Source organism: Heteronotia binoei, chromosome 8, assembly GCF_032191835.1.
Source record: "Heteronotia binoei isolate CCM8104 ecotype False Entrance Well chromosome 8, APGP_CSIRO_Hbin_v1, whole genome shotgun sequence".
NCBI lineage: Eukaryota > Metazoa > Chordata > Lepidosauria > Squamata > Gekkonidae > Heteronotia > Heteronotia binoei.
The window spans coordinates 76,398,655-76,542,833 of record NC_083230.1 but is presented as its reverse complement, the minus strand read 5'-3'; the positions used below and the strand labels follow the sequence as shown (position 1 = coordinate 76,542,833).

General features: G+C 43.8%; 2 protein-coding genes across 2 annotated transcripts; one reads left to right on the top strand and one right to left on the bottom strand.

The window, feature by feature from the left end:
* The first annotated feature begins 54,379 nt into the window (after nt 1-54,379).
* Nucleotides 54,380-78,666, top strand: GSG1 (germ cell associated 1). Its single transcript, XM_060244578.1, has 6 exons — nt 54,380-54,496; nt 59,255-59,579; nt 66,873-66,920; nt 69,411-69,563; nt 72,939-73,050; nt 77,620-78,666. Exons 2-6 carry the CDS (start codon nt 59,255-59,257, stop codon nt 77,936-77,938), a joined length of 957 nt encoding a protein of 318 aa, XP_060100561.1. The 5' UTR covers nt 54,380-54,496; the 3' UTR covers nt 77,939-78,666.
* Nucleotides 78,667-84,642: 5,976 nt separating this feature from the next.
* FAM234B (family with sequence similarity 234 member B) lies at nt 84,643-139,785 on the bottom strand. The gene is made up of 13 exons (XM_060245303.1): nt 139,637-139,785; nt 116,470-116,868; nt 104,375-104,473; nt 102,220-102,408; nt 99,712-99,842; nt 97,442-97,589; nt 95,916-96,057; nt 95,052-95,195; nt 93,129-93,213; nt 92,500-92,655; nt 91,562-91,664; nt 89,286-89,509; nt 84,643-84,899 (listed from the first exon to the last, which is right to left on the bottom strand). Exons 1-13 carry the CDS (start codon nt 139,671-139,673, stop codon nt 84,894-84,896), a joined length of 1,863 nt encoding a protein of 620 aa, XP_060101286.1. The 5' UTR covers nt 139,674-139,785; the 3' UTR covers nt 84,643-84,893.
* Nucleotides 139,786-144,179: the final 4,394 nt, after the last annotated feature.

Below are 144,179 nucleotides of genomic sequence, written 5' to 3'. Positions count from 1 at the left end.
ATTCCTGATATTGCAGGGCAAGCATGATAATTGTTACTGAGGAAAATAAGCATAGTAGCAAATTCAGCTTTCATACAAAAACGTTATGCTTCCGTACTTTATGGTTGCAACTTGAGTTACAGCCAATGGCTGCTAAAATGTCATAAGCAAAAAAAAAAAAGTGGCTGCATTAGGCTTTGGCTGCTTCCACATGAGGATTTGCTGTGACTGGAGAAAAATGCTTCCAAGTATCCATTCAGCAGACAACAATTTGTGTCAGTTTCTTTAAAAATTGCAGGCAGCAAGCATCTCCTCCCCCCCTCCCAAGCATTCCTTCTCATGTGAAAAATAAGAAAAATGTCATTAAAAGTCATGGGGGGCAATAATTAGATGGGGAATTGGATTTAAAATCTTGAGGGGAAAGGGGGAAAAGTACACTTGAGGCCTAAAGGTAGTCCCTTGCGCAAGCACCAGTCGTTTCCAACTCTGGGGTGATGTCGCATCACAACATTTTCGCAGCAGACTTTTTATGGGGTGGTTTGCCATTGCCTTCCCCAACACTTGAGGCCTAGAATCATACAAAAAAGTGATAAAAGAGAGAGATTTGCTAGTGGTCTGTTAATTGTGGGTTGTGTATGTATGTGTTGTCTGCACAAGTATTTATCAGCCAAAACTTGACCATTAGCGTCTAACACAATACTCTTGTTTACAGTGATGGTTGTCATTGTTATTAATTAGCATTTAAAATACAAGTTCCAAATGTCCCTGGCCAGTTTGCCCAAGCCACTTCTCCAAAAGCCCTGTGTAAATTACAGATTATTTTTAGCAAACTGACAAGTACTACTCAAAACAGGCTCCTTTGACGTAGAGGCCGAAGAAGGAAGGAGACAAAGAGTACACATACAGGCAGAATGTCTCTCTTCATTAGTCTGGTGCTGTTCTAGGTAAAATATTTGTGGGTGTAATACTGCTTGTTCACAGGGCACTAGGGTTGCCAACTTCCAGGTGGGCCCTGGAGTTCTTCCAGAATTACAACAGATCTCCAGACTACAGAGATCTGCTCCCCTGGAGAAAATGGAAGCTTCAGAGGGTAAATGCTGTGGCATCACATTCATGCTCAGCTCCCACCCCTCCTCAAACTTCACCACCCTCAGCTTCTATCCCCAAATCTCTAGGAACTGCACAGCCCAGAGCTGGCAACCCTATGAGTAGGGTTGCCAAGTCCAATTCAAGAAATATCTGGGGACTTTGGGGGTGGAGCCAGGAGACATTGGGGGCGGAGCCAGGAACAAGAGTGTGACAAGCATAATTGAACTCCAAGGGAGTTCTGGTCATCACATTTAAAGGGACAGCACACCCTTTAAAATGTCTTTCTTCCATAGGAAATAATGAAGGATAGGGACACCTTCTTTGGGGGCTCATAGAACTGGACCCCCTGGTCCAATCGTTTTGAAACTTGGAGGGTATTTTGGGGAGAGGCACTAGATACTATACTGAAAATTTGGTGCCTCTACCTCAAAAATTAGCTCCCCCAGAGCCCCCAAAACCTCCAGATCAATTCCCCATTATACCCTATGAGAAATATTTCATATAGAGAATAATGATGACATTTCCCTCTCCTCCACACACACACCCTTCTCGCAAATCTGATGTAGGGGATTGGCTCTCTACTCACCAGCCAGCTTCTTCATAGTAACAAAGACACAGACACAGAAAGTTGAAGCCTTTCACCACCTCCGGAGATGCAAAGGCACATGGTCCTTTGGGGCGGGGCAGGAAGCAGCCTGGGAAAGCTCCGGCTGCTGCGATGGAGCTGGGTGGGAAGGGGAGGGGCAAGGAGAAGCTGCTGCGATCCAAGGTGAGAAGGGAAGGGAAGGGAGGAGAAGAAGCATCAGGGATCGGTGGGAATGGAAGAGGAGAAGCTGCTGGGATCTAGGCTGCGTGGGAAGGGCCGCCATTCCCCCCGCTTTCTGGATTTTTGCCGAGCGGGGAGGGAGGCTCCAAATCGGGGGTCCCCCGCCCAGGCAGGGGATTTGGGAAGCCTACCTATGAGGGCATACAGGGCTTTTTTTTTGGTAGAAAAAGCCCAGCTAGAACTCATTTGTATATTAGGCCACATCCTCTGACATCATCATTGTTTCACAAAGCGCTGTTTTGTAGAAAAGGCCCAGCAGGAACTCATTTGGATATTAGGCCACATCCTCTTGATACCAAGTCAGTCAGAACTGCGTTCCTGTGTGTTCCTGCTAAAAAAAAAAAAAAAAAAGCCCAGAAGGCACAGTCTTTCAGGCCACCAGAGACCACCTCTGCTTTTCTTCAACTACTACAACAAAACAATGCGTTGTTGAATGGCCACTGCTACAGTCCTGGCTTTGTTACATGCAATTGGTCTGTAGATGCAACATGACAGAAAGAGCCATTGAAAGAGCTTTTTAATCTGGTGTGCCTGTGCTTAGGTTTGACACCCCCAAATATACTTTGTTGCAACATAAAACTTAAAATAAAACATTGTGCACAAGGTTGTAGCTCCAGGGAAATGACCAGAGTTGGGGCATCCCCCATATAATGGAAATAGTCCCACAAAGGAGGGACAAAAAACCCCTTTGCTATAGCTTTGGAATCAAAAACAAAAACTGAGGCCTCGATAGAACAATGCTAGCTAGCTTTATATGAGAGGGATCAGACCCAAAATGATAGGTGAGCTAGAGCAGGGAAATTTAAACCTTGGACATAAGTGAGGTGATCAAGTCCCACTGAATCCAGTTTTTCTCTGGGCTAGTTCAGCTAAAACTTCTTGGTATGGGGGTCTCACATGTGAGCATAGATTTCAACAAAAACTTAACAAAACAAGAATTCTGAAAAGCAACATAATGGTTACACATACATAAAACAATTCTTAACAGGCCTATCAACATCTCTTAGAACTACTGAGCATGCATTAGACTTGATTTGCAGGTCCAGATTCCCTGCACATCTATATTGAAAGAAAAGATGAGCAAACTTAACAAAACAAGAACAAAATCCTAGAAATCAAATTCTGGTTAATTCACCTTGACAAACACATGAAACAACTGTTAAATCTACTTATACTAGCATGCAATATATATAAACACTTGAGAGAAAAACTGATAAGGAGCTTGCACAGCCAGGATAAGGCTTGTGTGGCAGTGCAAGGATGTAATTTAAACTTCAGTGAAAAGAAATTTTACATCAAAATTGCAAACATAAAACTTCAACTCATTGTCTCATATAAGACCCACTAGAAATAAAAAAAAACAAATATGAGGGAGAGAAAAACATCAGGGTAACTGCAGTTTCTCTTCCTAGGCACGTAGAGGCATGCTGTTGAACAAAGCAGGATTAAGGTGAACTGAACTTTGAGATGTCAGCTCCAGGCTGGAGATTTCTGGAAATTTGGGTTAAATTTGAAAATCACAAGGCATGCAGTCCATTTCCTTGGACACTTATTTCCTCCAGAGGCTCTAGCCTCAATGTACTGGGGAAAAGGCTATAATTTTGGGAGAGACCTCCAGGTCCCACCTGTAGACTGAAAAAAAGTTTGGTAATGAAAAACTTTTGAAATTACATCTTTTAGACCCAAAATCAGAAGATGAGAATTCAAAATAGCACAAAATATCTCAACTGTATTTCTTGCCCCCCCCCCCTCCCCTAGAAGGTGGGGAAGGTTTTAACAGACAAACCAAAATTCCTTCCCTCTTGGATGCAGTGAAAGCTTAGTTTAACAAAAGGCTAAGACAGACACAATGGATTTGGCCAGTACTCTCTTATCTGATCCTGATAAGTTTTTAAGTAAGATTGGTACAAAGGAAGGTGGAGAAGAGGAAAATAATGAACTTTCTGCCTGGGTGGGGAATATATTGGTTGTTGCTGCTCCTGCAGCTGGAGGTTCTACTTTCTGTACTTTCAAATTTAAATTACAGACTTGCTCATTTGAGGTTAGCTGTCTTGTGTTGCTGTGACCTTTGAAAAGGAGAGGCAACACCTCTTATGTTACAAACACTGAATTTGATCTCTTCTGAGGCTCTGCAAAAAGCTTTCCTAGCCAGCAATCCACTGGAAGATACTGGGACAAAAAGTTCTTTACAAGAATGGTGGCAAACAAAAACTATTGTTCTTCTTGCTACTGGCTAGTTATAGGTCTATAAGAAAATGAGACTCTCTCTCAAAGACACTGAGTTGCTTGTACCTTAAGGAGACCTGAGATAAACAAAAATTTAATTTCTCAGGGCAATGCATTTAAAACTCTATTCCTTTGCCTTAGTTACTTATCAAATCTTTACTGCTACAGATTTCCATTAAGCAAGAGGGAGAACAATTAGCATTTCTTCCTGATGGAAGAGTGCTGAGCATTTGCAATACTTTAGCCAGTTCTGTTTGGGCTAATCTACAGGCACTCTGTACAAGCTCAGAGGCTATACCATTTAAGATTCATAGAACTGAGGCAATAAATATCTTCTGACTTTATAAGCAAGAGAGAAAGATGAACTTGGGAGTTTCACAGATTTTCATTTAGCCAATTTGAAAGTTAAAACGGTCAGTTTCTTACATTTTGCTCTGAATGCTTTGAATTAACAAAAATTAGTTCAACCTCTCTTTCTCAGGTACTTGATTCTGGCATTTTAAAGGGTTAAATTAAATATATTACATCAAACTCCCATTGCCATGCAGAGAAAACCCTTGCTGGGATTCCAGGAGATCTCCAGGCCTCACCTGGAAAACTGGCCTGGTCTAATTGTAGTCCAAATCATTGCTTTTATGTTTCCTTATTTAGTCAAGGGAAAAGATGTCTTTGTTACCTTTAAACCTTACAAAGCCAGGTCTCTCTGTTTTAAGAGACATTCAGGTCTAGAAGTTAGATTTTCCTTTGAGTGGGGGGAGGTTCAGAGACAAAGGAACCTTGCCTGCCCATGTGGGAATACCATTCTCTGAAGTTCCACAGAATTCTGGCTTTCAAGCTCCCCAAATGGAATGAGCTAAGGACAGAAAATTTCTGGCAAAAAGGACTGAGGCTTGCTCATGTGGTAGTGTCTGGAGCAAGTCCTTGCTAAAAGGAATACCTTGTGCCATGAGTGTGGAACTCTGTATAGGCTCAGAGACCACATTTCCTTCATGATTATGGGGTAAGATAACTGAAACAGGAACTGCTTTCTCATTTTCATGGGGGAAAGAAGTCTGGGGCTGCACAGCTGGGTTTACCTCGCCATATTTCCTCTTATCCAGCACTTCCAGAATTTCCAGTCTCCTCTCTGTGGCCCTGCAAGACTCCAGAACATTTTGAAGGAGACTGGCAGTTTCCTTTTCTTTAATACTAGCTTCTAACTTTTGCTGAAATTCCTGGTTTTTCTTAGAAAGCTGCTGAATTTCTGAATCCTTTTCATAAGTAGGATTTGTAAGTTTCCCTACCTTTTCCTTTTGTAAGTTTCCCTACCTTTTCCTTATTAGGGACATCTTCCAAAGCAGTAGCTTTGGGGAAGCTGTATCCACTTTCTGCAAATCCTGTGGCTTTGGGAGCCATGTGCCCTGGTGGCTTCATCGCATCTGAAAGGGCATCTAACAGCACATGTGTGGGGTTGCTTATCAAACTGCCTCATGTTTGCTCCAGTGGCTCTAAGCTGGGACCAAGCTGCCATTCTGACTTTGTCTCGAGGGGTCCGCTGGGCTGAGTGAGGACAGGGTTGCTCTAAGGCTGACTGTGTCTGCCTAGGAGCATAAGCCCACCTGTGGAGGGGAACCCTTGGAGCAAGCTGGGGATGGCAAGAAGAGCTGGAACCAAGGCCATTGTTTTGGAACTTCCAGCTCTGGCTTTCTTCTCCATGCCCATCTTGTTCTGGATTCCAGTAAGCAGGGTGCCTGCCTCTGCTATTCTTGTATTGTGCCTGAGTGAGCTGTGTTTCTAAAACAGCAACTTTCTGTTCAGAGACTTGAGCATGCTTTAAAGCATTCTCCAGTCTGCATTTGACCTCCTGGAGAGTGTGGGTTAGATTTTGTTTGTATATTAGGTACTCATGTTTCTCAGCCCTGAACCTTTCTGTCTCCTTCTCATAATCATTTAGCCTAGCTGTGTAGTCTTCATGAAATATTTCCCTTCCTGCATTAGGGTTGCCAAGTCCAATTCAAGAAATATCTGGGAGCTTTAGGGGTGGAGCCAGGAGACTTTGGGGGTGGAGCCAGAAGACATCAGGGCGGAGCCAAGAACAAGGGTGTGACAAGCATAATTGAACTCCAAGGGAGTTCTGGCCATCACATTTAAAGGAACCGCACACCTTTTTAAAGGTCTTCCTTCCATAGGAAATAATGAAGGATAGGGGCACCTTCTTTTGGGGCTCATAGAATGGGACCCCCTGGTCCAATCGTTTTGAAACTTGGGAGATCAATTCCCCATTATACCCTATGAGAATCAATCTCCACATAGAGAATAATGCTCAGAAGACGTGAGAGGATGCAAGGACTACAAGTCCCAGCATGCACCTCGCAAAGGGAGGCCGGACTGGAGCAAATAGCAGGCCGGCGGTGGGCGGGTCTTTGTGAGCCGGAGGAAGGGAGAAGCCTGAAGCCAGGCACAGAAAGAGACACGACCCCGTTCCACCCCCCCACCCCCGCTATCAGATTTTTAGATAACGGGGGATTAGGCTGCTAATTCAGGGGTCCCCCGGCAGGGCGGGGGGTTGGGAAGCCTATCCTGCATAGTCAGCTTTCATTCGACTCTTTTTAAACATAAATTTGTTAACTTGGTAGAGATTAGCCTCTAGATCTTTCCAGGTGGTTTTTCTCATGGCTGCTATGCCTAACAACTCCTGGGTGGGTATATTGAGACCTGTGATCACATCAGATATGAAATCTTGATTTTCATAATCTGGTTCCCCACTGTCTTTGGGTAATACTATTTTAGCTGCTGCTGCTGCTAGGAATTTCTTCCTTGTTAAATATACAGCAGGGGCCTCATCTGGGCTCTGCACATTGTGGTAGTATATGTGCCTTATGATATCTCCATCCCACTTGTAGGATATTACCTCAGCCATCCATTCTAAGATGGTGGTGAGGACGTCAGCGCATCTGCGCTCTATCGCCTGGATTATCTTTTTCTGGTCCGAGCCAGTGGCAGCCATTTTCAGGACCTGATTCAGTTCCTTGATAGATATCCCCGAGTATTCCTTACAGGTTTGTGCCATCCACATAATGGAAGTGTCTCGGGTGTATTGGCCAAGGAACTGATGTGCCAATTTAATATCCTCCACTCGCCACTCTCTAGTTTCCCTCACTACCTTTACAGACTCAGATCCATCCTGTTTCCTGTTGGTAGTTTTTCTAGTAACCACAGGACGGGCTGGGGCTGGCTGTCCTGCTCTAACCCTCCCGACTGCCTCATCTTCACTCTCCTCGTCTGACGAAAAGTCATAGAGAGCAGGGGCCGAGATAGTTGCTATCATGGTTTTCTTAACTTCTAACTTCTTTCTAAGCATAGCTATTTCTCTTTGGCAAGCCTTGTGACTGACTGCTTCCCGCACCTTCTGAGTTTTCTCAGACAGGTATTCGGCAGCGTACTGCAGTTTGCTGACTTGTGCCTGGCTTTCCTCTAGTTCTTGCTCAAGTGTAGCTACTCGGGTTTGGGCCTGTCTTAGGGCTGGCAGAGTATCTTGTTGTGCCAGGGTTAAGGTGCGTTTCTCAAGCTTAAGCTCATCCACCTTTTCCCTTTTATGCTGAAGCTCACACGTTAAGTTATTATTCTCTTCCATGATCTCTCTGGCAAATACTTCATTACTTTTGCGCAATTATTCCTTTTCTGTCTCATGATTCTTGAGGGTGTTCTAGTTCTTGCTTCTTTTGGGCTAGCTGTTTAATCATAGCTGAGCTATCCTGCAGGGCTGTGAATAATCCCCAAGATGCAAAAAGGTCTCGCTTGCTAGAACTAAGTTTGGCCTTTGTGCAATGATCTTGGAAAGTACTTCTGAAGAGCTGGTAGGGATCGGGGCTCTTAAAAGATCCTGCCAGCCATGGATTGTTTCCTTTCTTGGCTAGCCATTTCTCTAGTTTTAGAACTTCTTTATTTTCCTGTGCTAAAAATGCCATGGCTTACACTTTAGTTCCTCTCAAAGTTCTTACCTTACTTGCAGGGCTGGTTTTCCTGCACTGTTAGGTGCCTAGCCACAGGCCACTAAAATTAACTGATGCAGGAACTTTCCCTGGCACTTTCCTGCCTATTGAGAAGCAAAGAACTTGCAGGACACCTCTGTGCGTCTCACAAGTGAAGGAGGGAGTTGCAGGACCTTCCTTAGTCCTCTGAAACACTAACAAATGTGTGTGGCATGGGCTTATGGCCTTGCACACATTGCTGGGCTCCTCAGGAGGGGCTTTTCTCTAGCCTCTGCCTCCAAACCAATCAAAAATCACTGCCCCTTCACCTTTCCTTAGTGGGGCAGTCCTGAGTTCACCAAAAGGTTTTAAAAGTCTCAGAGCCTGAGCTTTTCCTCAGTTGGCCCTAAGTAAAAAGGAAAATTTTTTGGCTGGGAAGAGTGCCTATCTCCTCAGACCTGGGTCAAATTATTAACCCTTAGGGAGAGCTTCTTGCTCCTTTCACTAAATTCTCTTAAAGGCACTGTCAATTCACTGGCTCCTATGTGCTATTTTTCAGATGCCCTAAGAATTTGGAGGGGGAGGTTTTTAAAATTACTTGCTGACTACAGGAATGTTTTTCCTGCAACTAAGCAAAAGTTCTTTCTCTTCTCTTGCAAAGAAAGCCATGGTGACCATGTCGGTTGGTTTCTTGGGGGAAAGCAGTGCCCTTAACACTAAGGTCTCTTTGCCATTAGCGAAGCAGACCCAGGGACCTTTGGGGGAAAGCAGTGCACTTAACACTAAGGTCTCTTTGCCACTAGAGAAGCAGACTCAGGGACTTTTGGGTTAGTGCCTAGAAAGCTGGCGGCAGCTGGCTCATCTGTGGGTCTCCAATATCTCTTAGCTCACCTAGCCTAGGACTTAGGTTCCTCACTGCCCCTCGTTGAGGATGCCTGCAACGTGCAGCGTGGAGCCTCGGGACTTACGTGGGTGCCACAAACTGATCCTTTTACCACCTCGGTCTCAAGGATTTGTTATGTGGGCTTGGGGTTTTGGGTTTCTCACTGTCCTTTAACGAGGGTGCCTGCAACATGCAGCGCTGAGCCTCAGGACTTAAGTGAGTGCCTAGAAACTGATCCTTTTACTACCTCAGTCTCAAGGATTTGTTTTTCCATAGAAGATTGGTCCTATTACCTCCCCGTTCTCAAGGACTTGTTTCATGTGCTGCCTAGAGCTGATCCGTTAACTGCCCAGCTGTACGGACTTTTATGTGTGTGGATGCGTGTACAGTGCGTGTGCGTGTGTGCACTATGCTCCAAGTAAAGAGAAAAGGGGAAGGGTTCTCTATCCGATCTTGAACAGTCCTGACCTATCCTTCCATTCCCTCCCCGGACAGACACGTTCAGAAAGGCCTCGAGACGGCAGCCAGACTTCACGAGATTCACCCCTTGTGTTCCAGGCAGGCTTAGTCCTTTTGCAAGGGTTCTGGCCCTCTGGGTGTGGCTGGGGAATCTTCACTGAATGATAGAGCAGGAGCAGCCCAGCCCACAATATAGAGATGCTCTCTAGAGCCTTTCACACAAGTCAAGAATCACTCATTCATTCACACAACAGCCTAGCTAGCAAGACTTTCTGGATGGTGTAATCCCACGTCTGGCTGTTTCAAGACATGCGTGTCGACTTGTGTGTATTCACACAGTCAGGGTTGCCCAATGCTTTCTCCACCAATATCTGTAAGCCAAAATGCCCTCAAAACGAGGATGGGGAATTGTCAGGTGGGCACCTGGTTTAATCAGGATCTTTTATCTGTGTATACAGGATTCCACTTCCAGAAATTAATACTTAAATTTATTAGGGACTCTAATTAAGTAAAACAATTAAAATTTATTCCAGAAAAATATAGGCTTCCGTACAAGATAAAATACTCATAAAATCATACATACAATCCTAAGAAAAATAGAGAGAGAGATAGAGACAACACATGGGTAGACAAACAGGGTGATAATTACTGATCGTAGTCTTCAAGAAGGCTCCAATGGCGACAACAGAGGACGGGGGAAATGGACCCAAAACTGATCAGGAATCGGGGATGGATCTAGACAGCGGAACTAGGATACTGCTAGATGCACACATGTGGGGAGCTGTGTTACAGGTTATATAGACTACCTTGAGCCCTTAGGGGATGGGAGGCACAGGGGTGGATGACAGGTGGTCAGCTGGTACATGACCTCAGAAAAGGGGAGGCTCTGCAGTGACCATAAGGGCTGGACTTCTGCAGTAGCCAATAGACAGTTAATTGGCAACCCCTGATTGGATGCTCATAGCTAGCCAATGAGTGGACTTGGCCTTAGTTACCTGATTGGCTGTCCAGGTAGCAATGGGCCAAGGGGGAGGCTCCAGGATGACTGTTGGGGAAAAGAATGGGGGAAATTACTGGTTGGAGGTGTGCTTAAGACTATAAAACTTATCTAAAAAGGTGACAATAGATGGCCAGATTGCTACCTAAGGTAACACCTGGTTTACACAAAGGAACTTGGCTCTGGCTGAAGATGGTCTTCCTCTTCTTCAGTCTTCTCTTGGCACCAGTCTTCGTCTTGAGTTTGTTAGACAAAGGCCTAGGTGGTCTGGCAGGATCCACGCCTAAGAAAAGCTTGATTGCCTTATGCAGAAGTTGAAGCAGCTGTTGGATACGTGAGTTTCTTGCTTTGCTATAATGGAGTCAGGAAAACAAGATGGATTCTGGTGGTGTTAGTCTTTGGTTCATGGAAACAGGCTGGAAACTGTTTGCCTGTACAGTTCATGGCGGCGTGGCTTCTTCCACTGCAGTGGCCAAGACTGGGCATGCAAGATGCCACTGGAAGCTCATCTGTAGTTCTGGCTAACACCCATGCAGAGATGTAGAATGCTGCTGCAAAGCTGAGGCTTATAGTATCCACATAAGCCTTAGAAACCGTGGGCAAAGTCCACTTCTTAGAGCAGATGTGTGCGAGTCAAAACTCCAGGCACCATGGCAACCATACTGGTGAACACCATGTCCATGTGTATGAAAAGTAAGGGGCTTTTTCTTATATGACACCAGATTAGAACAGATCCAAATGATCAGTTTCTTTAGGAGTGGACACAATCGGCCGCTTCAAGACAGGAATAACCACCAGCACTCCTCTCAGGAAGGTATTTACTGTTTCCAGACCCAGTCTGCCACCCGTCCCCTTTAAGTAACCAGAAAGATCAAGTCACACAAGCAGGTGGTAGGCCTCAGACTTCCAAGAATCCTGTCCACATTTTCAAACTGGACAAGGTGAAAGGCATCCCACACTGCTAGAAAATTTGGCACTGATCTTGTCCCTACTAATGTAGAGTACAAGTCAAAATGGATACAATAGATTTTATCCCCAAAGTGCTGAGCAAATTGTATTTGTTTATTAAATTGGATAATACTTTTTACTGCCCTTTCCCGTTTACACAGGGCTCAGGGTGGTACACAACAATTTAATACAATAAAATATAAAAATAAATTAAAACCATAAACACACAGTATTTAAAACATTCAGAGCATTTAAAAATTTTAAAACAAAATGGCAGTGCTGATATTCAGTTGGGGGGGGCAGGGTGCCAAGCAGATGCAACAAACCGTCACTGGTCTCAACCATAGGCCTAGCAGCATCTCTGTCTCAGGCAGGTTCAGAAACTTGCAACTGCGTCTGTTTTAGAAAGGGTGTGTGTGTGCCTTTAAATCTCAGTGAGACTCAAGCTGTGGAGTGGGGAGCAGTAGTGTGTGTGTGAGAGAGAGAGGAATCCAGTGAGCCCAATCTCTCTGTTTGTTTTGAATTCCTTTCAGAAGATGTTTGTCTAGTAAAAGGGATAGTGAAGAGTTAACTAGAACCTCAGTACAGAATAGAGGAAAACTGCACTTGCTAGACCTCTCTCCCCTTAAGTTGGTTGAAATACAGCAGATCGGCCCCATAGCCAGGATTTGGAAGGTCAGGGGGCCTTTAATTTTTTTGGGGGGGGCACTCAGTGGCCCCAACCCATAGCCACTCTCATGCCGGCTGGCACCCTGCATGGCCTTCCCTTCCCTCCCTGCCAGCCCTCCTTTTTTCTGCCACTCACATAGTGCTCCACCAGTGCTGGCTTCCCGCAGGAGTTAAAGAGCCCACAAATCACCTTTTAATTAGCAGGCAGGGCTAGCCCTCCTCCTTAGCACTGCCCCCTGTCACCTGCATGGCAGGGGAGGAGAGATGGAGGTAGGGAAAGCAGCGTGAGAGTGAGAAGGGTGGCAGGAGTGTGAGAAGGGTGGTGGGAGCATAAGAAGGGTGGCGGAAGCACGAGAAGGGTAGCAGAGGTCACAGGGGCTGGTTGGAGGCTAGGGTTGCCAAGTCCAATTCAAGAAATATCTGGGGACTTTGGGAGTGGAGCCAGGAGACTTTGGGGGTGGAGCCAGGAGACATTGAGGGTGGAGCCATAAGCAAAGTTGTGACAAGCACAATTGAACTCCAAAGGGAGTTCTGGCCATCACATTTAAAGAAACTGCACACCTTTTAAATGCTTTCCATACATTAGAAATAATGAAGGATAGGGGCACCTTCTTGTGGGGCTCATAGAAATGGACCCCCTAGTCCACTCTTTTTGAAACTTTGAAAGCATTTTGAGAAGAGGTACCAGATGCTATGCTGAAAATTTGGTGCCTCTGCTTCAAAAAACAGCCCATCCAGAGCCCCAGATACCCCCAGATCAATTCTTCATTATACCCTATGGGATCAATCTCCAGAGGGAATAATAATAATAATAATAATAATATTTTATTTTTATATCCCGCCCTCCCCGCTAGGCGGGCTCAGGGCGGCTAACAGACACGGGAGTCTCATGATTCACATTAAACAATAATAGACATGGGAGTCCCGTGATTCATAAAACATAACAATTTAAACATTAATTACAATAAATTATTTAAAATACATAAAAACATATAAACATATAAGATATAAAAATAGGTGCTAAAATGATGTATTTAAGATGGCTAAGTGTCTATTCATTCATTAATCAGGTTCTGTCTTAGTTACCACATGGTGACTCAAATGCTAACTGAAAAAGAAATGTTTTGCAAGCCCTGTGGAATTGGTTCAGGTCCCGCAGGGCTCGCACCATCTCTGGGAGATCATTCCACCAGCGAGGGGCTATCACCGAGAAGGCCTGCTCCCTAGTGGCCTTCAACCTAACTTCTCTTGGCCCAGGGATTGTTAATAAGTTCTGAGAACCAGACCTCAGTGCTCTCCGGGGTACATATGGGGAGAGGCGGTCCTTTAGGTAGGCAGGTCCTCGGCCATATAGGGCTTTAAAGGTAATAACCAGCACCTTATAGCGAACACGGTAGACAACCGGCAGCCAGTGCAGATTGCGCAGCCCAGGCCGTGCAGGCTCCCACCGTGGTAGTCCCTCCAGCAGCCTGGCCGCCGCGTTCTGGACTACCTGGAGTCTCCGTGTTCGGTACAAGGGCAGCCCCATGTAGAGGGCATTGCAGTAGTCTAACCTCGAAGTGACCGTTGCGTGGATCACAGTTGCCAGGTCGGCGCGTTCCAGGAAGGGGGCCAACTGCCTCGCCCTCTTGAGATAGAAGAAGGCGGATCTAGCAGTGGCAGCTACTTGGGCCTCCATTGATAGGGAGGACTCCAGTAGCACCCCCAGGCTCTTGACTTTGCGCACCGGTACCAGTGGCACACCGTCAAAGGCCGGTAAAGTAGTCTCCCCTCCCGGTCCGCCACGGCCCACGCAAAGGACCTCAGTCTTCGCCGGATTCAACTTCAGCCCGCTCAGCCTGAGCCAGTCAGCCACGGCTTGTAGTGCCCGGTCCAAATTTGCTGGGACATCACCAGCCCGGCCGTCCATCAATAGATAGAGCTGGGTGTCATCTGCATATTGATGGCAACCCAGCCCATACCTCCGTGCAATCTGGGCAAGGGGGCGCATAAAGATGTTAAACAGCATCGGGGAGAGGACTGCCCCCTGAGGCACCCCGCAATGGAGTGGATACCTCTGAGACAGTTCCCCCCCGATTGCCACCCTTTGTCCCCGACCCTCAAGAAAGGAGGAGAGCCACTGTAAGGCTAGCCCCCGAATTCCTGCGTCGGCGAGGCGGCGGGTCAGCAGCCGGTGGTCAACCATATCGAACGCCGCCGATAGGTCTAACAACAGCAGTACTGCCGAGCCGCCTCGATCCAGTTGCCGTCGGAGGTCATCCATGAGGGCGACCAGGACTGTTTCTGTCCCATGGCCCGGGCGAAAGCCGGACTGGCATGGGTCTAGGACGGAAGCGTCCTCCAGAAATTCCTGTAACTGCACCGCCACGGCCCTCTCGATAATTTTGCCTAAAAAGGGCAAGTTTGAGACCGGCCGGTAATGTGCCAATTCGGCCGGGTCTGATGACGGTTTTTTCAGGAGAGGGCGGACCAGTGCCTCTTTCAGAGGTGTTGGAAAAACACCTTCTGAAAGGGATCGATTTATAATATCCCGTATAGGATATCTTAGTTCCTCCTGGCAGGCCTTAATTAGCCAGGAGGGGCAAGGGTCCAGATCGCAAGTCGTGGAACGTGCAGTGGCAAGAATTCTGTCGACTTCCTCCAAGCTGAGCGGGTCGAAGCAATCCAGAGTTGAATCAGAAGACACGCATTGGGCTTCGAGTCCACTTACTGCCTCCAAATTGGCGGGGCAGTCCTGGCGGAGCGATTGGACCTTATCCGCAAAGAATTTCGCGAAGGCCTCGCAGCCAATTTCCAATTCCTTAGCTTTAGAATTGCCCTGAGGCAATGTAGTCAGATTCCGAATTATTCTAAATAATTGGGCTGGGCGCGAATTTGCGGATGCAATCCTAGCCGCAAAGTATGTTTTCTTTGCGGCCTTGATTGCCATCTCATAGGACTTCATAAGCTTCCTATAAGATGTTCTAGTCGCCTCGTCACGAGTGTGTCGCCATTGCCTCTCTAGCCGTCTAAGGCCTTGTTTCAGCTGGCGTAATTCCGGGGTATACCACGGAGCCAGCTTAATCCGAGGTCGCAGAGGGCGCCGAGGTGCGATCTCCTCGATGGCCCTAGAGAGCCGGCTATTCCAGGTCTCAATCAGGCCATCAAGGGAGCCGCCAGAGGGCCAGGAGTCCCGCAGAGCCATCTGGAACCGTTCCGGGTCCATTTGACTCCGTGGGCGAGCCATAATCGGCTCCTCGCCTAAACAGGTTCGGGGGGGCATATTCACACGGGCCTTGAGGGCGAAGTGATCCGACCATGGCACAACCTCTGTGGTTATATCGCTCACTACAATCCCGGCCGCAAAGATCAGGTCTAACATGTGTCCGGCCTGGTGGGTGGGGGTCGCAACGAATTGAGAGAGTCCCAGTGTCGCCATGGAAGACACTAGGTCCGTCGCCTGACTGGAGGACGGGTCATCGGCATGGACGTTGAAGTCACCCAGGATTATCAGCCTTGGGTGCTCCAGCGCCCAGCCTGTCGCCGCCTCAAGCAGGGACGGTAAGGCGTTGGCCGGTGCGTTAGGCGTACGGTACACCAGCCAAATCGCCAACCCCTCTTCATCCCCCCACGCCAGCCCGGCACATTCAATGCCCTCAATCTTTGGGGCCGGGAGCGCCCTAAAGGAGTAAGCCTCCCGTGCAAATAATGCCACTCCTCCCCCCCGCCCGCTAGTCCGCGATTGGTGGAAGACCGAGTAACCTGGGGGAGCTGTTTGCGAGAGGGCCACTGTATCACCCTCCCGGATCCAGGTCTCGGTCACGCAAGCCAGGTCCATATTCTGCTCGAGCATGAACTCTCGGAGAGTTGAGGTCTTATTATTGATGGACCTGGCGTTGCATAACACCAATGACGGAGGCGGGTTACTCCTGGTCCTGCTACCTGTCACCCTTGGGATGGGCCGCAGACTGGAGGGGGGCCGAGCACCGACTTGTCTCTGTCCGCCTCCCTTATAATATCTGCTCCCACCGCCATACCTCCCCCTCCCCAGGAGCACCGGAATCCCTGAGCCAGCCATTCCTCGCTGGCAGCAGCTGCAATGAAACTACTATCAGGCTGGCGTCTAATTACACACCCTCCTCACTCCGTCTAACTAAACCCTAATTCCAATTAACCCAAAAAACCCCTCCAATTCCTTATATGTATTTGATAAAAAATAATTCCAATAGCAATGGAGTGCCCAGCAGACATTTCCCCCCCCCCCCTCGTTTCTGATTACTCTGAAATGGGGGCGGGCTTACTCCCACCTGGGGATTGGCATCTCTGCTCATGAGTTGCTGAAATTCCAACTTCTTCAAAGTAACACAGAGCAACCAAAGGTTCAAGTTTATCTTTTCTATGCAAACAACCTCTGAAAAGATTGTGCAGCCAACGGAGGGTCTGGGCTGCTTTCACAGACACTGGGAGCAGCCATGTTGTTCTGCCTGCTCCCCCCACCCCCATTCAGCCTTAAAGTCACAAACACACCATCCCAAGAGGAAGCCTTTCCAAGTGGAGTCTGAAGCCTCCCAAGGTGGAAAGGCACATGGTGGTTGTGGGGCAGGGCTTCCCCCCACCAGTCAACTGACTGGGAGCGGGAAGGAGCCTGGGATAGTGGGAGAACCCCCGCTGGGACCTGGGGATTGGTAAGGCTATTGGGGGCCCCACTAGAAGTCGGGGACTGTGCCCCCACAGACCCCCTTGTAGCTACAGGCCTGCAGCAGATTGTTGCATTTAGCAACTTGAGTGAGTAAAGCTACCTATACCATTGCCTCAGGGAGATCACAAAAGTGTGGGCATGCAAACTATTTGTTTTGGCTGCTTTGTGAGTATGAGAGAGAACATTCACTTTCATTTTAGTGGAAGTGTGGCTGCTGTGGAACCATATGAATGCAAAAAAGAGGAGGAGGAAATGCAGACTGTATTCAGGGGAACTTCACTGCTGTATTTTTTTTTTTTTTTTTAGGGAATGGGAAAGTCTTCTGGCTCCACTCCCGAAGTCCCCAGATATTTCCTGAATTGGACCTGGCAATCCTAGTTGGCACCAACTTCAAATGGCCTCAAGAAACCTTAGTGTTGGAAGAGCAGAGTACCATTAAAATAAAAATTAAGGAAATTAAAATAAAATATTTATGTTTTAAATTGAGGCAGGGTTCAGTAAAACAAGCCAAAGGGCAATGAAACTGTCAAGTTGATTTCAAATCAAATGGGTGATTGACAGATCTACAGGAAAGAAAAAGGGCATTAAACATAAAATGCTGGAGTATATGATCCTCCAATCCTTTACAGAAGATAGTTCTGGGTCCAGAAATGAACAACACATGGGGCTGCCAAATCTGGGTTGGGAAATTCTGGGAGATTTAGGGACAGTGCCTAGGTGGAGTGAGGAATGGAGCGAAATCAGTGGGGAGGAGATGCCATAGAATCCACCCACTGAAGCTGCCATTTCCTCCAGGGGAACTGATCTCTGTAGTGTAGAGATCAGTTGTGATTCTGAGAGAACTCCACGCCCCACTAGAGGGCTGACAACCCTACGATTGGAGGGCCTTGCCTCTCCCCAGATGGACACATGCCGATTAGATGATAACAGAAGCCCTTATGCAAGCAGCTCTCTGAGGGGTGTGCATTTTGTGTTTTTGCAGCTTGCAGGAGGTGTGCACACCAGATTTGCTCAGAAGACCTGACCAACATTTCACAGTCGGGGAGTCGGGCCATTAGGCCCAACTCAGATTACACTTTCTGGCACTGATTATCTTCAGTGTCTCATATCGACAGACTCGGTGCACCAATTCATAAAACCTGGCCACTGTAGTCTTGAACAAAGCCAAACAATTTATACAGAGCTGTCGTAATTTCTATCCCACTTTCTCTGTTTCTTTTATTCCAGAGCAATATCATGAACCTTCATGTTACTGGAGTAGAGGTACCACACTACAACACTACTAACAAGTGTGTTAGAACAAAGTTGCAGTCCAGTAGCACCTTTTAAGACCAACAAAGTTTTATTGAGAATATAAGCTTTTGTGTACTATCAGCACACTTTACCAGACAATAATATTGAATGGAATTAGAAGTCCTTGTTAGACACTTCAGCAGGTTAAGTCCTGTGCCCACAAGCCAAAGACAGAGGATTTAGTATCCTGAGGTACAAGGATGAGGACTCACTTCATCATCATCAGATATCTTGTTGTAACTAAGTTCACTGGAATTCATAGGTTCAGGAAGTACCAGAGACATAGACCAGCATGTTTGAAGGCAAGCTGCTTGCTGGGCTATGCTCCCTGACTGTTAGTAGTCCTGAAGTCCAGATACTGGCAGTTCCAAGTGGACAAGGCAACAACAACAGGCAGCAGGCTCTGTAGCGCTTTCCACAGCCAGGTTTATCCCTGGGTGCTGTGGAGCTGGGTTGCGTCTGCACAGTCTGTGGCTCAGCATCACTTCTGACATGCCCATGTCTGCAAGCGAGTGTGCTGCTCGTGCCCTAATGCCTTCAGAGGTCTCCGGGCCTCAGATTCAGCAGGAGTTCACAGGAGCACAGCTCCTGAACCTTTCCGAGGGTTCCCCCTCTTCCTCCCCACCTACCTTGTCCATTAAATAGTAGGTGCAGCTGCATAACAATCCCTGGATTAAGAGAGCGGGCAGTCAGCCCAGCCACCAGGAGCTTTGTCACACCCTCAGCATCCCCTATTAAGAAGAAGAAAGAAGAAGAATTGCAGATTTAAACTCTGCCCTTCTCCCTGAATCAGAGACTCAGAGCAGTTTACAATCTCCTATATCTTCTCCCCCCACAACAGACATCCTGTGAGGTGGTTGGGGCTGAGAGGGCTCTCACAGCAGTTGCGCTTTTGAGGACAACCTCTGCCAGAGCTACGGCTAATCCTAGGCCATTGTAGCAGGTGCAAGTGGAGGAGTGGGGAATCAAACCCGGTTCTCCCAGATAAGAGTCCGCACACTTAACCACTACACTAAACTGGCTCTCTGGAGCCACCCTTTCTCCACTTCTTATGTGAGTTTGGGTGGCAGGTAGCTTGCTGGCCTTTAGACTGTGGGGGGAGGGGGCAGCCCAGGAGAGCCTCAGGAGAGCAAGGCCTGCTTGGGATGGCTGAATCTCTAGCCAGCCCAAGCAGGCCTCACTCACCCAGGGCTCTCCTTTTTTGCATCGGGTTGCTTTTGGCTTGGGGAGGGGCAGCATATGCTAATGAATTGTGCTAATAAGCACCACCTATTTTTCTACAAAAGAACCCCTGGAGGTCTCAAAGTGAGGCAGCTACTAATTCTTCATCACTAGTAGCAGCTAGCTAGCTGCTATTTCTACAGTGACCACAGCTAGAGGAATTTTTTCACCATCTCACTAAGGCTGATGGCTGTTGTCAGCTGGGAGTCACTGAACAGTCCTGATGGTGGCACTGGGTGGTGGGATGAGATCGGCTTTCTGCAGGCTGCATGTCCAGCAGAGGGGAAAGGGTTTGGAGATGGGTGAAAACAGCTGGCAAGAAAATGACAAATTCTGACACTGTTCTACAGACTAGTGCTGTCTCTCTGAAAGTTTCCTTGCTCCTCCATGTACAATTATGTATGCTTGTAAATAATCAGATAGCACAAGAACACCATCAATCTCCAGTCACCTCTAAAAGGAAACACAGTCCTGCTATTCTGATCCCCTGGGACTTCTCAACGCTTAGGGAAGCAGGTAGTGCCTAACATAATGTTAACAGCATGGTTAAAGCACACAGCAAACTTGAGCTGCTGCAAAAACTTATCTCCTGCAGCAGACTTGTCTGAACTTGGTTTTAGTAGTATAGCTGTTCACTGCCCTCCCTCTTCCCCCTCCACTGTAATTGCACCCTGTTTTCAGGAAGCTTGCATGCTGCCTGTGTGTACTACACACAAAGAAAGGATTTAAATGAGGAAGCTATTCAAGTCCTTGTAGCTTCCTGACTCAGAAGTCACAGAACAATGGTTACAATCTACCTTTACAAAAAACAAACAAACACCAAAACAATCATTTTTAACTATTGCTCCATACAGGTTTTCCCATTAGTGTTATCCATTAATGGATTTTAAGGACAAGTCTTCATAAAAATGCAGTCTTATGAGGGAACTTCTGGAAGCTTCATGGGAGCTGGTATAGCAAACTCTTTTTGTCCTGCTGTCAGAATTTCTGCCACATTGGAGACCTCCACATTTGAGTCCATTTAAATTGGTGCTGAATACAATGGAAAATAGTCCTGAGATCAGAATTAAAAGCAAAAATTTCCAGAAGTCCCAGTTTTTCCTCCCTTTTTTTTGTGGACTCCTGTACTATAGAATTGGAAAAGACATGTCTGGAACAGAAAAGAGGAAGGAATTTCTCTTTGGAAACTTCCTTGTGGTATTATTGCATAAGTAATGCTGTGTTATGAGGCAAGCCCTGAACTTGAACAAGACACAAGATGAGAACAAATTATTTGTGTGTGGAGAGACATGTGAGAGCATGGAATCTCTGCAGATGAATAGGATGGTTCAAGGTAAGGAAGCAGAGAGCCCTTGAAATAATTGCTCACTTCATCACATGCTGAGGAGAAGACCCACACAACTGCTGAGGATTATGGCTAAAGCAAGCAGCACTTTGCAAGTACAGTAAGTATTGTACTTGTTTTATTTTGACAAATGAATCCATGAAATCTGATAAACACATCATTTGTCACAGATATTCATTGCAGCTCTCTTGCAGATTGTTATAGCAAGTGAAAGTTCTCATGTGCAAGACTGGTTTATCAGTTATCAGCAGTGATTAATTTCTGTACCGGCGGAAGCTGGGTTCAGGTAGCCAGCTCAAAGTTGACTCAGCCTTCCATCCTTCTAGGTCGGTAAAATGAGTACCCAGCTTGCTGGGGGGAAAGTATAGATGACTGGGGAAGGCAATGGCAAACCACCCCATAAAAAAAAAGTCTGCCGTGAAAACGTTGTGAAAGCAACGTCCCCCCAGAGTCGAAAACAACTGGTGCTTGCACAGGGGACTACCTTTACTTTTTATTCTGTACTGAGTAGCAAGCAAGGCAAAGGGGAAGGCACATGTATCACTGGGGCCCATTGTAGAGGTGGACCATGGCTCCTACTTGTCTTGTATCAAAGACTGGACCTTGCCTAATTGGATCTGCCTAACAGTGTAGGATAGTGAATACACAGTCTCTTCATTGCTTAGAACAGGGCCAGGAGATATTAGCATGTGCTGTGTTTCACAGTGCTCACAAATACTTGCACTAGAGATGGGTACAAAATGGACTACAAACTGCAATTTGTTAATGAATTGAGCCAATTTGTGGCTCGTTCTGAACTGATTCAGTGATTGCACCATGCCAGAACTGGAAAATGAACCACCCTTTTTCCTTGGTGGCTCGTTTGGTTCATTTTTGTGGTTCATTTTCCCAAACAGCCTGGCACTGATTCAATCAAATCCTAGGCAACACTGGGGGTGGACTTCTGGGAGCTCTAGAAATACCTATAGCAGTTTCCATAGGCTGATCGGCAGCTCTGGGAGCCAATCACAGAGCTCCCATTCTGCTCTTTTGGGGGCAGACACCCTGACTCCACTGCACAAGGGAGGGAGGCGGCAGGAGGAGGCAGCAGGCAGGCAAACTAGGTGTTTGTCATGGGCACCAGGATGGGGGGAGCCCAATTCGGTGCCCCCTCCTTCCCAGCACCCTAGACAAATGCCTAGTTTGCCTAGTGGGTGAACTGGCCCTGCCTGTAACTTGGACATTCCAAATTGAATCTTTGCCAAACTTGGAGGAGAGCCTGCTGAAGACTCATGGTGAATTTTACATCTCCCAAACCAAATGAAGTAATGAACAACAAACTGGTTCGGACAACCATACAAATAATGGAAACAAAATGACCCTATGGTTCAGGCAATCAAACAAACCACAAAACAACATGCATCACCACTTTCATGTTCTGTGCCCATCCCTAACATGCACACATTGGTAACATAGAAGGGAATAAGGAATGGAAATGCATATACAATGGTCTCCATAAAGTTTGAAAATCAAACCAGAAGAATGGGAAATTCTGAAAGAAAACCTGGTGCTACTCAGCAAAACCAGGTAATTTGAGAGCCCAAAGTGACTGTTATAAGGATTCCTCAAAGAGAGGTACTGCCCAGATAAGAAGTACAATAAAAAAATTAAACCAAATCCTAGTTCACGTCAATTAGTTATATCTAAAGCTTGATCAACATCCCAAGGCAACAGGGCAAGAGGACTAGGCAATTCTAAGGCACATTGTTTTCCCTTTCTCTTTATCTGTATATGAATTCCTGATGAAAGAGTATTCCAAATACTAAAAACAATGGACAACATGATGCTCATGTAAATATACTTCAAAAGGCTGCTTCTTCTGCTAGAATTCTAGTTCTCATGGGAGAGCCTAAAAGATACCAGTTTGGTGCCCTGTGCACATAAACTAACTCTAATCCTTTTTGACAATGCAGTTATCTTCACTGTTAAAGCTGGGGAAGGAAATGCAAACAGACATCTCAATAAACTGGTGATAGTAATCTTCTAACTATAACACAGGAAAAATTGCAAATGGCATGCCCAAAGCAATCCAACTACCCAGCAATTCTGGCACGTGTTCTGCCATATTCATTCCTGTTTTCTGCAAACTCTGCCAGCATGGTGCCTTTAGCCTCATTATGCATTGTTACAATGGCTTCAACATGGCTCTGCCAGCAGCAGTTCTCCCACAGTGGTGACATTTACAGGTATTGCAGCATTTATTTTGTCAGGTACAAAATGCCATAATAACATGGAATAGTCCAGAAGGACACCTTCATATGGAAAAATGTCTGTAGTCCACCATAATGATTATTGTTGGGATCATCTATTATTGTAGCTATTATCTGGCTGCTACTGCATTGCCTTACTCCTTGTAAGACCACATTCTGCATTGCTGTCTTGATACCTTGCATTAGGCATTTGCTGTTCTCATTGTTGGCCTCATTGTCATTCAATTTTGTATTCCTACTCCTACTGCATTGTTCATTGGGTGTCTTATACTCTATGATTACACTTCTTTCTCCTTCGTTACTATGTAATCTGCCATGATTCTTAGTGAGAAAGGGGGCTATAAATAAGCTCAATAAAGTAAAAGTGTTCCTCCAAGCCTGAGAAATGTAAGGCAATCACAGGAGAAATGCAAAGATGCCTAGGTAGTAAATGGGGCAACTGTGTGTGTTAACAAAAGCCCCTCTGGTGAAATGACTTCTCAGCCCACAAATAGACTCTTCATACAAATTCACAGCTTTGCGCTTGTACTCTTTTTTGGTTCAGAGGTTAGCTTCAGCCTACTTCTCTATGTAGGACTGGATATTGTGAAACCAGTTTTTCTAGGAGAAAAATGTATTGATCTGTAGATGGCTGGTGTGGGTAAGACTCAGGAACCCTTTCCAAATATCAGCCACAGGGCTTTCTTTTGTAGCAGGAACTTCTTTGCATATTAGGCCAAGTACCCCTGATGTAGCCAATCCTCCAAGAGCTTACAGGGCCTACTGTAAACTCCAGGAGGATTGGCTACATCAGGGGTGTGTGGCCTAATATCCAAAGGAGTTCTTGGTACAAAAAACCCCCCTGATTAGCTGAAATAGTCCAGATGTTTATAGTAACCCAAACTACTGGAATCACAGTAGTGAGGAAGGATTTGATTCAGAGTTAAAGGTGAGGCATCCCTTTATTTGGAGAGAAGAACATTTTGGAGAAGAATGAAAAAAACCCCTCCCTTTATGGCAGCTAGATGGAAGACAGTTGCAGATTAGATGAATGACCTTCTTTCATCTCATAGGCATGAAGTTAAGGCAACTAATTGTATAATTTATAATTCTGTAAGGTGACAGACTTCAAATTTAGGGGTAAATTTAAGGTTCACAGGGCAGGGTATTGATTCCTTACTTCTATTTTGACCTTTGACTCAATCCTGGCATGACTAATCTGGATCCTCCCCCTTCCCCCCCCCATAGTTACCCTAGAATAAAAATAAAAACTGTATTTTCCAAGCTTTATTTTTCCAGACTCGAACAGAACACTTTAGGCTGCCTGCAAGCACACCATCCATGTGGACACTCCACCTGTAGTCAGGCACTATGGAAAATAGATCCAGAGGGTAGCCCTGTTGGTCTGTAGTAGAATAGCTAGATTAGAAACCAAACCGTTTTGGGACAGATGTAGGACTGCCAAGCCCCAGGGCCAGGCAGGGGTTCTCCCGCCTTGGAGGTTCCTAACTCACCAGCCCAATGGTACAATAGGTACCATAGAGTTTTGCCCTCCAGAATTGCTAGAGCATCCAGGAAAACCATAGAGCTTCCCCTAGAGTGGCCATGAGCAATGTTACCCATGAAAAAGTTCCCCGCTGGAGGACACAGGAGACTTGGCAACCCCAGGCAGATGAGCTTTCCATAGTCAAAGCTCTCATTATCAGAACTGACAAAAACCTTGTTGGTCTCTAAGGTGATTGGACTTGAAACCAGCTATTCTGCTATGGAAAAGGGGAGCAAAAGTAAGCTTTGCTTTCAAAATAATGTGGGCACCATCCTTCTCCCTTAACCTTTTAAAATACTTCCCCTCCCCTTTCCTTGATGAGTTATGCTGCAACATTACAGCATGTTTCATTAAGAAAAGGGGTCTCTGGGACCTCAGAAATTGCCACCATCATGTCTCTGCTTTTGCACGGGTCCAGCAGAATGAAGGGGGATGGGGACAGTAGCACACTCCATCTTCACCTATCCCTGTCCTACTTTCTGCCACTTCCAGTGCTGAAGAGTCTGTGTGTCCCTCTTCATGACATAAATATGATCATATCACAGACCTGCAAAGACATTTTAATTAAATTGCTTCATTTCTAAAAGTATAATTTTAACCTCAGTTTCTGAGCTCATGCAGTAGATTAAAAAACTGTTTTAGAAACAAAAAGGCATTCTTTGGGACACAGACTTACAGTTATCATCACCACTGGAGCAAATTATCAGGCTTCCCTGAAGATGATAACTGTGCCCTGAACTTGTTTTTAAAGAAGCACTCTCAGGAGATCTTCCAACCCAGCCCTGTCCTTTCAGAGATTCATCTTCCTCCCAGAAGCCTGACAGCCCACGCCCTTTTAAAGAGGCACAGGAATCCATTAAGAAAGAGACAAAAAGATTTCCTGAAGCGAAGCTCCAAGTTTAGTTTCCAAATGCTGACCAAATAGCTGGCTAGAATCAAGACAGAAATGAAATCATTTTCTCTAGATACAAATTGAAGTCATTCCCCAGCAACAAAGAATTTGAGCCACTTCCTGAAAGGAAAGAGTGTGTTACAATTACCCCCAAGGGTACCATACCCTGTATGAAGCCAGAGCCTGATCCCATAAATAAGGCGCCACTCCAGCTACTGTCGCTAAGCATGTTTGTGAAAAGCCTGCTTGGTGCTTTCCGGCTTTATCATGGTTATCCACACAAGTACCATGTGAGGATGGGTACTTTGTTGTTGCTTCCATTTTACAAGTAGAGGGAGAAAGACTGCCTTCAAAAGCCATTAAAAATGGTGGCAGAAACACCCTTACTGGTGCACACCCTTAATTGTTTTGTCCACTTCCCGTGTTGTCTGAAAATCATGGGTGCTTGCATCTCAGTGGCACTGCTGTGCATGAGTTGCAGGTGCATGTGACTCTCTTGTTTGAGATAAAAGGCACCTCTTCTGAGTTCTCTGCTGCAACTGGCTAGCAATACCTGAGGATGCCCCAAACTTTGACATGGAAGAAGAGCACAGTGCATACAGACCTCTCAGGCCAAAGTTGAGGCTCCCCTTCATTTTTACAGAACCTTCAAAGGATTGGTGTATTTTCAACCTTCTTTAAAAGAGTCCCCACATCTGGGGTGGTGACATTTGAAAAGAAACATGGCTTTGACTGCCTTCTTGTATCTGCATTAACAAACAAACACTAGAAAATCCTCATTATTTAAAAGGCCTCATTTCAGGAGCAGGGTGGGAGAGATAGCTGAATCTGATAAAATGCCACATCCAATACAGTTTAGTGCCTGTCCAGTACATTTTTCTTTTCTTCCACCCATTTTTTGTCATTTACAGCTTTTGCTCACATTGTGCAGACATCCAAAATGTGGAAATAATCAATGCTTGAAAGGGGAAAGTCAAGCTACGCTTGCTGGCCCCACTCCCAGCTTAAGGCTGATTGGCCGCTCTCTGCAGAGGCTCTTTTTGAGTAGGTGTTCACTGAGCATTCTGCATAACTGGTCACAGATTGTATCAAGGGAACCTCCTTGTACACAGCTTGTATTGCACATAGGCTCTACACAGAAAACTCATGGAGATCAGTAGAGGAGCTGTGCACAGAAATTGTTTTGTTTTTTTAAAAGTGTGAGAGTATGTTCCCAAAATCAGGTACTTTAATATATTTATGTCCTGTCTTATCCTCAGTATTGTGATGGTACCTGGGTGATGTTTACATGGATTTCAAAAGGAAACCAATCCCTGCCTGTAGCCCGCTGCTCTAACTGGGAAGACATTCTTGGGCTGATTCCACGCTCACCTTGCTCTGGGGCAGGCTTCCTTTTCTGTGCGGAGCAAGCTGACGATTTCATACCAGTTGCTCCGTGCCACCATTTTGTGCAAGGCAAACCTGAGATTTGCCATGCCACAGTGTAAACCTGTTTTTTCAGGTGTACATTGCAGCGCATTTTGCAGTGCCATTTTGTGCAGGGTTTGCCCTGCACAAAATGGCGGCATGGAACAACTGGTGCGAAATCGCCAGCATTCTCCGTACAGAAACGGAAGCCTGCCCCAGAGCTAGGTGAGTGTGGAATCAGCCTCGGAGAACATAAACCCTTACCTAAAGGAGTTTTTCTTAAGATGGAAAGTAGGAATTTTACAGGGTAATAAGATTCTCCATCATAAAGTCAGCACATCCTGTGCCAGGATGATGGTGAAGGTAGAGATGGGACTGGACAGGTTGACTGGAGAAATGAAGATGGGGGAGGGGGTGTAAGCCAGACACATCCTCCAGAAGTTCACAAGCAGGTTATCCTTGGCTTGGGTTTTGAGGGCTTATTTTCTAAATGCACATTCTAGTCAGGAGTGGTGCCAACAAGCAGTCTCTCACTTCTCCCTCCATGCATCAGCTGTTATGTCAACCTTCTGAAGCCATCCCTTTTTTATGCTCTTAAACATAGCTCCGTCAAGAAACTGAGAGACACCTAAGTGTTTGTGTATGTTTATAAGTGTTTCAGGATTTGCACCAGCAGTATGTCAAAGCTAATAGGCACTTAAGTAGTCCCAGGTGGAGACAAACTGGATACACCTTTGAAGTCAGCCCACAAGAGATATACGGCGTTTTCTCACTGACCTTAATCGGCAGCGACGTCCCTCTTCACCGCGCAGGATCTGCGCGGATTTCGCACCAATTGCTGCGGAGCACCCGGAAGAGCCGCAAAGTCCCGCGGCTTTTGCGGTGCAAATGGAAACCGCCAAAAACCAGTTTCCATTTGCACCGCAAAAGCCGCGGGACTTTGCGGCTCCTCCGGGTGCTCCGCAGCAATTGGTGCGAAATCCGCGCAGATCCTGCGCGGTGAAGAGGGACGTCGCTGCCGATTAAGGTCAGTGCGAAAACGCCCATAGATTGTTTAGATCTAGCCTTGACAGGTTAGCATCTAGAGTCAAGGCTAGATGACAGCTTGTAAATTAGATCTTGTCAGCAATTGGTTGACCAGTCAGCCAGTCTGGATGAAATCAGGCTAGGTGTCCACTAAAGGAGGAGCTTCTACTTTTCCAAGCCAGAAGTCTTCTCTAGGAGATCTAGCAGAAGGTAACAACACAGCCAGATGAATGAGGACATCTCTCTGGTGTTGTGGGCCTGACAGCAGAAAAAGCATCAGTGAGTATTAGTCTAGGGAATTAGCCAATTACTACACAGTCCAGTGTAGGGAGACAGGCAAATTGCCTAAGGTTTTTGTTTAGTGTTCCTTTGTGTACAATATAAGAACATAAGAACATAAGAGAAGCCATGTTAGATCAGGCCAATGGCCCATCCAGTCCAACATTCTGTGTCACACAGCGGCCAAATATATATATATATATATATATATATATATATATATATATATATATATATATATATATATATATATATATATATATATATATATATATATATATACACACACACACACACACACACATACACACTGTGGCTAATAGCCACTGATGGACCTCTGCTCCATATTTTTATCTAATCCCCTCTTGAAGGTGGCCATGCTTGTGGACACCACCACCTCCTGTGGCAGTGAATTCCACATGTTAATCACCCTTTGGGTGAAGAAGTACTTCCTTTTATCCGTTTTAACCTGTCTGCTCAGCAATTTCATCGAATGCCCACGAGTTCTCGTATTGTGAGAAAGGGAGAAAAGAATATGTTTTTTTAATTGCTTTTTATCATCCCATTTTGTGTTTCCCTTTCCCTTATAAATAAAGTTTTTATATATTTTTCTGTAAGTTTGTCTTTTACTTGGTAGACCTGGGACCTGGTAACACCCTGACCAAAAAGAACCTATGTAATATTTTATTGAGTTTATTATTAGAAATCAGCAGCTGGGCATTTTAGTAACAATAATAACAGCTGCTGTGAGAGGGTTCCTTCCTCCCCCTGTTGTGTGTGACAAGCTCCTCATCCCTTCTTTTCCGTCTGTCTCCTTTAACTGTTGTTGTCTGAAGGCCAAACTAGATGTGATCTTGGAAGATCAATGAATGGCTCATCTGTGGGATTTTTTAAAAGTGGCAATAGCAGGGGTAAGGGAATTCAGAGTTGGTCCATGATGGGGGAGGAGATAGTTAACCCATTCTTCTTCTAGTGTGACATTTATCTAACTGTATATCAGGGGTGGCCAACGGTAGCTCTCCAGATGTGTTTTGCCTACAACTCCCATCAGCCATGCTGGCTGGGGCTGATGGGAGTTATAGGCAAAAAACATCTGGAGAGCTATCGTTGGCCACCCCTGCTGTATATTTCCTCTCCAGTAAAATAGGGCACCAAAGAGTTGCTTGAGGTTGGGGAAATGGGGTAAGGATTAAATCTCTTCAGTCATTGTATGATTTCAATCTGAATCCCCTCTCATGAGCTATTTCCACTTTTAAAATATTGGAAAATCCATTCACTGATCTCCTATTATAATGTCTAGTTTGGCCCCAACAATCATTCAGCCACCATAACTCTTTTTTTAAAAAATCTCTCAGCTTCCTGAGGTATCTTCCAACACTTCTTCAAGTCTGAATGCTCTAGCTTCTACCATGCATAAAACTGTGTCACTTGCTCTGTGCAAATTGACTTTTCAGTTCCCTTACAAGAAGCTTCAAGTTACTATACTGTGCTTCATTCCTTGAACAACTGGTGTACTTTCAGGACATAACAGTATTTTTATATAATAATCGCCTGCAAATCCAGAGATCCTTAATGCCCTTCAAGAAAATAGGTAGGTGATCAAGTCACTTTTCGACCTCAAAGCACAGGATTCTGACTATATTCTGTTTTCTGTCACAGTAAGAGAGAAATTTAATTTTATACACAAATAGATCAGGTTTATATGTGAACAGGGCTGGCTCACCCACTCGGAAACCTAGGCAGTTGCCTAGGATGACGGTGCTGGAAGCCAGCGCCACGCTCCATTCCACCCCCCTCCCCCACCATCACCGCCAAGCTGAGGCTGCTCCTTACCAGCTTCAATGCGGCTGGCGGTGGCTTCTAAGCCTTTGAAGAGCCTGAGGGAGAAGAGTTCGCTCCCCCTCACTTTCAGTACTAGGAAGGACGGGGAGCAAACTCTCCTCCCACAGGCCCTTCAAAGGCTTAGAAGCTGTGCCAGCCGCATTGAAGCTGGTAAGGAGCAGCCTCGGCTCAGCGGCAGTGGGGGCGGCAACAAAGCGTGGTGTTGGCTTGCAGTGCCACGGCTGGAGGGAGGGCGATGGCGGGAGGGGGTAAGGATCAACCTGGGGGTGGACAACAGCAGCACTGTGAACGGAAGGAGGGCAGCTGCAGGGGGGCGGTGGTCAGGGAGCCTGCCTGGGGTGCCACGTGCCCATGGGCTGGCGCTGTATGTGAACTTGAAAATTACAGTACTATGCCTGGACTATGCATGCCATCTGGTTTTGCGTACGTTCAAAGGGTATATCACATTACAAACAAACAAATATTATATTCTTATGTGAAACAAATGTCTTATTTTGCTTGGCCTGTGGAAGAAAGTTCTGGAAAATGAATACCATTGATTTTTCTTGCAATTTCAATTCCAGGTACAGATCTTTTTGAGGAGGTTGAGATAGTACTCTTGAAATAGACATCTTATTTGAGTAGGGTCTCCTCTCACAGTTAGAAGCTCAGGTTTGGCTTTGATTAAGGAAGAAAAAAAATTCAAATATTTGTTCAACTAAAACCAAACCTCCTGGAAAGAGGCCAGTTGTACGGTATGTGCCTTTCCTGGCTATTATATTTATATTGCTTCTCAACATGTCAAATTATGCTGTGCTTTGGCAATGTCTTTATTCCCTGTCACAACTGTAATATTCATGTGACACCTTGGTCATCTCATTTGTCTTACTCATCACCACCCCAGGAGCAGTCTCTTTACAGAAACAAAGGAATCCTCTTTGTAGATTTCTGTGGCACCTCAGCTGGCCTTTCCAGTTTCTTTCAACACTGTAATCGTACAACATTGCACTTCTGTATGTTTCTATGTACCAGCCACACCCTCCTGCTTTTCACATTTCTGCATGTCTGTTCACAGTCCCCACACCCATTTTTCTTTACACCTCCATTTCATGTCTCATGAAATCGAGCACCAGCTGCAGTAACAAAACAGGGAAACTTGCATGGAAAAATCTAGACAGTGCAGTTTGTTGGAATGAATTTATTAACAGCACTGTAACGGATGCAATTTACTGGGTTTCCTGACGGGACCACAGGATTTACTCTCTCTTTGCACCCCGTCTCTGCTTCTGGATAACCATGAATGTAAAATGGGGAAGTATGTCCTCTGCTTCTACAAGATGTATGACATGCACTATGGCAGTTCCTCCTTCTTGAGGGAAAGTGCTTCCTTCACTGAATTTCTGCCTCTTGCATAGGTTTTTAATGCATAGGAGTCCTGTTGGAAAAAATAGTGGCAACCCTGACTGTAGAACAGTGATGGGTGAGGAAGCTTCTGCGGTCTCCTCAGAGGCATGCCGGCTAACAATTTCTGCACACATCAATATTTCTTTTTTTCTGTCTCCTCTAAGACTGCGGTCCACACATATTTGGGCAACTCACAAACTACAAGTGGATTCCTCACACCCTCTCTGCTTTGCAGCTTTATGGGATGTAACACACACACACACCTTTCTTCCCTTGTTTTGTCTCCTCCCAACCCATCCTCATTCTCAGCATTCCCCTTCATATTTCTTCTTCATAAGGCAAACAGTTTCAAACCACACCTGGGCCAGAGCAGGTGTTTCCCTTGCATGGCTGGGAATTTGTTTACACAGCCATGAATTCAGGGCCAGTTGTTTCCAAAATGTTTCATTTGAGAAAGTCCTCCCCAAAGTAACCTTATTAATGTAAACAGGGAATCTGAGAGTGTTTTAGCCAGTATCTTCCCCTTCCTCTGTTATTATGATGGCATCCAGGGCTGATGTTTCAGGTGCACGGCATCCTTTCATGGAATTTGTCTTCTCTCTCTCTCTCTCGGCTTGACTTCGCGAACGAAGATTTAAGAAGGGTGCAGTAGTCCACGTCTGCTGCAGGCTCGCTGGTGGCTGACAAGACCAATGCGGGACAGGCAGATCCGGCCACAGTGGCTGCAGGGAAAAGTCTGATTTGGGGTTGGTGCTGTAGCAGTGCGATTCTTCCTCAATCTCCTTTTGTCCTCAAGACCAGCTATGCATGCGTTCTCAAAGGAAGAGACAGCCTGGTGGATGGTGTGCCTCCATGCTTTGCGATCTGAGGCTAGGTCAGACCACTGGTGATGGTTGATGTGACAGGTGCCAAGGGATTTCTTCAAGGGCAGGATACCCAAGAGGGAGCCCACCCCTCCCCACAATTTGTCTTCTAGTGTAAATCAGATATACCCTTTTCAGAGTTTTGATTTTTTTTTTATTTTCTTCCAGATAAAAGCAAATTTGTAATCTTGGTATTAGAGAGCTGTTTGCAAACATGTAGGCAATATTTGCAAAGGCTTTTGTGATTAGATACCCTCCATGAGCTCCTTTCAAACTTCATACTGTTCAGGAATGCTGTGAATTTTGCCATGAATGTGTGTGACATTCAGGTATTGATCAGACAAGAGCCAGACAGTCTTCTTGGTTAGTATTGAAGAGTTGTGAATGCCTGAAAAACAGGTTTGTTTGGGGGTTTTGCAGAACTGCACCTGCACAAAGATGCTGCTGATTCAAACTGATTGGCAGCCATTAGTGATACTAAGGACTACTTCTATTAAAACACAGCATTTATTAATCATACCAATGCACTTGATGTATATGATTAGCGATGATCAGTTTATCTATTTAAACAGTTGCCTGCTGAACAGAGCAGTTATGCAGCCAATGGGGGGGGGATGGAGTGAGAATGTGCATGTGCAAAAGGCCAGTTATACTGTACTGCACATTTAGGAAGGAATTAAATGCTACCACTGGTGAAACAGCCACTAATGGGGCAACAGACAGCCAAAATCAATCACTAAAAAACTCAGTTCCCTGTTCATGACCAGCAAACAGGAAGTGAGCAAAACTGGTACCTCTGTAAGAAACTCTACATATTGTATCAATGTACTGGCAGAGCATCTTACACTGAATGCTGACTTTTTGTGCTGTTTTAAGGACACTGTCAAGAGCCCTGCTTCAAAAAGAAGCAGTCATTTATTCAAAGAGTAACAATATTTTGGAACAGAAGGTGTGAATGAACATCTATTTGAAACAGCTGCAAGTCAGGAGGAAGACACAAAGATTTACACATCTTGTTTTTCTTGGGCAACCCTCCTCTCCTCTCCTGGAACTTTTTATTGAATGACTTGAGCTGGGCAGGACTTTGGTTTTGTGGCTCAGACCTGGTCCTCTACCAACTCAGGAAAACGCCCATTCCTGACTCATTAAAATAGCTTTTCGCTTCTTCTCCCTTCCCAGTGTGGGAAGAGGCCAATGCAACTTTGCTGAACTTGAAGTGGCCTCATCATACAACCAACTAAGGCCACTCCACCAGTTTAGGTGAACAAGCTATCAGACATGGCACTCTGGGGCAGGATTCAGAAAGCCAATTAATTATTGCATGCAGTCAGCATTTCCAGTGATCCAGATAAGCCATAGTCAGGAATCTACTATGGTAGAAATGAATACATGAAACCAGAGCATGCTTGTAGGTTCTATCCTTGCTGTCTACATTTATTTATTTAAAACATTTCTATTCCACCCAGTTTTAAATGTTTCCACCCAAATAGGCTCCCAAGGCATCAAACAACATTTAAAATAAAGTATATATAAAATAATTCAATAAAACATATAAACACATAACACCAAAACTGGGGAAGAGAGCCAATAACAGTTATTGAGGGGCAGGGCACAAAACAGCCTTCACCAGCTTCTGGAAGACAACAACTGAGGAAGATAGTTTGAACAAAGGAGTTCCAAATTTTTGGCACCACAACCAAGGCCCTTTCTCATGTTGCCATCTACCTAGCCTCAGATGGCAGGGACACTAGAAGCAAGGCCTCTGAAGATTACTGGAGTGGATGAGTGGGTTCATATTGGAGAAGACATTCACTGTACGCAAAGCTTGCATGTACACATTTGAACATGTGTTGGCTTCCATATGTGCAATCTGTATTCTGCAAAAAAAAGGTATGGATTGCACATGGATGTTCATGGGGCTCAGTAGGCCTTGATCATCTGAAACTAGGAGGCAAAACCAGCAGATATATTCCCTTGAGGCTTGGTCTTATCTCTCGTGCTATTCAATCTCCATGTAAAGCCCTCTGGAAAAATCTGTCATGGGTTTGGAGCAGGCTGTCATCAATATGCTAATGACTCCCAGCTCTATATTTCTTCATCCAGTCAACTGATGATGATGCAGAGGTCCAAAACTGGTACCTTACCACTGTGGTTAAATGGCTAAGAGTGAACAAGCTGAAACAGACTCCTGAGAAGACAAAGGTAATGCTAGTAAGAAAGGCTGAGGTCTTGAGGAGTATTGTGCTCCCCACCATTGTTGATGGGATCCAGTTGACAATCACTGCCACAATTAAGAACCTAGGCCCTACAACTTAGACTGCATCCAGCACTATTATTGGAACAGCAAGTTAATACAACTGTAAAACACACATTCTGTCAACTTCTATTAGCCCAGAAGACAGTATCCTCCCTTGACCTGGCTGATCTGGCTACACAGACTTGTGCTATGGTTACCTTGTGGCTAGCCTGTAATGCACTCTATATGGGTATGCCCTTAAAAACAATTTGAGGCTCCAGTTGGTGCAGAATGTGCCACAGCCTGGCTACTGTTGGGCACTAGGTGGGAAAATGTGTGCCACACTCATTCAGCATATATTACATTGTTTACCAAATCAGTTACTGAGTTCAGTTTGAGATACTAGTTATCGGCCACAAATTCATTAATAGCCATATACCTTCAGGACTACCTGTCCTGCTATGTTCTGCCATTAACAGGTCTGCTCATCTGAGCAAAGTCTTCTGAAGGTGCACCCTGCAAATTTATTTATTTAGACTTTTATCCCACTCTCCCCCACAAGCAGACTCAAGGCGGGTCACAACACAGATATAAACAAAACAATTTCTTAAAAGCATAATAAGAATCCTGAGTATTCTAGCACTAATCGATTGTGCAGCTTGTGTTTAAGATCAGGCCAGCAGAAATATGATAAACAGTACCATTACAATTGATGGTGAGCATTGCCATCTGTACCACAGGCAGTTTGAGGGCAGTTTGTGCAAGAGGGGCCTAAGTGGATGGATGGATGCCCACCGGTTAGCTGAAAGCCCGGCAGAACAGCTCAATTTTATGGGCCCTGCAGAACCATAATAGATCCTGCAGAGCCTTGATCTCAATTGGCAGCTTGTCCCATCAGACTAGAGCCAGGACGGAGAAGGGCCAGGCAGGCATCCTTTGGGCCAGGGACTGCCAGTTGATGTTGCTTTGTTGAGCATAAAGCTCTCTTGGGCACAAATGGGTAAGACTGGTAACTGCCTATATATGTACATTATCTTTTGTGACTCCCATATTGCAGACAGCCTACCTGAGAAGGTCAGGGAAGTTCTCACACACCTGTCATTCCACAGAATGTACAAAATTAGGCTTACCATCCTCCTGCTTTTACAACTGATTTCCAGCTGGCAGAAATCAGCTCTCCTGGAGAAAATGGAATAGAACAGCCCAAGAATTCACCTTTGTAATGGAATAGTATTGTAGTCCATTGCAAAGATTATTATAGATATCACCTGCCTGTCTTATACCTCATAATCCACTTTCTGTATTGTTTATGGCATACCTTGCTTTAGAAAAGTTTGTTCTTCACATTGCTCTCTAATTCTGTAAGCCTAGTTCTATTGCATCTATTTTGAGTCCTAGTAAAAAAGCAAGTATAAATATATTAAATAAAAACATAAAATTAATCCCTACCCAAAATGAGAGGGAGAAATAAGAGGGCTCCCTTCTGCAGACTACCAAGAATCAATTACCATTTGATTCTTCACAGACTTACCTTCACAAACAGCCAATCTCCCTGGCTATACCAGAAGAGAGAAGTATGATCACTTTATCAGCCCATATGGGGCCAAATGCTATTCTTTTCTCTCAGAATGTTCCATTAGTAACACCAGAAAGAAGTGAGACAGCAAGGCCTTCTCCAACAGCCTGTCTCAGACCAGCTGCTATTTATTCTCCCCAAACTGTCCTCTGTAGTGGCTAGCTCATCTGTCAATTATCCTGTGCTGCGATGTAAGTTATCTAAGAGCTGGGGCCTGAGATTCACTTATTTTGAATTGCAAACTGCCTTGAATGCAGTAGTAGCAAAGCAGTACCTAGAAGTAGCAAATAAATAAAAGAATGAATGCCTGAGGTAAATAATTGTTGTGCTTTAAGACAACTAGCATTGCAACTTTTCAAGTGGTTCTGCACATGGAAGAATGGCACATTTATATATAGACCTACCAAGGAATAACATGAAAAGTTTCAGCTACTAATGTACACCAAAATAACAAATAGAGGAAGCCATGTAGATACCCAGCAGACAAAAAAGGCACACAGCTGTGAATTATTGGAAAATTAGTATAGTAAATGCTTTTTAGAAAGTGTACAAAAATACAAAAACTGAAACATTCACAAAGTGTAACAATACACATGTATAGCAATCTCGTATTTCAACAAGGCTCATGCATGAACCGCAAACAAGCAGACTCAGGAATCTCCAATATACATCAAATCCCACTGCAACTCTCACAAAGTTCATATCAGGATTAATGCACGAGCCTTGTTGAAATACGAGATTGCTATACCCGGCTAATGTACACCAAGCAGTTGCCAAAGGCACCTTGAAGTCCCAGCCACAATCACGCTAACAGATACTTTTAGGTGGCAGCTGAGGTTTAGTGACATAATTATCACTAGCTGAATTCTTGCAAGAAGATCTTTGATTTAGCAGCTCAGGTTTTCAAAGGTCACTTTAAATTAATTTAAACAGGATGAGATCTTGCAGAATACTTGTTTTGATGGAAAAAAATTAGATTTTGTAAATCTCATTATATAGATGGCTTCATCTATAGTAAAGAAATAACTGTACTCAGAATACTGAATTCCAAGAACAGGAGCTGATTTTAAAGTTTATTAATGTACTTTAATAAATTATATCAACATTTTCATTATCTTCTATTTGAGAAAATATATTGTTGTATTCTAACATGTTATGTTAGGGCAGTACTTGCTAGGTTGATAGACATGGTTAGAAATCCAAATAATATGATTTTAAAGCTCTAGGTAATCAGCTGGGCAAAGCACCTTTAATAACTATGATCAGGCAGTAGCAGAAATGTACTGTTCCAGGTTAGGTTTGCCAACTTTTCCTAAGCTCTGTCCTTGTGCTTTTGGTTGCAACTGACTCAGCAGACATTAATTTGAAAAGATTTAGACACAAGAACAGAACAAGCCCACTTTTGTCTGGTCAACTGGCAATCCTACCAGATTATCCCCCTGTGACGCCTTCATTTTCATTTGCAAAATTCCACTTCTCTGGCATTGAAGAAAGGAACTATCATCAGAGGGATAAGAAGAGAAAGAGCATAATGCTGCCTCCTGGATCATCATGGTTCTAAGAATTTAGGAAGCAAGAGATTATTATTCTGATTGAGAGCCAAGGCTTATGTGCACAAAAAGATAAATTCATGAAGCCAAAGTCAGAGGACATTTGCACTGTCATTAAGAGCTGCTTTGCCCCCCTCTTCCTGGCAGACATTAAAAATCAGACAGGCTGGATGTGCATGCTGAATGAAAAGCCAACGAGGCTGTCCAGAACAAGGAAGCATAAGAGAGATGTAACCAAAGGCAGTGACTCCTGGCTGTCCAGAAATAGTTAGGGCTCAGCTCATAGGAAAGCAGTCAGGCCAATCATTTTACAAGATGTTTGGTAATCAGTTATAATCCTACCCCCACGAGTTGGTGGCATTGAACAGTGACTGCTACATTTTTTGTAAATCATGACAATAATGCACAGATTCCACTACATTGATATCTGGGCACTGATTACCTGAGGGGTGCTTCACAAGCGGCTTTTTACTCCTACAGTGAGATAGTCTCTATGAAGTTGGCACAATGTGCTTATTTTGCAATAACTGCACAAGTCTGGGAAAGGGTGCTTGCTGCATAGCTGGGGCAAAATGGTGCCAACTGTGTGTGTGGCAGAGAGAGAGAGACCCTGTACAATGATAGTAATATCAGCTCCACAGCTCTCTTACAAGCAGGCACTCCCAGAAGCCCGCAGCAAGTGGAGGAGGAGGAATTACATAATACAAATCATTGCTATAGCAACCTTACCCCACCCAATGGCACAGTGTGATAAATTAAGGGCTGAGTATTCACATTCGCTGTGCATATGATGAAAACAGCAGCGCGTTTACTGGAGGACCCAGCCCAACCCCCTCTCTCAGCCTTTTTCTGTAACAATACTGTCACATTTCTCCCACAGAGGTCCCTTAGTTAATATCCTTGTATATTATTTGAGAACTATTTTCATTTAGCACTTTACTTGTGACAAATTTCCCCAAGGCTTACCTCCTAAAGTCATCACTGATCATGTACATAGTACCTGTCCCTCATAACCATATGTCCAAATGCATGTGCTCACTCCCATATATTTAATACCCGATGCCACAGCTATGGGTGCTAGGAGGGCAAAAGTCCAATGACCTAGGGACCTGGTGTACAGCCATAAATGTATCAACCTTTTTATGGAGGAGAATGTGAAGTTGAAGTTTGACTTTAGCCATCCACTATCCCTTAATCCAGTAGTTCTCCTTAAATATTTTGCATTTTACATGATTATCACATCCTTCATTTTATAGGGCTGCCAGGTTCCATGTGGAGCCTGGAGATCTCCCACTTTTACAACTGATCTCCAGCTTACGGAGATCAGCTCCCTTGGAGAAAATGGATGCTTTGAAAGGTGGACTCTATAGGATTGTACCATGCTGAGGCCCCTCCCCTCCTCAAGCCCTGCCCTCTCCCAGACCCACCCCTAAAGTCTCCAGGTATTTTCCAACACAGACCTGGCAACCCTAAGCAAGAACCTTGGGAGGTAGGTTAGTCTGAGAAAGAATGACTGGCCCAAGATCACCCAGTACATTTCATAGGAAGCTGGGACATGATCCTGGGTCTTTCCAGTTATAGTCCAAAACAGCAGCATCAAACATATGACCTGTGGGCCAGAAGCAGCTGTTCCAAAGCTCTTATCTGTCCCACCAGCAACTGGTGTGAGGGAGGGAAGACAGGTGCTTTGAAGATCTCAGCATGTGAAAATGAACAGCCAGTGAGTTCATATTCAGTGGGGTGTATAAAAAGGTCCCTAAGGCCTGTTCACTGAAGTTCACAGTGTGAAAGGAAAAAGGGAAGGATGAGAATCAACACATGAGGCAGAAGTTTTTTCAAGTGGAAGAAATTTCTTTCTTCGCTGTCTGCCTCATCACAAATGGCCCCAAGTTCTTAAGGGAAGAGATAGCGTTACCAAACCCCAGGTGAGGGCAGGGGATCCCCCAGTATGGAGGCCCTCCCCTACTTCAGGGTCATCAGAAAGGGGAGGGGAGTTAAATGTCTGCTGGGCACTCCATTATTCCCTATGGAGACTGATTCCCATAGGGTATGATGGAGAATTGCTCCGTGGGTATCTGGGACTCTGGGTGGTTGTTTTTGAGGTAGGGGAACCAAATTTGCAACATAGCATCCAGTGTCTCTCCCCAAAAACCCCCTCCAAGTTTCAAAAAGATTGGACCAGGGGGTCCAATTCTATGAGCCCCAAAAGAAGATGCCTCTATCCTTCATTATTTCCAATCTGGAGGGAAGGCATTTAAAAGGTGTGCAGTCCCTTTAAATGTGGTGGCCAGAACTCCCTTTGGAATTTTATTATGCTTGTCACAACCTTGCTCCTGGCTCTACCCCCAAAGTCCCCAAATATTTCTTGAATTGGACCTCACAACCCTAGGAAGAGAGCTCAGGCCTTTTTCCAAATGTCCCCCCTTCTCCTGCCCAATAATGTATTTGTTTCAAACTATTTCGATTGTGAAAGATAGCAAACAATTCAATAAATGGCAAAGAAAGATTTCTGATTTTGTATGGGCTGGGAAGAAACCAAGGATTAAGATGAAAATTTTAACAGATGCAAAAGAGAGGGGAGGTTTTCAACTTCCAGACTTAAGACTGTACCATGATGCAGTTTGTTTGACATGGATAAAGGATTGGATAATGCTGTTAAATAAAAAACTTTTATTGTTAAAAGCTCAGGGGACCAAATTCGGCTGGCATGCTTATATGTATTACGGGAAAAATAAGATGGACGGTCTTTTTTCTCACCATTATATTAGAAATAACCTACTAAATACATGGATAAAATATATGGTGATGAAAGAAAGCCACTTTGGATAGTGCCAGCAGAAGTAATAAAAATAACAGCTGAATCTGATGAAGAGAGAGAGATGTCATATAACCAACTGTTAAAGATTCAAGGCGATAAAGTTGAATTAAAATCAGCAGAAGAGTTAAATAACAAGTATGACTGGTTTCAAATGCAACAAATAAAAAGCTTGATGGAAAATGATATTAAATCTGTTGGAATTAGACGTGAGCAAACGGAATTGGAAAGGGTTCTGCTTGGAGATAATGAGAAATTAATATTGAAAATATATAAATTATTGTTGAAATGGTCTACAGAAGAAGAAGTAGTAAAATCTCAAATGATTAAATGGGCAATTAGTGTAAATAAGGAAATACAAATGGATACATGGGAGTATCTTTGGAAGAACTCGATGAAAATATCAACATGTCAGAGTATTCAAGAGAACTGTTTCAAGATGATGTATAGGTGGTATATGACTCCAAAAAAACTGGCAAAGATGAGTAAAAAGATGTCGGATAGATGTTGGAAATGTAAGAAACATGAAGGTTCTTTTTATCATATGTGGTGGACTTGTGAAAAAGCGAAAAAGTTTTGGCAGATGATACAACAAGAAATATCTAAAATTTTGGGATATGACTTTAAGAAAGTTGCAGAGACTTTTCTGTTGGGATTACAAATGGAAAAATTTCCAAAAGAAGATAGAACTCTAATTTGGTATTTGCTCTCAGCTGCTAGGACATTGTATGCGCAGTTGTGGAAGCAAAAAAATACCAGAGAAATGGGATTGGATTGTGAAAGTTTTATTGTGGAGTGAGATGGACAAACTAACAAGAACTTTAAGAGACTATGATTTGGAAGTGTTTAAAAGGGAGTGGGAAAAATTTAGAAGATATATAGAGAAAGTTTGGAATGTAAAAAGACATTGGACAATTTTTTAATAATGAGTATGAGAAAAGGGAGAAATTGAACTTTGATTGGTTAAGGGTACCTTTATAAGTGAACTCAAGTATATAACTTTGGCGGGAGTCTAGTAACGGAGGGAGGGGGGATCAGAAAATATCATATGGGTTAGGGATAGTAATGATATAAACAGACACTGTTACCATATGTTATTAATAAAATTGTTTAAAGATAACGATGTTCGTATATAACTGAAATTAGGGGTCTCTCGCTCACAGGGAACACCACCCCAGTGGTTTGGAACAGGTCCTCAGCTCTCTCTCCAATTCCAAGACAGCCATGTGAAGAGGAAGCATTTCCTGCCCTTCCATTTCCTACTGCATCCAGCGAGATTAATGCACTAACGCAATGTCCAGAATGTATATGAAGAATGAATGAGGGTCAAAAGCAAAGCTGAATATTTTTGTTTTGTTTTGTGTGATGAAAAGTGTCAAGTGGGGCTGCGGAGATCCACTATGGTCCCTCCTACAGCCAAATAGCATATGAAAAATTACAACTCACTCACCAGAAGTGACATTGCCACATTGCTGATGATGTAGCTTGGGTCTCCATCGCTCTCTTTATAAGTCCCCCCCACTGGCCAGCTAATTGGTGGTGAGGACAGGACCTGGCAGCAGGGGACCCCTGCCTCCTCCTGGGGGGCTGGCAACCCTATCCTGCCCCCTTGGACCTGAATCAGGCAAAGGCTTTAACTGACTGCCACCACTCTGTTTCTAGGGCAGAGCAGGCCTAGAGCACCCTTCCTGCCCCCTCACAACTTTTTTAGAAGAAGCTGATATTGGATTTATATCCTGCCCTCCACTCTGAGTCTCAGAGTGGCTTACAATCTCCTTTACCTTCCTCCCCCACAACAGACATCCTGTGAGGTGGGTGGGGCTGAGAGAGCTCTCACAGAACCTGCCCTTTCAAGGACAAGCTCTGCGAGAGCTATGGCTGATCCAAGGCCATTCAAGCAGCTACAAGTGGAGGAGTGGGGAATCAAACCTGGTTCTCCCAGATAAGAGTCTGCGCACTTAACCACTACACCAAACTGGCTCTCAGTTAGGGAATGCCCTGATGTATGACTGAATGTGACATGTGAAGTATCTCAGCATAGTAAATGAGAAATAGTTTATTAAACCAGCACTAAAGCAGTTAAGAAAATAAGAAATGTTATTAAAATGGGGTGGGGAAATTAATACAGGGCCACTACAACTACACAGAGCAAAACACACACAAAAGAAACTAGCTTGAAAATAATGATGATCCTCCCTAACACAACTGCCTTACTTAGTTCCTTTTTCTATTTCAACACCTGATTCCGGTAGGCCACACTCAATACACCCTAGGGTAAAGGATCAATTCCCTCCAAACAGCAGCCTCTCTGCAGACCTCTGTCCAAGGTCTACCTCCTCACCAGTGATTGGCTTTTGCTTTTCCCTCCATTTTTCTCAGTCACAAGGCTTGGATGGTGCTTGGGAGCTAGCGTTGCCAGCCTCCAGGTGGGGCCTGGAGATCTCCTGCTTTTACAACTGATTTCCAGCTGGCAGGGACCAGCTTCCCTGGAGAAAATGGCTATTTTGAAGGGTGGACTCTGTGGTATTGTACCATGTACCGCCTCAAGCCTTGCATTCTCCTGGATCCACCCCCCCCACCCCATAGTCTCCAGGTTTCCAAACACAGACATGGCAACCCTATTGGGTACTGTGGGCCTGTTGAAAAATTTACACAAAGACCTTAGGTCTTTGGGGAAGTGAGGCTTCCTTGAGGCCTACAGGCTGCTCATTCATCAGGCCAAGGATCATGATGTTCACCCCCTCCCAGAGAATTGATCCAATGATAGCTTTGTAGCCTGTAGTTCTGTTGCTGGGCTAACCCCTGGATCATGTAGTTCTTCTGCTGAAAACACCACCCCAGTGGTTTGGAACAGGTCTTTATTTCTCTCTCCAGTTCCAAAACAGCCATGTGAAGCGGAAGCATTTCCTGCCCTTCCATTTCCTATTGCATCCAGCCAGATTAATGCACTGACACAATGTCCAAAATGTACATGAAGAATGAATGAGGGCCAAAAGCAAAGCTGGAGATAATTTTTTGTTTTGTGTGATGAAAAATGTCAGGCAGGGCTGTGGAGAGTCACAGTGGTCCCTCCCACAGATAAAGATTTGCTCTAGAGCTGCCACACACACAGCCTAGTCCCAACCAAAATAATCACAGGAAAAATGAACAGGCTAACAAGTTCTCTCAATGTATGCCATACATTTTCCTCATTCATACCCTGTTTATATCCCATTCTTCTTCCAAGGAGCTCCGGGCAGAGGCTTCTCCTGCCCCATGTTGTGAGGTAGGTGGTGAAGAGGACTCCAAAGTAGGTTTAATCTTATACAGAACCCCTACATGTTTTTTGAGGGGGGGCAAAATTAAAAAATGGTGCCCCCTTATGGGCCATTCTATTTTATGGTCCCATAGAATACAATGGGCTCCATACCCAATTTGGCACCCCCCCTCCATCAGCGCCCGGAGCAAGCACCCCCTCTGCCCCCCCCTCTAGATCCGGCCCTGATCTCATAGAAGCTAGGGAAAAAGAGATGAAACAGAGTGAGCGGAGGAAAGAGGCTATGGAAAATTTGGAGTTTGCCTCTGAGTAATATATTTCCTGGCCATTTTGCATAGCTTGTTGCTCAGTAATAATTCTGAACATGAAAACAAAATGTGGTGCACTGGTGCAGAAGTGTCGATCTCATTTGTTACAAGGGCTGGATCTGACATAAATGTCATTTTGTTGGGCTGGGCCATGTGTGTCATAAAATGTGACACAAGATATTGGAAATATAAATGTTATAAAAGACACTGGCAAACCCAATTAACAGCAAAAAATAACAAAACCTCCTTCCACAGGGAGTTATTTTTCCTTGCTCTTCTGGATTTTTTTCCCCTTTGGAAGAATAAAAAGCCAACCTTCAAAGTTATTCTAATGCTTAAGAGAGAGGAGCTGGGAGCAGCTCGCCTGGGGCTAGAGGTGTGCGTGGAGCAGGAGGCTTACCCTCCCTTGGTTGTTTGCAGCTGCTGCTTGCACCTTGCTGCTCTGCTCTCCCTCATAGGAAAACTAGTGTCCCAGTGGAGGGCTCTATTGTTAATTATTGTATGGCTGTGTTGTCTGTTATGCCTCCTGCATCAGGTGGGCTGGCAGATAGGTCAGAGAGAGAGAGAATGGGTGAGTAAAGGGAGGGACAGACAGACTCATTCACCCATCTGCCTGCAGTGGGGGGAGCCCCTAACTGGCACCGCCAAGCTGTTTCAAGCAGGTGAATTCTCCATTCAGCATTTTCTCATCCAATTCTAACATTCCTGGTTGTTTCACAGCCTCCCACAACCCATGTCTACTCTTCACTATTTCCCTTCCCCTCTTCTAAACTCCGCTTCCTCCTCACCTGTCCACATGCCTCAGCTCCACCCAGCATGCTTTGGCGTAAAGCACCTCATGTGCAATAGGGGAAAAGCTGCAGCTCCTTCACCTCTGAGGTTGTTCCTCTTTCTTCATGTCCCATATTGGCACCTCATTCACAACCCTCCCCTCCCCGCTCTCCTTGCCCCACTCCTTTCTCCATGTGCTGGATGCAGCACACGTAGGCTCACCTAGGTTCAGCAAGTTTGAAGCAGTTGCCATTCTGCCCCCGTTGTGTTGTGTGAGTGTGTGTGTTTTCTTCCTTGGGCAGGAGAAGGGGGGCTGGATATGGGCATCCAGTCAGGTGCCCATAGACTGGCCACTGCCCACCACACAAGTCAAGCCTCCCTTTTTCTGAGGTCATGTACCAGCTGACCACCTGTCATCTGCACCTCCTACCCCCTAAGGGTTCAAGGTAGTCCTTATAACCTCTGACCCAACTCCCAACACATGTGCATCTGACAGTACCACATACCCCACTGTTAGATATGCCCCCGATACCTGATCAGTTGAGGGTCCATCCCCCATCTCCTTTTTCGTCGCCATTGGAGCCTTCCTTGAAGACTACGATAGGTAATTATTACCCTGTTTGTCAATCCTTGTGTTTACCCCTGTCTATTTCTATCTTATTTTTATTAGGACTGTATGTGTGTTGTGTGATTTTATACTCTTGTGTGTTTGTCTTTATTTAATAATAAACCTTTTTATATTACATTATATTGTCTCATTATTGGGTAACTTCCAAAGCAGACACTTTCAGTATACATAGGTTTTTGATCTTGCTAAAAGGCAGATTGCCTCCACTCTAAATTTCCCAAAATCCTAATTTTAGGGCAGTTTGCTTAACATCCCCGAAGAAGTACATGATCCTGGTGTCAGCCCAGCAACAGAACTACAGGCTACAAAGCTGTCGTTGGATCAGTGTGCTGGGAGTGGGGGAACACCCATCCTCCTAACCATTCTTAATCTATTTACAGCCACTCTTTGTTGGAAAACTCTATGCCTCCTTCCCCCTTACCCCATGGATTATGTTCTTAAATGCAGGATGTCCCAATGCAGACATTGATGTACACCTTACAGTCTCAAACTCTTTAATACATTCTTTGTTTACTTGAGAGTAAGCCTGCATTAAGTTCCTCTTTGACCTTCAGGAGCTGCGCAATGTGTGAAAGAGCGCATGTGGCTTCCGAGCCAGTTTGGCCACCCCTGAGATAGAGTTTATTGGATATACTGAACAAATAGTATCTAAAAAGGTCTTGCAATTTGAAATGAAGAGTGTGATCTAGGAAGTCTCTAGTTCAAATTTTACCTCCAGCATGTTGCGGGGGGGGGGGAGAGAAGAAGAAAAGTTTGTTTTTATACCCTGCTTTTTACTACCAAAAAAGAGTCTCAGAGCAGCTCACAATCACCTTCCCTTCCTGTCCCCACAACAGGCACCCCATGAAGTAGGTGGGGCTGAGAAAGTGAGAGAACTGTGACTGACCCAATGTTACCCAGCTAGCTGCATGTGGAGGAGGAGTAGGGAATCAAACCTGGTTCTCCATATTAGAGTCTGCTACTCTTATCTACTGCACCAGACTTCTCCCAGTGTCCAAGGAGTCCAAGGGAAGACCTTGTTTCTCCATTTTATCCCCATTCACAATGTAAGATTGTTAAATCATATCTTACAGGGTTATTGTAAGGATTACAATGATAATATGTAAAAATGATCTTCATTTATCACACAATGCTCTTCATTTATCATACAGTAGAATTCTTCAAATGCGTTAGAATTTTTGGCTATTAAAATATTTCACTTGTTAAGATGTTGTGACTGGCCATGACTGCCTACTCAGCAAGCCATGTAGCCCTTTACTTGCATGCTGCACAGTTGGCTAATGAACTCTGGGATTTCAGCAGCCATCTGTGGTTTTCTGTCTTCCCTCCTTTGCAGTGTTAACATGTAGTCATTTTGTATGACTTGCCATTTATATGACTGTGAGTAATAAAGTGTGGCCATGAAGCTGAGCTGTCGCTGACTGAGTGAATGCTGATTGTTGTTCACCTTTCTCCGCCCACCTTCATTCTTGACCATTCATTTCCCAGGGCTGTTAGGCATGGTAGTCTTTGTCCTTTTCTTTGATATCAGGTGTTTTAACTGCAAACAGGCCAGAGCTGAGGGCAAGGATTGTAGGAGTAGCTGCTGACATCAGCAAATTCCCCTTTTCCACAGCAACCAGATCTGTTTTTTTGAAGATTCGGTCACCGCTAGGGGAATAGGAGGTAGCTGCGGATCAAAAGGTGCCTTCACAGCAACTGGTGGGGAATCAATCCCTTGAGCCAACTCAAGCAGAAGCCTGAGGGCAGAGCAACTGAGGAATCAGTCTAGGTTTATACTGTTAGCAATCCTAAGCAGGTCTATGCAGAAGTAGGTCCCATTTTATTCAATGGGGGAAGTGTCCCAGGAAAGTGTTTTTTTTTTCAGGATTGCAGCCTCAGGAAAGTAAATTACTTATTGTTAAAAGCCTTTTTCTCCTGACAGAATCCAGGTTTCAGGGTCTTCCTTGTAGAATCCAGGGCACAATGGCTGAAGTCTGTTATCTTCCTCTCCCCCTTCTACCCCCAGCTTTCAGGTGTCACCTCTCCCATACAGAAGACTCATGAAGGCCATTATTATGAAAGGCTTATTTTTATATGTGTTTATTCTCAATTTATTGCTCATGCATTTAATCCCAGACAGAAAATGTGTCAAAACAGAAAGCCTACTAAAACCTGCTCAGGCAAACCCTCTAATGAATCTCTCGAAGAAGAGAGTTCCATTGAAAATGGTTCTCTTCCTGCTGTAGAGGAAGTATGACTGAATTAAGTAGCTACTAATTATTAGTAATTATTTTACAAATTATCAATTTAAAAAATTATAGTAGGCATAACAGCTATTCTTAGCGGATCATACGCTGAACATGAGACAGCAGTGTGATGCGGTGGCTAAAAAGGCAAATGCAATTTTGGGCTGTATCAACAGAAGTATAGTGTCCAGCTCACATGATGTGATGGTATCACTTTACTCTGCTCTGGTAAGACCTCATCTGGAGTATTGTGTTCAGTTTTGGGCACCACATTTTAAGAAGGATATAGACAAGTTGGAACAGGTCCAGAGGAGGGCGATGAAGATGGGGAGGGGTCTGGAGACCAAGTTCTATGAGGAAAGGTTGAAGGAGCTGGGGATGTTTAGCCTGGAAAGGAGGTGGCTGAGAGGTGATATCATCACCACCTTCAAGTACTTGAAGAGCTGACATATAGAGGATGGTGTGGAATTGTTTTCTGTGGCCCTGGAAGGTAGGACCAGAACCAGTGGGTTGAAATTAAATCAAAAGAGTTTCCAGCTCAACATTAGGAAGAACTTCCTGACCGTTAGAGCAATTCCTCAGTGGAACAAGCTTCCTTGGGAGGAGGTGGGCACTCCTTCCTTGGAAGTTTTTAAACAGAGGCTAAATGGCCATCTGACAGCAATGAAGATCCTGTTAATTTAGGGGGAAGGGTTTGTGAGTTTCCTGCATTGTGCAGGGGTTGGACTAGATGATCCTAGAGGTACCTTCCAACTCTATGATTCTATGAAAATCTCTTGTTATTAACCAAGAGAAGTGCAACGCAGGCAAAATCTCCACGCACTAACACACATCTCTTCCCCTTGATTTTAAGTATACAAATATAAATTCTAGCCACCATATACAATTTTGGAGTTAAAAGCACAATAAGAGACAAAAAGATCAAGTCCCTGACGGTGTTTTGAGTTCTGTTTTGACAGGCCTTTTTTGTCCAGGAAGAATACAGCTGGACACTGGATGAACATGACCCATTCCCAAATGAAAAAGAGAAAACTTGTCAAAACAGGCAGGCTTTTGATGCAAATTGTTGATAATCTAGCTCCCACTAGCCATATTTAGCTAGGAAAAATAATTATAATTTAAACACTTTTCAAATAGCAAAGCTTAGTTTAAGGGTATTTGCAAGTTTTAGTATGCAGATACAATGATTGATATTTTAATCAGTAACAAAGATGACAGCTCTGTGCCATAGTTGAATGTTTATAATGCCATTAATATCCCAGAAGAGGTACAACCAAGCCAGTAAGAGTTTATTTTAGAACTGCTTCTAAATTGAGAGGCGTCATATTTTGCAACAGTGCAAATCCTGCTGCATCTGTGATATAATTCAGGATGAATGAACTTTGGACAGAATTAACTCATGAAAGAAGTGACACATTTGGAGAATTTGAGACATCCGGTCAGTCCTCCCTAGTCAAATTTTGTAATGGAGAAATGGCTGACTTCCCATTTTTCACTTTCAACCATACACTTCCACATTGTGCTGATAATGAAGTTGCAAGGCTCTCATCTGAATATTGGAATGTATAGGATTTAGATTTTATGAACCAAAGCTCAGAAAGGGAAACCATTCTTCCTTTAGAACACTTAGATTTGAGTCCAGTAGCACCTTAGAGACCAAAAGAATTTCAAGGTATAATTCCTCACATTCTGTCTTTTGTGGTCTATCATCAGCTTTGAGTAGTCTGGTGCTTCTGATATCATCTTTGCAACTGGAAGTTGTCCTGCCATTTGGAAGTCAATGAGTAACAGCAGGGCTTTTTCCCCCTAGGAGAATGCGGCAGAATGGAGTTCCGGAACTTCTTTGTGGAAACAAAATTCTCAAAAAAAAAGTTTAAAAGTCCATGAGGGGCATCATATGTTTCTCCTTCATTTCCCACTTGACAGTTCTGGCACCTCTTTTTTCAGAAAAAAGCCCTGAGTAACAGGACACGTTTTCTGGAATGTACTGGCCCAAGCAGGGAGGAAAAGAAATTGTAGTATGATGAGCAGAGAGAATGTGGTGGCCTAGGTATGGGATGTGCATGTTGCTTGCATCTGTCTGTTGATGTGCCTCTTTGGCCCTGAGTTTCTGTTTTCATGAAGTTCCAGTCTTCTCCCCCTTTTAGGGTGCCAAAGAATCAGCACTAAAGCCTTGGAAGTAATACCCCTGAGAGCTGCAAGCAGAACTATGAAGAATTGCATCCTCATTAGATTCAGTGGTTAAATATTGCTCACCTTATGGTCCCCGCCTGAAATTTGCTGCACTTCCAAATGAGCATTTAATACTGTCATCCTAAACAGAATTACATCAGAAGAAGAAAAAGAAGAAGACTGCAGATTTATACCCTGCCCTTCTCTCTGAATCAGAGACTCAGAGCAGTTTACAATCTCCTCTATCTTCTCCCCCCACAACAAGATACCCTGTGAGGTGGGTGGGGCTGAGAGGGCTTTCACAGCAGCTGCCCTTTCAAGGACAACTGTGATAGCTATGACTAACTCAAGGCCATTCCAGCAGCTGTAAGTGGAGGACCTGGTTCTCCCAGATAAGAATCCACACACTTAACCACTACACCATTGAAGCCAGTGGGATTAGAAGGGCAGAAATCTGTTTAGGATTTCACTGTAGATCAGTTTGATTCCTAGGGTTAATTGATGATTATGCACATCTGATCACTCTGGTACTCCCAGACAATGTGCACTACCTGGCATTTCACCATCCTATAGAAGCTCCCAAGATCATCAGGGGGCCAGCTGATTCATTTTGCACAGCAGGCTTCTAACTGTAAACACAGGAATGGTCTCTAGGAGAAGCAGCATCAGTTGGTTCCCAGCAGTAAACTACAAGGTCAAATGAGTCCAGGAAACTGCTATCTGAGCATGCCCTCAGGATGCCATTCACTACCTGCTGTAATGAAATCAGATGGGGGTTGCGGGCAGATATGGTGGCACAAATACTTAGCACTGAACATATTTTTGCTATTAATTTCCCTTGTACAATTAACAATCGCAAAATTCTTTCCAGTGGGTAATAAAAGAAATAAAGTGGTATACCCATAGGGTTGCCAGGTCCCCCCTGGCTACTTGTGGGGGTGGGGTGAGGGGGTAGAGTTACCAGATCCAGGTTGGAAAACTTCTGGAGATTTGGGGATGGAGGCTGGGGAGGACAGGGACCTCAATACAGTACAATTCCCCTTCAAAGCATCCATTTTCTCCAGGGAAACTGATTTCTGTAGCTTGGGAATGAGCTGTAATTCCGGAGGATCCCTGAGTCCCATCTGGGGGATGGCATCCCTAATAATGCAGAGCGCATGTCAGACCCAGTTTAAGAACAACCTTTTAAGGTCCGAAATATCTTTCCTTGATATTATTTGGATAGTATTATAGTCATCTCATTTTCTTCCTTATGAAAACATAGAAATATACACAAGGGATATAGTTTAATGTCGATCTACAAAAAGGGATAAATGGTGTATTTTCTTCACATTTGCAATCCCATCTTCATATGGCAACGGATTACCTTGGGAAGGCTAAGGGGCCCAAAGGCTGTACAGAGAAACTGAAGGTGAACTCAGATGGAACAGGAGAAACAGGATCATGGTGGATTTCAGCTGCTGATCTTTCTAAAGAAAATGGAGAAGCGTCTCTTACTTGACTGCAGTATAAGGGGCTTGAGCAATTCTGGATCAGACGGTGTAAGAAATATGTTCTAGTCCGTTGGTTAGCTTTTATAAAATATGTGGGATATGTAAGCTATAGAGACCAAGGAGTGAAAGTTGGGGGTGGTGGACAGAATTTATTCACAAAGCAAGAGAGAATTATAGGATATAGATATCTTTTAAAATAGAGTACTCAGTTATGATGTTTGTAAACTGCCTTTCCCTAAATGCAAAACTCAGAATAATGAGCTAAAAAGGAGGGGGGGATGTTTGGTCTTCATGAGAGGGGAGATTTTATTTATTTATTACAACAGCAGTGTTCCTCCCCCCCCCCATGGTATTGTAGAGAAAGGTTGCCATCTACTGATGGGATAAATAACTGCTACTGACCATAGGCTTGCAACACACATCTTTCTTTTTAGCTATGGGCTTTACAAGTCTTGTAAACTCACAACTGAATCATTGGACATTATCACTGCACACTTACTAAACAGTGAGAACCACTGACTTTTGTGGGTTTTACTCTGGAGTAAACATGCCAGGGGCAAACAGTACTGTACGCTGAAGTCTGTGGTATGGAAGCAGAAGCAACTATATTCAAGGTATGCATCAAATCTGTAAAATGGAGAGGTGCTGTGCAGCTGAGGATCCTGCTCTGGTACTCTGTGGATGTCCATAAGTAAGGCTGCCAACTTCCAGGTGGGGTCCGGAAATCTGGAGTTTTAACTGACCTCCAGACAACAGTGATTACCTCCTCTGGAGAAAATGGCTAGTTTGGAGAGTGGACATTATACCCCACCAAGGTCCCTTCTCTCTGTTATCCCTGCCCTCTCCAGGCTCCTCCCCCCAAATCTCCAGGAGTTTTCTAACCCAGAGTTGGCAAGCTTTATTTTATTACACTTCTAACCTGCCCTACCCTGCAAGTAGGCTCAGGCTCCATAAGCACAGGTACAGTAGCTTAGAGTTCTGTCATCCCATATGAAAACTTTGGTCAGTATGTGGCCCTCACATTTGAAGATTACTTCAGTAACATGATTGTGTAGTGATCTATTACCTTCTGTGAGGAAAAAAATAATCAGTGTTATAGTCAAAAGGAAACACTGGGAGGAGGGAGGATACTGTACTAAATTGAATAAGCAGCCTATGTTGTGTCAGGATTATGACTACCGATATACTTCACAGGTACATTCCCAAGGATTACTATAGGAGGTTATAGCCACCTCTAAGTTAAGACACTGCAAATCCATTTGGGGTAGTGAGGACACAAGCTTACTTCACATACAAAAACACTGTGGATTTACTGTTAATAACTGTGTAAATATGTCCCAGTGCTACTTCATTATTACAACACTGAAAATAAGGATTTGTTTCTGGTATGGTTTGAATAGCCCTCCAGATGGTGGCTGGAGATATCCTGGAATTACAACTGATCATCAGACAACAGAAACCTGTTCACCTGGAAAAAATGGCTGCTTTGGAAGGTGGACTGTATGGCATTATACCCCATTGAAGTCCCTCACCTCCCCAAACCCTGCCCTCCTCAGGCTCCGTTCCCAAAATTTACCAATCCAGAGTTGGCAACCCTACCAGATATAAGAGTCTTTCCTCTGGGGCATCTTCTTTACTATGGGGAGGGGGGAGGAATCACATATGGAGTGCCAAACTGGGTGGTTCATTTGTAGCATCCCAGTCCAACAGGTACCTTCTGATCCCTACAGCATAATAGATCAAGAAGCTCCAGGACCCCTTTCTCAAGGAAACTGAAAATTAAAACAAATACTACTCCCAAATTTCAGCACAGTTGGCTGCAAGGCTATTGCCAATAATGTTGGCAATGATCTGGCAGGTACAGGTGAGAGTTTACATAGTTGTCACTGGGTGTTTAGTAATCTCACACTGCCTATGTTAGTTGCTGCGTTTTATCAATTCAAATTCCACATGGAATCTTTTCCAGCCAGCTACCAAAAAACCTGGCCTGACATGCTCCTGGGTATTTTTCAGAAGGCTGATGTGCAGGAATCAGCAGGTAAGGCTTTTGTTGGCGTGCAGTGAAACATCTTGCCTGCAGACTGTTGCAGAGGAAGCTGCAGGGGTTGATTCAAACGCTGGCAGCCCTAACTGCACGATAGCATACAGTGTTCATGTTTTCTTTACCCAGAGGATCTATCTTTTATGTAACCAAATGATTCTAGATACTGGGCTTTTAAGCACATGCTTATGAGTAATCTCTCAACATGGGTGCTCAGAACTGTTTGAGAAACTATGGACATGAGCCAGCTGGAGTTAACTGGCACAGATTTTAATAAGAGAGTTAAATGTGCTTAAATGTCTCTCATTGAAATTAATGGGATTTAACAGTGTTTAATTTGGCTGGATTATGCTCTCTATTTCTTAATCAACCAGACATATAATTTAACTTTATTTGTTATAACAAATCTGTTGTTGTTTTTTAAATAGTATGTCAGGGTTTTTGAGCCCCCAATTATTTTATAAAAAATAAATGTTGGGGTGGCAGAATTTCAGGGAATCCGATAAAGTGCTCTGATTCCCCAAGAGAACAGTAGATTAATCCACCCTCTTGAGCAAATCAAATTACAAAATCACTCCCTACTCTGGGTAGGCAGTTATGTAATGGATGATGTATACTTTAAGGACTTTTTGATCCTGTGTAATCTAACATAAATTCCAGGCTGGCAATTAGTGCAATTCTCTGCTCTCCGGCCACTCAATTAGAAACTCTTCCCTCTCTTCACATTAGTTATTAGTGCTTTCGTGAAGTTTTTAATTCAGAACTGTCCCCCATAATACATCTATTAGGATCCATACATCCATACATAGGTGTGCATACTCATGGCAAATGAGTCTCAGTTTTGATCAGAAGGAAATATGTGAAATGAGTTTAGCTTTGCTGTCCCCTTGAATCCCCTGCCTTATAGGGACAGGCATTCACACCAGCTGTGACAGTCATGGGTTTTGTACCTTGGACAACTCATCTTAATTCTGAACCAGTTGACAATTCAATCACCACTGGACATAAATGACTGAAGTGTTTTCCTCTGTTTCCCCCAGAAATGTCCCCCAGTGAATAGAGGTCACTCTTATGCTTAATCTTGGCCTGGCCTGCAACACCAATCGTTCCTTTCCTAATCTCCCAGAACAGCTGTGTCGTGATTGCATTGTGGATTATAAAATGTCCATTTCCCACAAAACAGCTGCTGACTGGCTGGATGGTATTTAATAATCAGAGAGGAATGGAGGGTGGGAGAAGGAGGAGAAAAAGACTACATAGGGGGTTAGGATGAGTTTGTTCCTTTCCATCCATTCCTAGCTGGAAGATGTGGGAAAATAAAGGCTGTTCCCGAATCCCCCTTTCAATGCTGCTTGCACGTTAAACTGCAGGGACTGGAGAAGTCTCCAGAAAGGTAAACAGTATTCTTGATGTTTCTGGGAGGGAGTGTGGGTCTGCAATAGTCTGTTATCTGGCCCGTGTAATGGGATGGGGGTTTCTGAAAGAAAGAATTGGGATTTTCTATGTAGCCAACTTTACTGTCTCCAAATCAGACTCCTGTTACTTCTGGGCTGATTTCAAAATGCCATTATTCCTTCTGTGTATTATAGCTAGGCAGAAATGCACAGTGAGCTTTGTATTGTAATATTCATTTATTTACTTCACTGATACCCCACTTTTCTGCCCAACGGGAACCCAAAGCTGCTTACATCCTTTTCCTGTTCTCCATTTTATCCTCACAACATCCCTGTGAAGTAGGCTAGGCTAGGTGGGTGTGACTGGCCTGAGGCCACCCAGTGAGCTTCCATAGCAAAGTAGGGATTTGACCCTGGGTATCCCAGATCCTAGTCCAGCACACTAAACATTGTTACGCCCTGGACTTCTCAGTAAAGAGAATACAAAAGCAATGGCTCAAGAAAGAACAGGAAGGAATATAGCATTCTGCTCAGATTCTGTCCTCCACCCTGAAAAATCCATGTGGATTTTGTATGCTGACATCCCAGTGTCATGGGTACTTTTGTACAGAAGAAAAACACTCCTGTTGAGACTTGGCCCTTCATCTCCTTCCCCTCAGGTCTTTCTGTCCTATTTTTCCTTTTTGTTCAGTCAATTAAATCTCTGCACAGATTCTTAAATATCTAATGGAAGGGAATGAAACATGCTTCTTTTTGGGCATGGTAAAGTTGTGTATCTTGAGTGCATAACTGCTCTGTGCTAAGGGCAAAAAGGGTTTTCAGTGGTCTCTTATCAGAGATATTTTTGCAGAATGCAAACTAGAAAAGACCTTTGAGGAAGCCAAGCACAGAGCTGGGGGCGGGGCACTGCTGAGTGTAAGAAGAGAGGAACAGCTAGATATCTGTCAATCCTCTCCCATCCTCCCTAAAGTTCAAGGTGTCTTGCAGTAGAAACAGAATAAAATAATGTTTGCACAGCAGACTACAAACAATCCAACAGCCATTGGTAGGGTAAGTGTGTACCATGGGGCAGGGGAGAATTTCTCCAGCTGATTTTTGTGTTAAAGGTATCTGCAAAGGGATGTTTCTGTTTAATTTTCTCTAACAGCCCCTCCCCAGTCTATCCAGGATGATCCACGCATAGAAACTGGCTTCCACTTGAGCAGCTACTGTGGATGTCAATCTATCCAGACACCTGTTTTCATCAGAATGCTCATCAGAGCCCACTGAATTGGTTAGATGTGTATCTTTTGATGTGTAGGTGCATCATCCTCGGGAGACATTGGATGTTGGGAGTTACTAGGTGCACATGACAAGAGCTAGAATCATCTCAAGATTCAGTACGAATGTGACTAGCAATGTGCGGAGTGAATGTTTGTTTAACAACCAAATCCACAGATCTCAGTCAGAGTGGGAAGCAGTTTGGGGCACTTGATTGACTTACAGTCTTTTCCTAAGGGAGGTTTGTCTTTAAAGACATAGTGATGGTCACTTTCCCTAGACCAGCCTTATTTGCAGTAGCTACTTCCCAACACAGAAAGACCTCCTGTTACTTTTAAGAGCTGCAAAACCATAAGATGTTTCACTGGTGCACCTTCAGCCTCAATGGTGCAGCAGCTACTTGGACTGTCTAAGCACTGAGCAAGCCTCATTTTTTGCTCTGGAACCTCTACATTTTATTATGCTCTTTCTTTCTTATCCCCCCTCAAAATACTTGCTTCTGGGCTCCATTGTTCAAACCCCATGTGAGAATTTTGTTGAACTCTAAGATTTAACAAACTTTCCAAAATTTTCCCCCCACAAAAAAATGGAAAATATCCAAAACATATAAAGCAGACAGAGGGAAACCTTCATCATGCCACTGTGACAACATAGGAGAAAGTAATTTTAAAAAGTATGATGGGAGTAAGGTTTTATTATAACAATTAGCATTCAAGAAAGATTTTAAGGTAGATGCTGAGCTGATATAATTTGGTATCTCTTCTGGTGATGTCAGGGGTGTGTGGCATATTCAAATGAGTTGTACCAATGAGCTCCAGCACCTCTTTTTCTACTAAATAACCCCTGGCACTGAGTCAAGTGAAGACTTTGACCTTGTCTTCCTCCTTTAGGACAATTAAAAAGCTAGAAAGCACCTCTAAATCTGAGGATGACACCTCTCTTTATCCTCCTTCATAGGCTGTGATGCTGCATTTGCCCCACATTTGTCAGTAGCTTCGCATCCCACAACTCAAAGAAGTTGGTTTATGTAAAGAGGGGGCGCAGGAAATAACTACCATTTTGTCAGAGATTTTTGTCAGATGTTTAATGGATGATATGAGAACCAGGTACATCATCTTTAGTCCTTGATAGAAGGGTGGGACCAATCTATTGCAGTGGGAAGTTGCCCTGGTGGTTTGTGAAGCCTGTAGTAATGGTCTTTTTAAAAAGAAGTTAATCTGGGGAGATTTTTTAAAAAAATGGGCTGAGTATATTGTGGATATGTGAAACAGCAGTTCACCTAAGCAGACTTTTCTTCTTTCCTGCTAATCTGAATTTTCTTGATCACTTTATGCAGATACGTTGTAACCATTCTGTTCTCACAATCACAGAGGATAAGTAAAATATTCAATCTGGAATTTCAGTGCATGCATATAGAATGGAGATTCCAGTCTAGATTAGTGATAATTGCTAGTGTGAAGTGAGAGGGTGTTAGTTACTCTCAATGAATGAATGAATGTGATCCTATGCATCTTACACAAGGCTGCATGCTTCACACCTCCAGCTACAAATTAACCATGAATTAATCACCTTGCCATATTCACAGCATGGGTGGCTCCTGGCTACTCAAAGCATTTCACAGTTCTCATCTGTATTAACCATGTTGAGTACAAAATCGGGAGACAGTAGATATTCTCTGTCAAGTCAGGAAGAATGATCTCGTGTATGTATCCTGCCTTTCTCCAAGTTGTTCAGGGCAATATACATGGTTCTCCTTTTCCCAGTTATGACAAGCCTGTGAGGTAGGTTAGGCTGAGAGGGTGTGACCAGCCTATCATCATCCATGAGTTTCATGACTCTGGCTGATTCCACATTTGCCATTTGCCTTCCTTTTGCTCCGGGGTTGTTCCATGAGGGCCTGATTTCCCGATTCTGCACTAGAGGATTTCTCCCAGATTCAATTCCCAATCTGTTCCGTGTGTTTTGATTCCGCAGTACTATTGCTCCCGAAGTTTCCACCATAATCGGAGCAATTTCCCTCTCCCCTCCCTCCTCACTCATTCATGCCCCTCCCTCCTCACTCATCCATGTAGTTCCTTTTTATTTTACAAGCATGCGTGTTCGCATTAAAATGTAACCTTTTTTATTGCATTACAACATAACACCAGAGGCACAATACTTGCAAAGTCACGTGTTTTCCTTCCTTGGAAAAGAGATGCGTTGGATTCTAGCATGTGATCTTAAGTTCTCGCAAGCCCTCTATGTGTGCTGAGGCCACCGCCATTAATCTGCCCCCTGGTCTATTGTCTAAAGCAGGAAGCACACACTTCAGCACACACTTGCTGGAATGCTAAGCACACAGTTTTCAGAAAAAAACTATAAAAAAGGAGCCCGAAGGGGGGGATGGTATCTAAAGTATTGTCCCCAGCACATCAGCAAAGGGCTATAAACATAGCCAAGTTCCTTCTTGAAGAACATGCGGGGGGCGGTGGTGGATAAAAGTGGCATCAGCACATCTTAAAATTAGTTTGTGTAACATCGATTTTCATTTCGTGACGTTGTAACAAAACTATTGTAAAAAAAAAAGTATGATAGCACAAAGTGCTTTCAGTTGGGAGGCGGGAATAACATTGTGAATGATCAAATGTTATGGCAGATTATTTCCCAGATAATGGAGGGCACATTACCAAAATCTCGTGGAACACCATAAAGAGTGAGGGCGTTTGAAAGTAAGGGATGTATTCGGGCAAAGAAGAGAATCGTGTTGCAGCATTATGCGGTGCAGCGTTGTAACGCAAAACCAGCTTTGCTTAAAAAAAATTTCCTAATTGGATAATGGCGGACAATTTTAAAAGGGAGTAAAAGTAAGAGGGTGTGACGAAATAACTGGGCGGAATCAGGGGTGTGGAATTATGTGGGTGTGTTCTAATGATGCGACAAGTTTGACAGCGCACTGGCTCGAGTTCCGCACATAAAATTCCGAGCCTCAGAACTGCAGCAAAAAAAAAGATCTGGTATTTTGCCGATCACCCTGATCCAGGGTGGCACCACTTCGGAGGCAGGTCAAACTGCCGCCCCGGGTCAAAATGTGTGGAAACCAACATCTGCCCCAGGGGAAACACAGCGTCGGAGCCAGAGCAAAGGCTAATGTGGAATCAGCCTAAGTGATCGTTTGAAACTGGGTCTCTCATATCTAGCCCAACTACTACAGCACACTGTGGTAAAAAATTAAAAATGCCTGTTTGTAGTTCAAACTTTCACTTTGCTGCATTTCAGCAAATTCAGCTCCCATGAATGTCACATTTGCTTTCTTTCAATGGAATTATTCATCTCATGCATTCCTCATTACATTTTGTTGAATGCAAATGAAAAGGCTGAAGCGACAGAGCTTCTACAACTACTCTGAAACATTCCTCACATGTTGCTATGTCCTTCTTAGTGGTAATAAGGGTTTGGCACAAAAGCCTGAGGAGTTCAGGGCAATATGGGAGTCTCTGATGCTTGCTTGTTCATTGTAGATGAAGCTTTTGAGGAACCTGCCTTGGCGTCGTGCTGTCCTTGCCGTGGTACTGAACCTGCTGGCCCTCAGCCTGTCCACCACAGCCCTGCTTAGCAGCTATTGGTGTGTCGGAACTCAGAAAGTTCCCAAGCCTTTGTGTGGGAAGAGCAAGACCACCAAGTGCATTGGTGTCCCTATGCCTCCTGATGGAGGGACTGCTAATTCCTCCTTTCCAGCCCAGGATGTGGTGCACTACAGCTGGGAGACTGGGGATGATCGCTTTGCCTTCCGGTACTTCCATACGGGCATGTGGGTTTCCTGCGAAGAGAACATAGAAGGACCAGGTAATGACTCCGGAGTAGGAAATAATTTTAGCTCCAGGGGTGTAGTGTCAGTGTATGGATAAGCTGGGAATGTGGGCTTCTTCTTTGGGACACAGAGAGTGGGGCATTAGCGCTAAAGGTAACCTGCACAAACCATCCTATCCTGATCTGAAAGAGTGGCTTAGAAAAGGATGAGTAAGGCTGATTTGGTAGATAATACCTAGTCACACGCAGTGTTCCCTCTAAGCTGAGTTTGTGTGAGCTAGCTCACAGTTTTTTAGCCTCTGGCTCACACATTTTTGTCTTAGCTCAGAAAGGATGGCCCCAGAACAAACTAATTTATGCAGTAGCTCACAACTTTAATTCCAGTAGTCCACAAAGTAGAATTTTTGCTCACAAGATTCCACAGCTTAGAGGGAGCATTGGTCACACTGGAAAATAGGCACAGAGAGGTTTTTTGGCCCTTGCCTAATTCCTTTCTCCAGAAGCCTATCGCAGTACTGGCCTGTTCAGGAAGAGGGGCAAAGGCTTTGCTGATAGCCTCTGTAAGATGCACAAATTAAGGGGTCTTAGCGTTGAAGCAGTCAGATAAAAAAACCCGCAAAGTGACAATTTGTTTTACAAACAATGTCTAACAATTATATTCTTATACAACATTATATTCCACAGATTAAATCTTAATTCAGTCTCAAGTCTGTGTATACAATTATAATGTTACTTTTGTATTTCATCCCCCCCAATAAATAAAGTCCATAATATAGCCAATGGTGTGTCCAGAATTCTTTCCAATAGAGGGATAATGCCAGGAAATCTTTACAGCCTTCATAAAATGCCCCTTCTAGATATACCAAGATGTTTCAATTCTGTTCCTCTTCAGTTGTCAGGCTGTTAAATGGAACCTAATTTCAATAGCTTTACATACAGACACAAGCTTCACAACTTTCAGAAATGAATCAGTGATTCGCCACTGATATCCTCTGTAAGCAGGCCTCAGATTCAGTGGGAGCTCACAGGAGCACAGCTCCTGAACCTTTCTGAGAGTTCCATCTCCTCCTTCTGAGAGTTCCACCTCCTTGTCCATTGAATAGTATGTGCAGCTGCATAACAATCCCTGGATGAGCTCCACCACCTGTTTTTCTACAACATGACCCCTGTCTGTAAGGCAGGAAGGACTGCTGTTACTCTTGCTGTGGGGGGGGGGGCAGGTTCAGATGCCAGTTTAGCTGTGCCCTCTTGTCCCTCCCCCTTGTGATTAGTAGCTTGCCTACCTGGCAGAGTGGAAGCTAAAGGGCCTCATCCTCTAATGATAAACAAGGAAGAAAAGTGGAAAAAATGATCTGGTCCTCTCTCCTTGTCTGCCTGCAGCTTTGGGAGGATCCACTGAGGCTTAGGGCTGCCTGTTTGAGGTAAAGTGGAAATTAGGATGGGTTTATGGTCCTTTTCCTCCCAGATTCAGCCAACAGAGCTGCTGTTTTGAAAGAGGAAACTGTATGTGGATAGGGAGCAACTCTTCAACAATGCCATCCTAATTTGAGTGGATAGACTTAGAAGGCAGTAGCTCCATGAAAGATGGAATAGTTGTTCTTTGTGCTGCCTTTTTCTGCTGAGAAATGCTACCTCTTGAGCCTGTAAAACCTGTAAAGCCAGTTCGCCTGAAACCTACACCCTTTAATGTCACTTTTTAAGATCAAGGAATGAATCAGTGAGGAGGGTTGTATTAAGCCATTTGATTACATTGCTCCTCAAGCAGTAAGCAGCCTCAGTGAAATACACTGCTTAGTACTGGGGAGGAGTCCGAACCCCAAAGAGCTGGCTGAAATGAACCAAAGAGAAAGATCCGTCTTGCCAGCGGTGTTCCCTCTAAGCTGAGTTAGTGTGAGCTAGCTCACAATTTTTTAGCATCCAGCTCACACATTTTTGTCTCAGCTCAGGAAAAATGGCCCTAGAGCAAACTAATTTATGCAGTAGCTCACACTTTCATGCCATTAACTCACAACTTTAATGCCAGTAGCTCACAAAGTAGAATTTTTGTTCACAAGACTCCACAGCTTAGAGGGAACATTGTTTGCCGGTGGAAGAAAATGTCACCATGAAAGACATGGGGAGGACAAAGTAATTTCAAAAAGCTATCCTGCCTTTCTGGGGGATGTGATCCATAGAGCCAGAAGCTGGAAAGTAATATAGATACAGGCTGAACATGTGGTTGTATGAAATCAAAGAAAGCCTTGGCAGTCATCTAAACTGCATAGGTTAGGATTGTCACTTGACCAGTTTTGAACTGTCTTGATCTCTTTTTAAAGCTCTTTGGGCTTCATTTTAACTCAATTTCAGAACAAGGAATGGGAAACTATGTACATATATTTAAACAAACTAACATCCAGTTTTTCCTGCCCCTCTCTGTGTACTTCCCAAATGTATAGAGAAGGGAATGACAGTTGTGCTGTACCTTAAATTAAGAAATTAATAGTGCTGTCCTAAACACAGTCACACCGTTCCAAGCACATTGAAGTTCATGGGCTTTTAAAAGGTGTAACTTTGCTTAGGATTGCATTGTCAGCTTGCAGGTCTAGGCATGCTTAAATTTTCGAATAAGTGTTGTTAAATTTAGTGGTACTTACTCCTGTGCAGACATGAATTGGATAAAGGACAGGAAGTATCTCAGGCATCCAGAGTGGAAAACCCAAGTGCTGCATAACCCAAGTATTTCTGTAGAACTGGAGATTTCAGTAAATTGGATGTTTGTAGGGAAAGGCATGAAGGCATTCTATATCACCTCCTCCCCCTGTGAGGAACTCCTCCTTTCCTGACTCTAGAGAAAAATCTCTGAGCTGGTGAACTTAAACTGTGTCTAGGCTGATCAGACAGCAGGGGGCTCCCATGATTCAGTGCTCCTGCATGCAGACAGGGATGGAGAAATTCTGGGCTCTGTTTTACTATGGTTTCTCTATTTGCATAAATAGATTGCATTCCTTTGCTCTTACACACTTTCCTTTAGAATTTTTCTCCCATTTCGTGAATTTTGCTCAGAAACACATATTTGACTATTTATTGTATTTGGTATTCAGGATAACATCTATTTATTTTAGAATATTTTATGTCACCTCTTCAGAGTCCCACTCAAATATTGAAACACAGAAGCCATTAAGAACCACAGTATTAAAACACAAGTCATTGGTGCATGCTGCATAAAAACTATCCATAAAACAGAAACAGATCATTTAAAAAGCTGCTAAGATAAAACCGCTAATTAATTTCACATTTCAGATGTGTTTGACAGAACAAACACTGAACAGTCATGCACTATTCCCCCAGGGGTGTGTGGGGGGGGGGGGGGCTTGCCAACTCCAAGATGGGAAATTCATAGAAGTTTGGAGGAAGGATTTGGGGAGAAGGGACCCCAGTTGGGTATAATGTCATACAGTCCACCCTCCAAGGCAGCCATTTTCTCCAGGAGAACTGATCTTTTTAACCTAGAGAGCAGTTGTAATTCTAGGAGGACTCCAAGAGAGTGTGCTCCTGAAAATGGAGGGGACAAAAGTCATGAAATGCTGGCCTTTGTGATCAGTGGCTGCTCTCCATTCTGCACAACCTACAGGCTTTGGTGCATTCTGGCACCAGATCAAGAGAATTAAAGCCTGTTATGTGACTAAATACATAAGTCAATAATGATTTTGTAGGTATCAACAATGAGGGGAGCATTTAAGATCATAGGAGAAGCCATGTTGGGTCAGGCCAATGCCCATCCTGTCCAACACTCTGTGTCACACAGTGACCAAAAAACCCAAGTGCCATCAGAAGGTCCATCAGTGCGGCCAGGACACTAGAAGCCCTCCCATTGTTGCCCCTCCCAAGCACCAAGAATACAGAGCATCACTTGTCCCAGACAGAGAGTTCCAACAATACGCTGTGGCTAATAGCCACTGATGGACCTCTGCTCCATTTAGATCTGTTTTGATGTGCCATGCTGGTGAGCGGGCAGGTCAGCTTTGGTGGGGAAAATCAGTGGTAGAGAATTTCATGAGTAAGCAGGACTTGAGGGACAGAACATAACAAACAAGTAGTTCAGGGGAAAATGCTGTTGGGAAGCAGGGGTTTCCTTTGCTTTCCCATTGTGGTTAGGACTGCCAGGCTGAAGCCATCAACTCCAGGGAGAAATTTGGGGGGAGGGGGGTTGGTATGCCAGTTTATTTTTTTTTACCCTGTGATATTGTGGATGCTCTAAAATTTACAAAATCTTTCTGGTAAAAACCATAGAATTTTTGTAATCTCAAGAGTGTCTAACTAATATGGAACCTCTAGCGAGTCCACTATATCAGCATGTGCTCCATCTCCCTTCACATTTCCTCTCAACAGCACCTCAGGCCCTAGGGTTGCCAATCCCCAGGTGGGGGCAGGGGATCCCCCAGTTTGGAGGCCCTCCTCCTGCTTTAGAAAGGGGGGAGGGAAATTGCTGCTGTGCACTCCATTATTCCCATAGGGTATAATAGAGAATTGATCCATGGATATCTGGGGCTCTGGGGGGCTGGTTTTTTAGATAGAGGCACCTAATTTTCAGCATAGCATCTGGTGCCTCTCCCCAAAATACCCTCCAGGTTTCAAAAGGATTGGGCTAGAGGGTTGAATTCTATGACCCCCAAAAGAAGGTGCCCCTATCCTTCATTCTTTCCAATGGAGGGAAGGCATTTAAAAGGTGTGATGTCCTTCTAAATGTGATGGCCAGAACTCCCTTTGGAGTTCAGTTATGCTTGCCACAACCTTGCTCCTGGCTTCACCCCCAAAGTCCCCAGATAATTCTTGAATTTGACTTGGCAACCCTATCAGGCCCTGGCAGGCAAAACCATAGGATGTCTCCTATTAATGCAGGAGGCCTGGCTAGGGTTGCCAATCCCCAGCTGGGGGCAGGGGATCCCCCAGTTTGGAGGCCCTCCCCCTGCTTTAGGGTCGTCAGAAAGGGGGGAGGAAAATTGCTGCTGGGCACTCCATTATACCCTATGGAGACCAATTCCCATAGTGTATAATGGGGCTCCAGAGGGGCTGTTTTTAGAAATAGAGGCACCATAATTTCAATATAGCATCCGGTGCCTCTCCTCGAAACACCCCCGAAGTTTTAAAAGGATTGGACCACGGGGCCAATTCTATGAGCCCTCAAAGGAGGTGTTCCTATCTATTATTTCCTATGTAAGGAAGGCATTTAAAATGAGCACAGTTCCTTTAAATGTGATTGCCAGAACTCCTTTTGGAGTTCAATCGTGCTTGCCACACCCTTGCTTTTGGCTCCACCTCCAAAGTTGCCTGGCTCCACCCCCAAAGTCCCCAAATATTTCTTGAGTCAGACTTGGCAACCCTAGGCCTGGCATCCCTAACTGTGGTTGCTTTCATGCACTTCCTGGGGTTCTGCAACTTTTCGTCAATCTTTCTCAAACCTGCTTTACACTGCAAACTTTTGGTAATGGCTGTAGTAAAGCCAGGGTGAGTACCATGTTGGTGCGAAAGTTCAGGCTTTCCTTTGCACATGCTATCCATTTCTCTGGTGGGCCCTGGAGATCTCCCAGAATTACAGCTGCTCTCCAAATAACATATCAATTCCTGCAGAGCAAATGGCTGTTTTGAAGAGCAGATTCCATTGGCATTATACCCTGCTGAGATCCCTCCCCTTCTCGTGCCCTGCCTTCCTCAGGCTCCACCCCCAAATCTGCAGAATTTTCTCAACTTCAGATGACAACCCTCCCTGACCCTATCCCTATAGTTTCCATTTCAGCCCCCTCACTAGAGTCTTTTTGGTTTTAAAATTAGTGATTTCATTTTGAGATACCATTATAACAAGTGGAACAGGTTCTATGAATTTCCAACTTTCATTTTTTAAAAGCAATTCCCTAGATCCTCCCATCAGAGAAAGGAGAAAGACATATTTCCACAACGAAAGGGCTAGAGACTCTTTTTTTTCAAAAGCTAGAAATTCACCAAACTTGTTACAGCTATTATAATGGGATACCAATATAACAATATAAAATTGTTGATTTTTTTTAAAAAAAATGTTATGCCCTACTGGCTCAGAGGAGAGAGAATGGCTGCTGGTAGGGAAACTGTGGAGAGACCTGCCATGTGGAAGTCTCACTGTGACTGATGCATAGGATTGCCAAGACCTCTTCGTCCTGGAGCGGGGGGCTTTCGTGTGCATGCAAAGTGCATGCAACTCCATGACATCATCCAAAAGTGACGTCATTGCATTGGCGACGATGTGTGTGGCCGCTCTAGGCATTTCCGGGAAAACTCTATGGTTTTCCTGAATGCTCTAGCCATTTGGGAGGGGGGAACTCTATGGTACCTATTGTACCATAGCATTTTCCCTCACAAATTGCTGGAGCATCTGGGTAAACCATAGGGATTTCCCAGAAACGCCTAGAGCGGCCACTGCGCACTGTCACCGGCACAATGATGTCACTTCTGGGTGACGTCATCGCGCCGGCGACGTATGGGGAGGTTTCCCCTGCCGGCCCAATGTGGGTTGGGAACCTCCCGGATGGGGGAACCCCCGCCTGGACCAGGGGCTTGGCAGCCTTGCTGCTGCATCAACAGTCATATTGGCAGCAGGAAACCACACAAGCCTGTTTCCATGTGGAAATCACCTTTGCCTTCCTGAAAGCCGCACAATTGATCTGTTTCTTAAAATCGAGCTGGGTATTTCTTCAGAGAAATAAGTCTGCAATGCAGATAGATACTGGCCCTTCCTAAATTGTGAGTAACATCCCCTTTTTAGAATCTAGAATATAATCTAGAAATAGCACGTATGATCATAATTTATATTGAGGAACTGATTTAGGTGAACTGACCTTTCCTTCTTGCATTGTCTGGGAGAATTTATTATTGTTGTTACTTGTGACAGTCAGATATCTGACTGGTAGATGGTGTTCTGCAATTCAAGATCTAGCCAAGTTCTTGGGAATTGCAGATATCTTTGCAGGATTCTTGCTATTCCAAGTCACACTGTCTTCTGGAGCTGAGCTGGTGTTACTAGCTCAATGCCCAGAATGCCTAGGTGTTTCCTGAGACTTTTAGGCACTGCTCCAAAGGCTCCAATGACAACTGGCACAATGATAACCTTCTTCTCCCAGAGGTGCTCTAACTTCATTTGTGGGTCTTGGTATTTCATCTTCGCCTGTTCTTTTCTGTCTTTCTTTTCTATTGTGCTGTCTCTTGGGATTGCAATGTCAATTATCCAAATGCCGTTTCTCCTTTTTTTAAAAAAGCAGTGTGTTTATCTAGGTGTTTATCTGTTTGTAATTATTATTGTTGTTGTTGTTGTTGTTATTATAGATGAGAAATGTCGCAGCTTCATTGAACTTTCACCACCAGCTGAGAGAGGTAGGAACAAAAGTTTTTCTTAGGCTGCTTTGGCTCACGCATTCTCTAGTAACAGGGATGGTCTTGCAATGAACTATAAAGGATTCATTGGGGCATATGCTATTTTTTGTCTTCATCCAGTGCTTTGAAACCTGCAGCAATATTGTAATTTGTCTGTCTTGTGATTTTTGATATAAAGCACCCTGACTTCTGTTTCCAATTTCATCAGAATTGCCTGTAAAAAAATGACCTAGTTTTGGTGTATAAAATAGCAATGAAAATATGGCTGACCAATCATTTTTGAACTTCAGAGAAAGCACATACATACTTTGAAGAAAAGATCCAGAGGTCCAGAAAAGGGATTGTATTTTATTAACTACAAGTGGAAATCTGCAAAAAACCTCCCCAAGTATTCTCCCCTTCGCCACTCTTGTTTTTTTCAAGGTTACGCTTAGTGGAGCTTGCCCCTCCTCTTTCTCTTCAGGTCTCTGTACTCCTAGTTTCTGCTTATAAGCCAGTTTTCAATCTTCCTTTTTTTTTGCTCCCAAATTCTACTCTTTCCAGTTGCTTGCATTTCAGGCATGGGAGCCTAGTAACAACACTTGCAGAGTATTTTCCCTGGATACTTAAGCCTCCTGGACCATTATTAGAGGTTTACAAATGCCCAGGGATCCTAAAATGACCATCTTTTCTTCCTTCATTCACCCCCCTACCCTTAGATAAGGTAACACAGCTCACCAACCGAGAGCTAGCTTGGTGTAGTGGTTAAGTGTGCGGACTCTTATCTGGGAGTTCCAGATCTGATTCCCTGCTCCTCCACCTGCAGCTGCTGGAATGGCCTTGGGTCAGCCATAGCTATCGCAGAGTTGTCCTTGAAAGGGCAGCTGCTTGTGAGAGCTCTCTCAGCCCCACCCACCTCACAGGATGTCTGTTGTGGGTGAGGAAGCTAAAGGAGATTGTAGGCTGCTCTGAGACTCTGAGATTCAGAGTGGAGGGTGGGGTATAAATCCAATATCATCATAATAATCTATACAGGGGCATCAAACTCACTTGTTATGAGGGTCAGATCTAACATAAATGAGACCTTGTTGGGCTGGGCCAGGCCATATTGGGCCAGGCCATGTATGTACCTATTTAAGACTAGGTAGCAGAGATATAAACTTTTAAAAGAATATGATTAAAGATTTTTTTTAAAAAAACAACAACCTTAAAATAAAATATGCTTAAAGCATTAGCACTTGCTGGTCTTAAAGGTGCCTGCTTTGTATTTCTCCCCTGGGATCCAGGAAACTGGGCAAAGGAAGCTCTGGCTCTTTCACTCCCTTCCCAGGGGACCAGGAGGGGGAGGAGCCTCAATCAATGGAGAAAATCAAGGTTTTGCTCTGTAGCTTCCATGCAATTGAGCAAGCCTTGCAAAGCAAGGCGAGATGCAGAAGGAAGCAAGAGAGAGGGAGAAGGAAGCAGACAAGAGCCAGCTTATCAGCGGCCTGATAGGAAGCCCTCTAGGGGCCTGATTTGGCCCCCAGGCTGCATGCTTGACACCCCTGATCTATAATGTTCTATCAGGATTTTGCTAAACTACCTGCTTTCACTGCCCGCTTGAAAGTGGAAATAGAATGTTCTATCAAACACCTGGCAGGCTACCATTCAAAGTTGGTGAGCTACATTAATCCTGGGGGTTTTACAAGTAGGCTTGCCAATCCCCAGGTCCCAGCGGGGAGTCTTCCACTTTCCCAGGCTCCTTCACGCCCCCAGTCAGCTGGCCAGCAGGGGGAAGCCCCGCCCCCAGAGGACCATGTGACTTTCCACCTCCGGAGGCTTCAGTCTCCAATTGAAAGGCTTCCTCTTGGGATGGTGTGTCTGTGTTACTTTGAAGAAGTTGGCAGCAACTCGTGGGTAGAGAGGTCAATCCCTCGCTTCAGAGTCGCCAGAATTGGGGGTTGGGGGGGGGGATGTCTGCTGAGCACTTCATTATTCCCTATGTGAAGATCGATTATCATAGGGTATAATGGGGAATTGATCTGGAGGTTTCGGGGGCTCTGGGGGAGCTGTTTATTGAGATAGAGGCACCAAATTTTCAGTATAGCATCTACTGCCTCTCCCCAAAGTACCCCCCCCAAGTTTCAAAACGATTGGACCAGGGGGTCCAATGCTATGAGCCCCAAAAGAAGGTGCCCCTATCTTTCATTATTTCCTATGGAAGAAAGACGTTTAAAAAGGTGTGCTGTCCCTTTAAATGTGATGGCCAGAACTCCCTTGGAGTTCAATTAGGCTTGTCACACTCTTGTTCCTGGCTCCGCCCCAATGTCTCCTGACTCCACCTCCAAAGTCTCCTGGCTCCACCCCCCAAAGGCCCCAGATATTTCTTGAATTGGACTTGGCAACCCTATTTACAAGTTGTGCAGGCCTGTTCCAAAATCTTCCTTACTCCCACTAGTTTAAAGAGAACAGGAGAAAAAGAACCTGCTATGCCACATGGTAATTTCTTTCATCTGACTGTGTCCACAATAGGAATCCTTTGGCTGTCACTTGGATCAGAGATGGTTTATATAAGCTTGCTGTTCATTAGTTTTATCCTCCTCTTGGTGGAGATGATGTACACAGGAAACCCAGTTTGTGGGCTCAAAGTAAATGCCTTTGCTGCTGTCTCTTCAGTATTGTCAGGTAGGTATCTGCCTGCTTGAAAGCATATAGTACAAGTGGGAGACCTGCAAAGACTTGCAAGAGGTGTCTCATTTTCTCTTCCCCAGCTACTTCTTCTTTCCCTTTGCTGAAACTCCCTTTTCCTACTTTTCTCCTTCCCACCCACCTGCCAACTTACTCCCCTGCCATCAGCTTTCCCTTCTTCCCTCCCCTGGCAACCTTTCCCAAAGAAAACTCTGGCTGGGTTGTGCAGTGCCAGTCTCCAGGGGCACAGTGCCAGCCAGACCATGAATGAAAACCTGGAAGGATTTGCCAGGGGCACTCACTTTCCCCTGGATCCCCTTCCCACACTATTTCCTCCTGGCAGCCCCCATATCCACAACTTTCCCTGCTTCCTTTTCTCCTTCCAGTATACCAACCAACCTACCTTTTATCTGTCCTCTATCTTCAGCAGCATAAATTATTTATTCACTTCATTTATACCCTAACTTTTTCCACAAAAGGGAGTTTTCATCATTATCATCTCCTTCATTTTATCTTCAGAACAACCCTGTGAGGTACGCTTTAAACTATAAGTTTTAAACTTTAAGCACTGCACCAGACTAGCTTTTATGGGGTTGCTGCTGTTCAACAGTAGCAGGAAGCCAGGCCTCAGTTAGTCATGTAAGTCTTCTGATAGCTGCTGTCAGGCCTGGCACTGTGAGTCTTCTCTCAGAGACCAAAACAGCCCTAGAAAGGATCCTCCCCCCTGCCTTTTAATGACAGAAACCAAGGCTTAATAGTTGATAATACTGCCAAACAAAAGTCACTTAGGACATTTATTTCTTAAAACTACAGGCATCCCTTCCATCATTGGTAGGGTTGTCAAGTCCCCTGCAGCCACTGGTGGGGGACTTTTTTCTCAACGCTGTGTGCTGGCCGCTCTAGGCATTTCCAGGAAAACTTTATGGTTTTTCCAGATGCTCTGGCAATTTGGGAGGGAAAAACTCTATGGTACCTATCACACCATAGAATTTTCCCTCCCAAACTGCTAGAGCATCTGGGAAAACCATAGAGTTTTCCTGGAAACGCCTAGAGCGGATGGCACACAGTGTCGTCAGCATGATGACATCACTTCTGGGTGACTTTTTTGTGCTGGCAATGTCAGGGGAGGTTCCCCCTACCAGCCCAATGTGGGCTGGTGGATTGGGAACCTCCAGGGTGGGAGAATCCCCACCTGGCCCAGGGGCTTGGCAGTCCTAATCGTTGGGGTGGGGATAATGTCCTAATGTATTTCTGTTAGATTTCAGCTTTTGCTGTAAACCTGAGGCTTTTATCAGGTTTGTAAAAATATTTAAGTATCCATAGATGGTGCCACACTGAGAATTATATATATTTTCAACATAGCCCCATTTGGGAATGCTTATTTTATTTTATTTATATCCCACCCTCCCCACCAAAGGCAGGCTCAGGGCGGCTCACAAGGTTGGGGTCAAATAATGACCGAACAAGATAAAACAGCGATAAAACATAAAAACAATTATTAAAACATGAATATCAATAGATGCTAGTACAGTAGTTCATACAGACAGTTAAGATTTCGATGGTAGCAATATAACTGGATGGTTGGTATCAGGTGTTCCAAAGGGACCCCAGATTGCCATAGCGTGGTAAGAAATCCAGAGTGATGTTTAAGTTTCTGGGTTATGGGCCTAATCCGTTGCTGTAGAAGTTACCATTATGGGAAAGCATGGTGGAAGAGTGTCGTTTTACAGGCCCTGCGGAACTGTGGAAGCTCTCACAGGGCCCTAACCTCCTCTGGCAACTCATTCCACAGCTAGAGACAGCAACGGAAAAGGCCCTGGCTCTAGTTGACTGGAGCCTAACTTTCCTGACGCTGGGAACTGCCAACAGGTTTTGAGACCCAGACCGAAGTGCTTGCTGGGGCATATACGGGGAAAGGTGGTCCCTAAGGTATGCAGGACCCTGGCCATATAGGGCTTTAAAGGTTAAAACCAACACCTTGAAGCAAATTCGGTACATTATTGGTAGCCAGTGCAGCTTTTTCAGCACAAGCTGAATGTGTTCCCATAAAGGAACTCCCATTAACAGCCTGGCGGTGGCATTCTGCACTAACTGGAGTTACTGGATTTGGTACAAGGGTAGCCCCATGTAGAAGGCATTACAGTAATCCAGCCTCGTGATGGTAGTGTGGATCACAGTCACCAAGTCATCGCGTTCGAGAAAGGGGACCAACTGCCTCACCATCCGTAGATGGTAGAAAGCTGACTTGGCAGTGGCAGCTACTTGGGCCTCCATTGTTAGAGAGGGATCCAAGAACACCCCTAAGCTTTTAACTTTGGGCACCAGCATAAGCTGCACTCCATCAAGGGTTGGTATACGGACCTCTGGTCCCAGACTGCAACAGCTTAAATACAGGATCTCCGTCTTCGTGGCTCAGTCTACTCAGGGTGGCTCAGTCTACTCAGCTTGAGCCACCCTGCCACAGCTTGTAGTGCTGTGAACAGATCATCCGGGGTGAACAGAGCTGGGAGTCATCTGCATACTGGTGACAACCCAGCCCATGCCTCTGGGCAACCTGGGCGAGGGGGGGCGCATGTAGATGTTAAATAACATTGGGGAAAGAACTACTCCTTGCAGCACACCACATGTAAGTGGGTGTCATTGGGATAGTTCATCTCCAACCGCCACCTTCTGTCCCCAACCCTGGAGAAAGGAGAAAAGCCACTTCAAGGCCAACCCCTGGATCCCAGTGTTGGCGAGGCGACGGGTCAGCAAGTTAGCATGATGGATAAGAAAAGTACTCCATGATGGAAACAAAGGGGGCCTATAAAGACTACAATAGGCTGGACACAGAATGATCATTTCCACTTGAGCAGCTGGTAGTTTTAAAGCAAAGGGAATAATAGAACTGTGATAAGAATAAAAAAAATTATCCACAGTACATCAGAATAAGAAAGGAAATAGAAAAAGGGGGACTGCAACCCAAGAAGGGAACTAGACCCAAAGAGAGCAAATGTTAGCAGATGATCATATACTTTAGAGAAGTATTTCTTAAAACCAGGGGTTTTTGTGTATAAGAAGCCCAACAGGAACTCATTTGCATATTAGGCCACACCCCCACCATCACCATTATTTCACATGGGGCTTTTTTCTAGAGAAAGCCCAGCAGGAAGTCATCTGCATATCAGGACACACACCCTGACACCACGCCAGCTGGAACTGCATTCCTGTGTGTTCCTGCTCAAAAAAAATCCCTGCTTAAAACCTCAGATTCAAATAATGTATGATTCTAATAGTTCTTTAGAGTGTGAGAGAAGCAAAGTTTGTTAATGGTAGTTCTGAGCTTTCATTGTGGCCTGGGTTGGATAACCTTTTTTTCCCCTTTCCACTTAGGCCTGCTTGGAATGGTGGCACACATGATGTACACTCAAGTTTTCCAGGCAACTGTTAACCTGGGGCCAGAGGACTGGAGACCGCATTCATGGGACTATGGTTGGGCCTTCTAGTATGTGCCCTTTTGATTGACCAAAATGCATTCTACCATATTTCTTAACATATTGAATATATAGTGCTGCCTTGGGAAAATTAGGGGTGCACAAAAGTTTCCATCAGCAGAATTTTATAATGGAATTGTTATCTCGCCAATTTCCACAAAGCTTATTTGCTTTGGGGTTGATGCTGTTTGGAAATGTTTTTTTCCTGCTTCCCCACTGCTTTGTAGTGCATTCTTGGACCTCCCGGGGTTCTCACAACAACGCCTGGATAGTTTTCAGGGTGGTGGGAAACTGGATTTTCCCAGTCCCACCCATATGGCAGCCATTTTTTTGCCTGTGTCCCTGCAGTGGCCATTTTCTACCCCAATCAGCAATTTAGTATCATATTGTGAAAACAAAATGCGTCAATTCCCAGCTTTTATCTTTTCTTTTTAAAATGTCTCTAACCCCTTTTGTTGTTGAGATATAAGGGGAAAGGCATATCTCTGAAATGAAAAGGCCAAGAAACTTTTATTTTTTAAAAAAAGTTGAACATCAGACAACCTGATATTGCAACATCCAGTTGTTAGCTTAAAAAAAACCTGGGAAAATCCTTATAGCTGGGATTATAAAGCAGGAAACCTGCCATGTAGAAGCCCTGTTGCCACTGTACCAGCAGCTGCAGCAGCAACAGGCAAACTACACAAGCCTATCCCCATGTGGAAACCACCTTGATCTCTGACTACATATTTCCATGGAACAGCCACCCAGTCATTTAGGTCCCAGCTTGGTCCATTACAAATGTTGCAAGTCCCCCTATTTGCCACTGCAGCTTCTGTATGTGACAAATGATATCTATCAGGGTTGTGGTGGTTGTGATACAGGTTTATAAAATAATTAATGGTATTTAGAGAGAGAGAGAAAATGTTCCTTCCTCTTATAATACTAGTATAGTATAATTTATAATCAGTTGGCAAAGCTGAAAGGCAAGGTTAGGAACAACAGAAGGGCATTCTTCTCTACATAATCTGTACCTAACGATGTGAGATGAAGGGCAGTAATTTAGATGGTTCTGACAAGGACGAGACAAATGCACAGACAATAGTCTATCGCTGGCTTAAAGCCATGATTGCTAAATAGAACCTCTGTGTACAAAGGCAGTGGCTGGGGACAAACAGGAAGATATCATCCCCTTCATGCCCTGCTGATTAGCTTCCAGGGACATTTGACTTGCTGCTATTAAAAACAATGTTTCTGTGCGTGCCGTTCCCAACATTTTTGGTATGATGATCCACAACTCCAAGTTTGCTTGGTATGGTGACCTGCTTAAAAACAGCATGAAAAAAATCAATAAACCTACAAAAACCTGGGACCCACTGTCACAGCCTTGCAACCCACTTTGGGGTTGTGACCCACAGGATAGGAAATGCTGCTTTAATGGAACAATCTGATATAATAGTGCAATCCTAAGGAAAGTAACAGCCTTCTAAGTCCATTGAAGTCAATGAGTTAAGGAAGGGATAACTCTGCTTTGGATGGCAGTGTAAGTCAGTTCTTATACAGTGGCGAGTTCCTGCCCAGTTGGAATTTCTCAATATTTTTTGATGAAGTACCTTTAGAATCCGTAATGAGGAGGGCTGGATCCAGGGATTTGGGCACATGGAGCAAGGTTCAATTTTGCTGCTTGCCCCCCTCCATTGTTGCTTATTAAACAGCACAGCATGAAAATAACCTGGGAAATAACCTACAGTTTCATGGGAAATAATTTGCTATTATTTTTAATTCCTTCAAAATTTGACATTCATACACAGCAAGGGATCATAAATCCATAGCAGAATAGATGTTAATTGCCCTTCTCCTTTATAAACAAAAAGGAATTTTGTGGCACCTCAAAGACTAGCAGATTTATTGCAGCATAAATAATTGCTGCATTAGAATTTAACAGTAGATGTAATTGCATTAACCGGGACTTATAGAGCCACCACTACAGCTGTTGTTAATGTCCACTGCAGGTAGCTTGTATTTTTGAGTTTTGCATGGAAATGTCACAAAATGTACCTCATACATTTCATGGCTCTTTAACCTCACTGTTCAGTTTTTTCCCTCCTTGGGTGCAGTCACACGTACCATTAGTGACGACACAGCTCCGTCTGGCTGACGGATTAAATGTGTTCGTTCAGACATGCACATCTGGCAATCAAGCCTCATCCGGGGTCATTCCGACTTGCTGCGGATCAGTGCCGCGTTAATTTGACAGCACATAAAGTCCAGCCCTTTTTCAAAACAGCGGCACAAGATCGGCTTTTTGTTGTTTGGACAGCTCACGTGCGATACTGCCTCTCACCTTTAAAAAAAAAAAAGCCCCAACAGACATGCGCATTGCCAGATCATCCGGGAATCTGAGGTGACGCTTCTGCTTCTCCAATCAACACAGGATCGGAGGGGGGGGGGACTTTATCCCACTATTCAGAACAGGAAAAAAATCTTTTTTTTCATTGTGGAAAATTTCAAGATATCATTGTCACTGCCAATTTCTAGGAAAATAATTCCTGGCAGTTCCGTGGTTTGGATCGGCAACATTAATTCTGGAAACTTTCGCCCTTCCCCCCTGCCTCTGAAGAAAGTTTTGATTTCCCAGCTCCAAACAGTTGGGCTCATGTTCAATGGACCCCCTCCCCTCCCAAAAATCACCATCTGATTACGCATGCTCCAAGAAATGAGCATGATAGTATTGGATGTCTGATCGTGCACAACAGAATGAATCGCATTCTTGGATGCTCGTCTGAACTGCCCTGCATCGAATCAATATTCAGCAGTTCAGATTTGAGCGCTACACACACGCTTTTAATGGTATGTGTGACCGCACCCCTTCTGTATACATTAGTGGTTATATCTGCTGACCAAAGAATCTCTTCAAGCATCTGATGAAACAGGCTTTAGCCATGAATTCTACAATAAAAATAGTTACCCTTTAATCGTAGCACAAAATATCTTCTTGGGTTTTCCACAACAGACTGACTACCTCTCTGTAACTGGCCTCTGTGATTCAGTTGTACCAAGGTTTCACCAGGTCTTAACCCAGGTGTTCGTTTCAACATCAGAGTGTCATTCTAGACACACACATACAAAATAGAGCATACAGTTCCTTTGTCACTGAATCACAGAAGTCTTCTGTCCTCCACACTCTTAATCACTGAAGAATAGGTTGGCTCTGAGCTTAACCACACCTTGCATTATTCTCTTGCCTGTCTTCCCACTCCCCGCTGCCACTTGCCTCTTATGAAATGCCTTGCAGCATTATTTGTCCCATTGGGGAAACCTGCATGTAGCCCAGTACACATCCATTTCCCTGGTGAGGCAAACAGTGGTTTTTCAAGAGGGAAAATGGAGCCCAGTGGTTGGGGGGGGCACTTAAGCACCCACTCCCCACACATTATGCTTCCGATCTAAATTGGACACACCTGGAAATTGAGCTCCAGGCACAGAACTTGCAAGACTTGTGAAACCATAACATTATCTCCGGGGTGAGGGGCTTCTGATTGTATCTCTTTAACCCATATTCCAACTTCCAGCTGCTTAAAAATGTTTTTAAACAATTTAGCAGATCAATTCAGAAAAGAGCCATTTCATTTCTCAAATGTTGGTAGTGACACTTCCTTAATACATTGAATTGTATAGGGTGTTGGGAGGGGAAAAGCTGTTCCCTTTCCCCAGACTCCCCCTCACCAGCAGCTTCTATGTGGCTCCTGGTTGACTTCCTCAATCTGAATTCGAAGCAGCCATTCTAATTTTTAGTGAACATTGAATCTTCTAGAAGGAAAGTCAGCAAATGCACAGAAAAAATATTTTATATGTTCCCTTCCATGCCTGCCTCCATGATTTAGTAGCCCACAATTATAAGGTAGGGAAATTATGCCAGGGAACACCATTTCTGGCTCCCTGTTCTGCTTAATTGTGAAATATTGCTCACAAGTGGAAGTTATTTGTGAAGCTCTTGGCTTCTGCTTTAATTGCCACCAGAGGAGTCCTCCACAACTATTCAGATAGGAGCTGCTAATGGGAGAGAGGAAAGGTTGCCAATTTCCAGGTGGTAGTTGGAGATCTTCTGCTATTACAACTGATCTCCAGGGGACAGTGATTAACTCACCTGGAGAAAATGGCTGCTGTGAAAGGTGGACTCTAAGGCATTATATCCCCCTTAAGTCTCTCCCCTCTCCAAACCCCACCCCCAAACTCTCCAGGTATTTCCCAACCAGAAGGTGGCAACCCTACATATGCAGCAATCAGAAGCATGGCTCTGTCTGTCCAGAGTGGTGCCACAGCATGAAATCATGTCTCCCATTCAGGGTGGAATTCTAGGAGGAGCTCCTTTGCATATTAGGTCACACACCCCTGATGTAGCCAATTCTCCAAGGGCTTACAAAAAAGAGTCTTGGACGCTCTTGGAGGATTGGTTACATCAGAGGTGTGTGGTCTAATATGCAAAGGAGCTCCTCCTAGAATTCCAGCCCTGTTCCCATTCATGCACAAGCACCATTCCTTGCTCCCTGTTCTGCTTAACTGGGAAATAAACCCTTATTCTCCATCTTTGTCTCCTTTAGCATGGCCTGGGCTTCCTTCACTTGCTGCATGGCTTCTGCAGTTACAACTCTCAACACATACACCAAGACAGTTCTGGAGTTCAAACGCAACCATCAAAAATGCTGTGATGGGAGCTTCACTGCAGATGAGTCTCAGCACCACCAGTGCTTAATGCAGTCCCAGTTCTACCACAGAGACCAGCTCCAGGAAAAACCTCTATCCTCTGTCTCAGAAGAGGTCGACTTCTACTCAGAACTGCAGCAGAAGGTGCTACAGAGGGAGCCTGATGTAGAGCTGAACGAGATCCTGGGGAGGTCAATGGGGGAAGATCCCTGTTAGACTGGAGAGAATTCAGTGGGAGCACAAGAGAACTCTGAACAAAACATTTGCTTCCTCTGGGATTCTGGCTTTTTTCGTTCATTCATGCTATGGGGGGCATTTGGGGGTGGGAGTGGGGAGATGGCCTGTAGTCCTTGTTATCTGGGCAGTACTCTAGATTGTTTACTTGAAACAATGGACCACAAAATAGGTTTATCCAGCCAAACCTGAGGCAAAGGGGACTATGCTGGGCACAGGAAAATGAATTTATCCAACAGAGGAATCTGTTGGGGACTGTACAGCTATTCTTCAAAGGAATGTCAGGGGCGTTAAATATTGATACCAAACATGGCTATATGAAAAGGGTGTTCAAGTAGGCACTACTGCCTTAGATTCAGAACTATATATTCTGACTGGTTTGATAAAGGGTACAATGCCTGCCAATATTATGATCATAATAAACCAATTTATTGATTAGTAACTGTTTGGGCAGGGAACAGTTCCTTGGGTGACCCTGGGCCAGTCACTCTGTCTCTGCCTAACCTACCTCATGGAGCTGGTATGAAGGAAGGGGGGTGGGTGGAAACCATGTATACCACCTGGATCTCTCTGGAGGAATGGTGGAATTAAAAATAATAAATCCTGAGTCTTCTGAATGTGTATGCGTGTGCACAGTGTAGCCAAGTGATTAGTGACTTATTTTGCAGTTTCATATTTTTATGTGATTTAGATCAAGGGGTGTAGGGGGGTATTAAAGAAACCTTTACATCTCTCTTACTTCTCTTTAACTCTGAACGTACCAGATATTCTCTTAAAGCTTCTTAATCAAAAAGTTTCTGTCAAATAGTGGGTTTGATGCATGAGGACACTTAGTTGCGGTTGATCACAGCTCTTTATTAGTGATTACAGCATGGTGATAGACAGACGAAGACTACTAAACTGGGCCAATGGGGTCAACTATATACACTCCAAAGTTCCCGCACTAGAACACCATTGGGTCATTTGAACCAGCAGGGGGCTGGTGATTGGACCAGGGAAGCAGAGATTTGGATCCTACTTCCCATTGTTCCCAAGTCCCCAAGCTCAGTCCTAAGGCTCCAATGAGCCAGGCAGGAACTAACAATCCACATGAAACACAGAGTCACACATACACAACAGTTTCCAAACTAAGTTTGGCGTTTAACATCCAGCTGTCTGACAATCAGCAGTCTAGTGGCTCTATGGTGGTGTGGGAGAGAGATTGCTTCAAGGGCACTATTGGTCCCTCAAGAGCTTAGCCATGTCCCCACAGGGCTTCTGGGTAGGGGGAAGATACTTGGCATGAGCCATTAAAAGGCTTGAGGGGGAAGTATGCACTAGCTCTGGCTCTTGTCTTACAAGAAAGGAGAGCTGGGGGTGGGGAGAGGAGATGGAATAGAGTGGTGCTCAACTCCCACCCTTCCCTGGGACTGAGAGAAGGAGCTTCAGCCAAGTCAGACACTGATGAATGAGAGCTATGGTTCAGGATCTGACAAACTAGTGCACTGTTACAATAGATCATTATAATGTTATAATTCTAAAGTGACGTAGTAATTGCCTTTAAAACAAAAAGAAAAAAATAAAAGGCCATCCAGGGGCCCAGGAGCAATGGTGGCTGTGTAGGCGAGGGAAGGAAAATGGGGCTGATGTGGAGGAGACCTCGTATAATATGACCTCTTCTCTAGACTGTTTGATACTGTGGTTATAACTGCACTTGAGAAGCAGGGTTGAGTATGAGCATACTAAGGATTTTTATTTTATTATTTACAATATTTACATCCCAGTTTTTTGCCCTTGCAAGGACTGCCAAGGGATTTAAAATGTAAAATTACATTATAAAACTATTAAAATCAACCCCCCAACATTCATCATTAAAACAATTTTAAAAAGAGTCTAAAACAGATGCAAAACAGAAAAAACATTGGTCAGGAAGCTGGCATCGAGAGAATGGGGGAAAGCCTGTGACTCAGAAGTACAGCATGTGCTTTGCATGCAGAAAGTCCCAGGTTCAATCCTCATCAACTCCAGTTAAAAGGATCATGCATGAGGTGATGTGAAAGACCTCTCCAGCTGAGCTGACAATACTGACTTTGATGGACCAATGGTCTGATTCAGTATAAGGCAGTGTTATGAGTTCAATGCCAAATGAAACAAAGAAAGTCTTCACTCACTGGTGGAAGACAGCAACAGAAAAGGACAGAAGAATCTCCCTGAGAACAGATCCAGATCTTCGGTGCCATGACTGAGAAGGTTCTCTCCCAGGTTGCCACCTGTTCAGTCTCATAAGGCTGAGGCACCTGAAGCAGGCCTTTGAAGATTGTTGTTCAAGTGGATAATGGTCAAGTGGATTCATAAGGATGGGAGAAGGATGACTGGGTGTTCCAAAATAGCAGCAATTTGGTGGCCATATGGAAGTAGCAAGAAGGTGTGTGGTATAACAGCAAGGCTGCTAGTCTAGGCCCTTAGAAAGCTAGGATCATACATCTACTCAGCTGGGAAGCTCATTGGCTGCCCTTGTGTCAGTCACTCTCTCACCCTAACCTACCTTACAGGATATTGTGAGATCAAAATGAAGGAGGGGACATCAAGGAACACAGCCCTCAGCTCCTTGGAGTAAGTTGTTTTGTTGGTTTTTGCTATCAAGTCAAAGCTGACTTATGGCAACCTTATAGGGTTTTAAGGCAAGAGGCATTCAGAGGTGGTTTGCTATTGTCTGCTTCTGAGTCACGCCCCTGGTATAGTCAGGGTCATACTAGTCAGGGTCAACTCTGCTTAGCTGCCACGATCTGATGAGATCAGGATAGCCTGGGCTATCCAGGTGATGGGGAAGAACAGAATAAAAACAGAAAGACGGCATTCGCATTCCTTTGTGCTGCCTCTCATTTTCATGCATCTAACCTCATTGTAAGAATATCCAGCCTGTGATCAATGATGCCCAGTTTCTCTCTCTGAGTGCCAAACCAGATATGCATTGGAATTCTGTGTTTGGACTGCCCAGTGATTTTTTAAAAGTCCCTAAAGAGCCACTACTTGACCCCTTGAACTAATGTTCTGAAGCGCTACAAAAACTTGCAACCCCTCCCCCCCCCAAATGAGCACCTAGTTGCCACCTTTTCCACTTTTCCTCTTTAGAAAAACAACAACACTTTTCTCGTTTAGGACTACTTTCCATTCTAAAGAGTGACTGAGTTGGAGACATCAGATGTACTATTTATTCTTTCCCAGCTTCCTAGGGCTGCCAACTCCCACTGAGGAAATACTGGGAGATTTGGGGGTGGAGCCTAGGGAGGGTAGGTTTTGGGGAGGAGGAGCAGGAGCTCAGCAGGCATGTGATGCCATACAATCCACCCTCCAAAGCAGGGGAGCTTATCTTTGTTATTCAGAGATGTTATAATACTGGGAGATCGGCAGCCCCTACCTGGAGGTTGGCAACCCTACTAGGTCCACCTCTGCTTTGCTCAAAAGCTGGGACAAACAAGTCACATACTAGAGAGATGCTATACATGATATTTATTTGTTCCATTACAGGTCACAGTTCAAACAATGTACAGACAAGATCTTTATTTAAAGTGCAGACAGGGTGTGGATAAGGAATTCACATTATGGAGGGCCCAGCATCACCAAACAACACAAATCAAGTCTAGGAGTTAAAGGCAGAATATGCACTAACTCCTCAGAAGGTTGCCCATTTTAGCATTTAGGACGGCATCAGAGAGGAGGAAACTCTGGAAGCTGTCCCCATGTCTCTAGTTTTTGCCCTTATTTATAAACACAGGTCTAGGGAATGGCCCCAGTGCTCTTGCTATGGGCTGTGCTAGTATTTACAAACCTATTTACATAAACTCACATCCGACATATAAACACTCTTCAAAGGCTCAGGAATTAACAGGAAAGGGCCACGGCCACTCCTGCCATATTCATGATAAAAGATAATGATGGAGAGACATTTACAAGAATGGCTGTGTATAGATATTTCTGCAGAACAACAGGAATGACTGTTCTTTTTACTGTTACCATGGTTATTAGCCCTGATCCAGCATCAAAGCTTGTAAGAGAACAATGGAAGACAGGAAAGCATTACCGCAGCAATGGGAAGCAGGAGAATTTGTTCATTTTATTCTACCTGATTGCAGGGACTTTTCATATTCCCATGGAAGGATGACATTTACTAGACTAGACTGCATTTCTAATCTAGTCAATTTCACTCCTAACAAACTGGAAAGGGGAGGTGGGGGGGGAATGGCACTGAACAGTTACAAAAAAACCCAGGTTACCCTAAAAAGAGAGGCAGAGATCTGTGGATCAACCACAGGTTTTTACAGAAATACTGCAGAGGACACACAAACATGTTACCACATTCAAATGAGCAGATTCATTATTAGGCTGAGCACAGAAAGTGACTTTCTTCAAAACTATCAGCTGTACATGCCAAATACCACTAGTAAGGAGCCAGAATTACAGTACAATCCTAACCAGAATTATGCTCTTCTGGATCCATTGGATTCAATGAACTTTTTAAAAAAGGTAAAGGTAGTCCCCTGCGCAATCACCAGTCGTTTCCAACTCTGGGGTGACATTGCATCACGATGTTTTCATGGCAGACTTTTTATGGCAGGGGTGGGTAACCTCTGTCCCGAGGGCCGTATGCAGCCCTCGAGGTCACTTGGTGTGGCCCTTGGGGATTGCTGGGCTGAACCAAGCCATGTGGTAGCCTCTCTGGGGCCTGGCTGGCCAGCAAGGATCATGGGGCCCAGTCATGCTGTGCAGCAGCCTCCCCAGGGCCAGGCAGGGATCACAGGGCCCAGATGTACTGTGCAGCAGCCTCCCTGGGGCCTGGCTGGTCGGCCAGAATTGCTGCAGGGCCTGGAAAAGTTCAGTTCAGTTTGCACTTGATTATCCCAGATGGTGTAGCCTAATATGCTAATATTAGGGGATGTGGTCTAATATGCTACTGAGTTCCTACTGGGCTTTTTCTACAAAAAAAAACCCTGGACCTATGTATTTGCCTAGGGCAGCGGGCTGTGTGTGTGCATGTGCCAGATTAGGCTCTCCCCACATGACTTCAAATAGAAAAACAATTATTTGTATTTATTTTGCCGGTCTGAATTGTTCTCCCTTGGCGGAGCACTGTTTTTTGAGTTGATAATTTTTTATGGCCCACAAATGATGTCATAAATATCCATATTGCCCTTGGCAGAAAAAAAAGGTTCCCCTCCTGTTTTACGGGATGGTTTGCCATTGCCTTCCCCAGTCATCTACACTTCCTGCTCCCCCCCAGCAAGCTGGGTACTCCTTTTACCAACCTTGGAAGGATGGAAGGCTGAGTCAACCTTGAGCTGGCTACCTGAACCCAGCTTCCACCGGAATCGAACTCAGGTCGTGAGCAGAGCTTGGAATGCAATACTGCAGCTTACCACTCTGCGCCATGGAGCTTAGAACTTAGAAGGGTGTAATGCTGCTTGGGATTGCACTGTTTGTCATACACAGTCAACTAATACGAGGGACTGAGATAACCTGAATGGTAAAGAGACTATATTTTGCTATTCCTTTGAGTACCTTTGGCAATTATTCTACTCTCCCTTCAATCACAACAGTTATAAATTCTAATAATTACTAGTAATTATTGTGGGGATTGGCCATTTACATGCTGTTGACAGAAGTTAACATCAAGGCTACGACTTTTGTTAAAAATAGCTGTATGTATGAGGCCTAATATCCTAAAACAGTAATTAACATATGGCACACCTTGGCTTCAGGTCCCCAGCACTGGGTGGGTTTCCTTCTTCCCCAAAGCCAAAAGCCAGTCCTGGGCGTTCCTCCATCTCACTGGAGCAGGGGTTTCAAAACAACCCAGCTTTGCATCTGCAAGCAGTATTCATTTAGAAACAGCTGGGTCTACTGTAGGAGGACGTTTGGCTTGTAACCGCCTAAGATTTTTTTTACAGGCCCCAATACCTCATGGCAGCCATTTTGTGACTGGTCCTGGTCTCAATTGCAGCCATTTTGTGGTGGTTCCCACTTCTAAAAATTCCAAGTATCCCATAGGTTCAGTTAAACTGGGGACCTAACTCCTTCTTCAAGTTGGAAGTCTTTCCTTTATTCAAAGGTGTGCCCCTCCTCGATGCTCTGTATCATCTAGCCAACCTTTGCTTCTAAAGATCAATATTGTAACTGGGTACACCAAGGAAAATGCACTACTGGCCCAGTCTTAAATTCTGTGTCTGTCTGCAACTGGCAACAGGCCATCAGGCACTGGAGTTTTTCAGGCAGAAATTGTCCCAGACAATATACTTTCCATTGCACTGATGATTTTGTTATCATGTGGTTATAGAAAATCACAGTAAATCCTTGTGACTGGCAAAAAAAAAAAGAGTCAGATCTATGAATGGGAGACAGCACCAAATGTAGCCACTTGCCAGATGAATGTAGGAGAATACAGAATAGTTCAACACGATGCAATTCAGCTTTGGTCAAGAGGCCAGGATAGATGAAGGGACAGACAGGAGGAAGAACCAAATGGGATACATCAGTGATCCTAATACAAAAGAGGTAGAAAAGCTGAAGGAACCCATTGAGTGAAAATAACTGCACATGGGTCAAAAAGCAGAGAACATCATAATGCATCTCAGATACAAATAGGAGCTTCTTGAAACACTAAATAAATATATATCTATATCTATATATAATGTACACACTCTGCATAAATATCCAGTCTATCTGGAAGGAAACATGCAGGCAGGGAGTAGCAATGAATGGTCCAGCACTGTTCCTTCAAATACGAATGCCTGAGGATCACCAGTGCAACCTCTCCAGAAGGGTGATAGCAGCTGGATTTTTTTTCAGTCTCCATTCTTCACTTACAGAATGTATTGTGGAGTCTGGTTCATCACCTTGGCCTGCTGATATTGGAGGACCACATTTTTATCCCATTGCTCAGAAAATCTGAAGAGTCAAAGGCCTAGAACTGGGCAGGGGAGGGGAGAGGAGAGAGAGAGTCAGTCAGGCGCACCAGGGCTGCAAAGGTGTTTGACAGTCTTCAAGCAAGAAAGGAGGAGGATCTCATTTCCTGTAAGGCACAACCTCACTAGGTCTACTCAGCATGCAATGTAGGTAACCCTGGAGGTACTTTCACTTTGCACAAGGCTGAAGAGCTGATGTGGTATGACAGAAACGGTGTTGAACTAGCATCCTGGGACACCTGGATTCAAATCCCCACTCTATCATAGAAGTGCACTGGGAGACCTTGAAGACATCACAACCCCTCACTTAACCTACTTCACAGGATTGTTGTTGTGAGAAGATGAAGGGAAGAACTATGTTCTAAGCTGCTTTTGGGGCCCATTGGGGAAAAAAGTGGGATATAAATTCAAAAATGTAGGGCCAGGCTGTTCAGAAGCAGTGGCCAATCCTCATGCAAGCTGACCTATGCCCGGAGTCCCCCAGAACCAAAAAGACTGTGGGACAAGTGGCAAGTCTTCCGGTTTGCCCCAGGATCCACATGCTCAATTTACTGATTTTCTTGGCAGTTGATCCACAAGCACAGGGATTGGTTTAGACATGGTTCATCCACATGTCTGCCCTCCCTCTGCATTTTCACACATATGGAATCAGTTCCCCCCCCCCCTGTAATAATGAGAATTTTCAATGCAGAGTGCTGTTATCATTGGTGGTGGTGGCATCAGTGGCATCACAGCACTTCCCATTTTTTTAAAAAACGGTACTATAATATTGATATAACTAGTCATAGTAACAATAGGCTTTGCAGCTTTTTCCTTATACGCCTTTTCCCTGTATTTCCATGAGGGAAGGGGAGAAAGAGATTACTTTTAAAAAAATGAAAGCAGGATTCAGAGAAACTGTTAATAGGGGTATGCAAAAATAAATTCAGGAAAATTCGGATTCGGAGGGATTCAGGTCTTAAAAATTTGGCGGCCAAATATCTCCTAATATCAGCCACTGAAAGCCGATGCATCCTTAGATTTCCATAGGGTAAACCACAGCTTCTCTCTAGTTATAGGGGTCACCTGATTTCTAGTTTGCAAGGAAATCCGGTTTGCCCCAGGATCTAGATAGGAAAAGTTTAACTAGGAGGATAACAAGGATTGCCTTCACCTCAAAGTAGCCTTTTAAAAACTGTAGCCAGGTAGAGGCAGGATCACCTAGTCTCCTAAATTTTACCAGACTACTACCCCAAGCCAAAGAAGGACAGGTTAGGGACCAAAAAAACAAACAACTTTTGTTGGGAGGGTTTTTAAAAAAGAAGTCAGGGAACCTGCAGGTTCAGGGTACAGCGTAGTGAGCTAGGTTTGTAAAAAAACTCACTTTCAGTAAGGTTGTGTGAGACTGGCCAAGGGTGAAATGAGTGACAGGGAGCAGAAGAGGGGCCCTGGGGGCAAGGCCAAGGAGAAGACTAGAGGGGTGGAGGGGAGGGGGAGGTCGAGTGCTGCAGAGTCAGGGTGGGCCCAGTGCTGGTAGCTGAGGAGGAGGGGGTGGAAGCAGCTCATCTGCCACTTCCACTGCTGTTCATCCCCAACCTCGCCGGCTAGACAGTGTTTCCCACCAGACTCACGCCAAGAAGGGCGGCTCGTTGGCCCCTCTGGGAGCGGTAGGCCCCTGAGAGCGGAGGCAGGTGCTGCAATGGTGAGGGACTATCTTTCGAAGCCCAATGAGTCACAGAAAACTCTGGACTACTGGGTTGCAAAGAAGGTGGTCTGGCCGGCCCTCTCCTCCATGGCCAAGGCGTTCCTCTCATGCCCACCGACGAGCGTGCAGAGCAAGCGCGTCTTTTCACATATGGGCGACATTGTCTGCCCACATCGCAATCACCTGCAACCCTGGACAGTTAAGCAGTTGGTCTTCCTGAAGGTCAACTTGCCTCTGTTTGGCTCCCCAAGCATAGACTTTGAGAGTGAATGAAGTGAGCACCTACTTGTGTCTGCATCCTCTCTTGGTCCGCGCTTGGAAGGTGGTTGTAAAACACTCTCCCACTAAACATATAGACTAGAGTCCAAAGACAGCCCAAAAACTCACTCACAAATTGATTGGCAGTGCACCCCCCCACCCCTCATCCATCCCCAAACCAAAAGTGAATGCTGATTTAAATCTGCAAAGCAATCCAAATTTCCACAGTTCCCACCCACACATGCCTAATAATACTGAAAGGGCCATTGCAGCCCCCACTGTGACTGACAGCACGTACAGGCCCAGCCAGGATAACCCAGTTTTTTTTTCAGGGGCAGGAAGAAGGAAGAGGGAGATGCCAGTGATGATGACAGGCAGCCAGCAGCCATACGAGTGCTGAGGCCCCTCTAATGGGACAGTGATAGCTGGTGTGTTGCTGCTGAGCTGAGAGAGAAGGAATGGTTCCCTTCCTCTCACACAATCTGAGGCCCTCCCAGTGAACTTTCTCATTTGGGGTGCAACTCTGGCTTGCCTCCTCGTGGTGCACCTTGGGTAATGCAAAAGAGCCTGGACCAGCCAACCATCCATCAAGGTATGTCTTAATGATTCTTGCTTTATGTCAGATACAGAATAATATAGAGCTAGGTGTGGTCCACTGCTTCTCTTGTTTGAGAGTTGTGTTGTTTGGGGCAGGGCTGGAGAGCTGGCATCTGTAGATTGCATGTTCTGTGGCAGGGAAGCTAGCATCTGGGTGAGAGACCCAGAATCAGCATGCTTGTTGTGCTTGGCCAGCTCTCCCTGCATTGTTTGGGGCAGGGCTGGAGAGCTGGCATCTGGGTTTGCTGCAGCCAGGTCTACCTTGAGCAGATTGTGTTTTGTGTGGCAGTGAAGTTGGCAACTGGGTTTATATTGGTTCCAGGCCAGCAGGGTTCATAGAGTAGATAGATGGATGTAGTGCATTTAGGTCCTATAGAGATTCTCTGATGTGAAGTAAGGTTTGGCTTTGGGTGCCCCAAGAATTAGACCCCCTGGTCCAATTTTTTTTTTGGCCTTGTGGGTTTTGTGTGGGACAGTGCCCTGAAGCTGCACAGCAGTGTGGGGGGCTCTCCTCAAAATTCCTGGCTCCCCAGAGCCACTTTTTCCACGATAATTGGGGGAAGTGGCTATAATTGGGCTTTCCCCAGCATTGGTGGCAATGGGCCTTTTGGGGAGCCCAAAGACAGGGACCCCCTGGCCCAATCTTTTTGGGACTTGGGGGTTTTGTAGGGGAGAGTCCCCTGCAGGTTCCATGCAGTTTCAGGGGCTCAAACTCAAACCCCCTGCCCCCCAGTAGCCTCTGATTATGCCCTATGTTGCCATTGAGTTCGATGGCCCATAGGGTATAATGGTAGGATAGGAACCCCTGGCCCAATCTTTTGGGAACTTGGCAGGTTCGTAGGGGAGAGTCCCCTGCAGGTCTCCTATAAATTTGGGGGTTCTCCCTCAAATCCCCTCCCCTCCAGGCGGCTTCTAATACACCCTATTTTGCCATTGATTTCCGTATATTCGGAAATAGCCATATATCTCCAGTATATACGGCTATTCTGAATACTGGTATTCGGAAATATACGGTATTCTGAATTCAGAAATATACCAGAAAAATACGGTATTTTGGCCCCATATATTTCCGAATCCGATTAATTCCGATTTTTTTTTTTTTTTGCATACCCCCTAATTTGGATAAGAGTGGTCTCAAGAGACCCGGGGGGGGGGGGGGGGGAGGACTAAAGACACAAAAATGCATTCAGAAATCAGGGGATAAACTGAAGCAGTCTGGGGCCGCAACCTATGAAAAAAATTCCATGCTGAAAAGCCAAGTCTAGGCTTCAGCATTTGCCTGACTTTGCTGATTATTAGAACTGGCTATGTCTGAAAAGTCAATCTATCTGCAGTTTACATGAAGGTACAGAAGCCATAATCCCATTTGGGAGAACTTATTTGTACCTTATCCCCTTTTCAGGAACCAAGTATCTCCAGCAACTCATTCCAGTAACCTTAATAAACAAAAAATGCTCTGTGATTAATGGCCAAAACCCAAGATTTTTCCTTTGATGACTCTGTGAACAGCATCTGGTCTGCGTCTCATGGACTATTCACTTATCAAAAAACAAACAAAAACATGGCACAGGAATCCACTGTGGGACTCACATGTTTTTTTTTTTAAACGTGGAGTGCAAAAAAGCCCTATAAAGTAGCCAGAGAAAATCTGGACGGCCATCTTTCCAGGGTCAAAGCAGAGGATCTATCTTTCTACCATTCCCCCATGCTTCTGAGTATTCTCTCAGAATCTGTTCTGTAATTTACCAGATCTTCAAGCCCAGAAATTCCAGTGCTTTCTCTCCAAAAGGGTGGCAATGCCCATTCTACTCTTGGTCTGCATATCTTTACTACAGTTCTTTAAAGATCTTACCTTGTGAGTAAAATCAGTAAATTTGATCCTGGAAAGCAAGCGCCTCAGCTCCCCTTGGCTGACTCTGAGCTTGGCCTCCTGCAGGGGTACCACTCGGCTTTGAGTCATCAGGGCCCACCTCAGACGGAGTTTGCTGACAGACAGAAACCCTGGCTGGTGTTCAGAGGTGGGGCTTGTTGTCACAGTAATATAAAATGCATCCTTTTGAAGATCATTGATTCCAACTGGCAGATGACAACAGAAAAGAAGATACTAATGAAGACTCAGTAATTCATCACATCCCAATAAAATCTGACAATCAGGTTAATTTCTATTGACTATTTTTCAATGTATAGGATCTCAGCACATAGTTACAGATAAAATTTACTTGGTGTCCAGCCAGTCTGAAACACTGCACTGAATACAAATATTTCTGCTGATGCGAAAGCTGAACCACCAATGGCATTTCTGACTCTGGTGATTGCTGTAACACACAAGTAGAAAAAAACAATAGCAATAATAAAATATAAAGATTAAAAGCTTATGATTTTGAAACCTCAATCTTAATAATAATAATTCTGGCAGTTCTGTAAATAGCAATGGCACAATAGATGTTCCCATAATTACATAAGCTATCTAGAAAGACACAGCTACAGAAGCCCAAAATCTACCAGACCAAAGCTACACAGTTGCTTTACTGGAAACCTGCAGTGAGAAACTACAGATAAAGCAGCATCCCATGCCAAGCAGACTTGGAAGCTTCTTCTCTTCACAGGTGAATGCAGACTTTCAGAGACCATGCTATTAGTCTGCACACAGCAACAAAGTAAAGAAGTTAATTGTATCTCATGGAGGATGTTGGTAAGATCAGACCTTAAGTTCATGGCCTGAGGATTCTGCTTGCTACCCTTTCATCTTTTTTGATTTTTTAACATCATGCCAGATGAAAAGATCTAGTGAGCTCAAAAGCTTGCACAGAGCTTTGTGCTAATTTGGCTGGTCCAATAAAAAGTGTTACACAGACACTGTTCTTTTGTTTGTGGATTTCACCTCATTCCTACCAGAACTTGCTGCTGAAAATGGGTCCCAGAAGGCTCTTACCTGTTTGCCCTAGAAGGAAAACACAGAGGGTGCTATGCCGCTCTTCATTTTTTAAAAGAGAGATCTAATCTGCCACTGTCATGTCTAGCCTGGGCCTTAGAACCCCAAGATTCATCAGTGGACTATCTTCTCCTATGCCCATTTTGTTGTTGTTCAGTCGCACAGTCAATTCTGACTCATTGTGACCCCATGGACCAAGTCACACCAGGCCCTTCTGTCTTCCACCATCCTTAGGCACCTGAATCAAGAAGGCCCCACTTCTAGAGTCACTTATCCTTATTTCACAGGCAGGAGCATACGTATTTGGGGCTAGTTTAAGGAGCTTTTTTGGGGGGGGGGGTGTTGCTTCCCCAAGCAGTTATGCTGCCTGTCACCTCCTCAAATGGAAAAAAAGCTGAACCCCAGCAATTCCAGTAGTGTCCCAGGGCTCAGCTCCAATCTGGCTTGTGGGGGCCCAGGTGCAGGATGGTGTAAGCTACCCCCACTGACATCTCACACACCAGTGGAGGCTAGGAGAAAGCTGTACCCCAGGAGTGCTGCCAGTACTCCAGGAGCTTGTCCTGGATCTGGCCAGAGGTGGCACAGCTCCAGAAGGTAACAGTGGGTATAAGCCACATTCATCAACCCAAGTGCCCCAGGAATCTTCCAAGAATCTGGCTACCAGCAGTAAGCAATAACAGCTGCAAACCACACCTGTCAACTCCTCTAGCACAGCTGCTACCTGGGAGCAAGTGAGTGGCATATTAGCTCTCTTTCCTCACTGTGCTGCCCAAAGCAGTTGAGAAACAACCCTACTTGTATTAGTGCTGCATAAGTCCCTTTGCACACCACTGTAACTTCTCCTGGTCCTAGAACTGCTCAGCAAGCTATTACACTGTGGCCAACTGTTACCCCTTTAGTACACTTTAGTACACTCATTGTAGAACTGTCTGCTGCTTTTAGAAAGAGGTAACAAATTTTGCGATCCTCTTGTCTCTTTGGATTGTGCTGAATTGTCATCAACCAGGCACTATGCTCAAGAGGAAAGGCAATTATTTAACCAAAAGATTTAAACCCTCTCAACTACTTGGGGAAAAAATGTGAAGCAAGGGAACAGAATCACTGATTGCACAGCACAAACTGGGAAGAATCTGAGCCTCTATTCAGGTTTCCTTGCTTTTAGTTTCATAGACACAAGCACACACATATATACTTACTAGATGAAGCAGTCACTGTACCAGTTGTATTGCTAAGATCCAAGAGGACAGTAGGGAAAGCAGGATGAAGGAGATAAAGATGATGAACTCTTGGGCTGGGTTCCTATTTTTTTAAAAAGTCATAAATTATCTGTTTACTACACAGTTCATGGGATTTAATACAAATGCATTGCATCCTATGAGGGTTTCCTAATTTTGACCTGAAATAAAATATCATTTTATTCATTCTCATCATGCACTGGATTTTTAAAATAGGAATAAAAACCAGAATCAGAGGGGGGACAGGGGATAGAATCACTTTATGTTGTAGAGCTCTCTCAGCTATCTTGCAGTCTCATGAAAAGCATGGCAATGATAATGTGTTACCACTAGATAACACTCTCATAGTGTTAAGTGTGGCACAGATAAAAAAAGGATCATAACTGATTCTCCCTACTTGTGTTTCAGGGCAGAACAAAAAAAAATCAAAAGCTCAGATGCCATCATTGCTTTAAATGTAGCTTTTACATAATATCAAAGTGTAGAGTGCTTTCAAAAAAACAGATACTTGTGTCTCTTCTTCTAGGGCAGCAAAGCTTTGAAACTATTCCACTTAACTAGTAGGCATGATTATTATTTAAAAGTTTTACATATACAATGAGTCAAACAGAATATAAATAAAATCCAGATAGCTATAATATAGCAGCTTCCAATAAAGACCAGTGAAACAAGCAGACTGTAAAAACTTTGTAAGATAGAAGCAAAAACAGACAGACAATGCTGGAGTTTGATTCATGCCACAAATCTGTTTTCCACATCATGTATATTTGAGCATGTGCCTTTCACTTTCCAGCTTCCAAGGCAAATGGCATGGAATTCAGGCACGTTTGAGCCACGGCTCCTTTGCTATTTAGAAACTGAACAAAGCCTTCTTACATAGGGACTGGACTCTTACATACCAAGCTCTTTAAGAGGGGCTGCTTCTCATTAGCCCAGAAGAGAAATATGGATTTTCTATCCAGAGTCATCACTGACAGCACATCTGATTTTTTCATGTGGCACAGCAGTTCATAGCTCCAGACTGGAAGGCCTGATTTACCATCCACCACCAGTACCTGAAACAGAGGACCTGGAGTAAGAAACACAAGGAAAAAGACTATGGGCAGGTAAAGGTCAAAAATAAATGATCCATATTCACTTGCCTCTGACGAATTAATGTCAGGGCTATATAGGAGGGGAGCATCAGAGTGGTAGTTCTTCACACTTAGAGCCATTCATTGCACTACACAGAATGAGAAGGAAAACTCCAAATGCCTTTCTTCAGGTGGCAAAATAGCAGACAGAAGGCTCTACTCAATCACTCCTATCTCTGATGTACCAGTTTTTTGTATATAGGGAGCTTTTCCCACAGAACAGATCATTCCAAAATATGTGTTGAATTCTCTGTATTGTGCAAAATATCTTTTAGTCAATTTCCTTTGGTCATTGCTCAGAAACATGCTTATATTTCCTGCAAATACAGCTTTTGCTTTCTGATACAGGGACCAATTGATTTCACATAATGTGCAAAGAAAATTGTTAAACCAACCTTTTTCATTATGCTGTTTCCACTCTGTGCCTGAAGCATGAAGTCCAGGGTTAGATCATCATTGAAGTAGCCAGGGGAAGGCTGGCTGCAAACGTTCAGAAAGCATCAGTCAGGAGAAAGGAGAGACAGGGGAGTCATCCTAAAGGAACAAGGTATCCTTCCCTTTTCCTGGAACCTTTCTGCATTCCTATAAATCCAGGCTCTTCCAAAACAGATCAGACTGCTCATTCACCAAGTATACATGATGAGCCATGGGAAGAAGAAAGAAAATGGTGTGTAATACTCTAAAATTCAGCTATACACCACGAGGGAAAATTCTGTGCTGGTGTTCATTACTATGTTTTGTGACTCTTTGCACTTCTTATAGTTAGAGTGTCTTATATATGGTTCTTATATATGGTTAGAGTGTCAAACTAGCATCTGAGAGAACCAGGCTCACCTATCTCACAGGACAGTTGTGGGGATACAATGAAGAAGGGAGAAACATGTGTCACCCTGAGCTCCTTCAAGGAAGGGCAGGACAAAATTGCACTAAACAGATAGAAGTGTTATCTACAATTATCCTAACATTCTCCACACCTTCAAAAATGCAAAGAAGTGACTTCACCAATACCATAAAGTAGATTCTGCTGATATCTGCCACCTCATAAATGTGTGAATCACCTCTACTGAAAAGTACTGTGTTTAAAGTGACTGTTTCACAGTAAGTCATCACTGGATGAACACTTGCAAGTGATGACATGATAAACTGGGTGCTAAAAATGTCTTGTCTGTATCTGTACTGTGTGGAACATAAAACAGAAACATCTTTATGTGCTGCCAGTGTTATGCATTCTGCTGGTTACAATGAACAGCCCACAATGGATTTGTCAGATATGAGAAGAGTGCATGGAAGACCAATGTGAGCTGAAGGTCCAAAATGTGTTCACTATCTCTACAATGTTTGTAATAGTCTAAAATCTTTACGTTTTTATTAATTTTACATCTTTCGAGCTTAGAGGTCTCATCGATGACAGGAAGATTTCCCTTCAGCTCTTCCACTATTGACCAGAGGCAGTGGCTCTAAGATCAGCTCCAGCACCTTGGGGGTGGTTTCTACAACAGGAATCATAGTTGCTGGTGGTGCTGACTGTTTTGCTGCTTTTAGTTTTGCTTGGGAGGTTCAAGAGAACCCATTTCTTCTCTTTTTTTCAGGATTGGGATAGCTGAGAAAGACTGTAAAGGGGCAAAAGGAAGCAAGTTCTTTAGCTGGAACTGCAGCCACAGCCACACCTTACAGAGGTAGAAAGGGCCTTTTTCCAAAGAAATGTTTGAAGGTGAAGCTTGCAACTATCTACAAGATAAAGTCAATAACTATGAAGTATACACAAATTATAAAAAAAACATTTTCCTCCACAGCAATGGCCAAAGAACTCTCTGAAGAGAGGAACAGCTCAGAAAAATCTCAAATCAATGTTGCTGCTGTGGCAGATGAAGAGGGACTGAGCGGCAAAAGTAGGATGCCCCCACTGTAGAAACAGTTCAAGAGCTGCACTTCTGAGGAGTTTTTTGTGCCTAATCCCCAGCTCTAGAAGTCTCTGCACATGTTCAGTTTGATGCACAAAGACCACAAAGTGGTAAGCCATAGTTAGCACTAATTGCAGTTTAGCAGCCAGGTACAAACTGTAATTTAGAACTAATTTTTAATACTCACAAACCAACCATGGTGTGATAGCCAGCCTGTGTTCAGATGTCACAGCACACTGTTATTTAATTAAACTGCAGTTTATAACCTGTGGTTTATTCTCTTGTCTGAATGGCTGGGCAAAGAAGATGTCCTTGAATAATCTTCCTTTTGAAGTATGTGAAAAGTGTTAAATAAGCATGGAGAGGAACCAGACTTAGTTCATCTTAGCATAAAGAAGTGGGAAAAAGAAAAGTGACCTGTCAATATCCTGCTGCTCCAGAGTCCAGTGAGGCTTCAGGTCCTGTCCCCGCAGTAAGGTCAGACCATGCTTAGTAGTGATAAGGAGGTCACTGCAGTTGCCATCTTGAGACTTTACTGTCTGTAGAAACTCAACACCTTCACTGGGGGATGCAGAATGTAAATTGAGGTGACTGTGCATAAATGATTTCATTCAAGGGTTCATCAATACAACATGTCTTCAGCCCGTGTGAAACCACACAAGACAAGTGCTGAATCACAACTTCTGTGGAGTCCCTCAAGTATGCTCTTGTGTTATACTACATGGCCAAGGTTTCAGACAAGATTCAGGTCAAATTCAGCCATGGAATATAAGAAAGCGCCACACTCAGGAATCTTTGCTTATTTCCTTCCATGAGGGCATAACAATTTTGGCTAAAGCAAAATTCAATACAAATGTGGGAGTTCCTCCCCAGGCAAAACCGCTGTGAACCCAAATGCACTTACAACATTTGTCAGAGGGCATTTTGTACAGCCTTCTCCAGGAGCAATTAATCTCTGAAGTCTGTTCAGGATTTCTTCAGAAAACATGTATGTCCTGTTACATTTTAGTTGCCTCCATTTGTATTACCATATTTCCTATTATAATTTCTTACATCTGTTAAATGCCTTGGATGTTTATTTCTGCATGTATCCTTTGCTGTTTTCTAGTCTACGATTATTGCTTAAATAGTCCTCCTGTGTCTTGAGGCACAGAATTACATATATAAAACAGACCTGACAGATATAAAGCCAGCTGGAGATTCTACCATATGATTGCCCACAGAGCTAAAAGTCAGGAGGAAATCAAAATTCTTCACAGGAGAGAGAAGACAGAGTCCTACCTGTAAATGCCAATGAGCTCTGACAAATTGAAGGATCTGAGCTTCTCCCACTCTGGCTCTTCTTGCTGCAGCACTGGTGGGAAGCTATCATGGTTTCTGGCTTGAGCAAAAATATCACGCAGGGAGACTGCTTGAACATTACCTAGACAAAAGGGGGGATACTTAGAATCATAGTATCATAGAGTTGAAAGGGACCTCCAGATTCATATAGTCCATCCCACTACACAATGCAGGAACTTCACAAATACTTTCTTCACACACATACATCCCCAGTGACCCCTGTTCCATGCCCAGAAGATGGCAAAAACCTACAAGATCCCTTGCCTAACTGCAGAAAAATTGCTGACTGACCCCAAAGTGGCAGTCAGCATTTCCCTGGGTGTATAAGATAGAGCCACAAGAACGAAACATTGATGCAACCCTTCCTGCCTTCCTTCTCATGATCTGCCTAATCTACAGACTTGTGTTGGAACCCTCAGTCCTGGGGTGAGGGGAAATCATGCAAGGTAGCAAAGGGCTTTGATATTGTGATGGTGCAAGAGTTTCTGCAGGGAAATCCTAGTTACTCTGCCTCTGTGACAGCCTTTCTACCTAATCAGTTAAAATGTTCCCCAATCATATTTTAGTTTCAATAATTCTGCAGCGCCTTTTTCAATTAATTTGGTTGCTTTGCTGGCCATCCAGCTGCTTGCATTTGGTCTTCCAGACTCCTCCAAAACAAGCTGGCAGGACACGGGGCTTTCCTGCACAACATCAAAGAAAAATCCAACCACATTTCACCCTTTGTCGAATACTCTTGTGTGTCCGTTCTCAAGACAATGATGCGGTTATCTTATGCAGAGTGTGAGTGGTGAGATTTACCTTGTGCACTGATGGCTGTTTTGGTGATTTTTCCCTGTAAAAAAATAACCCTAGCTAGTGTGCATTTCCATTAAGGAGACACAGTTTGAAAAAAAGGAAAGACTATCATTGCATAAGTCTGAGGGATTTGTATATCTAAGTAGTTCATAACCTTCAGAAATAATAATTAAAAGAAGCTAAAATCAAAAAGGTTCACAACATTCTGTGAAGGAGTGAATGCATGAGTTACTTATCACTAACTACATAATGAACCAAATAGATATCATGCAACCATATTCAGTATAATAGAAAATAATGTGCAACTGTTGTAGGAATCACATTTGCCCCAGTTACAAAGGAAATGTGGATGTACTGCACAAACAAGAGGTTATACAGAAAGGCCCTGAGACAAGCATTATAGCAAATAGCATTGAGCTTCATGTACTAGTTTTCTTCCATGCAAGCTTTATGTTTGGATTCTGAATGGTCTTAAAACTTCACATTCCAAAGGGGCTGTGGGAATGAGTCAATTCCCAAGTACAGCATCTGGAATTTCACAGCCTTTGCCAATTGACACTAATAATTTATATATTTTTATACTATTGGATCCTGGATTAAGCTCACCCTTTTTCTATTTCAACATGGCTTAGAAAAAAAGATCAGTTAGAAAGGAAAGGGAATCTTACCAAAACCAAACAAGATGTAGATTGCTCCATGGCTGGTGATGTGAACCTGAGGCCCAATCAGATTTCCATTTCCATTGACACTGTACTTCACTGATCCTCCCACAGGGATTCCAGTTTTACCTGATACCAGGATGAAATATAGGTCTGTCTATAAAGGAGAAAAAAGATATATGGAATTATGAACATGGATTTACACACTTAAAGGACTCTTTTCCCCATGATGCAATTTTTAAAAAATCCTTCCCTACCTACAAAACCAAGTGACCCAGCATTCTACAATATTTTTGCTCAGATCTCTAGTTATTGGCTCACATAGAACTCCTTGCAAATAACATCTAGGCCAGTGATACTTAGTGACTCTGACATGCCACCTTGGCTCTTTTGAGCACTGTGATATGCGACCCATTGCTCAGGAAAGTGGGCAAGGCCATTCTGTGATGGGGATTACTGTGGGCAGGTGGCTCCCTCTGCGCTCTCTCTCATCCAAGCACCCAGGCAGCTGCCTGGAGGAGAACAATCTTGCCACAGAGGAGAATAAAACCAGCACCATCCAGGAAAAGAGCAGCAGGTGGTTTTATTCCTCTTTCTTCATGGCCAGCTTGCCCTCCTCTGGGCCCCTGGGCAACCTCTCTCTCTCACCTGATCTTCAGAAGGAGATAGCAGGAAGGCAAACAGGAAGGTAAAGGGAACACAGGCTTTTTGCAAAGTGAGGTTTCTTAGTGCTGCTAGCTGATGCCAATCAAGCTTCTGTAACAGAAAACCTTTGTAAACTGAACCATAAACCTCCTGTTGGGGAAGAGGGAGGTGAGAGAGAGAGAGTGCACCAAGGGAAGTCAAATGCATGCAGGTTCAACAGTGAGGCGATCCCCACATGCTCAGGGATATTCATGTACAAGAAACAGCTTATAGTTATATATTTAATAATATGAGTTACATCTTATACTATTATCAGGAGTTGGTCTGAAGCAGAACAAAATTTGAGTCCAGTGGCACCTTTAAGACCAACAAAGTTTTAGTCAAGGTATTCAGCTTTTCTTATATTACTGTATATGTGCATTTGGTGGGGTGGCACAGAAGGCACATAGTAGTCATGTGGCACTTGGTGGGGTGCACATAGTGCATTTAGTGGGATGGCACAAAAGGCACTTAGTAGTCATGTGGCACTTTTGGTTGATGATAACTGCATATGTGGCTCTCTGAGAGCCATGAAGTAAGTATCATTGGTATAGGCTTTAAAATGGTTAAAGGTGCAATTGGGGTGGGGTGGGGAATCATACTTCAGGAAATAGAAGGAAATCAACTGGACAATTGCAATAGTTTGTCAATTGTTAAGCATATTTTTTAAAATATATATTTTTATTAAAACAAAATAAAATACATTATTACAGAAGCTACAGATTGAACAATCATGCAAAAAGGAACCTATATTTGGAGGGGATCTCCCCACCTTTATGACATTTCATTCCCCCAAATAAGAGGCATTCACTTGTCCAAAAAATGAGATAACTTAGAATCTGAATCTGCAGGGTTAATCATTAAAGAGATCTTCTCCATAATTATGAGATCCCAAGTTTTAACCTACCACAATGTTAAAGATGGAGGTTTATCCCTCTTCCAGTTTGTTGTAATACACAAATGTGCCGTTGTCAATAAAGCTTAAATGAGCTCAAGCTTTGGTGTATCAATATCCTTACGAGAAGGTAAATCCAATAATAGCCATTTGGGATCTACTCTAACTTTACATTACAGATCTTATGATCACCGTAAGTACTTTGCTCCAAAGCCCTGGAATAGCTGAGCATTGACACCGACGATAGAAAGATCCCGCCTGTTTACATTTTTTCCAACAGACATTTGGAATATTTCTACAAAAATGATTCAACTTTTGTGGGATAAGATTCCATCTTGACCAAACTTGAGAAGTAAAGTTTGACTATTTAGTGCCTCTGAGGTGAATGTGTCTGATGTCCAGACCTCACGGTAATCATTCTCAGTTAAAGAAACCCCAAGGTCTCTTTCCCATAGATTCATGCCTGTTCTTATTAAAGGTTTTGGTTAACATAGAGTATAGTTTGAGATAATGCCTTTATCTGCCAGATCAAGGGCAAATATCAATTTTCCAAATGCCTTTCTGCCCTTCTAAATTCAGAGAAACAAGCCTTGCTCATACGTGGCCAAGAAAGCACTTGCATAGAAGACTATTTGCCCTCTACCCATGCTGCTTAATTCTGATCAGGTTCTCCCATTATCACCATCTATATGTATCATACCTGTGCTTTTCCAAGGGCCAGGATCACTAAATCACTGACCCTATCTCTATCCACATCTGGTACAGTAACAGCTGGGGCAGCCAATGTTTCACTGGGCAGGTGGGATCGGTTGAGCGTCCAAATTGGTTCCCCTATAGGATTGACACACAATGACTTCAAGGTTAGAAGAATATGGCCAAATTAACAGGAGTATACTAGAGAGCTAAAGAGATCCCGATAAAGGAATAAAAATGCAAAAGCAAAGTCACTGTATGTTGGGAACCTCAGGCTGAAAAGAGACATAACAGCACTGGGAATGAGACATTTCAACCATACCAGTGACTCAAACCTGGATCTATCACTCCTGCCCCTCCCCCTACTCGCCTACTATTGCCACTAACTCTTCCTCCACATTTGGTTGGTATGCAACATACCCCACACCTGATAGCCAAAACTTCCATCTCAGGTAGCTAGCTGCAGGTGGTTTGTTTCCCAGCTGGAGGAGGAAAAAAGAAGAGGAGATGGTAGCATTAGCAATGGAACAGACCAGCAAGCTGGAAGGGGAAAGAGTGACAGACTTATCAGCTGGTATGCAGGAGACAGAATTTTTTTATTAAAAAGAGCTGACAGAGCAGTCTCAGCACTATGAGTTTCCTTGCTTTCTTTGCATCTGTCCCTGGTCTTAAAGCTGTTTGCATCCTTTTTGAATTTTCCATCTGAAAAACACTTCGGTGCTTTTGACTTTTTACATCACTGTGAGAGAGCCCAGTTTTGAAACCACAGCTGTGGAACTTTTTCATACATTGCTGCAAATGTCCATTTCTTTTAAAATTAATATATGAAATAATCATTGGCAGAATTAGAAGGCAGCAGGTGTCCTTGAAGACAACACCTCTCAGATTAGACTGGTCACAACTCTCACATTGCAAGGCAAGGGAAGACACACCAATCTGGAGTAGAAGAAGAATACATGCCTCAATTATGAGTATTTTATTGACAAGAGTTTCCCAGACAGACTATCTACATATTTATTTATAATATGTTTATGCTGCCTCATAGCACAAAGCTCTTGAGGCAGTTTACAACATACTTACAAATTATCTTAAAACCCTATAAAGCACCAATAAAACAAAAACGGCAAACACAGTTGAAACAGAGTGGAAGCAATAAAACTAATAAACATAGCAACATGTCAATAATAAAGCAGAAATATTAAGCCCTCAAATCAATGTAGCAACAGGCTAATACAAATAAAAACAGAGTTTAAGAACCAGCCCTTCTCTCAAACCACTCTATTCACCATACAGCTTCATGCAATGCCTAAAACTCACAACAGCTGGCACCAAGCAAACTACCAAGGAGTAAATTCCCGGGGGGAGGTGGCACCTCCAAGAAGGCGAGGACTGGACTTTGAGTTTCAATCAATGACATTGTGATCTTCCTACCTCAAGCTCTTTATTTTATGGAACAGAACTCAGATGATTTACTTCTATAATTTAGGATCTGAAACTTGGACTAAATTCTAAAATAATGTGCTATTATCATTTCTTTGTTTACTTTAAAAAGTCATATTCCAGACTTCTCAGTCAACACAGGCTCTTGAGGCAGCTTTCAAACCACAAGATGTTGCATACAATAAACGATATTAAAATACTTCAATAGCAGTAAAAACCCAAAAGCTAAAACCACTTAGCAAAACACTAAAACACCACCATCATTAAAATAAAAACAAGATTTGAAACCACTGACCTATGTTCCGTACTTTATAATATCCTCCAAGAGCTTACAGGGCTTTTAGAACAGGGCCTATTGTGGGCTCCAGGAGGATTGGCTGCATTGGGGGTAGGGGGTCTGGCCTAGCATGCACAGGAGTTCCTGCTACAAAAAAAAAACCCTGATAGTCACCATCGTGATGCTGTGAGCAAGGGCAGCCCTCTCACCTTTGGCTGAGGAAAAGTACTCTGGTGTGTTGACCTGGCAGCTCCCGGAAGCAAGATCCCAGCTTCTGGCTTTTAATGTTCATATTGATTGTTCTGTGTGTTACTTTCTTCAAGGTGAAAATTATATCTGACTGTATCAGTATGTGGTGAATGTGTCGATTCTCATCCCTGGAGCATTTCTGATGTGTGGTTTGCATTCTTTCCCCCTGCTGGAGACTGTTGTATTGCTCCTTTTACCATGTCAGATAATTTGGATTCTCCAGTTTGATGACATTGATGGCAGCAGTGCATGTGACTCTGCTGGATAAACTTGGGGAGGTTTTACAGTCAAGAAATAAACTTAATCTTCACTACAACTGGGTGGCTGCTTAAAAAAAATGTCTATATAGATTGTTTCTCTCTGTCATATCATTAAAGCCACTGACCTATGTACTTAATCATGGCTATATAGATTGTTCTCTCTGTCATTTCTAAACAAATCTTAAACCAAAGAAGTACTAGCTAGCTATTTTAACCAAGCATTTTGTTACTGCTATCTCCATTGACCAATTTATTTCTAAGCTTATCATTAGTCTACACTTGGACCTACCTGAAGAGGCATGCAGAAGGCTGAGGAATTTAGAGACTCCAGTAACAAGGCAGACAGGCTCTGTTGAGGACACAAGGCTCAGACTCTTGCACTGCACACTTCGAATATCTTCTGGAACATGAGTGGACCACAGGGTGCTGCCATTCATGCCAGAAAGGGCCATCAAAGTTACCCATGGTTTGGAAACACCTGAGGAAACATAAAAGAGGCGGCCACATGCTTTTGTGATGTGAATGGAACCTGCTGTTCAGCTTTGCTGCTGTCTTCAAGGCTGCTGTATCTTCAAAAATGCACGCTGTAGAATCAATCAGCCTTATGGTTGTCCCTTAACTAAAGCAGAGGACAGCTGTGCACAAATGACTCAGGTATGTGCAAGTCTGATAACGTTGAACTGTTTCAAATTTTTCTGCCTGCAATCCCACTGCAAGGCTTTAGTTAAGTTTTCTTGACAGCTGGTAACTCCTGTGTCAATTACAGAGTAATTAAGAAAACAAGCTTATTCATCCTCAGGCTGCCAGCCAAGGCCCAAGGGAACAGGCCATGCTGAAAATCTCCTTCCCACATCAACAGAAATGAGATTTGTTCCAGCTCTTTCCCTTCTGCTTCTTATTTGAATTTTCCTTAGATGAGGAGTGCAGCTTATGAATGTTTAAATATTTATTACATTGAATAATCACATAAATAAAACAGACTTTAACCATCTCTGACAGAGATTGGAGGCTATTTAACAAGGTACATAATCTTCTGAAGGTGATAATAACACAGTTACCTTCCTTGGCACATTGTTCACCCTGCATACAGCCCTCTTTATCCCAAGAGACTGCAGTTCTTAATAGCGCATGTCCACAATTTGAACGCAGTGACCTGGATGGCCCATCCTAGCCTGATCTAGTCAGATTTCAGAAGCTAAGCAGAGTCAGCCCTGGTTACTTTTTGGAGTCCACCAGACCTGGAGCAAGACAAGCTAAGTGGCCTCTGTAGAGCTACAAGCCAGCCCAGCAAGACCACTCTTCTCAGGGGGCCAGCAGTAGGCATTAGCTCACTCACTGCACCGTTCCCCAAACTGGAAGCAGCACAGAAAACCTAAATTGTAGAACTGATGCCAACTGCCATTGCTGCTGAGGATGTCTAAGCCAAGCACCCCCTGAGGCTTATGCAGAATTGCTAGGGCTTCCTCTGCTCCCCCCTGGGCAATAGTAGCCATCTAAGGCCCTGTAAGTTAAATGGCCAGTTCTCATTACATAAGTGTAGTCAGGGGGTTGTTGCCTTTGGTGATAGCAATGGGCTTGCTCTCTCCAACATTCTTCTGAAAATAAGTATATGAGTAAAGTAACAGAATATGACAGAACACATAATATCACAGTCTTCTCACAAAGTACTAGTAACACTGGCACAATCACCAAAGCTATTATAAAGAGTAGGCATTAAGGAGAAGATAATAATGATCTCATCAGAGAAAAGGGCCTAGTAGGAAAACCCTAGTCTTAAACCCAAAGAGATAAAGCTGAGTACATTCTCAAGTCTGTGTGACCAACAAATATTAAGTTCAAAAGGAAGCATAGGGCAATCAAGAGCAAGTACTATCTAAGCAAAAGCAGCGTCAAATCTGAAATGCCTTCAGTGAAAGCAAAACAGCCTTAAGTCTCAAAATGACTCTTGTGTATTCAGCACCATGAGATGCAGTTCTGTAAATATATTTATTTTTCTGTCTACCAATTTCAAATCCTAAATACTATGTAAATATTGATTCCCTTCCATGCCAGTTTGTTCAAATTAATCTGAACACTGTTTAACTGTTTAAGTATGCCTAAAGCGCCATTTCTGAAGGTGAATATTGGAGAACTGATGCGACGTAAGTGTGATTGTTTTGGAGATGTTTAATTAAGTGGTCACATTGTTACAAAGGGCCTTAGAGTTAAGAAGCATATGATCAAAAACTGTGCAAATCATGTCCAGTAATCTCTCAAGCAGTTAAATATTCATCCGTGATTAACCAGAGTCCATGAAAAAAGGGAATAATATAGTGTGAAAGTGTACTATACAGAAAAACCAAATTCCACAGTGATTTTCTCCTTGCTCCTCTTTGTTAGTCATAGAATATAATGTTTGCCTGACCAAAGCAACTCATGATTCTACAAGATGAGACTTTGCTTACCCAACACACTGGCATTTTTCAAAGCAGTGAAGGAGAGCAGAATGTCAGGCAGACCATCACTATTTACGTCAAAAAGTTCTGGCTGAAAAAGTACTCCACCTGCAGAATAAAGCAAAACACATTACTTTCTTAAAAGTGCAACACTAAGGCTTCAAACCTAAGAACCCTTTCCTGGCAGCAATCCCCATGGAATAAAATGGGACTTAATTCTGAGTAGACCTGCTTAGGCTGGCTGTGTTAACATCACTTTCCTGGGAGTAAGCCACATTGGATAGACTTCAGTAGGATCGTTCTTCAAGAGTTGCACTCTGCCCATCCAAAGCAGGACTAAAATGACCAGCAGCATAGACATTATTAACACTTTGTGGAAGCAGCTGTGGTTTAACTGCTTTCCACAACTGCACTTCTATTATGCTTCAAGTGACTTCTCCTAGTAAAGCTGTGGCAGGATGAACTCACAACATGGCTATAAACCTCAGGGAACTAGACAGCAGGAGTAGCAAGCAGCCCTCATGATGGAGATTCAGATCAGAGAAGAACTGGGGAAAAAGAAGGAAATCCCAGTAGTAAGAGTTTGGCAATGACCTGGGATCCTAGGATGGGAATGTCTAGCTTTGGGGGGGGGGGGTACCTCTAGTGATGCTACTTCCTCAGCCACAGGGTGGAGCGGAGGGGTGTGGTAACAGTGGAGATACATGCAGGAGGCCTGTGCCTGCTTGAGTGAGATCTCAAAAGGATAGCCTGCTGAGAGCTGAGGTACAGCTGGATAAGAGGGAGTGAGGCAAGTACCTCTGAGTGTGGGCATGGGGGGAATGAAGTAACTTCACCAGAGAGCACCAGAGTCAGGCCTGGTGCTAGGGCCCTGGGTGCCTGTTAGTGAATTCTGTTTATGCACAGGTCACCAAAAATTGTTGAGGGATTCCTTCAGTACCCCCAACAGCACCAACCCAAAACTAAAACCTGCAGTTACCAAAACAACCTGAAGTTATCAGAAGGCTAATACATACTCACTAATAAGATTTAAGATCTCGTAGATAAACTTTCTTAGACTCCATGTTTAGAAAAGCAAATAGTTTATTAAACTCCAAATTTCTCCTTTAGACAGAAGGTTTAAAATATAGTTAGAAAGGCAAAACAAGAGATTACATTAGTACAGTTGTTCCTTTAGACTTAAGAAGGCTCCTTTAGAAGGCTTAAGATACATGGGTGGAAAAGCAAATGGTTGGATAAACTTAGCCCATTTAAGAAAACAATTACACAGTCAGAATTCAGTCAGTCTTAAAGCATAGTTCTACAATAAAGCAGAGAGCATACTGAAAAATATAAGTCCCAACAGGGACTTATCCCTATTAGTCTACATTTTCCCATTTAGAATCTAAGTCCCAGGTCCCATTCTATATTAGAGATATCTGATATAAGAGTTGTTAAACTCATGGCTTGACCATGAAGTCAGTCCAGAGTCTAAGTCTATTAGCTTGGCACGATCGACAAGAGGGAGCCTCTTGTACAGATCAGCCGCTTGGGCTCAAAAATTCACAGCTTATAAAGACTCCAATGATCTTATATCAGATCTACTGGGTCACACAGCTGTGCCCCAGCTGTAAACAATTTCATGGCCAACTATCAACAATGAAAGCTCAGATTGTCCCCAGCTCACTTTGGCCTTTCACTCACTTAGCAGGCTTAGTAGCCATTTGTTTCCTGCCATACCATATATGGACCTTACCATATAGGGAGATTCCTGTCCTTAAAAGACACTCAACTTTCACCCACTTAGCAATATGAATGCATGATAGTGCTGAATACCTTAGAACTCTGGTGGCCAAGTTCATAACTGCAGCAAAGATTATATAATAATAATAATAATATAATAATAATAATAATAAATTTTATTTCTACCCCGCCCTCCCCGCAAAGCGGCTCAGGGCGGCTAACAGTAAGTAATATATTAACATAAATAGTAAAACATTAGATTAGCAATTAAAATTACACATATAAAAACCCGTTAATTCAGTTAAAATACTTAATTTTACATTACATTATATATATATCTGGCAGTAATAGCTGTTCTGGCGCTGATTCTGCCAGTTTAAATGGTGTTAGGGATGGCGGTTCTTCGTTCATTGCAACTCAGCAGTCCGTATCATTATAGGCGTGTCTAAAAAGGGCAGTCTTGCAGGCCCTGCGGAACTGGTCGAGGTTCCGCAGGGCCCGCACCTCCTCCGGGAGCTGGTTCCACAGTGCAGGTGCCGCAACTGAAAAGGCTCGTACTCTGGTGTTTTGGAGTTTGGCCTCTCTCGGCCCAGGGATGGTCATTTTGTTTTTACTTGCTGACCTCAGTGCCCTCTGGGGTTCATACGGGGAGAGACGGTCCCTTAGGTAGGCAGGTCCTCGGCCATATAGGGCTTTAAAGGTAATAACCAACACTTTGTACTGGACTCGGTAGATAACTGGCAGCCAGTGCAGTCCACGCAGCCCCGGCTGTATGTGCTCCCATTTCGGGAGCCCCAGTAATAGCCTGGCCGCCGCATTCTGCACTAGCTGCAGCTTCCGAGTCCGGCACAGAGGTAGCCCCAAGTAGAGGGCATTACAGTAGTCCAATCTTGAGGTGACCGTTGCATGGATCACTGTTGCGAGGTCGCGGCGTTCCAGGAAGGGGGCCAACTGCCTTGCCCGCTTCAGATGAAAGAATGCTGACTTGGCAGTGGCTGCTATCTGGGCCTCCATTGATAATGAAGGCTCCAGTAAAACACCCAAACTCTTTACCTGGCGCACTGGTTCCAATGGTGCGCCGTCGAAGGTTGGGAGAGCTATTTCCCCTCCCTGGGCGCCGCGACCCACGCAAAGGACCTCTGTCTTCGCTGGGTTCAACTTCAACCCACTCAATCTAAGCCACGCCGCTACAGCCTGCAAGGCCCGATCCAGGTTCCCTGGGGCGGAGCCAGGCCGGCCGTCCATTAGTAGATAGAGCTGGGTGTCATCTGCATATTGATGGCAACCCAGCCCAAACCTCCGGACAATCTGGGCAAGGGGGCGCATATAAATGTTAAACAGCATTGGGGAGAGAACTGCTCCCTGAGGCACCCCACAATCAAGTGTGTGCCTCTGGGATCGCTCGCCCCCAATGGCCACCCTTTGTCCCCGATCAGAGAGGAAGGAGGAAAGCCACTGTAAGGCCAGCCCCCTAACCCCTATGTCGGCAAGGCGGCGCTTTAGTAGCTGATGGTCGACTGTATCAAATGCCGCCGACAGGTCTAATAACATCAGTACCGCAGAGCCGCCCCGATCCAGATGCCGCTGGAGGTTATATATAGAGAGAGCCTGCTTCAAGAAAAATATAAAGGTTTAAGGTGTTTCCAGATGTTTGAAAAGCCTATTTCATAAAAACCCCAACCCAAAATTCTGCAACAGTGCCCCAGGCTGGCATTTGCCCCACACCACACCCCCTGCTTGCTCTGCTGCCACACTCATGCCCACAGGGAAGGCAGGTATAGCAGTGCAGCAGGGGAGGGCTGGGCAGGTTCTGGGTGAGCTGTGCCTACACAGTGCACTCTGGGAGGCGCTCCTTCTTAGGGCAGTCTCAGAGTGCCTCTGAGAGCATACTGCGCAGACATGGCTCACCCACAGCCCCTGCTCAACCTTCTCGGGCAGAACGGAGGAGGCTGAGCGGGGGCTATGACAAGCTGCACCTGCACTTTTGGAGGGACTCCAAGACTACCTTGGAGCACCTCCAGGAGCACTCTGAGCCCAGCTTCAGGTGTGGTGCATTCTTCTCTGAGGAGAGTACACGCCGATGCGCCTTCCCACTGCTTTCAGCTTCCTGGGTCTCAGGTGGCCGCCTACCTCACCTACTCCCATGTGCTGGCCATGACCAGAATTATGCATTGTATATGTCTGGGCCAACTAAAATCAACTCCAACCTGAGCATAAACCTTCCAAAAATTTGTCCATTGATTCAATTAATACAATAAATTATTCCTTTTGATTTTGGTTCAAAGCATAAACATGGATATTTTGGGACTCAGTCATGTTCCTTTAATTAGAATATACTTTCCTTCAAGATCTACTTGATCATCCGTGCAATCAAACTCCAGACTTTCTTTAATAAAAACTTCTACTCCTCAGTTCTTCCCATCTGCACACACTGCATTAGCATCCACCAGATTTAGGTCTTTAAATACCCCTCGTCGTCCCTTTTTACAAATGTTTTCTGGAGCAATATACTGCATCACATTCCTGGATTCTAAGAAGATTGCACATTTAAAGGGAATTTCCCACACATCTAATATTTGGATATGTTTTTAGCCACAGAATGTATTAAAGATCGAAGTTATAGCACCACAATTAATTAATTTTAATACAATTTGTAAATGGTTTTATGTCGATTTATAACTATAAATGTAAGTACTATGTATAATTTTATAATTTTATTGTACTGGATTCATATGTTGTGAGCCGCCCTGAGCCTGCTCTTGCGGGGAGGGCGGGATACAAATAAAAAGTATTATTATTATTATTATTTGCTTGTCTTAGACCACAGGGATCCTGAACACAGTGCTGATGGGCACCACAGTGCCTGCCAATACGATTTTTGGCACCCACCAAGTGTTTTAGAAAGTGCAGGGGCCAGGTGGGGCTCTTACCTAGCACAGTTTCTGATTAGCTGTGCAGATTAAAATAACATTGTTTCAGTGGCAGCTGCCACCACAGTGTTTGTTCTATTATCTCTTCACCCAGTATATTTTTAATTATCCACCCCCCCTTCTCCCCTGCATTTGAGCTTCCTGTGTATGTGGCTATGCTTCCTGAAGCAGACATTTTGTGGTTGTGCCCACCATCCTGTGTCAGTATTCCAACAGTACCCATAGGCTCAAAAAGGTTGGGGAACTTGTCTACAAATTTGCACTATGAAGCTTCAGTTCCCACCACCCAATCCTTTTGCAATTCCAAGTAATTCATAAAATTATTCTCCAACAGTGCAATCCAAAGCAGAGTTACGGTTGGTGCCCAACAAAATCAGCAGAGTACTATGCATAGGATTGCATTATGCATACATCTATAAAGGAGATCCAAATCCCCTCTTTTTTAAAGCAACTACAAATAATTTGTGTCCTACTTTCTAATTTCTTTTCAAAAGATAATTTATATTGAATATCATACAGACTTCAGTGTCAATTTTTTGTTCCCTCTCTTTCAACAACTTCTCAAACCTTGTATCCCTTCCTTCCTGTTTTTTCTCAAATTTTTCTGTGTTTAATCATGCTTTGATTATCTTCTAATGTTTTAGATTTAGAATAGTATCTTAATTGATCAAATGAATGAAAGATTTTTCCCTTTTCCTTCTCTGAACCTTTATTTATCACCTATCTATCCAAAGTTTTGTTGCTGTTGTTTTGCAAATTATCCCCAGTACAATAGGATTCCATATACAAACAAGAATTGATTTCTCAGCTTCCAAATGTATAGTACTCAAGTCCAGTTACTTCTCTTAACAATGCATCAGAGAACTCACTCACACATTTGTCTCAGTATCGTCATCCTTTTTACAATTACATTTCTCATACTCTATATGCAATTCGATATTACACTTTCCCCCCTCTAGTAGATAATCATATATTTTGGTGAGGTATTTTTTCAGTTTCAATCTGTGTCTTAATTTAGTATCATTTCTCAATATATTTTAATTTTAATTTTGGTATAATATTTTACTCTAGGCATACAATAAGACATATGATGCAACACGTATGATGCAACACGTATGCCCTAGATTAGGACATAAGGCTGCATTATAAGAGGCATCAATTACATCTTTAAGCCTTTGTCACTTTATTGTAAGTAATTAATTCCGAAATATTATTATTAAATACTGTGATAGGAATAATTTCTACCAATTTATATATTTTTTCTTTTCTTTATTACAGAAACCACTTTCTTTTTGGTCCAGCATTGGTTTATTCATTTACTGTATTTTGCATCATGAACCTGTATGTGTGTGTGTGTGTGTGTGTATACTTGTTTGACTTCTGAAGAAGACCATTCTAGGTTGAAACACATCAGGTCAAGTGATTTCCCATTGTTGTTTTATGATTTTACAAAGGAAGGGACTAATGATGGGCCCCTAAATGTTTTTAACTTTCTATAATAAGTACATGTATTTTTGCTTATGGTTTAATTGGATATTTTGCTTTTAATTTTTGGCTCTTAAGTTGTATATTAACCTTTTAGATTCTTGATTCCAGTTTTTGGGTCAAGTCTCTTTCCCCTCTCTGTTTTTCCTTTGGTCATGGGGGGCATGCAAGTGAGGGCATGATGTTACAGCCAGAAAAAAAAAAAACATGGCTGTTATGTCAAGCCACTCTAGGAATTGCTGGAAACCTCTACAGTAATTTTTGTTTTGTTTTCTCCAGATGCCACTCCAAGTTGGCAACAAGAGAGGGTTGGAGGCAGGATGTCTCCCACCATAGCTGGATAGCTGGCAATACTATTACCTTATTTTTATTAATACTACCTGTTAAGCATCATAAACTCTCAATGAATTTTGCACTTTCCTTCTAAATCATCAGCTACTAACCATAAACACAATTTCACAGTGCATTATACTTTTTCTACCTAAGATGACAGCTGGCAATTGCAAACATACTCTCAACAAACACGATTTCCCTTTTGAGGCAGTCACAGACACAATCTTATTGAGAGTTATACATTATATATTGAGAGTTATGTCTCTTTTAAAAGCAGTAACCAACAATTACAAACATAATCTCAACTGGCATCATACCTTCTCCCCTTAAAGGTAGTAAATGGTAGTCACAAACATAATTTCAGCAAATACTATTCATTTCTTTTTTAAAGACGACAGGAAAATGCAGATATAGTCTTAACGCATACTGTACTTTTCCCTTTTGAAGAAATACTAAAAGTTGCAGACACAATCTTTCTATAAATTTGCTTTTAGTCTCAGATCTTCTCCAGCACATTTAATTGTGCCTTAATGTTAGGCTTGCCAATCCCCAGGTCCCAGCGGGGGTTCTTCCGCTTTCCCAGGCTCCTTCCCGCCCCCAGTCAGCTAGCCGGCAGGGGGAAGCACCGCCCCCAGAGGACCATATGCCTTTTCCCCTCTGGAGGCTTCAGTCTCCAATTGAAAGGCTTCCTCTTGGGATGGTGTGTCTGTGTTACTTTGAAGAAGTTGGCAGCAACTCGTGGGTAGAGAGGTCAATCCCTCGCTTCAGAGTCGCCAGAATTGGGGGTTGGGGGGGGGGATGTCTGCTGAGCACTTCATTATTCCCTATGTGAAGATCGATTATCATAGGGTATAATGGGGAATTGATCTGGAGGTTTCGGGGGCTCTGGGGGAGCAGTTTTTTGAGGTAGAGGCATCAAATTTTCAGTATAGTATCTAGTGCCTCTCCCCAAAGTACCCCCCAAGTTTCAAAATGACTGGACCAGGGGGTCCAATGCTATGAGCCCCAAAAGAAGATGCCCCTATCCTTCATTATTTCCTATAGAAGGAAGACATTTAAAAAGGTGTGCTGTCCCTTTAAATGTGATGGCCAGAACTACCTTGGAGTTCAATTAGGCTTGTCACACCCTTGTTCCTGGCTTCCCCCCCAATGTCTCCTGGCTCCACCCCCAAAGTCCCCAGATATTTCTTGAATTGGACTTGGCAACCCTACTTAATGTACATTTGAAAATGACCTTTAAATCTCCCAAATATCAGAGTTCTTTAACTGACCTTCTGGGTTCTGTAAACTTATTATTTCATCTTCTCAGACTTTTTATCTGGCTACCTGAGAAATGTCTGGCAAGAATCAAAAGGTTCAGTCCCTGCTGGAGGGCTGATGCCCTTCTAGCATTACCCTTGAATGTGATGCCTACAGTGTGCTTTTCAAACGAAGGCCGCTGGTGGCTGTTAGGCTGCTCCTGGATGGCGGCCACCTCAGTGGCCCTTTGGACAGAATTAGTAGATTTCTAACCTTTTTTCCCTTGTTAAGGAATGGAAGAACTTCTTCACCACACAGAATGAATGGTGCTTCCTAGTCTCAGTCACAGAAACACAGCAGGTCACATTCTGTCTCTTGCTACACACGATTTTTCATAGTAAAAGCAAGTAAAAAAGAAATCTGGATAAATGATTCATATCTTAGTGGGATGGACTGAGTTCAGGGAACTTAATTCAGCTATTTAATTGACCAACTGAAAAGGCCTGTATTCAAACCATCAAATTTAATCAACATTTCCATTTGCAATTCAACCACTCTGAAAAGCACATTTAGATTTTGTTAACCATTGAACACATTAATTTGCAATTGCTGTAGTTTAGCACTGTATTTGCTGTCTAGAAAAGTGCACTGTGTTTTATTCAAAACCATGACAAAAACCCCTCAAGATGTGATATTTACACGTATTTTCATCATAGAGAGCTAGTGTAGTGTGGCATTTAGAGTGTCAGATTACGATCTGAGAAGCTCAGTTTTGAATTCCCACTATGATATGGAGCTTGCTGGGTGATCTTGGCCAGTCAAACACATTCTGTCTAACCTACCTCACAGGGTTGTTGCCAGTATAAAAGGAAGGAGAACAATGCAAGCTGCTTTGGGTCTCCATTGGGGAGAAAGGCAGGGTATAAATGAAGTTAAATAAAAATAAATTAAATGAATATTTCAAATCCAGATGATGAATGTTGCGCTTGAAGAATTTAGGAACAGAGCACAAATGCTTGTACTCATGAATTCAGTTCAGTGAATATCTCAACAGAGTAGAACTGGTATTGGTGTTCAAATGGCTTTTATTAAACTGAGAATTCACTTTAAAACAGGTGCACTTAATATTGTAAAAACAAAATAATCTCAAATATTTTACAATTAAAATCAGTGGGGCTAAATGTTTAGAAGACTAACAGCACAATCCGGGGGGGGGGGGGCGGAAAGACTTTTGAGAGCAAACAAGCCGCTACGTGGGAGCAGGAAGGGTTTGCGCCAACATACGACCAGCGCCGCCACAGTAAAGGAGAGTTACATGGGCGGGGAGCCACCCGAGGGCGGCGGTGCCTGAGGGCTGTACCCTACTGTGGGCGGAAGTGAGGCGGAGCGCGGCGTTCAGGCGGAGGAGGGGGTGAAGTTGGGGGCGCGGCTAGGCTTAGGCGGCTTCCTGAGCAGTTTGGCCCATGACACACACCCCTGAGAGGCACAATGTTACACCTGCAAAAACAGCGGCATGTCCCATAGGCATTCATTGAAACCAAAAACAAAGGTCGCCTCCACTGCTGCGGAAGCTCGCAAACCTCTTAGGAAGCGACGTGATTGTCTCGCCAATCCCCTCATGCCTCGGGCTGATGAGCCCCTTCCCCAACACCCAATCACGGTTTCCCCCCTCCTAGAAATACTTACGCTCTGGCCTTGCACAACTCAGTTGTTAGGGAAAGAAGCGCGTGGCGGGAAGCTCTGCTGGTGAGCTCCTGGCCATACAGACTTAGAGTGAGAGACAGGAAGGCACATTGGTGGCGGGTTTTGCACTGCGCATTTGCTTTGACAGTATCTTTGACTTGCGCGGGGGAGAGCGAGGTCTAACTGCTTTTGTTTCCAGGTCTCCACAGGTTCCAGGCTCCCAGAGGCTCTGCATGCAAGCAAGGACTGTCGCCCATGGCTGGGTAAGTTCCACTATCCCCCCCCAGCCCCCCTCCCCTCGCTCTCAACCGCTCAATGTGCGAGTGTCTCTGGCACTTGAACCAAACAGTGGGCTCCGGCAGAGGGCATTTGCTGACCCCACTCCCCGGTGCTGCCGCCTGCCCCCTTCCCTTGGTCTGCCCTCTGCTGCGTTCCCAACCCCTGGCAGGGCATGGGGGGGTGTGGCAGCTGCCCCGCTGCGGGGAGGTGGGTCAGAGACTGTCCCTTTAAGAGAGCGCCTGGCTGAAACGCAGTCTGCTCTTCCAGCTGCTGCCGCTGCAGGTGCTCTTGATCTCTGTCTCCGTTTTGCATGTGGGACTGCAACACAGAGGCTTCTGCATGTGTCGCTCCATCACTCCCCCACTCCCTTAGTTGTTTCTGCCCACGGTGAGACTGCCCAGCACACACCAGGGAGTCTTACACTCTGTTCCAGAAAAATAAAGTCTGAGCTGTGCCCTCTGTTGTCTCTCCTGCTTGGCATCCTGCTTGGAATCAGAAGAGAGCCAGTTTGGTGTAGTGGTTAAGTGTGTGGACTCTTGTCTGGGAGAACTGGGTTTGATTCCCCACTCCTCCACTTGCACCTGCTGGAATGGCCTTGGGTCAGCCATAGCAATCTCAGGAGTTGTCCTTGAAAGGGCAGCTGCTGTGAGAGCCCTCTCAGCCTCACCCACCTCACAGGGTGTCTGTTGTGGGGGAGAAGATATAGGAGATTGTAAGCCGCTCTGAGTCTCTGATTCAGAGAGAAAGGCGGGGTATAAATCTGCAATTCTTCTTCTTCATCTGTTGCACATTCCCTGGGCAACCACCCCTCCCATCAGTGGCCTCTCGAAGGGAATGCCTGGGAGGGTGGGCAGACTTGGTTTGGGGGGGGGATAGTCTATGAGCCACCACGCTGCCCCCCACGTGGCTAGGGGAAGGGGGAGTGCTGCCCCTCAGCCTGCCCAGGCTGACAGCCTACCCGACCCCACAGGGCTGTTGTGCACAGGCCACTAAGGGGGGGGGGGTTGATGAAGTGGACTCAGAGTTCTGCAGCTGATGCACTCACACTCTGAGTTCTGCGGCCCCCAGGGGAGGTGTTCCGTGCACATGGCAGGGGGTGCCAGGGAAACACAGGGGGTCTCTGGGTGGGGGGGGGGTGTCTGCTGCTGGGCTGCTCACTCCCAGACACACATTCCAGCTGCTGTCTATGACAGCGAACTCCTACACTTGGTACTTCCTGCTTGTCTGCCTGCCATTGGAAGAGTCACTGGCAGTGGGAGGGTGTGAGGGGATTGACGGCTTCTCCATGGTCCCGTGTGGGCCTGTCTCGCCCCCACCCCTGCCTCACCACCAAGCCAGGCTTCTCGTGAGCACATGCCCAGCCTCACTCCTGTTCCCTCCCTGTATTGGTGGGACGTCTCTCCTTTGCCTTTGATGGTCTGCTCATTATTGGCTCCGTTCTCTGTTTGGGGGCGGGTCAGGGATGGCTATCAGCCTCTCTGGGGCTGCCTCTCCCCACCCCTGACTGTCATGAGCTACGGCGCATGCGCCAGGACTGGCCAATGGGGGGGGGCTGGCCCTCCCCACCGGCTGCCTCTGCCTCCCTTGCATGCCTACGCCAGCGGCATTGCCATGGCGACCGTCTCCCTCAAGGCAAGCTACGCCTCTCCTCTCCCCATGCTCCAGCATGCCGAAGTCCTCAGGAAGTCTACTAGCAGCGCGGCAGCTATGCCACAGCCAGCTGCCACTTATGTCTGGATGGGGTTGTAAGAGAGGGAACAAGGATGCAGGACAAGCAAGGATGAGGAAACTTATTTGTAGCTTGGGAGCAGAAATAACTGCAGCCTATGTTGGTGCTTGCTGGGGGTAAAGTGTAGATGACTGGGGAAGGCAATGGCAAACTTCCCCAAAAAGTCTGCCATGAAAATGTCATGATGTGACGTCATCCCAGAGTTGGAAATGACTGGTGCTTGCACAGGGGACTACCTTTACCTTTTTTTTATGTTGGTGAAAAGAAGCAAGAGCCTATTTCACTAACTTATCCAAACTATTAAGAATTGGGTCCTCTGGTTTTCTTCTAATGTAAGAGGAGAAGGGGCCATCTTGCCTGATTCCTTCTTCACTGCAACCCCCTTCCAACCCCTTTTTAGTTCAAATGGGTCCCACATTCCCCTGCATAGAGTTTTGGTGGTTCTTTTTCATGCATCAGTGAAAAAAAACTGGAAGAATCCAACTAGTCTTCAATATGTCTATATTTCCTCTTTTATCTACCTAGCTTCCTTAAATGGCATTACAACTGACAGGCATTAGCCTCCTCAAAATGGATGGAGGGCAACAATTACAACTGACAGGCATTAGCCTCCTCAAAATGGATGGAGGGCAACAATTAACTAGTTTTTAAATTCAGTACCCAATGACATAAAAACATATTTTGCCCTTGTGGAGGTTTCTTACCTGCCTCCTGACCCAAGCTGCGAGTCCAGGTATTATACAGGTGCAGATCTCTAGAAGGACAAGGAATAAGGAAAGCACAAACCAGAACAAGGATCATGGAGACAACCACAGTGAGCAAAAAGATAGCTGTACGGAAATATGGCATCAAGGAGCTGGCTGTCTTCTGCTCCATACTACTAGTGGCATCACTTGGATACTCCTCTGCCACACCCTTGGATGGGTGCTGCTTTGTCATCCCAACTTCAATATCAGAGTCCACATCCTGCACTTCCCCAAGGGAACTATTCCCATTTTTCATTCCTCCATTCTTCTGTAAGTTAAGCACCAGGTCATCTTCACTCTCATCACTATCAGCCTGAGTGAGGGGGTCATACTCCCCAAGATCTGGACTCTTTTTGCCTGAAAAGAAAGGAGAGAGATAATCAGTCGTAGTTTGTGTGGGGGGAGGATTATGGCATCACTGGATGGTTCAGGACCCCTAAAAATGGTCCTTATATAAAGAAACTGATTTCTCAGAGGATGGTGATAAAGACAGAAGGCAAGGCCATTGTGTTTACAAGGATTCAAATGCAAGTGAAGGAAGAAGACTTCAACAGTTTATTTCTCCAAGGAAAACAATGACAAGATTTTACTAATTCCCTCTAATGCCTTCAGGATCTGTAATGTGAAAGACTCCTATAGAGCTACTTTGCCATAAATTCAAGAATGATGATGTCCTCTCCTCTTGTTCATTTGTCTGTTCATTAACAAAACCAACCCTTATCTGGTTTGAAAGCACAATTACAAAGAAATATTTCATTATATTTCAATGTATTTAACTACCTCACTATACCCTACTTCTAATTTAGGTCTACTAACTATGATAATCTCTTTATTATCACCTTCATAATTGTTTAGTGACATGAACAGGAAATATCATTTGAACATTGTAGCAAGTGACTCTGAAGTTACCATGCTACTGAATAGTAAATTCCATCTACTTTTGAAGAAACTATTACAATAGTATGATTTTAACAAAACAATTGTTAATAAGTGTCTAGTAATCCAAAAACTCTGTCCCTCAATTTAAAAAAATTTAAAATCTCAAGTTTATCATCTCATGTAGAGACAGCAGTCATTTTGTAGAAAAATAGGAGGTGGAGCTCATCCAGGGATTGTTATGCAGTTGCACATACTATTCAATGGACAAGGAGATGGAACTCTCTGAAACAGGAGGTGGAACTCTCAGAAAGGTTCAGAAACTGCACTCCTGTGAACTCCCACTGAATCTGAGGCCTGTGTAGAGATATTAAATAGCTGGGTACAATGGACATCATTTATAGATTCTGCCTTTGTTCCAGTATAACTACACTGCATGTGGACAAAATATGCAATTCTGTTCTAGAGAAAGGTTAAGGAGTAACATCCCATTGTTGACAGCTAAGCCAGGTGTACTGAACTCGCCAAAAAAAAAAAGCAATAATTTGTACTTGAAAGGCCTACATTTGTATATACTACGATCTTTGAACTGTAGGGCATAGATTTTTATCCTTAAACATCTTCCTTAATTGCTCAACAGTTTTCCAGTAAAAATGCTTGATCTGGTCATGTAAATATATTTCAAAGATCTAGACATAGCCAACAAAAATTTTACAACAAAGGATCAATTTCATACCTACCTATTTCTAAATTTTCCTACTGCTGATAGAGCAATCATCTGTATCTCCCTTTATTTCCATTTCAATCGAAAAAGAAAGGATGCAATTCCCATTATTAACAGCTGCACTAGTTATTTCATTCTGTGAACATCTCTGTATGTCTTTCTGACAACAGACCATAAGTGCTAATATAGTGATCTATATAGTTCTTGGAACTATCAGCACAGTTCTTGGAATTATGACACACTCTAAAGATCAAGTCAAATCAGCAATCCAGAGCCAGTATTTGACTCACTGCCAGGCAGCCAATAATATGACAGTAATTCATATTATTTAGTGAGATATTCAAAAGCAGATCAAACATCTTTATGAAAGATCAGATCTAGTAGAAAAACCATAAAATGGTACATACCTACCAATCATACATTCTTTCCACATGGTTACACTTAGGCAAAATTTAAATGTGATGCTGAGGTAACAGAAGACAATTGATATTATTGATATGCTGAGGTAACAGATTGACAATTGATATGCGATTCCCTTGATGCCCTGGTTGATGCCTGGCAAGACCGGCTATCTGGGGCAATCAACGAGATCGCACCCCGACGTCCTCTGCGCCCTCGTTCAAGGCTGGCTCCCTGGTATACCTCGGAGCTACGCCGGTTGAAACAAGGACTCCGACGACTAGAGAGGCAGTGGTGGCGCACTCGTGGCGAAGCGGCGAGAACATCCTACAGAACGTTTATGAGGTCGTATGAGATGGCAGTCAAGGCCGCGAAGAAGAAGTACTTCGTGGCCAAGATTGCGTCTGCAAACTCGCGCCCGGCACAATTGTTTAAAATAATTGGACAATTAACTACACTGCCCCAGGGCAGACCAAACGCTAGAGAATTAGAAATAGGCTGTGAGGCTTTTGCGAGATTTTTTGCAGACAAAATCACGTCGCTCCGCCAGGACCTGCCCATCACCTTAGACACAGTACATGAGCCCGAGGCCCCACGCCTGTCTTCTGATTTAACTCTGGATCATTTCGACCCGCTCAGCCTGGAGGAAGTTGACGGAATCCTCTCCTCTGCGCGCCCTACAACTTGTGATTTGGACCCATGCCCCTCCTGGCTAATTAAATCCTGCCTGAGGGAGCTAGATTGTCCTTTACGGGACATCATAAATAGATCCCTCTCGGAGGGGCATTTTCCATCATCTCTGAAAGAGGCTTTGGTCCGACCCCTCTTGAAAAAAAGTACAGCAGACCCGGCCGAATTGGCAAACTACCGACCAGTCTCCAATTTACCATTTTTAGGTAAAATAATAGAGAGGGCAGTGGCGTTGCAGTTGCAGAGCTTTCTGGATGACGCTTCCATCCTAGACCCTTGCCAGTCCGGCTTTCGCCCGGGCTATGGGACGGAGACAGTACTGGTCGCCCTGGTAGATGATCTCCAACGGCATCTGGATCGGGGCGGTGTGGCGGTGCTGATGCTGTTAGATCTGTCGGCCGCGTTCGACACGGTCAACCATCGGCTACTGACCTGCCGCCTCGCCGACATAGGGGTGAGGGGGTCTGCCTTACAGTGGCTCTCCTCCTTCCTCGAGGATCAGGGACAAAGGGTGGCTATTGGGGGCGAGCGGTCCCAGAGGTGCACACTGGACTGTGGAGTGCCCCAGGGGGCAGTTCTCTCACCAATGTTATTCAATATCTATATACGCCCTCTTGCCCAGATTGCCAGGAGATACGGACCTGGGTGCCATCAATATGCAGATGACACCCAACTCTATCTGCTGATGGACGGCCGGCCTGACTGCGTCCCTGAGAATTTAGACCGGGCCTTGCAGGACATGGCAACTTGGTTGAGGGAGAGCGGGCTGAAATTGAATCCAGTGAAGACAGAAGTCCTTTGTCTGGGTCGGGGCGCTCGGGAAGGGGAAATACCTCTTCCAGTCTTCGACGGGGCGCCGCTGAAAGCGGCGCACCGGGTTAGGAGTCTGGGAGTTTTACTGGAGCCTTCATTATCAATGGAGGCCCAGATTGCAGCCACCGCCAAGTCAGCCTTTTTCCACCTAAGGCGGGCAAGGCAGTTGGCCCCCTTCCTAGAGCACCAAGATCTGGCAACGGTACTTCACGCAACGGTCACCTCGAGACTGGATTACTGTAATGCCCTTTACATGGGGCTGCCTCTGTACCGAACCCGGAAGCTGCAGCTGGTGCAGAATGCAGCGGCTAGACTGTTGCTGGGGCTTCCTAAATGGGAGCACATACAGCCTGGACTGCGCGAGCTGCACTGGCTGCCAGTTATATATCGGGTTCGTTACAAAGTGCTGGTCATTACCTTTAAAGCCCTATATGGTCGAGGACCTGTCTACCTTAGGGACCGTCTCTCCCCATATGAACCCCAGAGAGCACTGAGGTCAGCCGGAAAAAACTTGTTGACTACTCCCGGACCGAGAGAGGTGAAGCTGCAATGTACCCGTAACCGGGCCTTCTCCTCTGTAGCCCCGAGCCTATGGAACCAACTTCCAGAGGAAATGCGGGCCCTGCGGGACCTTGAACAATTCCGCAGGGCCTGCAAGACCTTCCTCTTCCGACTGGCTTTTGCTGACGAAGAAAGAAATTGCTAATGATAACCGCCATCCTAAAAGAACAGTATTAGCACTTTTATTAACTTAATTAACTAATTTTTAAACCTAATCAGAATTTTAATGCTTAAATGTAATTTTGTGTTTTTTGCTTTCTTTGTATAATTGAAATTTGTATGATGTTGTTAGCCGCCCTGAGCCTGCTTCGGCGGGGAGGGTGGGATACAAATAAAATTATCTAATCTAATCTATCTATTTTGTGTTTCATACAGAACAAGTCAAAGACCCTTTTTTGCTCCATGTTTCAAACTGGTGGCCATTTTAAAAATAAATTAACAGGATGACACAGAAATGGTCTGAAGAAAATCATTTGAAATGGAGTCTGGCTGGCAATCTGTAGTTTGTTAGGTCTAGGTCTAGGGATGACTAGCCTGGGGAAGCACAGGAACTAAGTAGATACTTCCATTTATCTCTGTCAGCATGTTGAAGGCAGTAGGGAAAGGATCAGAAATCATAGTGTTTAGTGAGCCTTTTGCAGATAATATCACTCCCTCTCTCTCACTAGCAGAAACAGCCTGTAATTGCTGTAAACCCAAGAATGAGTTATTAGCCCTGTTCACATGTTACAATGATCACACATATATCCTGCAAGTTTGTGCATACATTTGTTTGTAAGAATGAGCTAACATGCATTCATTTTGCAATTGAAACTGGGAACTTCCGGTGTAATGGCGTGGTGTCGCTAAGCATTTTCCCGAGCTCCGGGAGAAGCTTGGATTTGCTGGGCATTTGGGGGGGCTTTCGGCCTGAAAGTACCCCCTAAAGAAACGTCGGAAGACGCGTCGCAGTTTGGGGCGCTATTTGGAGACTGGATGGGTAGCGGAGGCTCCCTATTCAGATCCAATGAGCCCCTGAAGCCGATGCCCAGCAACACTCTGGTGCTTAACCGGGCCACCGGACAAGGGAGCAGACGGAGATAACATGCATATCCATCGCACGAAACAACAAGAAGAAACATAACTGTACCTTCCAAGAGGATTCATCGAAGTTTGAAACTTGTGCATGTGGGTCGCGGAGGGAGCGCTCTGTCGGAGAGACGCAGAACGGAGGAAAAGAAGGTGAAGAACATGGAGGGAAGGAGAAGCGGAGAGAAGTGGAGAGAAGCGGGATGGAAAGGCAACTGAGACTGATTGATGGCGAGAACTGTTGACGGCTAGAACTATAGTACAAGGATAGGAGAAGAAGACTGAAAACTAAAGCCAAGACTAAGGTGGGAGAATTGAGACCGAGCCGGCCGGGCAGAGAAACGGACGACAGACGGCGGACAGTAGCGGTGGCGGCGGCGGAGGTCGTATTCGGGAAAGAAGAGATGGATTTGATGGACTGAGTAAGTAGATTGATGGACTGAGCAAGTAGACTGATGGACGGAGTAAGTAGTTGAGTCGAGAAGGTGGTTTGAAGTGTTTAAGGGAAAGATACTGAAGGTGGAAGGAGGGAGAAACAGGAAAAGATAGAAGCGAAAGAGGGGAGCTATGAAAGACGCGGTGGGGATTACAGTGTGATGGCGGCTCTGCTGTAGTCGAAAGTGAAACCACGAGGCGGGGAGAGAATGGCGTCCTCTACTAAAAATAATAATATACAAGGCTGGTGAGCTTTTTTACTGGATAGAGGATAAACTGAGGCCAAGAAATAGAAATTGAAAAATCACATATCGGATAAAGAGTGGAGAGACGGTTTTTAGCAACGCTTTGTTGCGGCTGTCTCCCCACTGAAGATGGGCTTTTAGGCGCTTCTGGAGCTGATTGGGATACTGCAAGAAACGGCGCGAACATAGACAGTGAACACATAGAGTAATATAGACAGTATTATAGACAAGAAGAAGAACAGAAGAACAGAAGAATAGAAGAAAAATAAAGGGACTATACGGGACAAATAGAAATAATTGGAAAAGGGGAACAGAACAGGAGATAAATTACAGAAGAGACAATTATTTAGACTGTAGAGAACTGGACTGCAGAGAGCTGGAAGACAGAAAACTGAATTGAATTCTACTAGAGGGTAAAGAATTGAACTGAACACTTTTGTTAATAGTATAGTGACTAACTGGTAAGAAAACTATTTTGATGTAGTTGGAATAGAAATAGAAATTAACTGTTTAAAGGTGAATTTGCTATTAGGATTCAAGGTAATTATATATTAGAAAGAAATAGAATTTAAATTAAGGTATTGAATGAGTAGTAATGAAAATAATTTGATTTAATAATTAGCAATGAAGGTTATTTGATTTCTGTATGGAATGAATTGAATTGATTTTAAGTATTGGATGAACTGAAGTGAACTATATCTGATTGCTGAAGGAATTGAATTGTTGCTGATTATAGAGGGCTAGAAATAAGTAATTATACTAAATTATTTAATAGAAGGAACCTCCTGGATAAGGGGATTGAGAATCGTAAACGGAAGAAGCTTCTAAAAATAACACTAACTATTTAATTTAGAATCAAACAAAGATCTTAGGGGGCAGATATGGGCCCAAAAAAACTTGGACAAGCGACCCCCCCACCCACGCCTGGGGGAGGGGGGAAATCAGGGGCAGAGGGAACAAATCAAGATGCCATTGAAAAGTTACAACATATGGTGATGGAGGGCTTCAAACAAAATCAAGAAGCGCTAGAGACGATGAAAGCTGATCTATTGGGGCAGATAATAAAAACTAACAAACAGGTTGAAGAATTTCAGAAACAATTATTGGGGAACACTCAACAGATCCATAGATTGACCGCCAAAGTGGACAGGATAGAGGAAAAAGAAAAAGAGATGTCCAACAGAACTCGGGACAATGCAGCAAGCGTGCAATTGAAACTGGATAAATATGGATCTTCTGTCACACATTCAGCTGTACATGCCCTGAATGTAACGTAAGAATTACTCAACACACATATCCAAGAACAATCAGTGTACAAAGATTGTATGAGTGCTCGCTGTAAATTGTGAATGGGGCTTTTAACGATTCTTAAAAGAACTGTGACTCCATTCAACTGTGAAAACCATCACTCTTAAATATTTTACTTGTCAACAAAATAAACTGTTTAATCCTTCTACCAAAGAGACAATGCATGTGTTATTGTATTGCTGAAATAAGCATCTGTGTGAGACAAAGGAAAAAAATTATCCTCTAAAAACCTAGGCTGCCATTCGTAGGTCTACCCAGTAATTTCAGCAAGTTATCCAGCCTTCTTAATATCTACATTCAGTATTAACAACTTGCCAACACATTTATTGTATGCTACCTTCAGCCAGCCAAAGCCCATAGCTACAATGGGGCCAGGGGGGTAGGGTTGCCAAGTCCCTTGGAGCCTCCCGGGGGGGCTTACCTTGTGCACGCTTTGTGCATGTGGCACAACGATGTCACCCAATGAGTGACGTCATTGCGCCAGCACACGGCGGCCACTCTAGGTGTTTCCGGGGAAACTCTGTGGTAACCATAGAGTAACCCTCCAAAATGGCTAGAGTGTCTGGGGAAACCATACAGTTTTCCTGAAAATGCCTAGAGTGGCCACCGCACGACATCGCCAGCACAATGACATCACATCCGGGTGATGTCACGCGCCAGCGACGTTGGGGGAGGTCCCCCCCTGCTGGCCCAATGTGGGAGGTTGGGAACCTCCTGGGTGGGAGATTCCCCGCCTGGACCGGGGGCTTGGCAGACCTACGGGGGGGGGGGGGGGGGGGGGCAGGTCCATGTTTTAAAAAAACCCTTCCAACTGTATGGCCCCTGCATTGGAGGGCCCCCAATCTGTCTCCTTTGTTCACCACCACTCTGAACAAGTAGTAGCTGGTCTTTTTGCTTTTTTCTCTCCCCTTCCCTAACACAGCATGCAGAGCAAAAGGGGGGAGGGGGGGTGGAGAATCAAGAAATCTCTGTCTCTCTGAGAGAGAGGCACATAAGAAAAGAGTGGGAGAGCAGAGCTGCTGTGACTGCCCTAGCGAAGGGGGGTTAGTTTGTGGAACTCAAAGTACCCTACAGTGCTGAGAATCCAGGGCCATCAAACCAAGTGGCCCCTCAGCCCCCCCCCCCCCAAACAACAAATCCTGCTGTAGGACCCACCAAACATGAAATCCTGGCTACAGTCCTGAGCCAGCCAGCTATTAGAGGTCTGTGATAGATGCAGGAGTTGATACAGAACAGTGCCCATCACAGTCAATTTCCTATCATTACCACCACCACTGTGCTTTTGATGGACTTTTTATTAAAAAAAAATCACTGTATTACAGAATGCCTACTTTCGAAGTTTTAAAACAGGCAAAAAACATTCCATGGCCAAGGAGGGGAGATGGCACTAGATGTGAGTAGGAAGGTCTGAAAGCCACACCTTCCTGTTCACACTGTAACCATACCTTCTTCGAGTACAATCTTCTCAGAAAGATCATACCAAAATACATATGGGAAGATGAAGTATGAGACAGGGGCCAGGAGAAACTTGGAAGGTAGATGATTGCACAATGATGCCATGCAAAAACTTTTTAAAACTGTGTGTTTTAGGAGGGCAGAGCTATAGTCCATATGGAAGCAACCCAAGGCAACACCTGCTGATCTCAAATTTAAATTCAAAAGCGCAAATACACATCTTCAGTATTTTTTAATTCATGCCTGAAAACTGCTGTATCCCTGATGGTTTATGTTTCTTCAGGTCCAGGTTAGAATCCTAGCTGACATGTTTTAAACTAGTTGGCCCCAACCTGGTGGAACTCTGCCTAGTGAGACCTGGGTCCTCTAGGGCTTGAAACAGTTTTGCAGGGCCTGTGAGCAGGGCTGGTGCTAGGGTTTTTGGTGCCATAGGTGAGCTATCCACTAGTCCCCCCCCCCCCCCGAAATGCAAAAAAACAGAATTGTAGGAGAAATGAAGAATCTTGAAACTATTTACATTTTTAATTTACATTTTTAATTTTAATTTTTTTTAAAAAATTGTGAGATTAAGCAATAAAAACTGTGAGAATACTACTTGATCCTTTTAGCTGGAGGTGCCAGGGACAAGACCTTCACATGACCATTTCTACTTGATACTTTTAGATGGAGGTGCCAGTGACAAGACCTTGTGCATGTGAGAAAGATGTTCTACCACTGAGCTATGGCTCCCACCCATGGCTCTGTTAAAGTAGAGTAGAAAGAATGAGTGGCAGCATACAGCTTCAACAGGAGCCAATTTTTAGAAACTGTTATTGGCTCTTCTTCAGCTTTTCCAATTGGTTAATTTATCCCTGCTGGGCTCCGAGGAGCATACTGCGCAAGTGCTGTCTGACCCAGGGAACACGAAAATGGCTGGGCACTGTCTGTGCTCCATGTAGGCTTCCCAAACCACCCGCCCTGCCGGGGGACCCCTGGATTAGAAGCCTAATCCCCCGCTCTCTAAAACTCTGAAAGCGGGGGTGGAGGGTGGAACGGCGCCGTGTCTCTTTCCCTGCCTGGCTTCAGGCTTCTCCCTTCCTCCGGGTCACAAAGACCCGCCCACACCCGGCCTGCTATTCGCTCCAGTCCAGCCTCCCTTCGCGAGGTGCATGCTGGGACTCGTAGTCCTTGCATCCTCTCCGGCTGCCAGGTGGCGTCTCCTCGGGGAGTCTGGCCGGCGGGGGGAGAGCTCCGCCCCTGGAGGACCATGTGCATTTCTACCTCCGGAGGCTTCAGTCGCTGATTGAAAGGCTTCCTCTTGGGATGGTGTGTCTGTGTTACTTTGAAGAAGTTGGCAGCAACTCGTAAGTAGAAAGGCCCATCCCCTTCAGAGTCGCCAGAAATGGGGAGGGGGGACATGTCTGCTGAGCATTATTCTCTATGTGGAGATTGATTCTCATAGGGCATAATGGGGAATTGATCTGGAGGTTTTGGGGGCTCTGGTGGAGCTGTTTTTTGAGGTAGAGGCACCAAATTTTCAGTATAGTATCTAGTGACTCTCCCCAAAGTATCTCCCAAGTTTCAAAATGATTGGACCAGGGGGTCCCATTCGATGAGCCCCAAAAGAAGGTGCCCCTATCCTTCATTATTTCCTATGGAAAGAAGACATTTAAAAAGGTGTGCGGTTCCTTTAAATGTGATGGCCAGAACTCCCTTGGAGTTCAATTATGCTTGTCACACCCTGGCTCCGCCCCGATGTCTCCTGGCTCCACCCCCAAAGTCCCCAGATATTTCTTGAATTGGACTTGGCAACCCTAGCTCCATGGAGCCTGCTTTCCATTGGGGAAGGCAGATTCCAAGGAACACACACTGCGCGTAGGGAGAGGGGGTGCCCCTAGGTCTGGTGGCGCCCTAGGCAGCTGCCAACTTGGCCTACTTCCATGCAATGGCCATGCCTGCAGGCCCGGTGCTGGGGTTTCCAGTGCCCTAGGCCAAAATCCACCCCCCCCCCCGCTGTCTCTTTTTAAAAAAAATTAATCCCCCATTCTCAGCCCTCTCCCACTTTGAAGTGGGAGAGGGCCGAGCACCCCCCCCCCCTCGACCTCGCCGAGGCTTGCAAAGCCTTGACAAGAGTGGGAAGACAGCGGGTGCACTCAGAGCAGCTGGCCCTAATGTTCTTGCTCCTCACCCCTGACCTCGCTGAAGCCTTGGCAAGGTCGAAGACAGTGGGCACACTCAAAGCTGCCAGCTCTGAGAGTGTTTGCTGCCATGCTACCTCCCCCAACTTTGCTGACACTAGGGAGGCATGGCAATGGCGAGGTCAGGGGGCGGGGAGCTTCGGCGAGGTCAGGACCGTGGAGCTCTGAGTGTGCCCACTTTCTTCCCAACCTTGCGGAGGCTTTGCAAGCCTCTGCAAAGTCAGGAAGTTAGCGGCATCAGACACGGCGGGAGAGGGGGTGCCTCTTGGCACCCCTAGGCAGCTGCCTAGTTGGCCTACTCCCACGCACCGGTCCTGCTGAGACCACACAAACACTCAGAAGGGAGGACTGGATTCTGGTGGTCAGCAAGGTTTCCCAAGATGCAGACCAGAAAACTAGCTGGGGCTGAGACGCACCAGGAGTGAGGGGCTGGTATTAGCTCTTAGTGGTGTGAGTCCTGGATGCTAGTGTGGAATGTCTGTGAGGGAAAATTAATCTGGCACCAGTCAGGAGTTCTCTTTGTGTGTGGAAAAGAGTGACTGACAGTTATTTTTATTATTTGAGTAGCCAGAGCACAGGGCTATGCCTGCTGGGCACTAAGCATTCCTAGTGCCCAGCAGGCACTGCCTGCCTGTCATAGAGTTCTGTAGAATTCTAAAGCCTACCTGGTAGTTTAAAAAAAAATTCTGCCAGGGTTATATATTTAATTTTACCTCAGCCTAAAAAATCTCTCTGTTTAGTAATTGATTATTTTGCCAACCACCTGCCTGCTCACTGATTCATTGTTATTGATCAGATCTAATCAATATTATTTTATCCCTCTCCCTTTCCTTTTGTTATCCAATAATATTTCTTTGGGGTTTTTTTTTAAATTTAAAACAGTCTGGTGCCTATTTTCTTAGAGGTCTGACAGGATTTCTGTATGTGTACCTGAGGGAAGGTGATTGGGGAAAAATTTATAGTGGTCACCCTCCCAAGCTGACCCTAACCAGTCCCTCACAGGAACCTCCAGGGTCATCTAGTCCAACCCCCTGCACAATGCAGGAAATTCACAAGTACCTCCCCCCCAGTGACCCCTGCTCCAAGCCCAGAAGATGGCAACAACAACAAAAACCCTTCTCCAGGATCCCTAGCCAAAGTGGCCTGAAGAAAAATTGCTACCTGACCCCAAGACTTCTGGGGTAGGAAAATGCCGAGCTGAGCTGCTTCTCATAAAGGGAGCAGGCTGGAACTGCTGTTCGGGGTAGTGGAAGGCAAATTAATGCCTACTGCCTACTTTTCTCAGTCAGAAATTAGTCCAAGATATGCACAGAAAACTTTGAGGAGATTTACCTTGGCTAAAAGGGAGTCCTGGGGGGGGGAGCTCCTTTGAGGCTTTGAGGGGTCTCCGGAGAAGAGTTGCATTTTCAGCATCTGCAGTAGTTTCCAGAGTCATTTATTTGACATAAGCTCGACAGAGTCCTAACCTTCTTGGACATTACTAAACTTCTAAAGCTACACAGGACCGGTGTGGATCTGGATAATTTGCAGAAAAGGTACAGATTACTATCTTTCATTCCGGGACTATTTAAAGTTAAACAGAATAAATTCAAAAGGTGGAAAATGGAAATCTAGAAAACTTGGAAGAAAAAGGGATGAAGAGGTGAAATTTGGACTTTTTAAATTTAAAGGACAGTGCTAAAAAGTGAGAAAGAATTTATTGTTTGGTCTACTTGTGGTTTTGAAAAAAGAGCACCATCGTCACAGACCTGCAGCATACACAGTCAACACAGGAAGTACGTCAAGTATCGTGGGATCTCTACTAGCGAAAACGGGATGTGGTGGCAAGTAAAGCAGGAAGCATTAGATGAAAAGCCTACTCTAGGACTATAATACCATAGAAAAACATCAGTGGCCATTGCAAGGAGGTCAAAATTAAAATAATTTTAAGGTGTTCGGGACATAATTGTTGGAAATAATTGAGATGGTGATGAAAGGATAAATACTATCGGACATTATTGTCAATATTGGATTTAAGAAGCTTTAATTTAAAGGAATTTTTTTAAAGGGAAGTAGAAAGTCGTGACCGCCATTTTGAAAGAAATAATTTTTTAAAAAATTAATATCTCAGCCTAGGAGGCTCTGAGGATGGCGAAATTAGGCTTGTTGGAAAAAGCAAGCTCTAATCTTTTGAATTTGATAGTTAAATTTTAAATTGGTGAGAATAAAATTTTTGGTGTTTTTAAATGTCAGAGCATAAGCAAACCCGTACAAGGGCTACCTCTCTGGAGAAAATGTAGGAACAATTAGAGGCAATTGAGGCTAGAATGATGAAAGGTATGGAAGACATAACTGCCTCTAAGAAAGAAATTATAGAAGAGATTAAAAAAGATATTGAGGATCTCAGAAATGAGACTGAGGAAACATCTAAGAAAGTGCAGGAGGTAGAAGGGAGAATGAAAGTACATGATTCCACCTTGTTGAAAATACAGGAAAAAGTGGCAATCCATGACTGCAAACTGATGGAGACTCAGATACATCTGAGAGGAGTACCTGAAAAGAAAGAGAGTGACTTGAAAGAATATATAATAAAAATAATTGCAGAATTTTTGGAGGAAGATCCTGAAGAGACTAAAAATATGTATGAGTATAGAGTGAACTCATCCCATGCCAAAAAAAATAATCTACCAAGAGATGTGGTCATAAGATATATGACAAAAGAAATGGTGGAAAAGATTATGAACAAAAATTTTGAAAAGACATTGATAGTGGCAGGTAGCTGAGTAAGAATCATGAAGGAATTACCAAGGCAAGTGATAAATGACAGAAGAACTTACAAAAAACTGACAGAGAAATTACGGGACAATGAAATGAGGTATAGATGGATAATACCTGAAGGTTTGAGTTTTGAACTTCAGGGAAAAAGAACCACAATTACAAATGAACAGGAACTGCATAGATTTTATGAAGAACATAAAGAATTTGCACCATGGTGGATTACAAATTACTATCTTGGAATGTAAATGGACTAAATTCACCACAAAAAAGGGCAACATTTCATTGGATTAAAAAGCAAAATTGTAATAGTTTGTCTACAAGAAGTACATATAAAACAAAAGGATTATAAATTCTTATGGAATAAACAATTGGGATTAGAATTTTATTCCCTGGCTGAGCAGAAGAAAAGGGGAGTGGTTTTTTATGTTAAACAGGAATTGGATCCGAAATTAGTACTTAAAGATAAAAATGGAAGATTTGTAGCAGTAGAAATAAATTTGAATGGGGAAAAAACGTTATTGGGATAGTACGCGCCAAATGGAGCGAAAGATGTATTTTTAAAGGATATTACACAACAACTTGATGAATTGACATATGATCAAGTTTTGATAATGGGGGACTTTCATGGAACAATTCAGAATGCATTGGATAGATCTGGACAAAAAAAAATAAGGAAAATTGCCAAAAAAAATTTTGAACTGGTTAAACAAGAAAATCTGGAGGATATATGGAGGAAATTTAATCCTGATGTACGGGACTATACCTTCTTTTCAGCAAGACATAATTCTTTTTCTAGAATTGACATGTTGTGGGGCACTAAAGATTTGGGCCTTATAACAAAGAAAATTGAGATTTTGCCTAAAATAGGAGGTGATCGTAACCCAATAATATAAATTACAAATTCATTGAAAAAATTAAGAATATGGAGATTAAATGAAGATTTACTACAGAATAAAGAAATAGTGACATCTCTAGAAAATGAGACCAAAGCTTTCTTCCAAATAAACGACAGAGAAGATATTGAATTCCAGATGGTGTGGGATGCCTATAAGGCAGTAATGAGAGGAATATTGATAACATTGAACAACAAAGATAAGAGGGCAAAAGATAAACAGATGCTGGACATTCAAAATGAAATCAAGAAAAAAGGTGAATTAAGGAAAAGGCCAGGAAAAAAGAAAATTATGTCAAACATCTTCTAGTGAAATTAGAAAGCTGGCTGACAACAAACAACATACTAGGCCCAGAACAAATAGGGTTTCGCCATGGTAAATCCACCCTTGACCAGTGTGTCGTTTTATCTCACCTAGTTTCTAAATACAGTGGGAAATCTGGCAACAAACTCTTCGCTGCCTTTCTAGACCTCAAGGCGGCGTTTGACTCAATACCCAGAGAGTTGCTTTGGGTTAAGTTGGCCAGGATGAACATGGATCCCAGATTGCTTACCTTGATCAAAAAATTGTATACATGTACCACCTGTCAAGTTAAGTATAACCTTCAGGGAAATCTAACTTCCGAAATTCCAATTTGCAAGGGTGTGAAACAGGGCTGTATCCTTGCCCCAGCACTTTTTAATCTTTTTCTAAATGATCTTGCTCCTGTTTTATATGCAATCGATGGGCATGCCCCTAAAATTGCTCACCGTCATGTTCCCATCCTTTTATATGCGGATGATGCTGTCTTGCTATCATGTTCCCAAATTGGATTGAGGCGTCAATTATGCCAAGTTATGACCTATCTCAATAACAACGAGTTGTCCCTCAATTATGGGGAAACAAAGATTTTGGTCTTCTCTAGATCTTGGAAGCAACATTTATGGTCAGTCCAGGGAAACCCTATTGAACAGGTTAAAACTACCAAATATCTGGGGATTAATTTTTCCTACAATGGGAGCTGGGCAACCCATCGCAAGTGCGCTCTAACAGTGGCAAGAACTAGTGCCTTGGCTATTGCCCATTTTTTTTATCTGAAAGGGAACCGATATGTCCCCATGGCCCTAAGAGCTTTCAATGCGAAATCTAGCCCCCAACTCTTATATGGTGCTCCCATATGGATCAGCGCCTTCGATCACACCACCGAAGGCCTACAATCCCTTTTTTTGAGGAAAATACTGGGATTACCCAACTGTGATCCTTATGATGCAATTTGCATGGAAACTGGACTGTTGTTGCTGGAAACTCGCGCCTGGCTTTTGACCTTTAAGTTTTGGCTGCGCCTTTTATTTAACCCTGATCAGAACTCTTTCACCTTTTTGATGCTGATGGACCATCATGCATCCAAATGGTTGACCCTGATCCAAAAGAAAATTACATCCATAGGAATTTCCTTGGATGCATTTTATCTATCCTCTGCTCCTGCGGTATTCCAATCCATCAAACGCAGATTACTAGATATCCAGTTGCAACGTCTAACTGAGGCAGCTCGGAAAACCTGCTCCCTAAGCTATTTGGGTTTATCCCTGACTCCTGGGTTTTTAGCTCCCTATTTCCTCTTTTTAACTGATCCTCACCAAAGAAGAGCTTTCATGCTGCCCAGATTTAATGCACTACCATCGGCCATCCTCTCCGGAAGATACCACAGAATCCCCCGCAATCTTAGACAATGCCCTTGTAGCCAAGGAGTCATCGAAACGGTCTCTAATGTTCTTTTGGACTGCCCTTTCTATAGCAGTCCATGAGCAAGATACTTAGATGCTCTGCTCTTTGACCATCAAGGCCTCTCTGTCAATGCTAAAGTTCGCTTTTTACTCCACGGGAAACACAACTTTGTCACCGCTCACATGGCTTGCTTTTTACAGGTTGCGATCCAAATCAGAGAGGCTTTTACTCATGCATAGCCCACAGCTATTTTATGTCATTTAACTTTTGCTGGTTTTTCTAAGGTTTTACTATATTTTATAGTGTTACTGTCGGTTTTAAAGTATACTGTACTCTTATATCAATGGCAATAAAGGTCTACTACTACTACTAGTAAGATTGTTAAAATAAAGAAAAAAAAGATGGTACTATATTTACAAAATATTAAAATACAACCCTTAACAGAAAATATGAAAAAAAGTTTTGAATGTGCCAATTGAAAGAATAGAGATTGAAGCAGCGATCAATGCAATGAAAATTGGAAAGGCTCCTGGGCCAGATGGATATACAGCTAAGTTTTTTAAAACATTTAAAGAGGAATTAATACCGAAGCTTCAAAAATTGATGAACATGATAAGATTAAAAGGTAAAATACCAAATACATGGAAGGAAGCAGTGATTTCGTTAATTCCAAAAGAAGATATAGATGTCACGAATGTAAAAAATTATAGACCGATTTCATTATTGAATAATGTCTATAAAATATACACAAGAATACTGGCAGTACGACTTAAGCAATATTTGATAAACTTTATAAAGGAAGATCAAGCAGGGTTTCTCCCTAAAAGACAGATAAAAGACAATATTAGGACTGTTATAAATATTGTAGAATATTACGAAAGACATCCAGAAAAGGAAGTAGCATTATTCTATGCGGATGCAGAGAAAGCATTTGATAATCTAAACTGGAGTTGGGAGAAGACTTTATAAGGATGATAAAAGCAATATATACTGCACAACGTGCAAGGCTATGTATAAATGCAGACCTTACAGAAGATATGATAATTAGTAAAGATACAAGACAAGGGTGTCCGCTCTCTCCACTGTTGTTTATAATGACACTTGAAATTTTGCTGATGCAAATTCAAGACGACAAAGAAATAGAAGGATTAAAAATAAAAGGATTTACATAAATATAGAGCATTTGCAGATGATATAATGTTTATAAATGAAAATCCAATTCAAGTAACACCCTTGCTGTTAGCTAAAATACAAGAATATGGAGAACTGGTGGGATTTTATATAAATAAAGAAAAATCAAAAATTTTATGTAAGAAAATGCAAGTAAGTAAACAAAGAGTTACAAAAGCTAACAGGTCATGAAGTTACCTCGAAGGTAAAATATTTGGGTGTGGAGATAACAATTAAGAATATTAATTTGTTTAAAAATAATTATGAGAAGCTATGGCGTAAAATGGATGAAGACATGATAAAATGGAATAAACTTAATTTGTCATTGCTGGGCAGAATAGCTGCAATTAAAATGAACATTTCACCAAGAATAATGTATTTATTTCAAACTATTCCAATTGTGAAGGACAGCAAACAGTTTAACAGATGGCAGAGGAAGATCTCAGAATTTATGTGGGCTGGGAAGAAACCAAGGATCAAAATGAAAATTTTAACAGATGCAAAAGAGAGAGGATTCCAATTACCAGATTTAAAACTATATCATGAAGCAGTCTGCTTAGTGTGGATAAAAGAATGGGTGAGGCTACTAAACAGAAAACTTTTGGCATTGGAAGATCATGGAAATAAATTCGGCTGGCACGCTTATATGTATTATGGGGAAAAAAAGATGGATGGTTTTTTCTCTCACCATTATATAAGAAATAATTTGCTGAATACGTGGATGAAATATAAGAAATATGGTGATGAGAGAAAACCGTTATGGATAGTGCCAACAGAAGTGATAAAAATAACGGCTGAAGTGGGTGAAGAAAAGTGGTTGTCATATAATCAGCTATTAAAAATACAAGGTGGTAAAATAGAGCTGAAAACTGCAAAAGAGTTGAACAATAAATATGACTGGTTTCAAATGCAACAAATAAAGAGTTTGGTGGAAAAAGACATTAAAACTGAAGGAATAAGAAAAGAACAAACAGAAATGGAAATAGTTCTGCTTGGAGATAATGAAAAATTAATTTCAAAACTATATAAACTGCTTTTGAAATGGTCTACAGAAGATGAAGTAGTGAAATCTCAAATGATTAAGTGGGCAATTAATGTAAATAAAGAAATACTGATGGAAACTTGGGAATATTTTTGGAAGAATTCTATAAAGCTTTCAACATGTCATAGTATTAAAGAGAACTGTTTTAAAATGATGTATAGATGGTATATAACTCCTAAAAAGTTGGCATAGATGAACAATAAGATGCCAGATAGATGTTGGAAATGTAAAAAACATGAAGGTTCTTTTTACCATATGTGGTGGACTTGTGAAAGAGTAAAAAAGTATTGGCAGATGATTCAACAAGAAATATCTAGGATCTTGGGATATGAAATCAAGAAAGTTGCAGAGACTTTTCTGTTGGGATTATATATGGAAAAATTTCCAAAAGAAGATGGAATTATAATTTGGTACTTGCTCTCAGCTGCTAGGACATTGTATGCGTAGTTGTGGAAGCAAGAAAGAATACCAGAGAAATGGGATTGGATTATAAAAGTTATAACATGGAGTGAAATGGACAAATTGACAAGAATTTTAAGAGACTATGATCTAGAAACTTTTAAATTGGAGTGGAAGAAGTTTAGAAGTTATATAGAAAAAGAATGGAAAATAAAAGGACATTGGACAATTTTTGATAATGATTAAGTCTTAAAAGAAAGAAAAATAGAAATTTTTGTTTTATTAGTTAAGGGTACCTTTAAATATTAGTATTTTAAGTATATAACACTGGCGGGGGTCAAGTAACGAGGGGAGGAGGGGTTAGAAAAGTAATATATGGGATAGATAAAAAGAAGTAATTAATAATGCAAGAATTGATTGTTACCATGTTACTGGAATAAAATTGTTTAAAAAAAATTGCTACCTTATCCCAAAGTGGCAAACAGCACTTCTCTGGGTGTATAAGGAAGGTTCACTCAAACTAAGCACTGATGAAACCCCCCTCTGCCCTCCTTCTCATGATCTGTCTAAGTTCACAGAATCAGCATTGCTGTAGGATGGCCATGTAGCCTCTGCTTAAGAACTCCAAAGGAAGAGAGCCCAACACCTCCCAAAGAAGAACCACTCTTTCAAGAAGTTCTTCCCAATGTTTAGTCAAAACCTTTTCTGATTTATATTCCACCAACTGGTTCTGCTCCAACTTTCTGGGACAACAGAAAACAACTCCACACCATCTTCTACAGGACAACCCCTCAAGTGCTTGAAGATGGTGATCATATCACCTATCTGTCATTTCCTCTCCAGGCTAAACATACCCAACTCCTTTAATCAGGGGTGTCAAACGTGCAGCCTGAGGGCCAGATCAGGCCCCTGGAAGGTTCCTATCAGTCCCATGAGCATCTGTCATCTGCTTCCTTCTGCATCACAGCTTGCTTTGCCAGGCTTGCTCAATCTTTTTTCTCTATTGGCTTACCAACACTTGAAGCAACTTATGTACAAAAGCTTGGAATCCCCAGCCATTTCATGTTTTCCCCTGGGTCTTAGGCTCAAAGCATTGACCATGAGATTTCTGTAATGAATGTCAATAAATCAAAAGTAGTTGTGTAACTTACAGACACACATCTGAACAACACTTGAAAGCATACTCAAGATTGCTACAACACAGAAATTGTCTCCAGATTTTGATGCAATAATTCAGAGCAAGAGGTGTCAGTTATCAGAAACTGTTAAATAAACAAAATACTGCAAGAGTGCTAATCTTTTAAGCATATTTTAAGATTTAAAAAAAAAATCTTTAATTTTGTTTGTCTGTGTCCTTTATAAAGCTACCTAGAATTGCATTTTATGGCACACATGGCCTGGTTTGACAAGATCTCATTTATGTCAGATCTGGCCCTCATAACAAATGAGTGTGACACCCCTGCTGTAATATTTCCTCGTATGACTTGGTATCCAGACCTTTCGTAATCTTCGCTGCCCTTGTCTGGACATGTTCCAGCTTGTCTTTGTGGTGCCCAAAAGATAGAAGAGTATGTGTGAAGCTCTTCATTTCAATATAAATAAGAGAGAATGGAAAGAAGAACTAAAGAGAACTAACTACTAAAAAAGTCAAGGACTAAAATGGGAGATTTTAAAAAGCAGATGGAGAACCAGTGAATCTCCATAACTAACGTACAAGCAATTGTGCTGTTAGAAGTGCTGTTATTACTGTATTTTCCCAAGTGAATGTAATAGAACCTATTTCAAGTTGCTTTCACCTATGAGGGTACTGAAAGCAATGCAAAACAGATAAAGGATGGTCTATTTCACTTCATATGCATGGTCATCCATTGCATAGTTGGTGCCATTCAAAATGCAACACTACTCACTACACAAACTTTTATTACAGCTGTTACTTGTTGCTAGGGACGCAGATGTCTTTCCTTAGGGCAAAATTTCTGTTACAAGATAATCATATTTTCTCAGCAATCAAACCTCAGTATTATGTTTTGCTTGGAAATGTAATCCCCCCCAAGCTATGGCTATGAGTACTGAACATGCTATCATCACACACCATAGACAGCTGAAAACTGATACTGAATGATGGCATATGCATTTAGTAAACAAAATAAATACCAGTTAGTGCCCTTGAATTCACTAATAACAAGAGACACTCCCCCACACTGCAGGTGTCTCAAGCCAAAGACTTTAATAATTGACACACTTGCTGGATATACTACTGTGAAGGACTTCTGGGTAGGTCTACACAAATGGGGGGTGGGGGATGCATTTGTACCACACATTGCAGATTATGTAGCTAAACTCTCAGAAGGAAAGTAAAAGCTAGTAAAGGCCTCTGTGGGATATGACTGAGAACACACTGTTCTTTAAACTAAATAAAAAGGTGAACATAATTGTGTTACTAATTTGCAAGGGTTCGTGGCAGCTAAAGTAGCTACAGTAAAGCCTTGTGGGTGGTGTGATGGCACATGAAGCCAATGGAAGAATGCCACATCTCCTCTCTCCTAGGCTCTTGTTTTGCCAGGTATTTCGAAGAACCCTGCCAAAAACAATTGGAGGGAGAAAAGGCTACAATTTGAGTTAGTTGAGCTTTTCCAGTACAACAGTGATGGTTCTCTCCCCAACTAGTTTAGTATTGTCACATGTTCTGTTTTTCCTTGTGATTCAATGAATATCAGAGACCAAAGAACTTTTTTATCATTTAATCATCATCAAGTTTAAAATCTACTTAGGATTGAAAGAAAAATACCAATTTTGTAGGTACCCATATCAAAAGTCTGAGAGAGAAGGCATCATGGTACAGCCCAATCTCTCAAGATCTCAGAAACTAAGCGGGGGTCAGCCTTGGGTTGGAGATCTGACCTCCAAGGAAGAATGCAGCGAAAGGCATTGGCAAACCACTTCTGCTTTTCACTTGCCTTGAAAGCCCCTTGCTGGGATCACCATAAATTGGCTGCAACTTGACAGTATTTTATACACATGCTTCTCAAAAGTCTAGTATCAAACCCTGTAATTTTTTACTTTTCTAGCCCCATAAGTACTGCCAATCCAACTGCAACAAAACACATAATTGTTTAGTTTCCTGTGCCTCCATTTTTAAAATACTGGATTTTTCATAAATCATCAATTGATCTGCAAGTGGGCATACAGTAGATAACACATCTGTTTTCTCCTTTTCACATCAACAGTGTGCCTGGTGCTGTTAGTAAAAAGAATGGCACCTGGGAAATATATACATAAGTCAGGAAGGGTATCCTTACTTATCCATGTAAACATATACCTGTCAATTAAGGACATGGTACATTCTTTATGAAAATTAATTATGACTGTTTGGATCAGGGGATTATGACACATTCCTGAAACACAATCAAGAATCCTTTACTCTTCATTAATTTGAAAAGTACAAACTCACAATATGGTCAACTTAAAATTGATGTCTGTGTAGTTGAAAGCAAGACTGCAATACTTTTAAGCAACAATTAAAATGCAAGATTATGATTAAGTGTTAAATTGTTCAGACTGGAGCAGTCTGATGGTGCAAGAGGAAATGTATTCTTCATTAACCTTTGCACACATCAATGACAGGCTGTCTGACACAACAAGGCAGGCATTAAACTAGTTCTTTAATTACAAGGAAAGCTAACATCATTTACAAAAAGGATGAGGAAACTTCAAACGTTTGGGAGACCCAACACAGTCTCCAGTATGGCTTTTGAGGGCTGGGTCTTTCAGCTCCGTGTTCTCAGCTCCCCAGGTAAATTCTCTTCTTCCAATGTGACACGTCAATGTTTGCAACATTTCAGAAAGGTGAGATTTTGAAGCAATGTTTACCTCAACCATCAGCCCTGAAGAACACAACTTCGATACTCATTTTCTTCTTCAATTACACCCATTCTCATTTCCTTCTTGGGCAATACCCATTTGCCCTCCGATCTCATACTTCGTCCCCTCCATCACTCCCCGGAGGCCAAGAATTCCTGTTCTCTCTTCATCCAGGTTAGACCCCCACCCTCTCCTTTCCCAATTACAGCCTCTAGATTAAATCTTTATTGCTATGGCAACCTCTCATCTCCCCTACTCGCCTCGGACTCCCAAAACACAGCCCTCCCTCCGAGAGGTGCACCGGTCAACCATCTTCCTAGTCAGAAATGAGGGGCACCTGCTGGGGCCCGGATGCGAAGGAAGATGATAAGGGGATGTCTGCAGCTGGTTTGCTGCCTCCCGGACTAGGACCCGGATGCTCTCCCCCTCAGGAGGCCCGGAGCTGCGGCGCTCCAGCTTTTCACACAGTCGGGATTGCCACCTAGCTGCCTATCGCTTCCCCCGCGTTTCGTCCCCGCGTTGGACGCGCTTCTAACCAAGACCCCTACCTGGCAGCTTCAGCGCCCGCGACAGCACCGTAGCCATGCTGGAGATTAAAGGTGCGCATGCGCTCTACTCTTCAGCTGCCTGGGAAACGTAGTTCTGCAGAGAGCTTATATTATAGTGCTCGTTAGCGCATCTTGCGCTGAAAGAAGAATCCCGCTACGTTGGGGTGGGACAGCGTACATTAAAAGCAATGGGTTATATATTTGGCATAACTGTGTAGCTTGCTAAACAGCAAGCCCAATATATTTTTGCTCCTGCAAGAAGCTGCAAAACATGATCCAAGAGCTACTCCCGAGAATCCTCCCTGCAATGTCAAAGAAATGGGCTCTGGAGCGAACGTTGTGTTGTAGTGTCCCTTGCAGTTTTACAAGGGCTCTGGGGCAAACTCGCGCCTCAAATTGCGCGCTGCTTCACTGGAGGGACGTCTTGAATTGCTTAAAATGCAAGTTGGTTGGCTATTTCAAACTCACTCCACATTCAGTTCCTCTATCAGGGTTGGCCAACGGTAGCTCTCCAGAAGTTTTTTGCCTACAAATCCCATCAGCCCCAGCCAGCATGGGCAATGGCTGGGGCTGATGGGAGTTGTAGGCAAAAAAACATCTGGAGAGCTACCGTTGGCCAACCCTGCTCTATCTGAACACAGACACGATGTATTTGACAAAGAGCAATGGCACACTCCCCAGAAATTTTTAAACCAAATTCAGTTCTGGAAAACTGCAAAGCGCTCCTATCCAAGAGAAGAACCAAGTGGAAAAAATAATCAAACTAGTGCAGCTGCAGTGTCTGTTATCAATTCAATTAGGTTCAATTAGGGTTGCCGCGGGGTCTGTGTTGGAAAATAACTGGAGACTTTGGGGGTGGATCCGGGAGAGGATGGGCTTTGGGGAGGGGCCTCAGCAGGGTACAATAGCATGGCATAGAGTCCACTCTTCAAAGCAGCCGTTTTCTCCAGAGGAGCTGATCTCTGTCAGCTGGAAATCGGATGTAAAAGCAGGAGAGCTCCTCCAGGCCCCACCGGGAGGCTAACAATCCCCAGAGAGTCACACTGATAGTGGAACAGAAGGTAAGTCACAAGGCTCCCTACTAAGAACACCTCTTGACTCTGTTGTACAGAATCCAAAGGTCTTTATAAGAAAGCTTTTTTTAAAAAAAGGTAAATAAAGTGTTTTTCAGTTCTTTCACTTGCAAATCCATTGTCCCCAGATATGACAGACACTAGACTGTACAGTCTTACATAGGATACAATCCACAGTCTTCAGTGACAACTTCACCAGGTCAACGTGCCATGGATTTCAAGTTGTATATATTCCAAATTCCTTATGCATATGCCGAGCAACAGGAAAAACCAGTATGCAGGTCATGTTTCACTGACTAGTTTTTCCAAGCTTATTTACATCTAGAACAACTTCAAACATGTATATATAGTCTTTATGGTCTAGCGCCTGCCATATCTGGAGGCAATTGATTTGTAAGCGAAAGAACTGAAAACCCTTTGTTACCTGTTGAAAAAACTATTATAAAGACCTTTGGATTTTGTACAACAGGGACTCAACATGGAGCCTTGTGGCTTATCTTCTGTTCCACCTGGAGGGTGGCAACCCTACCAGCCATTTTCCTGACTTTTCTCCGCAGCAGCCATAAGTCAGTTCAATATTATTATATTGACATACCATTATAATGTGTTTCTGTGAATTCCCAACCTTCATTTTTAAAAAACTAAGTTCATTTTTTTGAACTTTGTCTTCTATTGTGTACTTTTCATCTTGTATCTCCATAACATAAGAAACTTACTTTAAAAAACAACAACAAAAGTTGGGAATTCGGGGAGGGGGGTGGCCAGTGCTGGAAAACTGGACCAGAGAAAACTGCCATGCAGAAACCCTATTACCACTGTGCTGTGTCAGCAGCCACACTGGCAACAGAAACCATGCAAACCCTGGTTACAATTGATCACCAGACTACAAAGATCAGTACTCACGCCCGCATGACAGAAATGGCCATTTCAGAGGGTGGATCCTTCAGCATCATGTTCCCACTGAGTTTCCTCCCTAGACTCTGCCCTCCAGGCATTGTTCCCAGATCTTCAGATATTTCCCAAGCTAGAGTTGGCAACACCAAGCAAGGGTGGTTCCAGGCAGGAAGCTAGCAGAAATGGGTTCAGGGAAGGTCTTGAAGAGCATCGGTGCCTCCCCCCCACCCCAAACTATGGGGAAATGGGGATGTGGGACACACATCCCCCATGCATACACATTGTTTTCATGCTCCACAGAGCTGTTTCCACCCGTGTTCTACATATTTTGCTGTGACCTCTGCTATTTCTCCTGCTTTCTGTAGTTGTCTCTGGTGAACAGCAACTCACCTCTGCTCTATGGTATTTATCCCCAAAGTGTACGCATTAACTCCTCATTATGAGACAATTTCTGGATGCAAGCTACACAGCATAGACTACTTTCTCCTGGAAACCAGAATAGGCAGTGTGACATCTGACCAAGACCACAAGTGGCTTTTAAGGAAGTTTCCACTGATGCCATCCAGTTGATTGTCTATTATCCTTTTATGAAACAAGTAGAAGTCTCACCTGAGCTTAGTGACTGACCCTCACAAATTTTTGTTCAGTCTCAACCATCTGAAAAATTAGAGTCATAATGGTTTGTATCACAGAGGTGCTGGAAGGCTCAACAAGATTTATTTTTAAATCTGTAAGGCTGCTATTCTGTGTACTTTCTTGTGAATAAAGCTCTACATAAACATGCCTAGGATCAAGTTCAGCACTTCATAAAAAAAAGTTAGTAATAATGAAATATGGTTTCCAAATGTGATCTTTTGATTGGTTTATTGTTAACACAAAGCTCATATGACTCACCCTTTAGTGATTCAATGGTTAACTTGATGCAGTCATAGAAGAATCATGCCCTAAAAACAACAAACCCTAAATACCCCCCAAGCCATTGTCAAAAGAAGGGATGAATAAAACATGAAAGAGAAAGGCTGTGGAAAGTCTGATTTCAAGGGTATTTCCAAATTATTTCATTGCACAATAAATTGGCTTTAGTCACTTGGATGTTACAGTGCTCCAAATATTGTTTCCCCAGCCAGTAGAGAAAAGTAATGCACCAAACGCAGGAAATTCTCCTTCTGGGAGTAACTGGGAAGGGAGGGAAGTTCTCAAAGTTTGGGAAGTGGTAAGTGTGGACAATATTTCTTACCATTCCGGCTGAAATTGCTGTTGCTGGGGAATTTCTAGGGGTTGTCAACAGGCCTGGAGAAAAATGTTCTGTTCCTTTAATAACGGTTTAGTGCGTGGAAATGGCAGCAGAAGCTTTTCATGGCATAACAACATATGGTAAATAACATCCCATTAACTTTCTATTGAAGGGACAGGACTTTTTTCTCCAGGCAGTTGGCAACCCTACTCCCAACTCTGTTCTTTTGTTTGGTGTAGTGGTTAAGTGTGTGGCCTCTTATCTGGGAACTGGGTTTGATCCCCCACTCCTCCACTTGCAGCTGCTGGAATGGCCTTGGGTCAGCCATAGCTCTCGCAGAGCTATCCTTGAAAGGGCAGCTTCTGGGAGAGCTCTCTTAGCCCCAACAACCTCACAGGGTGTCTGTGGTGGGGGAGGAAGGTAAAGGAGGTTGTAAGCCACTCTGAGACTTTGAGATTCAGAGTGAAGAGTTGGGTATAAATCCAATATCATCATCTTCTTGTCTCCCTCTGCAATATTAATCCAACAGTTTTTAATTAGCATTTGAAAACAGTGTCCTCTGTTAGGCATATTAAGGTGCACACAAGGCAGAATGATTTCTATAGTTTGCTAGCAAATTTCTTCTGTCTTTCTGTGCATTTTTGAGACTGAACAACAACAACAACAAAATCATCTTTCAGGTGTAACTGACAGGGCTTTTTTCTGGGGAAACATGGCAGAACAGCATTCTGAAACTTCTTTATGGAAATAAAATTTGCAAAAAAATTTAAAAGTTCACGAGGGGCACTCTTTATTTCACTCTTGAGAGTTCCAGCACTTCTGTATCCAGAAAAAATGCTCTGGACTGGTCACATGTATTAAAGTGCCTAAAAATTCTTAATCTGGATTCATGCCATTGTATGTGCAAAGCCAAAGTTTAATTTGATTCTCTGGCCTATTTTGTTAATAAGGGAAAACATACCTTTGAGCAAGATAAGATTGCCTTTTCCTCCTCACTTAGTATAGTCCTCACATGTACTTATATTCACAAAAAAGAAATATGAGACGGAAATCCCTGAACTCAAGACTTACTTCTAAGTAAAAATACACAGGATCAGGTTGCACGTGGGTTTAAAATACCAACATTTTTTTCCCTGCAGAAAAAAAGGGGAACATTATTGGATTCCTAGAAGAATACCCCCACACACATATTTCACCGATGTCTGATATATTTCACACACACATATACATATATATACATACATATATATATCAGACAGACAGACAGACAGACAGACAGACAGACAGACAGACAGACAGACAGACAGACAGACAGACAGACAGACAGACAGACAGACAGACA

Bases quoted from the DNA above. Each gene is read 5' to 3' on its own strand.
- GSG1 (XM_060244578.1), top strand. From the start codon at position 59,255: ATGAAGCTTTTGAGGAACCTGCCTTGGCGTCGTGCTGTCCTTGCCGTG. The intron at 59,580-66,872 runs GTAATGACTCCG...TTGTTATTATAG, and splicing joins AGAGAACATAGAAGGACCAG to ATGAGAAATGTCGCAGCTTC. The intron at 66,921-69,410 runs GTAGGAACAAAA...TGTCCACAATAG, and splicing joins TTCACCACCAGCTGAGAGAG to GAATCCTTTGGCTGTCACTT.
- FAM234B (XM_060245303.1), bottom strand. From the start codon at position 139,673: ATGGCTACGGTGCTGTCGCGGGCGCTGAAGCTGCCAG. The intron at 102,409-104,374 runs GTAAGCAAAGTC...ATGTTTCCTCAG, and splicing joins GAAAAATGCCAGTGTGTTGG to GTGTTTCCAAACCATGGGTA. The intron at 89,510-91,561 runs GTAAGTATATAT...GTCATCTGCCAG, and splicing joins TACAGTGACTGCTTCATCTA to TTGGAATCAATGATCTTCAA.